The following is a 136,595-nucleotide window of genomic DNA, read 5'->3' on the forward strand; positions in this document are numbered from 1 at the left end:
GGATGGATAGATAGACAGGTGCCAAGCAAAGCCATGGTAGAGGCTCTGTGGAAATTCTCTGTCACCCTTGAGCAGTGGAACCACAGGATGGGGTGTGATTCAAGCCTAGAGAGCTGCAGACACCCCAGTTACAAGCTGTGACACCCGTACTATGGGGCCAGCCAGAACTCTGGGGTCTGCAGCCTGGAGCCCACCCAGGCTGTGGGATTTTGTTACAGCTTCTTAAATAGACAGGACATCCACGCTCCTGTTCTTGTATGAATGGAGTTTTATATGTATTGCCTATCTTCTAATTACTGCCTCTTGGGTATGGATATAATACATCCTTAAACAACTTAATTTCTGTTTATCTGGCCCCAAACTTAAAGGTAATGAAACCACCAGTAAAAACATGACACAATTTGAAGGGATTTCTGGTTTGTTTTTCTCTGATTTTGAAAAAAAAAAATCTACCTATAACATGAATGTTGCTCTATAATATGTGAGCAAAGCAAAGAAGAAAATGGATGTGGGCAGCAAAAAGGCAGGACTGTATGTCTGCTCTGAACCTTCTCCACGGGGGCAGGCACAAACGACGCTTCTGAAAGCTCGGATACTTACAGTAATTCCACAAGATAGGAAGAAGAGACTGAGGAGCCTGAAATATCATTTTGAGAGATCTCTTTTCCCAGTAGTTTATATTTTACATTTTTACCTCAGAGTAAAGAGAAAGCAAGCCAAGAACACATTCTGCTTCCAAAGCTGGTGGCAGTATCTCCAGAATTTGAGTTAAGGAGATTTTTCCTCAGGTCACAACAGGTGCTGTGCTTAGTACTCCTCCCCTTCTAGCCTTTAGTCCTCACTGGTAACTATCCCCCTTCCCCGCCCCCCACACACAGAAGATTTGCAGCCCAGGGAGGGCTTGGGGGTGTTGAGTACAAGCAGTATGATTTGAAGTTCAGGTTCCTGAATGCAGATGTGTGCCATAGTGCCACACAAAGCATCATGGGAAATGGTTCCCTCTAGGATCCTATTGGTTTTGTGCCAAGGCCCCTGGTGTGGAGGCGGAGCTTGGGCTGGTGCTGACGCCCTGGGGCTTTCCCTTTGCCTTGGTACAAGGTCTTCAGGGAGCTTTCAGCAGAGCTACACTAGAAGAAGTAAATATTTCCCTGGCAGAGTTGCCTTCCCTGCTGGAAGTGTGACTCAGAGAGCCAGCTGAGCTCTGAGTTCAAGTCCAGGGTCTGCCAACAACAACAAAAATGTTGCCTCTTAGTAGCTGTCGCACTCCTCTGTGGCATTGAAGAAGACCTCTCTAGGTCTTCCTTTTTTTTTTTTTTTTTTTGCCAGCCCAGGGGCTTGAACTCAGGGCCAGAGCACTGTCCCTGGCTTCTTTTTGCTCATGGCTAACACTCTACCACTTGAGCCACAGCGCCACTTCCGGTTCTTCCTATATATGTGGTGCTGAGGAATCGAACCCAGGGCTAAATGTATACAAGGTGAGCACTTTACCACCAGGCCATCTTCCCAGCCCTCTGGGTCTTCCTTTTGGATAGCAGATGAGGGAGTGGCATGGTGCGAGTCACCTTTCCTCCGTCAGCAGCTGTATGGAGAGGTCCGGTCACACGCAGGTCTCTGGGAGGGAGTAAAGAGGGCCTCCCCACTCTCCAACATATCTCCCATGAACATTCTGTACCTATTATTCCTTTCGCAGCCCAACACCTGTCTGAACAGTTTGCCCTAGAATTGTGTTAGGACTCAATACCCTATTTGCGCACTTTGTAGTTCTCCAGGAACCTTATTCTTGGCTCTTTTCTGAAAACTGAGAAAATATTCTCATTCTTGACTCTTGTCCCCCTGTCCCTCCCCTTAGGAAGTCATGGCCACAATGGCTCCATTGACACAGATGTGACTGCTTTTCATTACAGGTGGGGGGATGAGCACCCCTGCCCGTCTCCAGCCTTTTCTAGTTTAGAACTCATTATTGCTGACGTGAAGAATTATGAATTCAGTTCAGTTTGGTGGCTCGCGCCTGTCATCCTAGCTACCCAGGGGGCTACGATCTAAGGATCAAGATTCAAAGCCAGCCTGGACAAGGAAGTCCATGAGACACTTATCTCCAACGAACTACCAGAAAGCCAGATATGGAGCTGTGGCTAAAAATGGTAGAACACTCGCCTTGAACACAAAAGCTCAGGGACACTTGCCCAAGCCCTGAGTTCAAGCCCCAGCACCAGCAAAAAAAAAAAGAATTTCATTTCCTTCTGATGGCCCTTCCCCTTCAATTCTCATCCCTGGGCCGGTCTGTGGCTTCTAACAGCCATCTTCTTTCACCTCATTTCCCAGGCCGCAGAGCACCTCCTCCCACTTGGGTTGACTTTCCCCTTTGGGGTGGTGACTCAGAGCGGATGGCTGCTCTCTGGCCCACTGGGGACCTTCTGTGTCTTCGCGTTGGCTGAGTGGAGTATGTCATGCAGGATTTGACCTGGATCCGAGAGGGAGCTGAAGGAGAGCAGAGGTGGTAGTGACGTTAACAGGAAAGAGACCTTTTGAGCAGAAGGAAGGAAGTGGGTGAAAGAAGAAAAAGTACAAGATCTGCTCACCATTTCCTGCATGAAATCTGCCTTCAGACAGTGCCTGGGGAAGGCTTTAGAGCAGGGACCACTTCCGGAGGAGGAGGGAGGACTAATCCATGAGCACAGTGGGAGGGCCAGGAAGGACCCGGGCCTGTGCCTGGCCTGCCCATCACATCCAGAATCGCATGGGTGTGCTTGCAGGCAGGCCTAACTCCCATCGACACTCTGGGCTGCACCGAGACACTACACGGCCAGTCAATGACCCAATGGAAGTTCTCTATGGGGCTCACAGAGAACGAATGCACTGACCACTGTTCAAAAATAATAGGCAGTTGGTTTTCCTTCTTAATTTACAAAACTTGTTATTCTGTTAATGGATCTAATTGGTTTCACATAAAATGAGACTAATTCATCAGATCTCACTCAGACATATATATAAATAAAATGAAACCAAATATATATATATATATATCCCCTGTATAGTAACATATAACACACCATCTATCTAGTCCTGAGTTCAAGCCCCAGGACTGGCAAACAAAAAAAGATTACATTAGTGGGCTGGGAATGTGGCTTAGTGGTAGAGGGCTTGCCTAGCATGCATGAGACCCTGGGTTCAATTCCTCAGTACCACATCAGCAAAAAATAAAAATAAAATTATATTTTTAAAAGATTGCATTCATGGCTTTTGGCCTTTTGCTCTATTTTTTTTGAGTAAGTGATGAATATGTGTAAATACCTCTCATGTATTTCTCCTTAGAAATATATATATATGTACACACATCTATGTAAATATATTGTGTTTATATATGTGTGTATATGTACAGCTATCATATATGTCTCTTTATAAATATATATGCACACACATACACATGGGATAGACATATCTGGCTTAAATACTTTAATGAGATACTAAAGTATTTTAGTTTAAATAAAGTGTTTTGTTTTTGTTTTTGTTTTTGCCAGTCCTGGGGCTTGAACTCAGGACCTGGGCACTGTCCCTAGCTTCTTTTTGCTCAAGGCTAGCACTCTGCCACTTGAGCCACAGTGCCACTTCTGGCTTTTTCTGTTTATGTGGTGCTGATGAATCCAACCCAGGGCTTCATGTATACGAGGCAAGCACTTTATCACTAGGCCATATTCCCAGCCCTGAATATGCAATTTAATATCTATTCTGCTAGACTCTAACATTACAAATGCTTTGAAATATTATTATATTCTCTGTAAACATCATTTTTTTAAATCCCACGGTTCTGCACTTTTAGATTGTCTGTATTTTTCATGGCAAGGAGCATCTTTCTGTGGGGTGTTTATTACATGAGATGGTTTCCTTAGGCTAGATTCCAGAAGTGGAATTACTGGGTCATGGGCATGGATATATTTAAGACTCAGTTACATAGATTGCCAAATTGCTTTCTCAAAAGGTGTCCCAATTTACTTGGCTACAGATCAATCCTATTCAAATGTACAGTTCTAAAACTGTAACGTGGCAAAGTTTTATTTGAAAACAATTAGGCTTTTTGATCATCTGTACAACAAAAGCACAAATGCGTTTTTTTTCTTTCTAGTGTGGTGTTCACATATGTTTAAAGTTTCCAGATGAGGCAATCAGAATTCTGTTCCTTTCCAGAGCTTTTATTCCTCAGCTTCCACCACTAGTACATGACACAGACAGTCCAGTTAATTACTTCTTTTTTTTTTTTTAAAGATTTCTTCCAAAAATTCCCAGTTTTCTTTAAGTCATACTACAAAGTTGGTATTTTGGTTTATTGTTTCAGCATAGTTAGAGATTAGTGATATTTGGTGTTTTGATTTAATTTTTAATTATTATTATAAAGGTGATGTATAGAAGGGTTACAGTTACGTAAGTCAGGTAAGGAGTACATTTCTCTCTGGACCATGTTACCCCTTCCCTCGCTCTCTCCCAGTTTCTCCCTCCCATCCCCAACCACGGGTTGTAGAGTTCATTTTCCACATAGTGTCCAGTGAGGACCATGGCTGCATTTCTCCCTCCATTTCTATGCCCCCATTTGCCCTCCCAAAGACAGATAAAGGAACAATCAAGTCAAAAAGAAGAGAAAATAAAAACAGCAACAAAGAAAAATAAAACCTCTTGTTTCCATTTCCTGGAGTTCATTTTGATAAATATTGTTTTGTATGATCAGATACACATGGGTATTGAACCTTTGTGTTCCTCTCCCAAGAGTATGATTATTTTTTTTAGTATCTTAACTTTATTCACTTTTAAATTAATTCTGATGGCTTCTTGTTTGAGCCCTAGAAACACATCATCCAAGAATAAAATATTTCATTATTCCTCCTTTTCAGCTTTCAAGTTTTATTTTCGGTCTCATGGTCTCTGCACCTCTCCCTCCCCAAGTACTTGATTGATTGAACTCAAAATTTAGTCTTACTTGTTCAGTGCTTATTCACGCTGCTTGCTTGCTCCGTAAGAGCTCTACCACTTAAGCCACACTTCCAGCCTGGCTTATTTGCAGCTTATTTAAAGATAGAATTTCACAAACTCTTTTGCCTCAGCTAGCTTCAAACTGCAGTCCTCCCCATCACAGCCTCCTCAATAGCTTGGATTCTAAGTGTGAGCCTCCGGTGCCTGACTCTGTTTCTTGTCTTCTAACATTTGTCTTAAAATATTTATGACAGGGGCTGGGAATGTGGCCTAGTGGCAAGAGCGCTTGCCTTGTATACTTGAAGCCCTGGGTTCGATTCCCCAGCACCACATATATAGAAAATGGCCAGAAGTGGCGCTGTGGCTCAAGTGGCAGAGTGCTAGAGCAAAAGGAAGCCAGGGACAGTGCTCAGGCCCTGAGTTCAAGGCCCAGGACTGGCCACACACACACAAAATATATATATATATGTATATATATATATATATATTTATTTATGATAATGTTAGAGACACAGTCTCACCAGGCATTCCATCCAGGCTAGTCTCTAACTTAAGATCTTCCTGTCTCAGCCTTTGAGTACTGGGATTACAGGTGCAAACATTAAAATAATCAGTAAGCTGTTAAAATGATAAAACAGAGATGATAGCTCATACCTGTCATCTTCCCTGCTCCTGAGGCTGAGATCTAAGGATCACAGTTTGAAGCCAGCCTGGGCAGGAATGTCCATGAGACTTTTGTTTTGTTTGCCAGTCCTGGGGCTTGAACTCAGGGTTTAAGCTCTGTCCCTGAGCTTGTTTTGCTCAAGGCTAGCACTCTACCACACCGAGCCACAGCGCCACTTCTAGCTTTTTCTGTGTATGTGGTACTGAGGAATCGAACCCAGGGCTTTATGCATGCTAGGCAAGCACTCTACCTCTAGGCCACATTCCCAGCCCCTATGAGACTTATTTCCAATGAACCACCAACACCAAAAAGCTGGAAGTAGAGCTGTGGCTCGAGTGGTAGAGTGCTAGCTTTGTGTGAAAAAGGTAAGAGACCGGGCCCAGACGTTAAGATGAAGCCCTGCTACCCCCTCCACACACACACAAAGGTAAAATAGAAATGTAGTGACTCATAGTTTGAAGTTTTTCAGAGAGATATTCTTCAGAACCTTAACAATAGGTTTCCACAGGACCGGGTCCCTGGCTCTGCTGACGTTTACACTTATGTGGAACACACAGTGTTTTCAGATTGCTTGTTGGCCCAAGGAGAAGGCCTAGCCTGGATTAGAAATGATGAGGGGTTTTCAGATCTGAAATTGTTGAGTATTAACTCCACACTGGTTGTTAGGGCTGGAAAACCTCCAGGTGTTTTTTCTCTTTTCCATCTCTTCCCACACTTCCTGCCTCCTCCTGTTTGTACGCCTCTGAGCTCTAGGTCATAGGTCATTATAGTCATAGGTCTTAGGTCAGTGGTTCCTAACTACTACACCTGGGCCACCTGATGTCATTTTTTTTATTAGTCCAAGGAAAAATGATTTTTAAGATGAAATGTGTGGTTTAAAAAATACATATAAAATCTGAATTTATTCTATTTCAAGGTTTGCTGTTCATTGAAGCAGTGGCTTTCCAGGTTTGTCTAAAATACTTTTTCAAATCATTTTAGATGCCAACCTAAGGAAAGGGAGCCCCATGGCCTCGTTTCAAGAGTCTCTAGGCTAGGGTTCCCTTTCCTGTCCCAGACAGTGTTTCGGACCCTTTTCCACATAATGTCAGCAAGGACAACGCTTGCGTGAGCACAAGGCTGATAAAGACCTCTCACTTCTAGCTGAGCCCAGAGAACTGCCACTCCCTTCAAAGCCTTGCTTCATAGGTGGGAAAGATAATCTGTGAACGCTGGTGAGGGCCGGGATTTTTCCCACAAGTAGAGGGAGGAGGGACGAATTCTGATGGACAGGAGAGTTTGGTGACTGGGGCCTGCCAGGTAGGAGAGAACAAGAAACAGAACTCAAGATGGAAAGCAGAATTCTGTCCTCATCCACCTCTCCTTTTCATCATACGAAACACTCCTGCACAAAGCAATGCCCCAGCCTGATGGACGTCTTTCATGTTTACTTGATAGCCCTCAACCGGCCAAAAAAAAAAAAAAGATATATGACAATGATAGACAATATGATTTCTAGCCTACATGAGGCCCTAGATTTAATCACAAAAATAAATACATAAACCAGGCACTGGTGTCTCATGTCTGTAATCCTTGCTCCTCAGGGCACTGAGACCTAAGAATTGTGTTTGAAAGCCTACCCAGGCAGGAAAGTCTGTGAGACACTGATCTCTATTTAACCAGCCAAAAGCCAGAAGTGGAGCTGTGGCTCACATGGTAAAGCAGTTGCCTTGAGAAGGAAAAAATATCTCAGGGATAGCCCTTACCCAGTCCCTGAGTTCAAGCCCTGCGATTGGCACAAAAATAAATAAGTAAGTAAATAAATAAATGTTCAAAGGGTGAGGGAAAAAAGCCAGTGGAAAATCAAGTCCTTGTAGCTTGGCTCCTGGGAGAGTGTGGGCAGTGAGCCCCAAGGCAACTGAGGGGAAAAGTGGGGGCTCCCTACATGTGTTGTCAGCCACAGGACAGTGGGCAAACAGAGCCCCGAGATCTCCCTTCGATGTTTCTTCCCTGCTGAAAACAGCACTTGAACACTTTATTGTATCTTACCACTCTACAAATGTATGTGAGAAGAGGGAGCTGGAGGAGGCACTAGACTGAATTCCTGCGCAAGTCAAGTTGAGATTCCCGCATTTCCTGCCCTCCTCCGGGGCCAGCCCCTTCCCCCACCAGGACCAAGGCTTCCTGCTAGTCCAGGCCAAATGGGAATATTATCCAAGCAAAGGTGGGAGCCGATGCATATACAAGGGAAGTCATTTTTCATGTCGGCATGTTTACATGCAGGACTGGAAATTATACAGAACGATGGAACTCTTGCAACCGTAGGAGCACCTTTCAAAGAATGTTTCTGGAGACTTCCTTCTTGCCTCCCTGTAGATTTCTATTGTAAGAACAGATTGTTATCATAGATGGAATTGTGGCTTGGTTTTTCTAAAATAAGATTCTATCAGAACGATCTCACTTAGAAAAGAGAAGGGTCTGTGACCTTATCTGCTTCTTCTAGATTTCCCCACTGGCGCTAGGGGAAAGTGCAGTGCTATCCTGGGAGAGTAAGAAAGGTCCGATGACTCAAAATCTCTACTTCACATTGAGGATAAACAGGCAGATTCCAATTAAAAAAAAAAAAAAGAAGAAGAAACCAGGCACTCGTGGCTCGTGCCTGTAATCCTAGCCACTCAAGCGGCTGAGATCTTAGGATCGCAGTCCAAAGCCAGCCTGGGAAAGAAAGTCTGTGACTCTTATCTCCACTAAACTACCAAAAAAAGCTCCAAGTGGAGCTGTGGCTCAAGTGATAAAGCACTAACCTTGAACAAAAGCAACTCAAGGACAGCGCCTAGTCCCTGAGTCCAAGCCCCAGGTCTGACACACACAGGCACACACGTGTGTGTGCTTGTGTGCATGTGTGCTTGCTGGTAGACACTTCCCTGTAGGAACTGGAAGCGTGAGCGAACCCATCTTGTGTCAAGGAGAGCATTGCTGCTCTCTGGAACTTTCTGTACTGTTCAGAGTGGTTGTCACCAGCCGGATGGGAGCATGGTTCACGTGAAATTTTTTGCTGTTGTTGTTTTGCTTTTTGTTTTTCCTTCTGTGTATCTGATGAGTTTTGACTTAAGTCCCAATCACATTGGGTCATTGTAGATGGGGTCCCTCGCCTCCAGTTCTTAGGAAGAAGAACCAAACCCGTGTTCTACGTTAGCAGAGTGCTGTCATTTCTTGAACATGGCACCTCGAGAGAAGTTAGTTCTCAAAGCTCTATTTGTCGGGCTAATTTGCCTTAGGAATTCATCTAGCAAGTGGAAAAGAGAATTCCTGTGAGTTGAAGATAATTAGGGCTGTTCAATTGCCTTTTCCAATGGCAGCAAAGTACTGCAGTAGAAGAAACTCCCCAGTGGATACAAATAAGGCAAAATCACTTTTAAAAGCTCCTCAGGTATTGGCTGAGAATAGACCAGAGGTCTGCCTTCTTCCCAGTGTGCAGATGCTGCTAGGGCCCCACCCTCGCGAGCGAAGAATGGATGGTGTTTTTGGAAGTCCCTAGTAAGTTGCCAGACTTGGCTTGAGCTTTTTTGTTTGTTTGGTTTTGTTTTTTTTTGCCAGTCCTGGGGCCTGAACTCGGGGCTTCCGGCTTTTCCTATATACTTGGTGCTGAGGAATCGAACCCAGGGCTTCATGTATACGAGACGAGCACTTTACCACTAGGCCATATTCCTAGCCCCTGGCTTGAGCTTTTTATATGAGAAACTCCAAGGCGACTGACTGATGGGTATGGGTGTGTGTGAACCAGACCTGCATTTAAAATAAGAAATCTTCTCACTTTTTTGAATGCAAGGCTATGTGCTTACATGGCTTGCTTGCTCATGGCTGGTGCTCTGCCATTTGAGCCGCACCGTCAACCTGATTTTTACTTTTGCTCCAAATGGAGCTGGAGTCTAGAGGATTTTTCTGCCTAGGTTGGCTTTGAACCTTGATCCTCTGGATCTCAGCCTTCTGAGTAGCTAGAATTCCAGGCATGAGCTTTTTAAAAAAATCCTCTTTAATGTATCACGTCCTTCTATCTAAATCTGCCTTATTTTAAAATAGGGCCAGCCACAGTGAAGTTTTTTTTTCCAAATTTTTATTATCAAACTGATGTACAGAGAGGTTACAGTTTCATACGTTACCACAGTGAAGTTTGAGACAAACCTGCCTTCCAATGAGAATGAAAATCTAGCACCCTTTCAAAACCATTTTACTTGGTATGATTCAGTGTGATTATTCTATATTTATCCTACTGGCCTGGCTTTGAGAGGTTCATGTCAAACTCAATTAGACAGGGTTTTTTGGTTTTTTTTTTTATGTGATGTGTGTGTGTGTGTGTGTGTGCGTGTGCGTGTCCAAATAAATTTGTCTCCAAAACTCACAATCAAGAAGCTTGGAAACATTAAAAAATCTAAATGTGTGAGGTGCCAGTGGCTCATGCCTTTAATCCCAGCTACTGAGGAGGTTGAGATCTGAGGATCACGGTTTGAAGCCAGCCCAGACAGGAAAGTCCAGCCCAGGCAGGAAAGTCTATGTGACTCTTATCTCTAATAAACTACTCAAAAAAGCTGGAAGTGGTTCTGTGGCTTAAGTGGTAGAGTGCTAGCCTTGAGCATGAAGAGTCACAGGACAGTGCCCAGGCCTGAGTTCAGGCCCCAGGCAGGACCAGAAAAAGAAAATCCTAAATGTGCTTTAAAATAAAGGTCTAGTTCATTTTCACCTGACTTGGAGATTTCACCAGCCTGATTCTGATGACCAGCCTTACTCATTGTCATTCTCTTTTATCCACCAGGGAACACAGCTAAACAACTTGCTGAGGTTTCTTCTCTTTCACAATAGGGTGGATTCTTCTTTCAACCCCAGGCCATTGTCTCTGAGTGCAGTGTGATGGAGGGGGGGCTGGTCTCCCCTGCTCCCTCCTCCCGCACTGCGGTGGGGACCAAAATGCAGCCAGCCAGCCTAGGATCACCTGCGACAGCCCACAGGAGGAGGGGGCTGGCCTCAGAAGCCCTCTCCCGGTCACCCAGCAGGCCCTATCTCCCCCTCCCCAAAGCCCCCTTCTTCTCAGAGAAGACGGCGCTTTGGTGCCACAGTCCCCAGGTTGCCCTAGAATTGACCCATGCTCTTATTCATGTAACCCCACGGCCCCTTCTGCTGCTTAGTGTGCCAGTGACTGCCAGAAAAGAACAGAGAACAAACAACATCTTGGCCCAAAAGCCAAATTGCAACCAAGAAATTCCCTCTGGGCAGTACACTGGTGGGGAGAGAAGGAGGAGATGAAAGAAAAACTACTGTTCTTTCTCTGTTCTGTCTCTCCCTCTTCTCCTTTTTTGTGTGCCAGCATTAGGGCTTGAACTCAGAGCCTGGGCTCTGTCCCTTAGCTTTGTTTCCTCAAAGCTAGCACTCGATCCGCCTCTCAAGCCACAGTGCCATTTCCAGCTTTTTGCTGGTTAATTGGAAATTCCCGCAGACTTTGCTCCTGCGCTGGCTTCGGATCTCAGCCCTCAGATCTCAGCATCCTGAGTAGCTAGGATGACAGGTGTGAGCCACCAGCTCATGGCCAAAATTAAGGTTTTAAAACCTGAAATGACACTGTTTCTCACAAGTGTTTATATGTTTGGCAAAATACAAGCAGCGAATTGCACTTTATAATTAGAAATCGTTTCCCAAATAGACACTTTTAAAAAAATGCTTTGAAGGCTCAGAGGGCTCCAGGCTCTTCCAGAACACAGTGCACGGGGTCCCCGCCCGCGGCAGGCCGGGCAGCGCGCTGTGGCCACAGACAGGCAGACAACGTGGCAGTTTGGTTCCACTAGCTGGAACCCCACTTCTCTTCTGAGGCACATCTCAAATGTAGCTTGGAATCTCAAAAATGACTTTCTCTGTTGAAACGACCATGTGCCTGTGTACTTGTTCTATCCCCTTGGGAAGAAAGGACCTGACCTTTGTCCCATGTGAAGCTAGAGAATGTGGAACCCTGCCCGCCTGTAATCCTAGGTACTCAGGAGGTTGAGATCTGAGGATCGCAGGTTCTAAGCCAGCCCGGGCAGGAAAGTCCACGAGATGATGCACACACATAAAATGAAGCACACACATTAAAAAAAAAAATACTGGAAATGGAGCTGTGGCTCAAGTGGTAGAGCAGAAAAGCTCAGGAAATGCACCCAGGTCCCGAGTTCAAGCCCACAGTGAAAGTCCTCTTAGAAACTCAGAGTGGGCAAGCTGTCTGGATCTCACTTATGTGCTGTGGCTTTTCCTAGGAGAGACATCAAGTTCTGAGGTGCCCTGCGGGGCTGGATAAAGACTAGGGCCATGTGCAAGGGCCCCGTGCACAACTTGCACACACTACCTACTCCTAATTCTTGCACACTCCTCTGCTGCCTCTCTTACCTTGAACCTGAATGGCCACTGAGAGCCACAGAGCTATTTTTCCTTCTAAATAAGCTACTTCAAGGCAGTTCCCCAAATCGCAAATCTTCAAGAGGTTAAAAGCTCTAAGGCCTCTGGGCTTGTGAGGGGCCAGAGGTAGGGGAGGTGAGCGGCCTACTGGGAGGTACCGGCCTCTGCAGTACCTAAAATATGTTCTTGTTATAGTATCTTCTACTGTTTTGTTTGTGTTTCTTGATCTTCTGTTCAAGCTGTGCTTTCATCTTTGTTTTATTATTTTTAAGTTTTGAATTTGAGCTCCAGGCTCTTCGTGATCATCTGATTGAAATACAGTAAGACTTAAATTGAAAGTAAAGAATCAAAGAGGTTGCCACCTAATCTAGGAACACACAATTAGATCCACATGTCTGCTTGCGGTAGAAACACCGCCCTACCCCCCCCCCCCCCAGAAGTATTGTAGAATTTGTAAGAGAAACAACAAATGCAGCTACCTGTCTTTCAGACTGGAAATCAAGTATCACTAAAGGCTCCAGCCGAGACACCTACTGTCCCGTCATGGTTTTCCCTGGCTCTCCCTCAGCCAGCGGGCTCACCCTGGCCCTGACCCTAGCCCAATCCCTGGCTTGCCCTCCTGTGGCTGCACCCTTTACACTCTGCCCTGTCTACTTTCAAAATATCCTTGAAAAGGTACAGTACTTCTAAGGCCTTCCATCCCAACAACCATGGCATACTCGAGCGTAATAACAGCTCCCAGATCGCTTTTTCACATCTTTCCCCCTTTCTATCCTTCATGTCTTATAGCAAGAAATTGGTGTAGCTAGCCAGTGGCTCAGATTTTGTGGGTTATTATTATCTTTCTTGGGTCTCTGAAGGTGCGTGTCTTATTCAAGAATCTCATGGGCTTCTCAGCCAGATGCTTGGGTTGAACTTGGAGGCCGACTCAACTGGTAAATCCAAGATGGCCTCCTCATGGGTATGCCAAAGCTTCCTTTGGAATTTCTGGTCCAGCTGTTTGCTGCTCCCATGTGACCAGCTCATGCCTGCTTGCAGAAAACCTCTGCTGGCAGCTGATTTTCCCAAGAGGCATTGGGTGGACCAGCATGGCATCATGATCAAGGGTCAGAGGTCCAACAGCTTTGCTTTGGGCACCTCAAGGAAAGGGTGCTGGTACTACGGCTTGAACTTAGGACTTGAAGCTCTGGCTTAGCTTACAACTTGACCTCCTCCCCACCACAGCTGGTACTCTACCACGTGAGCCATGCCTCCAGCTTGGGTATTGTTGGGTTTTTTGCTGGTTGATTGGAAATAAGAAACTTTTCCATGTCTGCCTGAGCTAGCTTGGAACCACGATGCTCAGATCTCAGCCTCCCGAGGAGCTAGGATGAACAAGAGTGAGTCACCAGCTGCCAGCCTTCTCACCGAGTGTGAGAATGTGTGTCTTTGTTCTCATTTCCTGTTTCCTGTTTGGGATTGCATGGTAGGTATCCCAGAAGCTGGGTAAGTGAGCCGGAGTGCTGACAGGCGCTTCTGTTAGCAGCTCTAGCTAGAGTGTCTTGTGTCTTCTTTGCAAGACTGTGTCTCCTTCCTTTTGTCCAGAACTGAGAACACTCAGTATCCAGAACTTGCTTCTAGGCATGCGCCCAGCCAGCCCTGAGGGGGTGGCTGCGGGAGGGGGAGCTGCCCACCCGTTCCCTGGTGACCTTGGCCATGCCATTGCACATACACAGGCTCGGCTTCCTCTCTTTGTCTGAATCTATGAGTCAATCGGCTTGCCAGCTTTATTCATTTCCCATGTCCTCTTTGCATTTGCCTTTCATTTCAAATTGCTCCCCGCAGGCCTGCCATTCTGCCGAAGCCTCCCCGTTAGCCAGGCTACCAGCCCTGCTAGGGACAGTGTTCCTGACAGGAATTGATAAGGGCTGGTTATATAAAATCCAGAGGGCAGGCTTTCCCTTTTAGGTCAGCATGCAGCCCCAAGCGAAAAAGGCTAATCAACAGAAGCATTTTCTGTGTTCATTCCAGAACCTTTCCCAGGGGTACAATAAATCTAGCCGGCCTGTTTACAGGAACATTGTTATTTAACAAGTCATTCTCCTCAAGCTTAAGAGGCTTGAGTTTCATCTAATCTAACCCAACCTGCTACATGGGTGAGATTCGTTTCCGTCTCTCGGTACAACAAGGCAATTTTACATACTTCAAAATAGTTTTCACATAGATCCAACCTTACATGTGTTAGAAAACTACTCAGGCCTATAATCCTAGCTACTCAGGAGGCTAAGATCTGAGGATCACAGTTCCAAGCCAGCCTGGGTCAGAAGGTCTGTGAGACTCTTATTTCTAATTAACCACACACCTCTACTGCCCCCCCCCCCAAAAAAAAGGAAGAAGAGGTATGGCTCAACTGGTAGAGCACTTGAGTGGATAAAAACTAAGGGACAACAGCTAGGCCCTGAGTTCAAGATCTAGGACTAGCACAAAAGTAAATAAAATAAAAAAACTACTCAAAAGTTGTCTCTCTTTCTGAAGGTACTGGAGTGGAAACTCAGGCCCTCATATTTGCTAGATAAATGCTCTAACACTTGAATCATATACCTAGCTCCAAATTTTTATATCTTTCTCTTCATTTATTTCTTTGTCATTTGTGGGGCTTGAATTCAGGGCCTGGGCACTGTCCTTGAGCTCTTTTTGCTCAAGGCTAGTACTCTACTACTTGGAGCCACAGCACCACTTTTGGTTTTTGTGTCATTTAGTGGCGATAAGAGTCTCAAGGGGACTTTTCTGCCTGGGCTGGCTTCAAACCATGATCTTCAGATATCAGCCACCTGAGTATCTAGGCATGAGCCACTGGTGCCTGGTGCTTTTTTTTTTTTTTTTAAACCTTTTATCTCTGTAAAAAATGCTAGTCTTGGTTCTCATTCCCCCACCCCCCCATTAATTAGTTTATCTCATGTGTTCATTGATCCCACAAAGGTTATTTTGAGGGCTTGCTCTGGGAGATAAGATTACTGGAAAGAATGTCATTCAGGTTCTGGCGCAGGAAATAGAGAGGAGAGCTGCACAGAAGCTCTGACTGGTACCCGATGTCTGGAAGGCACCCACCTGATTGGCTCTGGGGCAAATGGGAGGATCACAGTTCTTCTGCAACCTTGACCTTCAAGCGAACCTCAGGCTGTGGGAGTGTGTGAGGCACATTCTTTATGGCCCAAGAATTGCTGAGATATACATTTCCTAGAGTTGGATGAGCATTGCCAAATCCACCAGAAATGTTACATCTGGGCACTCCCCTTCAACTGGCTGCCACTCCCTGAGTTTTCCTAGGTCCTTCTCAGAGCATTGTCTGGAGTGATGGGTAAAATGGACAGCATCTCTCTAAATGAAGAGAGATGGATGTTGGCACTTTATATCTTTGTGGCAGGTTGGGGAAGGCAAGGAGATGAGGGGTCAATCCAATTAAAGTATTGTATGTGCATGGGTGAAATCCCCCCATGAGACCGCCCTTTGAGCAGTTCAGAGCCAGTTACCTGTGGCTCACACCTGTCATCCTAGCTACTCAGGAGGCTGAGCTCTGAGGATTGCAGTTTCAAGCCAGCCTAGGCAGGAAAAATCTGTGAGACTCTTATGTCCAATTATCCAGTAAGAAGCAAAAAGTGGAGATATAGTTCAAGTGGTAGAGCACCAAACCTTAAGCAAAAAAGTTTCCAGTGCCTAGGTACTGGCAAAAAGTATTAGCAAAAGAAAAAAATTATTTTTTCTGTTTGTTGTGGTCCTGTGTAGAAACTCATCCATCTTTGAGATTATTTACCCTGAGCACTGCTCACTCCTGCCTTTCTCTTATGGCTTTCCCTTTACATTTGAAATTTTTCATCCATCTGAAATTAATTTGGGCTTACGGAAGAAGATAGGAATAAATCTTTACTTATTTTTCCCAGATGATTACCCAGTTGCCTTAAACACATTTATGGAACAAAATAATTGAAAAGCTTTATACTCAGATACCTGTACTACATAGCTTTGTTGTGAATTCAATTCCCTTCCATATTTTCAATTCTTTATTATGATCCCTCTGTGAGTCTTGTTAATTTCCTCCCCTATTTTAATGTGGGAATTTCTTACTTGATTAACAAAATATTTCTTTTATGTTCCCAGAACCAGTCTTTAAAGGAACATTGAAAAAAGTTAAAATTGAGCAATTTAGCTTTGAGGCTTTATTTTCTCAACAAATAATGGGTACCGGGGCAAGCATGACCTGGGGTTTTCTTCTCTTGATTTCTCTTTTCCTTCTCTTTCTTCCCTTCCATTAATGTTGTGTGCTACTTACTCTTTATTGGCAATGCTTAAGCTTGGCCTACCCTTCTTCTAAAATACACATGGACAAAATTAAAGCTCACCTGTCCATTTGCTCTCAAGTCACAGTACCAAAGACAGGAGGACATCTCCTAGCTTTGACTCCTGTTTTTGTGTTTTCTTTAAACCTTTAGCTATCCTCTGAGCAGAATTTGTCACTCCTCACTGACCAGTTTTGGGGGTTCAGTTTTAATGCCTGGAAAAAAATGACTAAAGGAAATAATTAGGCGCTGCCGCTCTAGTCCTCCCTTGATTCTTTTTAAAACAAATTTTTTACATACTGAAATGGTTTTCAAGGGAGTACACACACCCTAGGGGCCCATGGAAAGATAACATCGAGCTGAGAAAACACCCCACAGAGTAGCAAGGGAACAACATACTTACCCCAGACAGGAACCCACGTGTTCCATGTGAACTAAGTCAAGGGATGTTCACTTTCTTTTTTAGGGGGCAGGGGGCGGGGAGGTGGCAGTCTTGGGGCTTGAACTCAGGACGTAGGCCACTGTCTCTGAGTCTGAGCTCTTCCACTCGAGACTAGTGCTCTATCACTTTGAGCCACAGTGCCACTTACATTTTTCTGGTGGTTGGATGGAGTCTCACAGAGTTTACTGCCTGGGGCTGGCTTTGAACCTTGATCCTCAGATTTCAGCCTCCTGCGTAGCTAGGATAACAGGTGTAAGCTACTAGTGCCTGGATCTTGTGATGTCTTGAAATCAGATCAAGTGTACTCTCCCTCTTCTGAGAATTTACACCATTGATGGGGGCTCTCTGAGGTCCTTGTGTACCTGAGAAATCTCCTTTTTTGTTCTCATGCTCCTGCTGGTCTCTGACCGTGGTAAACCCTAAGCACAATTCCACAATTCCTGACCACTTAGTCTCCAACCGAACAGTATTATTATTATTTTTTAATTAATTATACTTTACCCTTTGTGGTTGTGAAAGGCAAATGTTATTTTCCAAGAGATGAACAACTTTGGAATGCTTTTCAGACCTTCCAGAACATTCCTTTCTGAAGTGACATTTGACTTCCATAAAAAATGGTCTGTCCCCTCCCCTTCTGCACAAATGGACACGAAGGAGAGCTTTTGTAAAATAGTAAATAAGATCCCCCACACATTCCACATGACATACTGTGTGGGGAGCTCCCATAATAAAATGAAGAATGCGGCCCGCTTGGCAATCAATGTAGACTGTTCATTGTACCCTGCCGCAGTCCACACCATGCTCAAACACAGAGATGATGTACTTCAACAAACTCTTCCAAAATGGACCCTTTTTTCTTCATCCACAAAACACACCCATTACTGCAGCCATCCTTTATATTTCAGAAGAGATGAAGACAAGCCCTAAATATAGTCAATGACTTCAGCCTGATGCTAAATTTGTGAGGAGGGGGAAATGTGTTGGAATGGAGGTGTGTATTGCCAGAAGGAACTAGAATGCGGGGATAGGGGGGCGCAGGACCAGGTGACATGAGGCTAGTCATGTCAGACGTAGAGTTCACAGGGAATTAATACGCTGCTATTTTTGTAAAGGAGAAGGTGTCAGATCACTGAACGAAGGAGGAGGAAAAATGCTTAAAGCTGTATTTACATCAAAGTTTATGTTTGCTGTCCTTCAAGTCTGTGATGAGAGCGTGCCTTTGAGCCAAGTGCCAGTGGCTCACACCCGTAATCCTACTCAGGAGGCTGAGATCTGAGGATTAGGGTTCGAAGCCAGCCTGGGCCGAAAAGTCCCCATGAAACTCTTATCTCCAATGAACCACTCAAAAGCCGGAAGTGACACTGTGGCTCAAGTGTTAGGACACTAGCCTTGAGCAAAAGAGCTCAGCGACAGCACCCAGGCCCTGAGTTCAAGCCCCACAACCAACAACAACAAAAAAAATGCCCTTCTTCTGAATATGATCATATTAATAATGGCCCCCAAGTCTGTTCCATGTGAAAGTGTCTCTGAAGTGAAGCAGCCTTTTATTTTAAGAAGGTAATATTTTGAGGTTACAATAGATGTGGCAAGGTAGCATTTTCAACAAGACAGAATGTGGCGGGGGGGGGGGGGCATTTTGAATCACAAAGTCCTTATTCTGGGGGGATGGGATGGAGGTCAGAGACATGGAAGTCCAGAGATGAGCTGTACCCTCCATCAGCCCCTTTTCCCCTTGTCCTCAGAGGACCCATTTTCTTTTCTTTCTTTCCCCTCCCTCCTTCCCTCCCTCCCTCCCTCCCTCCCCCCTTCCCTCTCTCTTCTCTCTCTCTCTCTCTCTCTCTCTCTCTCTCTCTCAGCTCCTTGTTAGCAAAGTCACGGGTCACAAATGGAAATGCTTACCAAGGCCAGGCCTGGAACATGAGTGGGCCCTGGCGAGCCTAACCTAGGAATGTTATTCGGGCCGTGGCACTCCAGGGAGAGCTGAGAACTGGTCTCAGCCTCCTCCCAGAGCTGGTATTCAAGTGCAAGGTGCTGTACAATACAGTCTTCTACTCAGAATCCATGCATCCCACTGCCTCTGGAACCTGCTCATGGGCTGAAGACTGCTTTGTGGACGCTTGTCAGGGCGGAAGTGGTAGAGTGTCAGCCTTGAGTGAAAAAGCTAAGGGAAAGCATCAAGGTCCTGAGTTCAAGCCCTAGTACCAGCACACACACACACACACACACACACACACACACACACACACAAAGGATTTGAATGAACATTTTTCTGAAGAAAACGTAACACGGTACATGAAAAGATGTTCAGTGTCGTCATTTGTCATAGGGCAAATGCAAGTACAGCTAGCAAAATACCACTGCGCAGCCATTAGGGTGAGTTCGTCAAGAGACAGTAATGCCTGTGGGGAAGAGAACGGCGGAATTGGAACCTCATGCCTGCTGAGGGAACATAAAATACTGAAGCTGCTTTGGAAGGTAATTTGCAGTTCTTCATAAAACATGAAGAATCCAATGACCCACGACTTCCCTTCCCGAGGTGTGTGGAGTGAGGAGGGGTGCTGAGATCATTGAAAACATCGGGACCTGGCGACCTAGGCTGAGAGCGGAGGATTGTGGGTTTGGAGCCAGCCAGGGCAGAAAAAGTGCAAGAAACTATCTCCAAGGAACCAGCAAAATACTGGGCCGAAGGTAGGGCTCAAGTGGTAGAGCACTAGTTGTGATCGAAAAAGCCTCGCAATGTGGCTGAGAATGTGGCTTAGCGGTAGAGTGTTTGAGTAGTGTGCTTGAAGCCCTGGGTTTGATTTCTCAGCACCAGAGAACAGAAAAGGCTAGAAGTAGCACAGTGGCTCAAGAGGTAGAGTGCTAGCCTTGAGCTAAAAGAAGCCAGGGACAGTGCTCAGGCCCTGAGATCAAGCATAGGACAGGCACACACACACACAACAGAGAAAAAACAAAAATGGACCAACAAAATATGGTATAGTCACTAGCCATACAAAAGTACAACATTCAGCATTAAAAAAAAATGCTGGGTACTGGGCACTGGTGGCTCATGGTTATAATACTCAGGAGGCTGAGATCGGAGGATCACGGTTCAAAGCAGCCCGAGCTGGAAAGACCATGAGACTCTTAACTCCGTTTAAGCTCCAGAAAACGGGAAGTGGTGCTGTGGCTCAAAGCGGTAGAGCACTAGCCTTGAGCTTTAAAGCGCTCAGGAATAGTGCCCAGGCCCTGAGTTCAAGCCTCACAACTGACAAAGAAAAAAATAAAAGACGTTGAGTACTGCTGCCTACCACAATATGGGTGAACCTTGAAAACAATATTGCAGGTGAAAGAACCAGTCACAAAAGGCCCCCCTTGTATCCATCTTAGTGAAATACTGTGGATGGGGAAATCCTTACAGACGATTGAGATTCCTGATTACAAGGGGCTAGGGAACTTCCTGGGGACAGGGGCGGGTTTATGGTGACTGCTAGCAGCCATGTGGTTTTCTTTGTGAGGTCTGAAAAATGAGGAACTACACTGAGCACTGTGGCTCAGCCTGCAATCCTAGCTACACCGGAGACTGAGATCTAAGAATCATGGTTCAAAGCCGGCCAGGGCAGGAAAGTCTGTGAGACTCTTACTTTCTATTGAAAAGCAAAAAGCTGGAAGGGGAGTTATGGCTCAAGCGGTAGAGTGCTATCCTTGAGCACAAAACTGAGGGATAGCATCCAGGCTCTGAGTTCAAGCCCAAGGACTAGTGTGCATGTGGGTGTACACACACACACAAAAGCCAACCATACAATCCATTTGACCTTCCATTATTGAGAGAAATAAGCATTTGCTTTCTTAGTCAACACAGACCCATAAACAATTGGTTTTTGCTTTTCTTTATTTATAACATAAGATACTTAGAGTCTATAATTTCTAAATGTTTTCCAAGCCTCAGAAATCTCTGGGAGACAAAGTATATTAATAAAATAATCACCGAGGGGCTGGGAATATGGCCTACTGGTAAGAGTGCTTGACTCGTATACATGAAGCCCTGGGTTCGATTCCCCAGCACCACATATATAGAAAATGGCCAGAAGTGGCGCTGTGGCTCAAGTGGCAGAGTGCTAGCCTTGAGCAAAAAGAAGCCTGGGACAGTGCTCAGGCCCTGAGTCCAAGCCCCAGGACTGGCCAAAAAAAAAAAAAAAAAAGAGGAGTTGGCATCAATAAAGTAAAAAAGCTTTTAAAATAAATAATCACCAAAACATGGTATCATATATAGATTATTTAGACATAAAAATCTTGGCCAAGTCTTTAAGGAATGATGGATTATCAACAGTTAAGTAGTTTTAAAAATTATTGAACTTAACATTTTATTTTATTTTATCTGTCAGTCTATCATCTATCCATCCATTTATTATACTGCTACTGGGGCTCGAACTCAGGACCTGGCCTTCTCATTTATCTTTTTCATTTAGGGCTGGCACTCTACCTCTTGAGCCATAGCTCTACTTCTGGCTTATTGGTTAATTGGAGATGAGTCCCATGAACTTTTCTGCTCTGGCTAGCTTTGAACCGTGATCCTCAGATCTCAGTCTCCTAAGTAGCTAGGATAACAGGCCAAACTTAAAATCTTAATTCATCAATTCACCTTTTTGATTCAGTGTATCCCAAGCGTTCTTTTGTTTGTTTATTTATTTTGTTTTTGTTGCCAGTCCTGGGGCGTGGACTCAGGGCCTGAGCACTGTCCCTGGCTTCTTTTTGCTCAAGGCTAGCACTCTACCTCTTGAGCCACAGTGCCACTTCTGGCTTTTTCTATATATGTGGTGCTGAGGAATCGAACCCAGGGCTTCATGTATACGAGGCGAGCACTTTACCAGTAGGCCATACTCCCAGCTTCCCAAACGTTTCTTCAGGGCTGAAGGCATATTTGTGGTCCTCCCCCCATGTTGAAATCCAGCCCTGGAGTGAGGAAGGCTGTGCCTCTAGGATGTGATTAGGTCATAAGGAAAGAACTCTCTGGAATGGATGCTTGCTTTCTCTGCTCTCGGTCATGTGAAGGTCATGTGAAGCAAGAAAGGGGACCATTTCCAGACCAGGTGACAAGCCCCAGAGCTGGACCATGCTATGTCTCCATCTTGGACTTCCAGCCTGGGGAACTATGAACCATGAGTTCCCGTTTATGACGTTGTTTTTGTTATCACAACCCAGGCTCACCTAGACAGCATCTTGACCCGTTTCAGTAGCATGCTTGTTGTACAACGTGACTTCTGATGGGAAAATGGTGCATGAACTTCCTGGGAGCCTTCTGGTGGTGTCTGGAGGTGCAAAGGGTGATGAGAGAGATGCACGTCCACAGCCCACAGACGCAAACTCATCCCTTCTCCCTTCTCTAAACATGCGATGGAAGCCTCCTAACAAAGCACCACTCGACACAAACTCGGAATGGAAAATTAAGAGCAGCTGTGTCCTGAGATTTACGTGTGTGTGTGTGTGTGTGTGTGTGTGTGTGTGTGTGTGTGCCCTTTAAAAAATTGCTCTTGTTACTAGCATTCTATGACTGGAAGGCACCCTTCAGAACATTCGAGACTCCGGGATCACCTCTGTGGTTTTCAGTTTAATAATGAGGAGTTGTAATGAAATACCCTGTTATCTACTCAGAGCGAAGAGCAGGAGAGGGAGTGGTAAAGGGGAAAGCAAACCCAGCACCAGTGTGGCTCACGCCTGGAATCCCAGCCACTCAAGAGGCTGAGATCTGAGGATTCTGGTTCAAAGCCAGCCTTGGTTAGGAAAGACTGTGAGACCCCTGCCTCCAATGAACCACCAGAACACTGGAAGTGGCGCTGTGGCTCAAAATGGTAGAGCATTAGCCTTGAGCAAAGAGCGAAGACTGTGAGACCCCCTACCTCCAATGAACCACCAGAACACTGGAAGTGGCGCTGTGGCTCAAAATGGTAGAGCATTAGCCTTGAGCAAAGAGCGCGGGGACAGACAGTGTCTAGGCCCTGAGCCCGTGATTGAACAACAACAGAAGAGTTGGAATCCTGGTCTCAGAGAAAAGAAAATACTGAATGTTTTCGGTATCCTGAGACTCTCTCACCTTTGCCTTTTTATGACCACATCCACTTCTTTCCCTCAGCAGGTTCCTGACCTGCTGGCAAAGACTGATGTATCCTTCTTCCTAAAATAGCCATGATTCATAATGCTGTATAAATGGAGCCAAGCATCTGAAACACGATGCATCTTTATGAAATTGATGTATTTCACTCCAAATAGTTTTCAGGCACTTCCATCCAACTTTTATTGTGTATTTTTCAATACAATCCTCCTTCCTTCCTTCCTTCCTTCCTTTGTTTCTTTCTTTCTTTTGGTGCAACTAACAGACCATAATCTGTTCAACCATTTACTTGTGGAAGAACATCTGGGCTGATCTTCCAGTTGGGAGCTATTACAAGTAAAGCTGTTAGGACCATTTGGGCAACAGGTGTTTGTGTGAACAGGCATTTTCATTTTCACTGGGATAAACACCCGACAGTGAAATTGCTGGCTATGGTAATTGCATATGTTGAGTTTAATGAGCAACTCCGAAGTGGGGTCATTTCTGACCTCCCATAACAGTCCAGCCATTCTAGGGCCTTTACATCCTCGTCAGCCTTTAGCAGTGTTACCAAATAGGTATATCACTGGCAGGTAGGCAATGATATTCCCCTGTGGGTTTGATTTGCATCTCTGAAGGTGTGACATTGCCCCCCCCACTTTTCTGATCTATTACCCTTTGCCTATCCCTTTGAACTCCTTCTCTTCTTTCTCTTGGACTGTTGCTTTTCTCTTTCCCGTTGAGTTGTAAGAGTTTGTTATATATTCTAGTCCTGTCAGGTATGGAATTTGTGATGGTTTTTCCCCATAGTCTATCATTTATCTTTTCTCTTTACAATAACAAATTGTTCAGGAGAGCAGAACATTGAACATTTTTCATGATGTCTAATCTATCAATGTTTCCTTTTTGTGGACTGTTCCATTAGAGTCCAGTCTAAGAAATTTGTAACCCAGCCTTATCTGAAAGTATTTTTATGTTTTTTTTTTCCTGTGTGTTGTTCTCCTAATTTAGGTTTTACACTTAAATATCTAATCTATTTTATATAAGTGTAGGATTTGGGTCCTGGTACTTTTTTCTTTTTTTGCTTAGGAATGTATTAAATTAACTGCCTAGAATCATTTGTTCAAAAAGCTTTCCTTCTATTGAACTATTTTGGTACCTGGGTCAAAAAAAAATCAATTGGAGCAGGGCACAAGTGGCTGATACCTATGTAATCCTAACTACTTAGGAGGTTGAGATCTGAAGATTAAGGTTCAAAGTCAACCTGAGCACAAATGACAGTGAGGCCCTTACCTCCAGTTAACCACCAAAAAAGCTAGCTTATTTGGAAGCATTTTTTCCCATAACAGTAAATAGAATACATCATGAACCTAATGAGTTATACCATCAGTAGCAAACTTCTAGATGTAGTGCTTTTTCATAAGGTGAGCCTATAAATAAGGAAAAAAATACTAGAACAAAAAATGAAAGCTTTACATTTAATCACATGAGCATCTTAGACTAAGTAGTTTAAGTAGATTTGATGGAATGAATAGTTAAGTTTCTCCCTGGGCTAAATTATAGTTTTCTTCATGAGATCTACTTTCAGCATTTTTACCTTTATTATATTGGCCACGTTGTGATGTGTGTTATACTTAACGTGTGTGGTTTGAACAAAATCTTTAGTCACCAAGACATGGTGCCTTAATTCTCCTCCCTTCAATATAGTCTGGCCCCAGTGACTCACTCCTAACAAAGAGAAGGAAGACAGAAGTCACAGTTGGTCTTGTGGACTGAATCATACGTGGCACTGAGGCGTCCTCCTTTTTCTCTTTTGGATCACTCCCTCTGAGGGAAGCCAGAAGAACATTCAAAGGATCTGTACAGTGTGAGAACGAAGGCCACCTGCCAGGAACCACATGCGGGGGCCATCTTGAAAGCAAATCCTCCAGCCCAGTTGAGCCTTCAGATGACATGGCTCTCGTTCATGCCTTGACCACAGCTTTAAGGAGAGAGGCCCTGAGCCAGAATCCCGTCAGGATTCCACCATCGTCTTAGCTAATGTTCTGCTGCTCTTGCAGCACAGGGCAGCACAGATGAGGTGATGGACAAGAAAATAAGCGATGTGCTGGCTCTGGTGAGGGCCATCATCACGTGGAAGAGGGCATCACCTGGCGAGACAGCCATGGTGCCAGCTCAGATTTCTCCTCCTCCTCTCATAAAGCCATTAGTGCTATGGGCAGGGACCCACCCTCATGGTCTCATTGAACCCCAATTAGCTCAGGAAGGCCCCAGTTCCAAATAGCAGCAACATATGAATTAGGAGATGGTTTCCAAAGCATGAACTTTGAGAAACACAAGCCGTAGCTCTGCTCTGTTGCAACTATGTGAAGTAATACATTTTTGTTGGTTTAAGGCACCAGGTTTTACTGTGTAGCATTGGACAAACTTTTATGGCATCTCCTCATGTTATTTTACAGTACATCCTCCTTAAATATTTACTCATTTCTTTGTCCCACTCATGGCTTCAAACAGCATCATCTGTTGATGATTAGTGTATATGTTGATTATGAAACCTGGACTTCTTCCTAAAAACCTCGATTAATCTAGCTAAGAGCTCTGGGCACCAGAGGTTCACACCTGTAACCCTAGCTACTCAGAAGGCTGAAATCTGAGGATCGCAGTTCAAAGCCAGCTTGGGCAGGATAAACTACTTAGAAAAAGCCAGAAGAGGTGCTGTGGCTCAAGTGGTAGAGTGCTAGCCTGGAGCACAAAGAGGCTCTGGGACAGCACCCAGGCCCTGAGTTCAAGCCCCAGGACCAGAAAAGGAATGTTAGAATTGGAAGTGTGGCTCAGCAAAAAACAAAAACAAGACAAAACAAAAGCCCTTGAATTAGCCCTGGTACTGACACAGAAAAGAAAAAGGACTATAGTCTTGAATTTTCTAAAATCTTGAGAATTCATTGATCCAGCTCCTTCTAGTTTTCAAGTTGAGACAGAGTCAAGACTTCCCAGCGATGTCTGACAAAACATCACTAAGTCAGACTCATTGAAGACAGAGAAAGCTGGACTTAGTAAAAAAATAAAATAAATAAAATTACAGCATCTGAAGAAATGCAGTCTTTATATATTCTGCTTAGACTGTAAGTCCAATTACATGGTTACTAAGTCTTGCAAAATATAGACCCTGAGGGTGGACCTCTTTTTAATGAGTAGTTCAGAATCATTTTTAACTAGCAGGTTGTTTGTAAATATGAACAAGTATAAATCATTTTCCCTAGGTTCAATATTTATGGGGAAATATTTTCCCCTCCATGTCTGCTTTGTAAGCTTTTTGTCAGGGACCAGCCAAATGAGAACATATAAAATAAGTGTAACCTGGTACAGATTATGTAAGCTCAAGAGGGTTTCTCTTGAACCCTCGCTTTGCGTGTTCATTCAGGCGCTGCCTATCGGAGGCGGGGTCAGAGTCACCTTTGCCCTCTTTGGGAGCCCTCCTTGCTGGTGCACCATGCTGGCATCCTGTTCTCAGAAGAGCAGCCAGCCCTTGAACTGGCATCTTTGAAGTGGACTTCAAGGCCTTTGATGTTCAGGACTTTGTCTTTTGGGGGTCACCTGTGTGATTTCTCTACCATCACCTTGTCATTTCCTAGGGACTCCTTTGCCTGGCCCTCAGCCAAAGTTAAGCTCTTTTTCCTGTCTAGGCTGTCCTTGTCTTCAAACTTTTCTCTCTCTCTTTTTTTTCCCCTGTGCCAGTCCCAGGGCTTGAACTCAGGGCCTGAGCACTGTTCCCCAGCTTTTTAGGCTCAAGCCTAGCACTCTGCCACTTGAGTCATATCTCCCCCTCCTACATTGTTTTTTTTTTGGTGGTTCCTTGGAGAGAAGAGTCTCTTGGATATTCCTGCCTGGGCTGGCTTTGAACCGTGATCCTCAGATCTTAGCCTCCTGAGTTGCTAGGATGACAGGCGTGAACTGCCAGTACCCAGCTTTATACACACATTTCTGAATTAAGCATGGGTGAGGAAAATGGCAGAGAAGGCATTAGGACGATTGGTTCTTTCACATTTCTTTCCCTGGTCTTCTAGAATTCACCCAGCCAGGAAAGTGACAACCAGAGACGGAGCAAGGGGCTGTCTATTCTATGGGCTTTCAGAATGACTCTTGTGTCTACTAACTTGGGGGGATCGCTGTCCTCATTTGCCCCAGGCTGTCCTGATTTTAACACTGAAAATTCTGTCTCCCAGGCAACCATTACTGGGATACAGAAAGTACAGGCTCTTGGCAGTGGGCACTTCAGGCTGAGGACAGGGGAGAAGACACACCCAGGGCAAGTGGGGGGTGGGGGGGACACGGTGGGGTGAGCGCGGCAGGGTTGAGAGTCCCACGGAGACAGCCCAGGCTGCCTGGCCCCAGTCCTGGCTGCCACTTCAGAGTGGTGCTAAGAGGTAGAGCTTTTAAATCCCACTGATGAGGCGGGCCGGGGGGATTTGTGGTTCCTAGTGATAGGCCATCCACGGCTGAGTTGCTCAGAGCTACATGACTTAAGTGTGTAATTAAAGGCTTTGTAATTATGGGTGTTAAGAATTTGGCTTTGACTGTTTATTAACTGCTAGGCTTTGTGTCACGATAAGGTTAGTAAGGTTGGGGTGGTGGGACCTGGGTTCATTTCCTAGCACACACATACCACACACACACACACACACACACACACACACACACACACATCTAATTCCAAGACAATACTCACTAAACTGGTAATATGGTACATATTCTGATTGTGCTTTCAAGAATTCCTGCTGGAGACCTGACCCCACACTGTCATGCTAGCCCAGCAAAGGTGAGGCCCTGTGTTCAACCCACCATCACCACAAATGTAAAAGAATAATAATAATAATAAAAAGACACTTTAGGTGAGAATGATTACAACATCCAGGCCAGGCACCTTAGCAGTAGCCTCCAGTTTCAAGTTCCATGATGTCAAAATGTTGGGCCATCATCCAATCATATTTTGAAATGCTGGGAGGAAAGGAATCTTCTCTTACTTTGGAGAGTCACTGAGGATGGGAATGGAGAAAGGAAGTATAGTAAAACAAGTGCAAACCCTGTCTCGGGCAGTGGTCCATGGCCTCTGCTGCAGCCCCATAGAAGAGGACCAAATGAACTTCACCAGAATTGCTGGATGGCACGCGCAGGTGGCACCAAAGATTCATAGACACAAAATGATTCCGTTTTTGAAATAAGACTGTTCAAATAATAATAGTTATTATTAATAATAGTTATTATTATTTGAACTCAGGTCCTGGGTACAATCCCTGAACTCTTTTTGCTCAAGGCTAGTGCCCTACCATTTTAAGCCATAGGACCACTTCCAGTTCTTGAGTTGTTAATTGGACCTGAGTCTCACAAGGACTTTTCTGCTTGGGCTGGCTTCAAACCATGATCCTCAGATCTCAGCCTCCTGAGTAGCTCGGATTATAGGTATGAGCCACCAGCACCTGGCTCAGAAAGTTGTTTTAAAGGTACCAGAACAGGCAAACTGAGTTAAGTTGCACATTTTCAACTAAACTACCATTTTTAGTTTTAGAAGTTCGAATTAGGTTGTGCTTATAACTAGTTTCCCTGCAAAAGGGAAATTTTAACTTACCATCCATTCAGAATGTTTAAAGGGTTTGAATAAACTTTATTGTAAAATGTCAAACTATAATACTTCTGGGAAAGTACATAACAGAAAAATCTTCAGGACTTAGTATTGGTTTGAGAGCCTCTTAGACTTGACACCAAAATCAAAACTCATAGGAAGAAAAATGGAACTGTAGGAGCTCATCAAAAGTAACTTTTTCTATGGGAAACAGCCTGCTAACAGGCGGGAAGAATAATTTTTAGACAGGATAAGACATCTGCATATCCGGATATTGCATATCTGGGAAAGTTTTAAAATCTAGAATATACAAACAAGCTTCAAAGTCGATAATAGAAAAGAAATAAACAACTGCATTAGAAGATGAACAAGAGACATTCATATCTCACTGAGGGGGGTGCTGAAATGGCAAACTGTTCCATATTGTCAGCCAGGAAACAAAATGCAGCTTTAAATCAATGATACATCACCACACGTGTATTGGGATGGCAAAATAATAATAATCACCATATGCTGGCAAAGGTACAGTGAAACCAACTCACTTCTACATTTCTGGAAGGGAATGTTAAACTTGAACGTTACTTAAGAAAATGTTTGATTTTAATTTTTTGGTGGGTCATGGGGCTTGAACTCAGGGCCTGGGCACTGCCCCTGAGGTCTGTTTGCTCTCCCATTTTGAACTACAGGGCCCCTTGCAGTTTTCTGGTGGTTCATTGGAGTCTCACAGACATTCCTGCCCAGGCTGCCCATTGAACCATGATCCTCAGATCTCAGCCCCATGCGTATCTAGGATGACAGGTGTAAGCCACCAATGCTCTGCTTCCAGAAAAGTTTAATCACTCCTTCCAATCTAAACTGTAGATTGACTCTAGAACTCGGCATTTGAATTCTTGGGATTTTTGTAAAAAGTTCTTTCTCTAAAAGAGTGGGGGTAAGCATACAGTTTTATTCATCATAGCCAAACACTTGGAAACCATCCACATGTCCCAGACTTCAAGTCCAAGCTATGGTCCATGGCTCTGATAAAATAAAAGAAGCCACGGATGCGTGTGATAACTTGTTTACACCTCGAGGAGATGGTGCCACGTGGAAATAAGAAGTCAAATTCAGACAGTGACTTTCTGTATGATTTCATTTAGGACATATTCCTGAAGTACTGTAATTATAGAGATGGAGAAAAGATGAGTAACTGCCAGAGGGTAGGGCCTTGGGACGATGTGTGAACCTGGCTCTCAGGGTGCGCTGAAGAGCCTTTAGTTGAGTACTTTGATAGTGGTTTTAGTTGTGCACGATTCCACTGTCGTGAAATTGCCCCCATCACATACACATGAGCATATGTAGGCTGATGATATCTGAATTCAGTGCATCAATGTATTGGTTTCTGGGGTGTTCCAGAATTGTGGGTGACATCCACGTGGGTAAGGTTGGGAAGAAGGCACCTGAGACTTCCTTATGTTTTTCTTTGCAACTCCTCATGAATTAATAATGATCTCAAGATGAAAAAGTATTCTTGCCAGGTGCTGGCGGCCCACACCTGTCATCCTAGCTACTCAGGAGAGAGCTGAGGATCATGGTTCAAGGCCAGCCCAGGCAGGAAAGTCCATGAGACTCTTATCTGCAGTGAACCACCAAAAAAGCTGCAAGTGGAGCTGTGGCTCATGTGGTAGAATGGCTATCCTTGAGCAGAAAAGCTCAGGGACAGTGCCTTGAATTCAAGCCCTAGGACTGCCCTTCCCCCAAAGTGATAAATCACACATGAGGAGCCATATTTCATAGATGTGAACAACATGATTAGCAAACAAGCTTGGAGATTCAAAAAGGAGACATTTTTGGAGAATTGATAAATTTCCACAAGTCTAATCTTGTGCTTGTACTAGTAAGTAAAATTCTCTACTTATATGCTGTGTGTGTATATGTGTGTGCGCACAGGTGTGCACACATGTGCACTGGTCCTGGAGCTTCAACTCCAGGGCCTCTCAGCCTCATGGCTTACAGGTGGTGCTCTACCACTTGAGTCAGACTACCCGTTCCAGCTTTTTGCTGGTTATTTGGAGATAAGAGTCTTAGGGACTTTCCTGATTGGGCTGGCTTCAAGCTGCGATCCTCAGATCTCAGCCTCCTTAGTAGCTAAAATTACAGGTGTGAGCCACCAGTGTCTGGCTTAAATTCTTATTTATTTTTTGCCAGTCCTGGGGTTTAAACTCAGGGCATGAGCACTGTCCCTGAGCTTCATTTGCTCAAGGCTAGTGTTCTGCCACTTGAGCCACAATGCCACATTTGGCTTTCCTACTTGGACTGGCTTCAAACCACAACCCTCAGATGTCAGCCTCTTGAGTAGCTAGGATTACAGGCATGAACCACTGGCACTTGGCTTTGAATGTTTTTTGTTGTTGTTTTTGAGAAGATATTTATTTATTTATTTTATTATTATTATTATTATTTTTTTTTTGGCCAGTCCTGGGGCTTGGACTCAGGGGCTGAGCACTGTCCCTGGCTTCTTTTTGCTCAAGGCTAGCACTCTGCCACTTGAGCCACAGCGCCACTTCTGGCTTTTTCTGTTTATGTGGTGCTGAGGAATTGAACCCAGGGCCTCATGTATACGAGGCAAGCACTCTTGCCACTAGGCCATATCCCCAGCCCTTGAGAAGATATTTAGCTAAAGGTCATCACCCTGGGTGGACACCCCAGATCAGTGTCCTGTGGGCAGGCAAATAGCAGAGTTGCAAGTCAAAGTGAATTTTACATCTGACTACACTCAGTTGGCCACTGCATAAAGAGACAAGCTTGTTTCTGTGACCACAGGCAGCTCAAAGAAAGAGTATCTGAAGAGGAAACAGAAAGAACAGCACAGTGTTCTGTAACAGGGAGGAGAAAGAAAGATGACTTTTTTTTTCTTGATGCTGTTACTTAATATAGATATTGTTTAATTAACCATATTCTCTATGTTCTCCATTTTAAAGGAAAAAAAGCATTAACATTTGTATATCTTAAGAATATACTATTTTTTAAAATTTATTTTTGGCCAGTCCTGGGGCTTGGACTCAGGGCCTGAGCACTGTCCCTGAGCTCTTTTTTGCTCAAGGCTAGTGCTCTATCATTTTGAGCAACAGCACCACTTCTAGTTTTCTGGAGGTTCACTGGAGATAAGAGTCTCATGGACTTTACTGCTTTTGCTGGCTTTGAACAGTAATCCTTAGATCTCAGCCTCCAGAGTAGCTAGGATTATAGGCGTGAGCCAGTAGTGCCTGGCAAGTACACCAATTTTCAGAGTTAAAATAAGTAGTTGATAACAAATAACAGAAACATTTTAAAATGTTAGTAGACTTTTCTCACCTATTATATTAATCCTGCTAGTTACTATGAATTGTCACTGTCCACCAGTTCTATTGTTTTGTTTAAGTAATTACACTTATGTGATAGAAAGGTAAATTAATTCAGAGCAAGAATTAATTTCACATGTGTTCTGTTTATGCCAAAGCAATAATGCATGTGTGTATTTACTTATTAGAGCTTGTCTTAGCTGGTGTGTGCTGCTATTTTTTTAATGCTCCAAATAGAATGATTTATAAACAACCAGAGTTTTATTTCTCATTCTTTTGGAGGCTGGGAACCCCAAGATTAAAGTGGGACAGGTTAGGATCTGGTGAGGGTTTATATCTTGTTTTCATGATGGTGGTACCTTGTTGTGTGTTCTAGAGAAGAGGATTGCTCTGTCCTGAACCAGCACAAAAGACAGAAAGACATAAAGGGGAAATTTTTTAATTTGCCCTGGGTCCCTTTTGTCAAGCCCATACTAAATTCTGAAGGCTCCATCCTTAGGACTTAATCCCAACTAAAAGTACCTCTCTTAGTAACTGTCACTTTGATGATGACATTGCAACATCCAAACTTTGTTTTGTTTTGTTTTTTTTTTTGCCAGTCCTGGGCCTTGGACTCAGGGCCTGAGCACTGTCCCTGGCTTCTTTTTGCTCAAGGCTAGCATTCTGCCACCTGAGCCACAGCGCCCCTTCTGGCCGTTTTCCACATATGTGGTGCTGGGGAATCAAACCCAGGGCTTCATGTATACGAGGCAAGCACTCTTGCCACTAGGCCATATTCCCAGCCCAACATCCAAACGTTGAAGGTCATTGGAACATAGCAAGGTTATATTACTATGTCTGCCTATTATTGTTGTTATTTTGGTGCTGGTCTTGGTGTTTGCACTGAGGGCTTGTGCACTGTCTCTGATTTTTTTTTTTTTTTTTTTTTTTTTGCTCAAAGCTAGCACTCTACCACTTGAGTCATAGCTCAATTTGTAAAAGCAGTTTTGTTTCTGACATAGAATAAAATATGCACAAATACTTGTTGAATAGGTGAAAATGATGAATGAATTAGTAAGAGTGAATTAAAAAGTATGCAAAGTATCGCTCAGGCTTCCAGACTGGATAATTGTGGAGAGTCCCTTAATTTATTTATTTATTATTATAAATTCTTTTTTTTTTTTTTTTTTTTTTTTTTTTTTGGCCAGTCCTGGGCCTTGGACTCGGCCTGAGCACTGTCCCTGGCTTCTTCCGGCTCAAGGCTAGCACTCTGCCACTTGAGCCACAGCGCCGCTTCTGGCCGTTTTCTGTATATGTGGTGCTGGGGAATCGAACCTAGGGCCTCGTGTATCCGAGGCAGGCACTCTTGCCACTAGGCTATATCCCCAGCCCCTATTATTATAAATTCTTTTGCCAGTCCTGGGGCTTGAACTCAGGGCCTGAGCACTGTCCCTGAGTTTCTTTTGCTCAAGGCTAGCACTCTACCACTTGAGCCACAGCGCCACTTCTGGCTTTTTCTGTTTATGTGGTGCTGAGGAATTGAACCCAGGGCTTCATGCAAGCTAGGCAAGCACTTTACCACTAAGCCACATTCCCAGCCTTGCAGACTCCCTTAAAAAAAAAAAAAAAAAGTATGAGGGGCCAGGGGAGGGGAAGAGGGAGAAAAATGAGGAAGGGAGATAACAGGTATGACAGGAAATGTATATGTATGTATTCACTATCTTAAGCATGTAATTGTAACCCCTCTGTACATCATGACAATTAAAAAAAAAAATGAAGTATGCCAGGTGCTGGTGGCTCACACCTGTAATCAATCCTAGCTACTCGGGAGGCTGAGATCTGAGGATCATGGTTCAAAGCCAGCCCAGGCAGGAAAGTCTGTGAGACTCTTATCTCCAGTGAACCACCAGAAAACAGGGTGGCAGCACTGTGGCTCAAGTGGAAGAGCACTAGTGGTAGAAAGTTGGGCACTGGTGACTCGGGCCTGTAATCCCAGCTACTCAGGAGGCTGAGATTTGAGGATCACACTTCAAAGCCAGCCTGGGCAAAAAAACACAAAAACCTCACAACAACTCTTATCTCCAATTGACTAGCAAAATGCCGGAAGTGGAGCTGTGGCTCAAGTGGTAGAGATCCTACCTTGAGAAGAAACAAAAAACCTAAGGGACAGCATTCAAGCCTCAGTACTGGCATGTGCATGCATGCGCATGCACACACACACACACACACACACACACACACATACATACCCCAATTGAAGCAAGGAGCACAGTTTTGAACTCGTTTGGGTGTTTCTGGCTTCTGTGGCTGACTCTAGGCTCAGGACTAGCAGCTTATGCTATTTTGAGAGCCAGTTCCTCGCTGCCTTCAGAATATCAGAGAAATGAATTTGGTTTTGTCCCGCTAGGTCCAAACAATGGAGAGACAGGAAGCCACACCCTTCCAAAACACCGCCCTCGTCACCCTTGTACTTAAACTCAGCTAGGTTTTTTAAAAAACGTTTTTCAATTTGCCCAGTTTTTCTACCATGTTTCATCTTCACAGAGTATGCTCTTCCCTTAGGGAAATAAATATTCCTCACAGTTTCACAGGAGGGTTTTCTCTTGGCAACAAAGTATATCCAGCTCGATAATATGTTTCTAAAACTTGAAAGGCCTTCAAATGACCTCATCCCACAGGACCTGGTCTAACACTGTCAGGGATGTATCAGGTCTTCAGCTAGTAAGGATTTGGGTGAGTCCATATTGCAACTGTAAGGGTCTTTGGGTGCCTGCCTGTTCCCCTTCTTCCTTCACCCCCTACCCCATCCCCACCCGGCCAGGTCCTCTTGTCTTCCTCCTCCTTGTGCAGATGGGGAAAATTTGATTCCCAGAAGACTTTTGGCTGATTACTTCCATTGTATTCTATCTGATGCCTTCCCCATGTGTGTCCATATGCTGTCAGCCAGGAAACATTTGAGGATTCGCTGGGATGATAATGAATCTGATGAGATTTCTTCCACAATCAGAGATCCCTTTGCAGGAAAAGAAGGCCAGGTGCTGGTGACTCAGGCCTGTCATCCTAGCTACTCAGGAGACTGAGATCTAAGGATTGGGGTTCAAAGCCAACCAGCCAGTCAGGAAAAATTGTGAGACTCTTATCTCCACTAATTTAGAAAAAAAATCCAGGGGCTGGGGATATGGCTTAGTGGCAAGAGTACTTGCCTCGTATACATGAAGCCCTGGGTTCGATTCCCCAGCACCACATATACAGAAAACGGCCAGAAGTGGCGCTGTGGCTCAAGTGGCAGAGTGCTGGCCTTGAGCAAAAAGAAGCCAGGGACAGTGCCCAGGCCCAGAGTTCAAGCCCCAACACAGGCAAAAAAAAAGGGGGGGGGGGAGGAAGGAGGAGGCTGGGAATGTGACTTAGTGGTAAAGTGCTTGAAGCCCTGAGTTCAATTCCTCAGCACCGCATAAACAGAAAAAGCCAGAAGTGGTGCTGTGGCTCAAGTGGTAGAGTGCTAGCCTTGAGAAAAAGAAGCTCAGGGACAGTGCCCAGGCCGTGAGTTTAAGCCCTAGGACTAGCAAAATAATAAATAAGTGTGTGTGGGGGGGGGGGGAACCCATAAGACTGACAGGAGCAGGAAGGTGCCCTGGTGTCTACTGCACCAAACTCCAAATTTTCACTGGTCTTTTTGGACGTTGAGTTTTATAAATCATTTAGTCTCCACAGGCTATGTATTTTTTTCACAGGCTATATTTTTAAAATATAATTTTATTGTTATTATTAAGGTATGGTGCAGAGGGGTTGCCATTTCATAAGTCAGGCAATGCATACAATTCTTTTTGGACAATGTTACCCCTTTCTTCACTTTTCCCCCATCCGCTTTTTAATCCTCTAATTGTGTCATTAGTGATCTGTTGAATAAGATTAATTCCAAACCCACAGCCCCAAAAGACATATGTGATATTTCTTCAACAATGGTTTGTGAATTCAAAATAACATAAAATATTGTCATTACTCAGAATACTCTGGGGGATTTTAAAAAAAAGAACTTATAAAAATTATAGGGCACCTTTAAAAACATAAATGAAGAGGTTGGATAAATCAGCATGTAAATGTGGGCGGCATTTGAGCAAACAGTAATTCTAAAGTTCCTAAAATAGCCATATTCATCAAATTAAAATATCAAATTAACTTAAAATATTTTCCAAATAAGTAGTTACTATTATAGAGAAATATTTAGCTCTCCTCATGTTTTATCTTTTACAAACAGTATTTTGCTAATGATACTGAGATGAACTACATAAGCCTTAAAAGATATATGCTATGTATATTATGCTGTCCTGGAGCTTGAATTCAGGGCCTGGGTGCTGTCCCTGAGCTTTCTTGCTCAAGGCTAATGCTCCACTACTTGAACCACAGCTCTATTTACAGCTCTTTGTGAAGCTAACTCAAGATAAGAGTGTCATAGACTTCCCTGCCCAGGCTGACTTCTAACCATGATTCTCTGATCTCAGCCTCCTGAGAAGCTAGCACTCAATTGTTGGTTATAATTTGTTTGAGCTTTTTTTCTTTCTTTCTTTCTTTTTGTCAGTTGCGGGGCTTGAACTCTGGGCCTGGGTGCTGTCCCAGAGCTCTTCAGCTCAAGGCTAGTGCTCTACCACTTGCGCCACAGCACCACTTCCAGCTTTCTGGTGGACTTTCCTGCCTGCGCTGGCTTTGAACCTCAATCCTCAGATCTCAGCCTCCTGAGTAGCTAGCATTACAGGCATGACCCACCAGTGCCCAGCTTGAGCTTTTTCTAGTAGAAATCCTTTACATACTTCATCAGCTTGCTTGCTATCACTTGAGCCACTCCGCCAGCCCAGCTTTGGGCCAGTTAATTTGGAGATGAGTCTCTAGTATTTTTCTGCCAGGACTACCTTTGAACTATAATACTCTGGGTTGCAGAGCCTCCTGAGTAGCTAGGATTATAAACCCATGACATTTGATTTGTGTGTGTGTGGTATTAAGGTTTGAACTCAGGTCCTCACATTTGCTAGGCAAGCACTCCACCCCTTGAAACATCTGGTCAAACCCAAAATTATTTTAGGTTTTTCATTGTCTACCTATTGTGCCTGCATCTATCAATGAATGTGATAAATACAGCATTATGTATTCAGGAATATGGCTTGATATTGCTTCCAAGATACAAAAATTCTTAACCCATCTAAACCTTCCATTACTCTAGGGCAAGTTTCAACACATGTGATTTTTCAGTGTGATGAAATTTCCATGCAAACACCTCCACTAAGTACAAGCCATGTACCCCCAAGTACTAACAAGTTCGTCTCTTGACTATGCATAAATGCATGTGTATATAAGTGCCTCTCTGGGTTTAGCCATATGTATCAGTTAGTCATCGCTGTATAACAAAACATCCCAAATGCTTGGCATCTTAAAAACCTGCCATGGTTCTGTGAGCTGGCAAACCGGGTTCAGATAAGTCAGGTGGTTCTTTGGATAGACTTTCCTGGACTCACGCAGGTGCAGCCAGTTTATAGCCTGTGTGGGACTGTGATCTAGAATTCCCTCCCTTGTACATTGAGAGTTTGGCACACCATCAGCTAGGGCGTCTTATTTCTTTTCCATGAGTCTTCTCCAACAGGCTAGTCCCGGCCTCTTTCAAGGCAGCCCAGGGTTCTCAGCAACACGGACCGGGGAGCCCCAATGTCCACGTGCTGTTCTGCTCCCTGCCGAAGGCAGGCCACACCACTTCCCAGTTTCCAGGGATGGGAAATATGGACTCTACATCCAGGAGGAGCTGCATGGGGGGGGGGGGGGGAAGCACATCAGAACAGGAAAGAAGGTGTGGCCACAATTACTAGCAAGCGGAAATATTGCTGCTTTTATATCTCTGTATTTTCATGATTTAAAAAAAAGCCACACGGGCTGGGAAGGTGGCCTAGTGGTAGAGCGCTTGCCTAGCATGCACGAAGCCCTGGGTTCGATTCCTCAGCACCACATAAACAGAAAAGGCTGGAAGTGGTAGAGGGCTAGCCTTGAGCAAAAAGGAAGCCAGGGACAGTGATAAGGCCCTGAGTTCAAGCCCCAGGACTGGCAAAAAAAAAAAAAAAAAAAAAAGAAGAATCTCTCAGACTTTCCTTCCCCGGGCTAGAGTCAAACCTTGATCCACAGATCTCAGCTTCCAGAATAGCTAGGATAACAAATGTGAGCCACTAGTGCTTGGCTTTGCCTATTCCAGTTTTCAATTTTCCTCTTTGGGGAAATATTTGAAAACAAGTTCCAAATGTGGCTTGTCAAGTCTCTGTGTTTACATAGGTATCTACCAAAGAAGTCCCTTCAATATCCACATCTACTTACCTGAAGTCCCTACAATCTAGTTAATATTCATTTATTCCTTTGTTTATTGATTTGAAACAAGGCTTCCCTTTGTAGCCAAGCTAGCTAGCCACAAACCCTTTCTCACCCGGCCCAGCCCCTCAAGTGTAGGAATTACAAGCATGCAAAAAATGCCTGCTTACTGTTGGTAGATTTGAAAGGAAATCCAGCAGCAGGCCTAGCTTGCTTTTCTTTTCCTTTATTCTATGGCTTTATTTGGAAAAATGGGTCCTCCCCCTTTTGTTTGCTTCCTGTTGAGGCATCTCCACTCCCCACCCCCACCCCCAGGGTTTTGTTGGTTTTTTTCTGTGAACACAAGTTAGCCCTATAGGCAGAATTCTACTAAGGTTCTATGTACAGGATAGATAGATGATAGGTAGGTAGGTAGGTAGGTAGGTAGGTAGATAGATAGGCAGATAGATAGATAGATAGATAGATAGATAGATAGATAGGCAGACAGATAGATAGATAGGCAGACAGATAAATAATTTAGGGGTTGAGTTGAGAATTCTTCTTAGGTAGTGCTATGTGTTTCCAGTTGTCTCACAAAGGCATAAAAGTTTGCGGCTCTTAGCCAGGTGCCAGCAGCTCACGCCTGTAATCCTAGCTACTCAGGATACTGAGATCTGAGGCTCATGGTTCAAAGTCTGCCTGGGCCAGAACGTCTGAGAGACTCATTTCCATTAAACTACCAAAAATAGCTGGAGGTAGAGCTGTGGCTCAAGTGGCTGAGTGCTAGCCTTGAGCCTAAAGAAGCTCAGGGGACAGTGCCTAGGTCCTGAGTTCAAGCCCCAGGTCACACACACACACACACACACACACACACACACACGATTGCTGTCCTTAATTTCCCAAGATGCTCGGCTTGATCATTTGACCTTTGGATGAATGTATTGTGTGTCTAAGGATGATTTTGTTTTTTTACTCCTGGATACTAAGTGCAGTTCTTCTACAGGAACTTCCTTTCTCCTCAGTTACAGTAACTTGATTATCTGAAACAAAGTACATACAAAATATATCTTTCCTTTTACTCTGCAGTTTAGAAAAGAGGCCATGTCCGAGTTATTGGCAGGTTGTCTGATTAGTAATTGCTTGTTTGCAGATTCTCTCTCTTGTGCTTCCTTGTCATTAGGAACTCTTGAGTTTTAGATGTCTGGTGTGTTTTAATTCATTTCAGTCTTTTCTTTCTTTCCTTCCCTTTCTTCCTTTTCCATCCCTCCTTGCCTGGCCTTGCTTTGCCTTGTCTTAGTCTCCCTTTCCTTCCTCCCTGTCCTTCCATTCTCTCTCCTCTCTCTCTTCTCTCCTTTCTCCCTCTCCCCTTCCTTTTCATCTCTCTCCCTCCCCCTCTTCTCTCTTCTCTTTTTCTCCTCTCCCCTCTTACTCCCCCTTCCCCCTCTTCCTCCCCCTTCCCCCTCTCCTTCTCTCCCTTTTCCCCCTCTTCCCTCCACCTCCTCCCCTTCTCTCTCTCAAATAAGAAATTTTATTTCGCAACAATATTACTATGCAGGGCTGGGAATATGGCCTAGTGGCAAGAGTGCTTGTGTCATATACATGAAGCCCTGGGCTCGATTCCCCAGCACCACATATATAGAAAATGGCCAGGAGTGGCGCTGTGGCTCAAGTGGCAGAGTGCTAGCCTTGAGCAAAAAGAAACCAGGGACAGTGCTCAGACCCTGAGTCCAAACCCAGGACTGGCAAAAACAAAACAACAACAACAAAAAAAAAACATTACTATGCACTAATAGATTCTTACCTCCAATTAGCCATCAAAAAAAGCTGAAAGTGGGGCTGTAGCTCAAGTGGTAGAACACTAGCTTTGAGCACAAAAGCACCCAGGCCCTGAGTTTATTACCCAGGACCAGCACCAAAAACAAAACAACCCCCCACCCCAAAAGCTATTATATAACATCGAACATTATAAATTGTTGTACGGTAGTGATTCTAACATATATTCAGTATGCTTATATATATGCTAGTTATTAATTACATATTAGATAATACAATAATGAGAGTGTAACAGTTTTATAATAATTGATCTACACAATTATATAATGGTTTCAAAGTAATGGTGCCATATTATTACTAACGTACTACTAATGAAATTTAAATTTACTGTTTTCTTTAAAAAATGGTAGAGCTAGCAGAACTCTCTGTATATAACTGGTTTTATTTTATGTTTGTTCAGGGTTTTTTTTTTCCTTTGCTTAAATTTGTCTTCAGCTTTTACAACTGAATTTTTCTGGATTTCATTTTACTTTTTAAGGATACAAAATAGTTTCCTGTTTCAGAGTCAAAATGAATTATAGAGTCTATATAGAAAACTGTGCTATCATTCCTTGCTTTCTGTTGATGTTACAAAATGCCGGAGACAAACAACTTAAAGGAAGCAAAAGTTTACTTAGTCATTTGATTTCAGAGTTCTCAGTCCATAGTTGCTTTGGGCCTTTGGCACAGAACATAGGGGCAGGGATTTGTGGGTGAGGAGGTCAGAATGTGCGGTCCCAGTACCCCTTCAAAGGCATACCTCTAATGTACTAGCTTCCTCCCGCCAGGCCCCTCCTTCTAAGGTTCCACTACCTCTCAAAAGCGGGATAGTCTGGCAACGAAACCACACACGTGAATGGGGGGGGAGAAGACAGGTAGATCCTAACCATAACCATCTTCCCTCTCTGCTCTCCCCCACATTCAATGCATGTGCTACTCCTTGACATATTAGAAGACAAATCCTGAATGAAAGGAATGTGGACAGATCTCATCATCCCTGGTGCCTGAGGCTCAGAAGATATTGCATAGAAGTTCTTCTCCAGAGATGAGCCTAAGGAAAAAGGTGTCATGAATGCAAGAAGACATACGTCACTCCATATGTATTCTGTTTTTTTTTTGGCCAGTCCTGGGGCTTGAACTCAGGGCCTGGCTGCTGTCCTTGTGCCTCTTTATGCTTAAGGCTGGTGCTCTACCACTTGAGCCATAGCACCACTTGTATCTTTTTTTTTTTTTTGAGTAGTTTATTGGTGATCAGAGTCTCACAGACTTTCCTGCCTGGGCTGTCTTCTCACCGTGACCCACAGATCTCTGCCTCCTAAGTAGCTAGCATTACAGAGTGAGCCACCAGCAGCCATCTTCCATGTGTGCTCTTTGCATTATCCTCTGTCTTTGATTCATAGTTTGCCTCCCTAGGTCACGAGCACAAACTCAGCTTCTGAAAAGTCTATAGGTGACTCCAAACTAACGTGTTCAAAAATAAAGAAACAATCCTCAGCTTGGGGCCAGGTGGCTCACACCTGGAATCCTAGCTGCTCAGGAGGCTGGGGTCTGAGGATCACTGTTCAAAGCCATCTTGAGCAGGAAAACCCTGTGTGACTCTAGGCCATGAGTTCAAGCCCCAGTACTGGCAAAAAAGAAAAAAAAAAATCTGTATAACATTTTGAAAGTAGAACGCATTGGCAAAATTAGAATACAAGAGACACAGAAGAGTGAACTCTGGCAGAACTTGCTAATATTGTATCAATGTGAGTCTTTTAGTTGAGAACAAATGTTTCATAGACAAGCTAGAGGTTAGCCATGGAGGAGTCAGGGTCAGAAGTACGTCCAGGAACTCAAGGTTCTGCTTTTGCAACTTTTCTGTGAAATCAAAATTATTCTGAATCACATTTTATTTAGCACACACACATGCACAACAGATTGGAGATAAGACTCATAATGAATTCAATACAAAAGGATGTATAGAGATTGTTAACAAAAGAAATAATAAAACGGAATTGATATCGAATAATTGGTACACTATTTTTGTCTACTGGAAGGGCAGAAAATATAAAGATTAATATTATTTACTCTTCTCAGGGTGGGTAGGGAAACAGGATAAGTTGATTCAGTTTTCTTGGAGGGCAAATTGGCACTATCAGCAAGGTGTTTTATTTTTTGGCCAGTCCTGGGGCTTGGACTCAGGGCCTGAGCACTGTCCCTGGCTTCTTTTTGCTCAAGGCTGGCACTCTGCCACTTGATCCACAGCGCCACTTCTGGCCATTTTCTGTATATGTGGTGCTGGGGAATGGAACCCAGGGCCTCATGTATAGGAGGCAAGCGCTCTTGCCACTAGACCATATCCCCAGCCCACTATCGCTCAGTTTTAAAAAATGTTTCTTCCCTCCCTAGCTCCCGCCCTTCCCTCTTTTCCTCTTCTCTCCCCTCTCTTCCCCTCTGAAAGGATATGTCCCGGCCATCCCAGGGGACCATGCGGAGATAAGCACAGACAGGAGAAGAAGGTTCATAAGGAGGTTTATTAGTGGGGCCACAGTTCCCACGGGAGAGGGAGCTACATGGCGTCTGCAGCGTATCCAGATGGCAGCTTCTGTCTCTGGGGGTAAAGGGGAAGTAGGTAGGTAGTGAGTAGGAGTGGCTCATTATGGATGGGTCTGGGGGCTAGTGGGAGGAGCTGAGGACCTGAGGCTAGGGAAATGCTAACACCCTCTGCTCAAGGAAGGACTCTCACTTACTCAACTCACAGCTGGTACTCCATCTCTTGAACCATGCCTCCAGCGTGGCCTTTTGTTGATTAATTGGAAATTGAGCTTCTCATAATTTTTTTTGAGGGGGGGGTTGGGGCTGGTATCAAATTTCTATCCTCCAGGTCTTTGCCTCCAAAGTAGCTAGAATTATAGGCCTGAACCACTGGACTAGTGGCCAGCTTCTTTCTATTGACACACACACACACTTGTGTACACACACTCAAATGATAACACAGAAAGCGATCTGAAATAATTTTCTTGTTAGATTTGACTAGTAGTGTTCTTGAGAAATAGGAATGGGAATGCAGTGGACAGGGTTCCAGTGGATCTTTCTTTTCTTTTAAAGTATCTGCTGCGTAGGAATGGGTGTCAGTATTCCTAGTGAAATTAGGTCTGGGCAGCAAACACTCCCTGCATTGAGAACAGGAGCTTCTGAGAAGCCTATCACAGATTGACAGAGGAGTCTACAGGAAGAGGTGGGCCTAAATATAATGGGGGGGGGGGTGTAGGAAAATAACTGTAGCCTTTTGTTCAAGAGGTGAGCAGTCTAGGTGTGGAGAGGTGAGGTGGATCAGCAGAAGTGCCATTAAGGGAACATAATATTTAAAGCTTTTTTGTTGTTGGTGGTGGTTTTTTTGTGTTGGTTGTAGAGCTTGAATGCAGGTCCCTGAGCTCTTTTGCCCAAGGCTAGCGCTCTACCACTTTGAACCACAGCTCCCCTTCCAGTTTTCTGTTGGTTAATTGGAAATGAGAGTCTCATAGACATTCCAGCCCAGCCTGGCTTTGAACTCTGATCCTCAGATCGCAGCCTCCTGAGTAGTTAGGATTACAGATGTGAATTGCCAGCATCTGGCTAAGCTTTTTCTTCCTTTCTTTTTTTTTTTTCCCCCTTGTGACTTGTCATGATTTATATTTGCTATTAAATGCCCTTCTAAGTGAAGAACAATGAACACACAAAATGTGAGCACCGATTTTATGGTTCCTATTGAGCAACCCCAGTTTTAAATGTAAATTCCCAGAAAATTTAATTCATGAGAAGTTACTGATGGAATGCCATTGACACAAGGCATTTTGTGGCTTGCCCCTGGAGGGTGCTTCACGCTGACCAGAAGTGACAAACACAGCCAACATCAGGAAGGCTGGAGGGAAAGGAGAAAGGATCCGGTCCCCAGGCACAGAACCAGCCCAGCGGGCACTTTTGGGCTTGGCTGGCACAAGTTGCATAATCACAGCAAGCAGGGACCGTCACAAGAGCCACAGATGCCTGTGTTGGGCCCAGTGACTTGCTGGGATCCCCTTCTCAAAAGCCTTAAAATGTCCCCCTCTCTCTCCCCTAGACTCAGAATCTGGGGAAGTTAGGGCTCAGACCAAGCTGTTCCAACCCACCACAATCACCAACAGAAGGTTAACGCTCCATAGCTGGTTGGCTTGGTTCCTGAATCTAGGCTGGGCAACACAGCTCACACTCAAGCTCACCAAGAAGTGGCCTCTGGCCAGCGGCCCACCAGACAGGAAGTAGTGTTGCCTGCCAAAGATTGGGGGTGTTACACATATTGGGCCACACCCCTGCCTCACTTCCTGGTCAGGGGCAGAAGCCGGGGAGCAGGGTGCAAGAGCCCAACAGGGGCCTTGAGAGGCAGAAGCAGGCAGCCAGGGCACCTTTCAAGAAGTGACTGGAACCCAGGACAGAGCCAGCCGAGGCCCTGTCCAATGTGTGGAACACTAAAGCCCCATCTAGAATGGTTCGGATTCAAGCCATCCCCAGTGTAGGGCCCTGCATGGGTCCCAGTGTTGGAAGTTCGCAAGGAAGTGCCAAGTGGGTATTTTGTTTTGGGTTTAAGATGGGAGACACTAAGAAGTAGAATTGTTGGACTCATGAGGCGATAGAGGAGCAGGACTATGAAGATCAGACACCGCGCCCCACACCCCAACACACACACACACACTGGATTCCCAGTCCAGCAAGATAGATGGAGAAGAAAAGCAGAACTCAGGGTAGGTTTCTTGTTATAGCTGAAAGATAGGTGACTTGCCATTCCTTAATCTCTATTTTCCCTGTGGATTAGAGGAAGCGCTATTTTGCTGCATCCGGGGAGAGCTCCTGGAGCAATCATTAGGAGCATGTGGGATGTTTTGTTTTGAAAAATGAGGACAGACACACCCAGATAAGCCTGAGGCTGACCCACCATGCCAGCCTGGCTGGTTGGATACCGATGGATTTCTGGACCTTCCAGTCTGCTTGTTGTTGTTGTTTTTTTTTTTTTTTTTTTTTTTTGTGATGTTCAGAACCCTAAGGAGAGAAAGCTCTACCTTGCCTCCAGTGAGAGGAAGGGTGACCCCAAAGGAGGTGCTATTTTAGGAACGACTCTTCTTTACTCTGAAATGAATAAAAAATGACTTGATCTTTATGCTTACCCTTTTAAAAACCACACTTAATGACAGAGGCCAGAGGGTAAGAAGATAGCTGGGACTGTAGGAATGATCAAACTACAGCATTTGTATATGCACACATATCACTGAAACCCATTCATATATACAATTAAAATACATTGATAATAAAACTGAAATGACATTGACAAATGTCTAACACTCTTCAGGATTTCCATCATGTTGAAATGTACCGAATACATGGACTTTTCCATTTTAACTACCTTTAAATATGCCATTTGTACTGTTTACTTTAAAATGACGTAGAAATGAGATTGCAAATAGGTGACACTCTATAGTGCACTCTTAACATTTTTCCCCATCTGGGAGCTGGTGGCTCACGCCTGTAATCCTAGCTACTCAGCAGGCTGAGATCTGAGGATCAAGGTTCCAAGCCAGCCCAGGCAGGAAAGTCAATGAGACTCTGATTTCTAATCAATCAGCAAAAGGCTAGAATTGGAGCTGTGGCTAAAGTAGTAGAGCACCAGCCTTGAGTGGAGAAGCTTTAGAGGACAGTGCCCAATCCCTGAGTTCAAGAGGCAGTACTAGGGCTGGGGATATCGCCTAGTGGCAAGAGTGCTCGCCTCGTACGCATGAAGCCCTGGGTTCAATTCCCCAGCACCACATGTACAGAAAACGGCCAGAAGTGGTGCTGTGGCTCAAGTGGCAGAGTGCTAGCCTTGAGCAAAAAGAAGCCAGGGACAGTGCTCAGGCCCTGAGTTCAAGACCCAGGACTGGCAAAAAAAAAAGAAAAGAAAAGAAAAAGATGCAGTACTGGCCCCCACACACAAAAGTTTTGCTGATTTGAGAAATCTAGAAACCTTATGAATCTTAAAAAGAGTCTCCAGCACATCATGTAAACATGTGGGGATGTAATAATGAAAACCTCCCCTTCCCAGGTAACTAACATAAACTTTAAAAAAGTTTCTTTCCTGTTTAGCACAGTTATATAATTTCTTTTGGCACAGGAAAATTCTAAAACTAGTTATAACATAGGGGTGAAATTAGGATGTTTTATTTACTTTTTTATTGTAATGCTTTGGTAGAGTTCTCTTCTAGTATTTTATATAAATTCTTTTCTGTGACTTTATTCTGTGACTGCACTGCCCAAGTACTTCCTCTTTGTATTTCATGTATAAATCCAGTTCACCAAAAAATGCTGTCAATAGACTTTCTCTAAAGATTTTTTTTTGCAATGGAAAAACAACCAAACCTACATGTACATTTTACACATATATAGTGAATATATATAAGTATATAAACATAGGTCTAGGTTATTTTAATAAGCGGTTCTAAAAGTTATCAAGATTTTACACAGTGCTTCTTTCAGTCTTAGCCGCAGACACCAAAACTCCCACAGGAAGTTGTCTTTGTAAGTGTTGTGGTTTTTTAGTTTCCTGTTCTTTTGCATTAGGTAAAAGAAATCTGTACACTGAGAAAGAGAGAAGTTCTTTTTTTCCCCTAAATGAGTGTTGTTTTAAAGGTAGACAGATCGATATACAGCAGGATTCCCTTTACACAGATCAGATAATAAGTATATTTTCTGTTGCATAGTATCATCTATTCCCTCAGTTCTCACCCATTCCCTTCTTCCCCTCCCCACGCCCAGATTGCATAGTTCACTTTCCTCGGTGGCCTGTACAGCCAGCTCGCTCCACTGCTGCACTTTTTCACCGTTTTTTTCCCCTGATTCTCTGCCCTCCCCCCACCCTTCCCCAGATGTACATGGGAATACATCTTATGTAAGGTAAAGAATACAGAGTCATCAGCAAACAACAACAACAAAAAAAATTAAAGAAAAAGAGAAAAAGAAATTCTTGGGTGATTACCATGCTATCTCTAAATAAGAATCTCCAATTTACCTGGATGTCTTCTCTTTTCATTGTCTGGAAGGAATTATGGCCACAGCCCATCCACCAACACTCATATCGTGGTACAATTTTAAAACATTCTATGTTCAGTGGATTGAGTCTTAATTGTTAAAGTTAAGGCTGGTTCTTGGAGATTATGCTGTGTGGTTTTACATCCTATCAAAGCATCTCCTTAAAATAAACTGTAGGAATGAAAATACTCTTTCCCCCCCAGTACTAGGGTTTGAACTAACGACCTATGCCTGCCCCACTGGTCTAGCCAGGCCTCCAGATGGTGTTTTTAATTCTTGACAACTTTCCTTTGATTATTTGGAAAAAAGAAGATATACAAAAATGTACTTTGAATATCCAAAATATCTATGCCATTTAACACATAGGGCAATTTAGGTACAGTTTAATTTATTTAAAAAGTACCATTGTAGCCAGGTGCTGGTGGCTCATGCCTGTAACCCTAGCTATTTGGGAGGGTGAGATCAGGAGGATTGTGGTCCCAGATTAGCCCAGGCAAAGAAAGTCCAGACTTCAACTATTTTTATGCAGGAAAAGAAAAAAAAAAAAAAGAAGAAAGGCTTGATTTGTAGAATGCACTTTTCTCCTTCAGCTAGCTAAAGGTTGCAAAATATATGCACTTGGAAACCTGAATTGGTATTTATGTGTTATATACAGGTATTTCGTGTTTAGGATTAAGTTTGATGTCATAGTTGAATTTTAAAGAGAAAACCATTGCTTCAAACCAGATGGTTATGCTAATGTGTCTCTTGTAGCACTAGGTTCATGAATGATGGTATTTCATGTTACTAAGAATGCCTCGTATTTATGAAGAGCTTTACATTTCAGAAAGTGCGTTCAGCAAAGTTGTCAGCCTTGGCGAGAAGTTGATGTAGTGGCTGGTTAAGCTGGATGGTGGACGCTGGGTTTTCTCATCCCCTGGGGCTGGACAGCCTAATTCCTTAAGTAGTCAAGAATTTCAGCAATCTTGATAGCCAAAACCATACCATGGAGAGACCTATCAGAGGGGAAGGAGAAAGGGCCTTGGGTACATCTCCATGCCTGATAGCAGGCTGGGCCAGGTGTCTCAGGCCTCTTGAGCTGAGTTTTCAGTCTGTCCCTAGTTCCCACAAATCTGTGACCAGACTTAGTTATGGCAATCGGCACAAGGGAGACAGAGCTGAAAGCCCAAGTGCTTTAGGCAAAAAAAACCAACAACTACATCTACCTTTGAGTCTGGTACCACCACCCAGGCAGGCACCTGGGATGGAGACAGCTGTGACCAGGGATGCACGTCTAAGGAAAGGCCATTTATTTGTCAGCCCTTCCACCACACTCCTGTCTGGAGGTTCACCCAGACTGGCTGGTCGAGGATTTGGCAAGGAATCGGCAGGGGTCTGGAGTCCCTGGGAAGCGAATTCTAAAGACCTTTCGTTAAAAGCAAACAGGAAGGCTGGCTGGGCAGCGGAAACTTGCCCCGCAAAGTTGTGTTAACAGCTTTTCCTTCCGCGCCCGGGGTTGGACCCTGGCCGTGGCCCCGCCCCCCGCCCGCGCGCCCCGCCCCCGGCCCCGCCCCCCGCCCCAGCCGGGCATGCTCAGTGAGCCGGGCTGGCAGGTTTGCGTGGCCCGCCTGGGGTTGTCGGCGACCGCTCCGACCGCCGACGCCAGGTTCCTCCTGGGCGCGTGTTCCGGGGAAGTTAGGTGCGGGATCCAGCTCCCGTGGAGACGCCAGGAGGACCGCGGGGACGGCGGGGAGGCCTCGGTGCGGCCTCGGGGGGGGGGTCACCGAGCGAGCGGGCGGGCGGGCGGGCCCGACGTGGCCGCAGTCGGAGGGAGGCGCCGGTCGGGCGCGCCCCGTGTGGAGAAGCCCCGGGCGGGGCGGGCGCTTCGCGGACTTTTGTCCGAGTTGAGTCCCCTCCCCCTGGGCCGGGCCTTTCCGGCCGCCCCCGCCCCGCTCGCCCCGCTCGCCCCGCTCGCTCCCGGGAGATGTTTATTTGGGCCGTGGCGTGAGGAGCGGCCGGGCGGGCGGGCGGCGCGCGGAGTTTCGGGTCCGAGGAGCCTCGCGCGGCGCTGGAGAGAGACAAGATGTCCGCCAGGGCCGCGGCCGCCAAGGTGAGCGTCTGCGCGGCGGCCCGAGCCGGAGCCGGAGCCGGGGCCGGGGTCGGGGTCGGAGCCGGGCCAGCGCGGCCGCCCGCCGGCGTCGGGCCGCGCCCCGCCCTCCGCCCTCGTCCTCGCCAGTCGGCGACCGCCGGAGCGAGCGCGCCGGGGTCGGGCCGGGCCGGGCCGGGGGTGGTGGGGACCGGCCGGGCGTTCCGGGCAGGTGCAAGCGCCGCTCTCGCTGCGGGCGGGGACGAGCAACAGGTTCCGCGCCCTGAAACTCGGGCGGCGACGGCGGCGGGCGAGGGGCGCCGGGGTTTCCGGGGAGCTGGAGATCGGGGCTCGGGGTCTCCCCCACCCCTCCCTCCGGCAGGCTGTCCTCGCTGGAGCGTCGGGTGCCCGGCGAAACCGTGTGGTTTCGATCTGATGTCACCCACGGTGGTATGCGCCGGGCCCGCGATAAGGCGTTCCGACAGACAGCCAAACACTCGAGCTGTGCGGCTTTGTTTAATTAATTTATTTTCTGAAATTGGAGTATTGATTTCAAATGACTTTGGCTGAAAGAAAAATAAGTACATTCTTAACATATTTAAATTTATTCGGAGTTAACCTTACAAAAGGAACTCCGTAATATGGAGTAAAAAAAAAAGGTCTCGTCAGGCTCAGCAAACCTAACTTTCCCCCATCCATTTTGCTATGGGCTTATGTGTGCTTTAGAAAGCTAAAATCCTTTTTTTTTTTTTTTAAATAAAAACCAGTTAAAAGAGTCCTCTGTCGGACAGAGTGATTTTTAAAAATCTTTTAAAGTACTTGGAATTCAAAAACGGTATGAGTGAGAATTTCCCCCTTTTAAAAATCAGTAACTTCAAACAGTATCAAGCAGGTGGTTTTTATGTACTTATTTTCCTGCTTGAAGTGTTTCTTCTTGACATCCAGGAGCAAATGTAATTTGCTGCTGAACTCTTTTAACAAGTGCTTTCGAACAGAAGCGTAGCTAGTGAATGAGATTCTTTTAAAGGAATATAGCTTTTCTTCTTTAAGAAGAATTTAATTTGTACCCATTTCACCTTCCTTTGATGGAGGTCGGTCTAAATCTAGACTCAAAAGTCTAGAATAAAAGGAAACATTTTGCTGTTATTAAAAAAGAAATGCACAGTAGTTACCCTTCCTTTTCTGGGAGGAAAAGCTTTGTTTCCCTATGACACAGAATGTCACTTGTTTCAGAAGTGTGATAGCTGGTACTTGATAGTTGCAGACAAACACACTTGAAGGGTTATTTCATCAGTGGAGAGGATGTTTTCAAAGAATACCATGGTAAGAAGATTTTGGAGGAGGAATACTTTTATCCTGAAATTATGGTACTGAGATTTTTAGGAGATTGAGAAGCTTCACTAGTTAAATACTACATTATAAAGATGTGTGCTTGCTTAAACATTTATGAATGAAAAGGGAGCCAAAAGCACTTTTTCTTTAATGCTGTGTTATGGGGCCACCTCAAAGTCATAGAGCAAGGCCATAAGTAGGTAAATGAAATGAGAATCAGCTGTTTCCTTAAATGACATTTAGTTTTTAAAATATTTATTTATTTAGCCAGTCCTGGGGCTGAGCATTGTCCCAGGTTTCTTTTTGCCCAAGGCTAGCATTCTACCACTTGAGCCACAGGGCCACTTTTGGCTTTTTCTCTTTATTTGGTGCTGAGGAAATGGAACCCAAGGCTTCATGCATGCTAGGCAAGCACTCTTACTGCTAAGCCACATTCCCAGCCCCTTATTTAGTTTTTTAAGGTGACCAAAACGTTGATGAAGAGCTAAGCTCTAAACTCAATGCATGCTTTACATAAGATACTTTTGTGCCTCTCACCCCCTAAGATGAAAAAAGTCAACTAATTTTTCAGCCTTTTTTGTTTTTTTGGTTTTAGTAAAACAAATTGTCAAACTCTTGTCTAAGATAGTACTTTTGAGTCTATAGTTCTTTGTAACAATGGGATTGTTTAAATTCCTTAAATTAAAAAAATATTACTAGGTCAGCGGTTATGTGTGTTTGAAATTCTGATATACCACTAAATCTTGTGCCAGAAAAAAACTATCTAAACATAAATTATATACATTATGTGTATATAATGTGCATTGCCTGAGTCTTAATGAAGAACATAGATTTGAATTAGATAAAATAATGCACTTTCTGGATGAAGAGAGGCAGTGTTACTTGAGTGGTTGTATAAATGTAATACAATTTTGAATAAAATTCCAATGTGGTTTGGAAAACTCCATATGTGATTTAAAAAGTTTACCTGATAAAATAGTTACAAATTTTTTGGGAAAAAAGCCTTTCAGAAACCTAGTTGTTCATAAATTTAAAGTACAGAATCTGGCATTTAATGTGTGCCAGGTATTGTTTTCTGTGTTTAATTCATTTATCCTCACAGTAACCCTAAAAAGGAGCCTTATCTCCACTTTTGGATAAGGAAGTTGAAACATAATTGAAGTAACTTGCCTAGGGTCACTTAACCCAGCAAGAGGAAAAGTTACAAATGTAAGCTAATTGTAGATTATTGGGGGAAGGATGTGTTAATCAAAATACTTGTAGGACTATTGGCTATCCTCTAAAATGTTTCTTTTCTACCTCATATCCTCCCCCATCCAAATGAAATCTGAATGTCTGGAAAAAAAGTGCAAATAAAATATATCACAAAAGTTTTAAGAGAAGCCTTTTTAAAAATTGATATATTTGGGTGAAGGGCTTCTTTGTGCAAATTAAGTAAAGAGAAAAAAGTTTCTATGTGTTTGTCCAACTAGAATTGTGTTTACTGGTGTACCAGACACAAAATTACCTGAATCATTTTCAAGTTGCTTAAGTTTGACAGAAGCAGGAAAATGTAAGATTGTGCTGTGGAGTCTGCTTATTTTGTGGTGCTTAAATGTTTGTTATGTCTGGAGGAGGGCAGTTTGGCCTACCCCCCGTGGAGCCATCTGAGATTATAATGCATATTAGTATGAGAAGGATTTACATCTTCTTGCCATTTTGATTTACAGAATTTTGGGGAATCCATTTATTGAATCTCATAGTTTAGTTGAACAGTTGCTTTTAATTTTGCTCATAAGTTGGTCATTTTTTTTTTTTTTTTTGGCCAGTCCTGGGGCTTGGACTCAGGGCCTGAGCACTGTCCCTGGCTTCTTTTTTGCTCAAGGCTAGCACTCTGCCACTTGAGCCACAGCGCCACTTCTGGCCATTTTCTGTATATGTGGTGCTGGGGAATCGAACCTAGGGCCTCTTGTATACGAGGCAGGCACTCTTGCCACTAGGCCATATCCCCAGCCCCATAAGTTGGTCATTCTAAGAGCTCATGGTTAAAGATTTAATTTGTGTCATTGGTTGATAGTCTTTGTTTATTTGTTTTTGTTTTTGTTACCAGTCTTGGGTCCTGAACTCAGGGCCTAAGCACTGTCCCTGGCTTCTTTTTGCTCAAGGCTAGCACTCTACCTCTTGAGCCACAGTGCCACTTCCTGTTTTTTTCCACATATGTGGTGCTGAGGAATCTAACCCAGGGCTTCATGTATAGGAGGCGGGCATTTTACCACTAGGCCACATTCCCAGCCCTGGTTGATAGTCTTTACTATGTTAGAATAGCTTTTCAAATCCTAACCCCCTTCTTCTCCCAGCTGATGTTCTCACATTAGGAACTGGTAAACTGGAGTAGAACTTCATTGATTGCTTCAGTAATACAGAGGTCAGCACTCCTCACCAACACGAGGTGGAAGCCACCCTGTGCCTTTGAACACTACATTGCAGTGTATAGGAAGCCTCTTGTCTTGTTTGGTTTGAAGGGGGAAGAATTACAGTAGTTTTTCTAGTCCTAGAAACAATGTTCTGAGACTTACTAGCTCTTTAATCTTTTCTCTATTTAGAGACCAAATGTTAACATGGGTGCAGTTCTAAGAATAAACTAATATAAATAAGGTAGATTACAATGCTGCTAAGGAAACTCTTCTAATGATTTAAATTTTTGGAAATGTAATCCAAGCCCTGTTATGGTAACAGCTGTCAGTTCACAGTGAAGTTAGATGCCTCCCATCCCGGAAGGCTCAGTCACAGAATGTCCCAGCCCCACCAAGCGTGCATTCACACACGCTGAGCCCTGGTGAGCAGTGCCTAGCTGAAAACATGCTAATGGAATGAGCATTGTTGTTGTTTTCACTAGCAAAGTTTGTGACCAGATGTCAGATAGAATTAAAAGTAGCTTCCTTCCAGACCATACCTCCTGAGCTATGTGGTTGACTGAAACTTGGTTTTCATCCCTGAATTTCGGAAGATAGCTTTTAAAAACCTTATTAGTTTGACAGCGCTTAATCTTATATAGAAAGAGATAAACATTTGGATAATTTACTAAGTTTCAAAGTTAATCTATATTGATGTGTTCAGAGCAGTACGTGTAGGCCAGCAATAAAAAATAGGACTTTTGCTATCTCTGTCCTAGAGTGCTTAATTTATTTATTGCAAAGAGTGGCTTCAGGTTGCTCCTTTATGGGTTAGCCAGGTACTTTATTTCCATTCCTTCTTAAACAGATAAATTCTTAATAATGCTAAGTATGTTGGAACTTCAATTTGACATCATAAAAGTGGATAAAAACAATTAGATTCTGAGCAATGCTTTAGAGCCCAAGAAAATGAAAGGCTCACAGTTTTGTACCATAAAACACAACATTTGAAAGCAGTAAGGCCCTGACCATTGAGTCTTAGGTAGTTCTTACATCCGGATACATGGAAACCTGTGGGGAAGCAGGCTGATGAATGAACTCAGTCATCCTGCCTTACTAGACATAGGAAATTGGAAGCAGGAGTTCCAGTTGTTAATTAGAAACATAAGATTCAAGTTTTAAAAAAAAAAGACTTTTTAAGTAAAAAAAAAAAAATAGTGTAAATCCCCAGAGATCAAAAAGCTCACTTTTTGGTTGGGTGTTTTTTTTAACTGCATTTTTTTGTCTTTTCTTTTTTGTTACTGCGGATCGAACTCAGGACGTTGCCCTTGCTAGGCAAGCACTTTGCCACTGAGCTACATCCCAGCCCCCAAAAGTCCACTTTTTGTCATAGTAGTTTTAGGAATTTTAACTCTTGGAATTATCAATAGTATACTTGGGTTTCTAACCAAGTTTCTATTGAATGAATTTTTCATACTAAACTTAATAGATTAGCTCTTTAATTCAGTATGTAATTCTAAGAAGGATAACAATAATGGCTATTTTTGTTAGCTCAATAAGCATTGGGAACATTTTGTTTTAGATGCCTGTCCTCTAGACATTTGTAATTTTCAGTTGTTATGTACTGTATGATCAGTCATGAAATGTGTAATTTTTTTAAGGGCCAAAGGATTTTTTTTTTTTTTTTTTGTAGTACTAGAGTTTGAACTCAGGGCCTTGTGCTTGCTAGGAAGGTGCTCTGCCACTTGAGTCACACCTCTTGAATTGTTTGCTCCTAAAAATAAATCTTAGCAAATTCACAGTCATCCTAAATTAATGCAACGTTTCTAGTAACATTCTAGTGTGCTTCCTGAGTAGGGGAAGTGTCCTATAGAGTCATGGCTAATAGTTCTTGTATTTTTCCTTGTTGGTTTTTTTTCAGTACTTAAACAAACATCCAGGACTGGACCTGGATACATCAAGGAAATAGTTTCTGTGTGTCTAGAACAAGTAATCTCAACTGGGAAGGTTGAAATTTTAAAATGGTTGGAATTTACTTGCTTTTGTCCAGTCCTTGAATTACTGACATGGAAAACAGATACTATGCTAAGCAAGTTTCTGTTCACACAAGTTGTAACCGCTGATAATAATACGGATTCTTAAGACTGTAGTTTACATCCAGCAGGTATTTATTACATAGCCAGTTGAACCTGGAGCTGTTGTAGGGTGCTTTGTAGAGAGCAGTGCTCCTATCCTGTACTGCTGGGGCAGATAGCAGCAGATAAAACACAGAGCATAGTGGTAAGTGCTAGAATTCCCAACGCGACATTTCTGGGTCACAGTCTCCTGTCCTTACTACCAAAAAAAAAAAATCCTTTGGCCCTTAAAAAATTACACATTTCATGACTGATCATACAGAACATAACAACTGAAAATTACAAACTTCTAGAGGACAGGTATCTGAAACAAAATGCTCCCAATGCTTACTGAGCTAACAAAAACAGCCATTATTGTGACCCTTCCAATTTTAGAATTACATACTGAATTAAAGAGCTAATCTATAAGTTTAGCAGGGTGGTACTCATTTGTCTAGCTTTTTTTTTAAAATATGTTACTACCTAATTATGTATTTGGCCAGCACTGTATTCTTGCCTACCTCTAAACTTTACACAACAGAATCTCTCAGCGTGGATTCTGCTTTTGTTCAGCTGCATTTGTAAAAGCCATGGTGTGGGGAACTATAGCTCATTAGTTCTCCTTGTAATTTATAAATGTCATAGCATCTTATTGTATTAAGCCTTACTGCCATCCTGGCTTTGCGGGAAATGCATTTTGAAGAGGAATATTGTACACATTTGTTTGAGGAATAAGAATCAGGAAAACGTATTACCCAGCAGTGGAGTACTAACAATAGTGTCTTGTAATGTTTACATGAAAAGTCAAGTTCTTTGTTTCTTGATTCAAGACTGAGACTGGAACTGGGTATTTGGGGCTGCTTCACTCACTTGCTAGTGCTCTATCAACTGAACCACACTTCAAACCCTCAAGTTGGTTTTAATGTGTAGTTTTATAATCAAATCTACCATCTTATTTGTTTTCTGGCACTGAGGATTAAACCCAGGGCTTCATACATGCTAGGCAAGCTGTGTGGCTTTAGCTATACTCCCCCCCCCCCCCCAGCTGCACTCTATCATCTTAAACAATGTTTTAGTAAACATTCACTTACTTGCTCCTATAGAACAACAGAAATCCATGATTAGGAGAATTACATGTCTTGGACAAAACTTAAAGTAAGTCTACCTTTCAGAATACAATTGTAGGAACTCTTACTTGGTAGAGAGACTTCAGAAAACTGACTTCTGATTTTTTTTTTTTTTTTTTTTTGCCAGTCCTGGGCCTTGGACTCAGGGCCTGAGCACTGTCCCTGGCTTCTTTTTGCTCAAGGCTAGCACTCTGCCACTTGAGCCACAGCGCCGATTCTGGCCGTTTTCTGTATATGTGGTTCTGGGGAATTGAACCTAGGGCCTCGTGTATCCGAGGCAGGCACTCTTGCCACTAGGCTATATCCCCAGTCCCCTGATTTTTTTTTTAAGTGATAAATGTTGGAATATTTAAAGTACACAAACCTATGTATTGATGCTGTATTGCCCCCTAAAACCAGAAGGTAGTGGTTGTGGCAAGTAAATTTACATTGAAGTTGTTAATGTGAGAAACAGTGTTGGGTGCTGACATGCTGAGCCCAGTATTTTGTGTGCCTGGTGCCATCTGGTCCTCATAATTGTTAGGTACTGCTATTACAGTATCCCTACAGGTGAAGGACCAGAGGTTGTCCACATCTACTCATGTACTCTAGAGCTCATACATGCACTCACTTTTATTTTGGTGTGTTTGTTTATTGCCAGTCCTGGGGCTTGAACCCAGGGCTTCATGCATGCTAAACAAACACTCTTCCACTAAGGCCACATTTCCAGTCCCTATGTTGATGTGTTCTAAGTGAGCATCAGATGTGTGTGGAATGGTGTTAGGTGTGTCTTAAAAATCAGACCAGTTGTGAATCATGGAAGCTGGAAGAGATAACAGCAGTCAGAGAACACTGGTTAGACTGAGGAAGCAGGTCTTGCTTAGCTGCAGGACTATTGTGGTGGGGGAAGGCAGGCCAGCTCTTCCAGTTTTTCAAAACAGGTTGTAAGTCTGGATTCTGACATAAATCACCCAGACTTAAGTTATGACAGCTCATTTATTTTTTTTCTGCCTTCTTGTTTTGAAATAGAATGCCATATGTATAAAGTACATAAAGCCGTAGACATTAGTGAGCTGTTAGAAAAGGAATACCACTTGAATACCGACTGCCTACCTGTTAAGCTGCAGAAAGGTTGACTAAAGTAAGAACTACCACTTTATAGCTGCTCTCTCCTATTTTATTTATTTATTTGTTTATGTTTTTGTTCCCAGTCCTGGGGCTTGAACTCAGAGCCTGAGCACTGTCCCTGGCTTCTTTTTGCTCAAGGCTAGCACTTGGCGACTTGAGCCATACCACCACTTCTGGCTTTTTTTCTATATATGTGGTGCTGAGGAATCAAACCCAGGGCTTCATGTATATGAGACAAGCACTTTACCACTAGGCCATATTCCCAGCCCCTCTCCTATTTTATTTTACTTATTAATTTTTAAGCTTATCGGGGTGACAGCTACATGGGAGGCCAGGTAAGCCTAAGGCTGGCCCTAGGCAAAAACACATTACCTGAAAAGCAACCAAAGCAAACAATCCAAACAAATAGCAAAATGCCAAGACTGCTCTGGGAACATGTGGTAGAGAACCTACCTAGCAAGTGTGAGGCTCTGAGTTCAAATTCCAGTACTGCAAAGTAAAGCAGGTGTAAAAATGCAAGAAGTACCCATCTCAAGGTAGTTGCATGGTCAGCAGAGTCCAGCACATAGTAGGCTATGTGAGCTATGTTCTTTTAAAACATTGTAAGTGAAGTCTGTTTTAATATCTATTAAAAAAAGACCTGTAACAACTATGGAATTGTATGTATACTGTTCCTTTCCTTGCAGTCTTTCCTTCCATCTACCCCTCCCTCCCTCTCTTCTCCCTTCCTTCCTTGAGAAAGGTTAGCCTGTAGGTGCATTCCTTCAGCTTTAACCTGCTGAGCATCTCTTCATCTTTTCACTTGTTTCATCTGTCCTTTCTAACATGTACATCTCTCCTCCCCCCACATGCTCCGACATACTAATTCTCTCTGGATTGCTGTAATAACTTTCCTAAAGAATATCACAGCCCCTCTTCCTTTTACCTAATCAGTTTTCCTAGAATAATCTTTTCTAAATCAAAGTATTACTAAGTTTCTCCTCCCCCTTCCTACATTCCTATACTTGGTGTGGCTTTTAGACATAAAAGATTGAAATCTATTGTCTGATCCTTGAACTCTGTGTGTTATTTGGTCCTTGCGTACTTCTGTGGCCTAACTTGCATCTTTCTGCTCCTAGATTTGAAAACTGCATTTTCTACCAAGTTCCTCTTGGATAATTTTTTTCCTTTATTTACTATTTACTTCATCTAATTGTAGGTTTAGTTGTATGTTTTGGTCATCTATTTCTTGTGCCATAAACTCTAGAGAACCAGGATTATGATAGCCATATTTTTATGTTAATATACTTAAGTATGAATCTCTTAAAAAATAAGAACTTAAAAATAACTGCATCACCCACAATTATCCTGTTTCTAAAACAAATTATTTTTATTTTTTTAAATTTAATTTATTTATTATATTAATCGAACACAAATTTTTTTGACAAGGTGTTGTGCATAAAGGGTACAGTTACATAGTAGGGCAGTGTGTACATTTCTTGTGATATCTTACACCCTGTTTTTCTTTCCCTTCTCTAGGTCAGGTAGACATATATACAATATACAATTTATCAAGAACATATACAGTAGCCATGTGGCCAAGCCCAAGAAAATGTGCCTAGGGCTTTAAATGTAATGTCGATATTAGACAATATGTCGACAGTAGACTTATATGAACGTACATACATAGCTTTTGAGCTATTGTATTCCACTGAGAGGTCGATTTTTGACCTTTATATGTTGAGTAGTTGTTTGGTTTTAGTTACATACTGTTGGGTCGCTGCCCCAATCCTGTGGGAAATACCATTTGACAAGCAGTTTTTGGTTTCGCAGACCTGGTCTCTACTGTCTCTCCGTCTCCCTTTCTTAACAGTCATATATCAGGGAGATCATGCCCCTTTGTTTTCTGTGTTCTAGGCTTGTCTCGCTCAACATTATTTGTTCGCGTTCTGACCATTTCCCTGCGAATAACAATATTTCACCATTCCTATTCGCTATGTAGTATTCCATTGTGTATAGGTACCATATTTTTTGGATCCATTCATCTGTGGAGGGGCATCTGGGTTTAAAACGAATTATTAATGGTGTATTTTTTTTGGTAATTTTATAGCTTTATTTGATACTCACTGGCTAGTTCTCGTCCACATTGACCGTGTGTAGATTTTTGAGTGTGGTGACTGGGACATAGGTCACCAGAGTATAGAGCTTGTTTGGTGAGTCTTCATCTTCATTGCGTTTCCTGAACACACACAGATCCCATAGGGGACATTCCTTATTCCTTTGGCCCAGACAGCTTTATTGAGCCTGGTATCGATGCACACATCTGGAGCCCCCATCTCCTTCATGGCGAACTTCCAAATCTCTTTGAGTGCACGAGGGGCCCGTTTCTTAAAGGCTACTCCGTGGATGCACTTGTGAATGTTGATGGTGTATTCTCAGGTCACCACCTCGTTGATGGCAGAACAGCCCTTCTTCTCACCACCCTTCTGTGCGGGAGCCATTCTGCCGAGCCCAAGTTGGAAAGGATGGTATATTTATTTTTTTATTTTATTTTATTTTATTTTATTTTGGCCAGTCCTGGGCCTTGGACTCAGGGCCTGAGCACTGTCCCTGGCTTCTTCCCGCTCAAGGCTAGCACTCTGCCACTTGAGCCACAGCGCCGCTTCTGGCCGTTTTCTGTATATGTGGTGCTGGGGAATCGAACCTAGGGCCTCGTGTATCCGAGGCAGGTGCTCTTGCCACTAGGCTATATCCCCAGCCCCATATTTTTAAAAGTCTTAGATATCAACTTTCCCTTTTTTAAAAAAAATCAGGATCAAATAAAATCGCACTGATAGGTCTTTTACATCTCTTAAGAAATATAAGGTCTTCCGTTTGTGTCTTTGTCTTTTGCTCCCTGTGCAGTTTTATGAGTAAGGAACAGAATCGCCTTGTAGAATTTTTCAGTCTGGATTTTGGCTCTTGCTTCTTTGTGGTGGTTAAAGTGATGCTTGACTGTTTTCTGTAGACTTTTAATCTTTTTTTTTTTTTTTTTTTGGCCAGTCCTGGGGCTTGGACTCAGGGCCTGAGCACTGTCCCTGGCTTCTTTTTTGCTCAAGGCTAGCACTCTGCCACTTGAGCCACAGCGCCACTTCTGGCCGTTTTCTGTATATGTGGTGCTGGGGAATTGAACCCAGGGCCTCATGTACACGAGGCAAGCACTCTTGCCACTAGGCCATATCCCCAGCCCCTTCTGTAGACTTTTAACTAGCTAGAATAGTTCTCTCTCATAGAAATAGTAGGTAAAATGCCATCTATGTAATTTAACATTTTCTAGCAACCACATCAGAAATTTTCTTCAGAGGGAAAAATTATTTCTCTAAAGTTACTACCATTTAAGTAGTAATAATGTGATGTAAGATTTTAAAAAAAGGTACTTTGTTTTTCTCTACAAAATCATTGAATTTTATTCCATGTATATTAGATATATCTATCTCTGTCTATCTATTTATCTGTTTAGAATAACCAGGTTTTAAGCACTTGGTAGCTAGGTATTGCTGGTGGTTACCATATTGGAGAGCACAGACCTAGAGCCTTGAGTGTTTGATTCCTTTTTTTAATGTAAGGCTGTTTTGTAAATAGTGGTATTAGTATTTCAGGGTTTGTTGTTGCATGGTCAATGTCTGAGCTTTTTACCTCACTGGGTGCTGCAAAATGATGATGTTAATTGTGTTATCCCTCCTTCCTTTGTCCAAACACCATCATCTACTCTTCACTTATCAGTGGTACTGTTTGTATAGGAAAGGCAAGATAAATAAACCCTTAATTCCTTCCTTGTCTGTTCTAAAATACTGTAATGTCTTCTGCCAGTATTTGTTATTGTTTAAACTTTAGTGAATAAATAGATGATTTGGAAATACACCTGATTTATTTAGAACCTTGTCTTACAACCCTTGTCATAACACTTTATTTTGAAGCTTTTATAACAGAATTCGTTAAAATAAACAAATCATAGGTAGACTGTAAATTGATGGGTTCCATACTGAATACCTCTGCACCCAGCACTTGGATTAAGAAGGAACATTACCAGTGCCCTAAGGGCTCCCCGTCTTTGTGCCCTTCCAATGGCAGCATTTCAAAGGCGATATCCTGACTTATAATAGTATTACTTCTGCCTGTTGTTTTTGTAAGCCTTGAAAAATGACTTGAACCACTTTTCATGAATTACAATTCTTAGCATTCACTGACAAACATACTGGAAGTTTAAAATACACAACTTCATAACCATCCGTTTCCTCTGTGAACACAGTGGGCCGTTGGTACCTCTGTGGGTCTGTGGTTCCTAGAGAATCATCATGGAAAACCCACAGATACTCAGGATGCAGATTCAGGACTCTTAAGGACTGCAGACTTAACCTATACTGTGTGTGAAGGAGTTGTGAGCATCCCTAACGTGAAACCACTGAGAGTAGGCTGCATTGCTGTCATAGAATTTACCACTATGCACTACTCAACTAACCTAGATCCTATTTCACACTCTGTATCTCAATTAGTGCAGATGTTTGATTCCTTTTCCTATAACTCTGCTCAATTCTCCTAAAAACACACTGCCTCCTTTTCAACAGATGTAAAATTGCCCTCTTGGCTTGAGAAGACTGTCTTTTACCTTGCCTTTTGGACACCCTTTGTTCCTGCCTGCCTGCCTGCCTTCTACCACCCACTCATCCATCCATCCATCCATCTATCCATCCATCTATAATCTCCATTAGCTTATGCTAATTAGAGGTTATAGTAAGAGATTTCATTGTTTCATCTCCGCAGGTTTACACTGTATTCTGACCAATCTCACCTCCTCTATCCCAGTCACTGCCTCCTTCCCCACAAAAAATAGGATCACCAGTAGGGTTCCTTGTTGCAAATAATACACGTTTTGAGTGTTCAGCTTCTTTTGTCCTCCACAACTTCCTCCCATATTTGCTTTTTGGGAAACATTTTCACAAAATTATGAGCAGATGGACACATAGTTTACATATAACTTACTGTAAGTCAAGAATGAGAGGCTCTCAGTGTCAATTGAGCTGCTAGTGCATGCTTGGGAAGTTAAAACATTTGTTTTCATTTAAAAGTACTTATCTTGACCACACTTGGTTAAAACTGCATGTAACAAATTGCAAATAATGTAGGATTATTCTATTTGAATGTGCTTTCTTTTTGAAGGATCTGGGATTTGACCTCAGGGCTCCATTAAACAGGAGCTCAAGTACGTGGGGCATTCTCCCCAGCTCTATTTTGTTTTTAGTTATTTTTCCAATAGGGTCTCCTGTTTTTGCCTGGGCTTAAGACTGAGATCTTCCTACCTGTGGCCTCCCGTGAAGCTAGGGCCATAGCTGAGTACCACTATTCCTACTGTTGTTGTTGTTTTATTCCCCCAGCTTGTGTATGTGCATGTGCGTGCACGTGGTGTGAGTAGCTAGGATTCTGGGGATGAGCCACCAGTGCCCAGCTAATAAGCATAACATTTTTAGCCAACTGCAGCTTTAGTCAACAGACATTTCTAGGTCCACTGTGTCTTTCTTTCAACTCTTAGTATTTCCTAGACACATATATTATAATCATTTGAATACTAAATTGTTAGTAGAGTATTGAATACAATAAAATATTTATCAAGCTGATGTTGAATACAGTGAGTGTTGGGTGCTAATTTTATGTAACTTCTTTTGAGACTTTTACCCCCTTATTGTAGTAATTATTTTAGTTCTTAAGTTTAGTGAATTCTCTTGTGAATTTTGTTAAATTCCTAGAACTCTATAGAAGTGCTTCAGGACTTCATTTGATTTTAGGGTGATCATTTTATTACCTTATGAACATGTCAAATTTGAGAACTTAAATGACAACCTTTAGTTCACTACAAACATTCAACTTCCGGTATCTTTTAACACATACACTGCGTTGTTGTTTTTTTGCTTCACATGAATTGCAGTGGTCAGAATTCCAATTCAGTACATAATTGAAAGTTCATAGAAAGGTAGAGAGGGTGAAAGACAGTGCGAGTACTTTGGCAGTAGAGAAGTTTGAACCTCAGGGCTTTGTACTCCGTCTCTTGAGCCACACTGTCAGTTTTGGTTTTAGTAACTTCTCAAGTAGGGCCTGGTGCTTGTGCTTAGACCAGCCTGGACCAAGGTTCTCCTAATTAGGCTTCCTGGGTGTTTTTGAGTTCACCGGCACACTGGCATGCCTTACTTTTTATTGGTTGAGATGAAGTCTCACAAACTTTTGCCCAGGTTATCCTCAAATTATAATCCTCCAGGTTTTAGCCTCCTGAGTAGCTAGGATTACAGTTCACTCTGCCTGATCAACCTTGTGCCTCTTTAGAAAAGTTCCTGGTTCTGTGTGCTGTCATGCTTTGTGTTTTGAGTGTTGTGTGGGGAGGACAACAACAAAAACAAGGTGTGTGTGTGTGTATGCGCGCGCGCACACACTGATCCTAGGGCTTGAACTCAGGGCCTGGGTACTGTTTCTGAGCTCTTTTGCCCAAGGCTGATGCTCTACCACTTGAGCCACAGCTCCACTTCCAGCTTTTTGATGGTTATAAAGATAAGAGTCCCAGGAATTTTCTGCTTAAGCAGCCTTAGAACTTCAAGCATCCTGAGTAGCTAGGATTACAGATGTGACCCACTGGTCCCTGGCCAAAATATACATTTCTTTAAAGTGTGTTGGAGGAATCCAGTACAATTTAGTGTAAGCAGTTTTGCTCACAGAAGAACCTAGAAGACCAGTATTCCACCTTCTTTTACCCCTAATGGGGATGGAGAGCCATCGGGAAAATGTTCAGGTGGCACTATGGGATAGTACTAACTACTCTGTTTCCAGTATGTATTTGATAATGTGTAAAGATCTGTTGAAATTTCATGGAAATTTTGTTCTTTTTTGATACCAGAGAATTAAGATATGCTTTTTTGGTGTCAGAGAATTAAGATATATTGACCTCAAATTGAAAGACCTTATGGGCACCGGTGGCTCACACCTGTAATCCTAGCTACTCAGGAGGTGAAGATCTGAGACTCATGTTTCATTGTCAGCTTGAGCAGGCAAGTCCATGAGAGTCTTATCTCCAGTTAATCATAAAAAGCTAGAAGTGGTGCTGTGGCTCAAAGTGGTAGAGTGCTAGTCTTGAGCACAAAAAGCTCTGGGACAGGGCCCAGGACCTAAATTCAAGCCCCAGACCTAACCTAAAACCTTTTTTTTTTGGGGGGGAGGCCATCTGTTTTTATAGTTTGTGCTTATTATGTATTTTGTATTCCCTGGACAAAAAAATGGTGCTTTACATTAGATTTATTGTTTTCCATGCATCCTTGCCTCACTGGCAGCTCTTTCTCAAATCCCTTTGGATCTTCCTCTTTTCCACTAAAATATTCTAGTCCATAGGGTCATCTTAGTCCCTTAGTAATAAGATCTTTTCTTTCGGCTTCAATTCAGCTATCCTATTAATTACTCTTAGATCTTTATCCGTTCAGATCTCCATCTTGATCTTCAAACCTGTATATCTAAACCTGTATATGCCTGTTCCCCATATCTCTTCTCAGAAGGCTCTGAACCCTAAATTAAGCATGTTTAAAACAACAATTGTAATTTCTTCTCTTTCATTCAACCTCCCAGTTGAAACACCAAAGGGCCATCTTTAACTCTTTCTCCCCCCCTTTTTTTTCCTGTAACTGGTTCCTCAGCCTCAACCATCTTTATAGTCTTCAGAATGAATCCTGACCCGAGTTTATAAAATCCTTGGCATTGCATCACAAGGCCTATTTGATCTCTCCCTGTTCCGAAAATTGTACAGCCCATTGGTATCAAAGCAAGCAGTCTTGTCAGTTCTCTTGCTTTCCTGTCTTAACCCATTTGATTTGTAGTCAGCCCTATAGGAATGGCGAAACTGACCAGAATCAGGATCTGGGGTTTTGGCAGAAAGCCTTTCTGAGTTGGTGATCTGAGTGATGTCTTTGCCAGCTGGAGCTTAGAACAAAGAAACCAAACAAACTCTTGGCAGATTCTGAAATGCAGCTTTTTGCTTCTTCAGAAATTGTGATTCTAGTCAGTTGATGCTGACTTAGAAATGTAAGCAGAATGAATCCAGCAACCAGGAGTTGCAATCACTTTGGATGCCTGCAGTACTACACTAATTGCTGAATTTGTAGTTTGTTCTTTGGAATTATAACCTAGTAGATTTTTGGAGCTGTGAAGACCTTTTTACTTGAGATAATCAAATCCAGTTTCAATTTTATAGATAAGGAAAAATAAGATCATATTTCTACTTTGTTATGTTATGTGTTTGAACTCCTTATTTTATAGGTAAAGAAAGCTGAGGTTATATTTCTACTTTTGTGACCTATTTGACCCCATTATATAGTTACTGAGGAATAAGAACCAGGGTTAGGCTTAGGATATCAACACACTTTCCTTGGTCTCCTACAAATGAACTGCTTTTGGAATGACACTAGTGATTATCAGAAGGTCCCTGGGCAAGTAGTGCATTTATTCATTGTGCATGTTTGTTTTGTTTTATTTTATTTTGCTGATCCTGGGGCTTGAACTCTGGGCCTTGGCTCTGTCCCTGAGCCTTTGTGCTCAAGGCTAGCACTCTGCCACTTGAGCATCAGTACTAATGCTGGCTTTTTCTGAGTAGTTTATTGGAGGTAAGAGTCTCACTGACTTTCCTGCTGGGGCTGGCTTTGAACTATAATCTTTAGATCTCAGCTTCCTGAGTAGCTAGGATTACAGGCATGAGCCCGTAACACCTGCCTCTCATTTTGCATTTTTGTTTTAATTTTTATTGTCAAGGTGATGTACAGAGGAGTTACAGTACATGTAAGGTAGTGAGTACATTTCTTGTCAAACTTGTTACCTCCTTCCTCATTTTTCTCCCACCATCGCTCCTCCCCAGCCCCCCCCATTTTGTATTTTTTAAATAAGACAAATGATAAAAGCAAGCTTATAGAAACAAAACTGAGCTGTGAAATTAATTCATGTAAGTAATTGGTGAACATTATAAAACAATGCTAAAGGGCTCACAGTGAAAAAAGTAAGGTCCTGAATCCTGGCTTCCGTTTCTTTTTCCAGAAGCTCTTATTTCTTAGACATTCTTCTAGAGAAAACCACCCTCCATTTTATAAAGTATCAAGATTCTCAATCATTCCTCCTATGTCTGCTCATGAAAATAGTGCTGAGTACATTTATTGCCACTAAGTATGCTTATAACCAATTTTAGCTTCACTTTCTGAGTGATTTACTAAAGGGAGCTTCTTTTCTCCTTTCCAGAATTTTATATTTGTTTTCAAATAACAAGGTTAAAAGAATTAAAAAATGGATCCTTGACACACACACTCTGACACCCCCCCCCCCAACTCTATATTTGTATTGTCACACGTCCTTCAGTTTGAACATCTTTCAGTCATTCAGAACTCTTCTTAAGGATTGCCTGGTTATCCAGACAGCCATGGATAGGATGTTGTGGCTTTGGCCATGAAGCAAATGAAAGACTGTAGAGAGTAGAATGAAGAATACATTTTTCTGCTTTCTTTTTTAAAAGGTGATGAAGAGTAGTAAGGCATAATAACTCATTGTGGACTAAGTTGGCTTAGTGTGCTGGTCAAGAGCCCATCCGGTAATGTTCGTAATGTTCATGCTCGATTTCCTTCTGGTACATAGGTCTCCTTTCAGATTAGTGCTCTGATTTTAGTAAAGAAATAAGCTATATCATCTCCCTTTGGGGGAGGTATATACTTTGTTGAGGTATATACTTTCCTAAATCCCCCCCCCCCCCGAGAAAAATCCTACTAATTCTGATGAGAAATGTTGATAACAGTTGTATTTGGTATTTAAATTTTTTTCTCTTGTACAAAGACAGTCACTTAACTTTCTCTTATCATGGAAATTATTCATGAAGACTTTAAAATGTATTGTTCTCTTACTGATAGATAAACATTTTCCATAATTAACAGTGTCATAAGGTAATCTTTTAAAACACACTTGATTTTCCTAAAAGCCAAATTAAAAGATATTTTAGTTTCAAGTAGGAATAGATGTAAATGCAATGTTTATTATCAATGGAGAAAGGGGAAGTAAAAAGTAAAACACCTGATGAAAACATGCCCTTGACAGTTCTCTCTTGTCAAAGGTGACCAATGATAAATTTGTGTGTCCTTCCAGCCATTCTATTTCAGCAGTTGAGAATGGCATCATCCAAGCAGTTCATAAACCCTGAAATGAACCGTATGGAGGGATAGTAGTGTTCCATGCTGAAGAGTGTGTTATCAGGAAAAGCTGCTCTCAGCTCACACCCAGTTGGGACAGATAGGGAAGGGATTGTAAAGGCAGTGAAGCAATGCTTCTGGTTGAGTAGATGGGAAAAGCCCAGCTTAGAGCTCTGCAGGCAGTTCTCCTCCCTAGTGTCTGTTGAGGTGGGGTGGCTGGTAGATACCCGTAGTATTTTTTATCATGCGTATTTAGGGGAACTGTTGATATTTAGCAGATTTACTCATCATAGCTTCACATTGACAGAGGACTTCTTGGTCAGTTTTTGCTAAAAAACAAAACAGCCTTGTTTCCTGCTGAGGTCTCTTTAATGAGAGGTTTTGCTGCACTTGATTGGAAGATTGAAACAAAGTGCTGGTAAGGTTGGCAGTTCTTATCTACAGGAGTGAATAGAGATCCTTTCTCCTCTTATTCATCTAGCAGGAAAGTTAATCTAGTTGCTTTGAATTTAGGGAATCAGGCTTTCTTTATAGGGATTCATTTTCTAAAGTGGCATTAATCTTCAATTAAAGTTGCTGTGGGAAAGGAGAAATGGGCCCACAGTACCTTGACAGGCATGCTCTCATGATGCTGCTGACAGCAGGATAACAGACAGGCAGATCCTAGTTGTGAAGTAGCATTTGTAATCACAGGCCAGGAGGGTTTTCCCAGAATGCCATGCTCAGCCCTCTCCCCTCTCACTTCCTTTTGATTACTTTGGAAAAATCTTGTAGAAAAGATTTATGTACGAGCGCGCATGTGTGTATACGTACACATATATAAACAAATACATGGAGCCCCGGTTTCATAAAATGGGACACACAAAAAAAAGTGAATTACTTTAAAACCTCCAAAAACATTTAACCCAGTTTAAAAGATATTTACTTGGAATTTTATCATGTTCATCCTTTGGATGATAATTTATTTTTCTCAGAAGTTGACACTGAACTTCACTTTGATTTGAAAGGATTTGTATTGGAGCTTGTCTTGCTCTATTTCATGGTGATTCTTAAGGGAATTCAAGACTGTGACTCATTTTTTTTCTTTTGTTTCTTGGATGAGAGAGAGAGAGAGAGAGAGAGAGAGTGTGTGTGTGTGTGTGTGTGTGTGTGTAAAAGCCATTTGCCCCCTTTATGGTTATTAAATGAAGGGTGAAAAAATAGTTCTGTAGTAAAACTGTAAGGAGGTGGGGCAATAGTATAATTGCCATATTAAAGCAATTATTGACCAAAGCTCTTAGATGTTTTCATCTCTTTTCCTGCAACATACATATTTATAATTACCGAGTTCAGAGCTATTTGCTTTGTTATACAAAGTTAAATAATTTTGCTTTTAAACATCTAGACCTTTCAAAGTCTTATTTTCTATCTGATGTTAAGTATAAAGTTGGCAGATTGGCTCACACTGATTTCAGCTAGCAGAAAATAAATATAGAGTAGCATCTGTCCAGATTAAGTTAAAAACAAAGGAAGTTCCTGTATGCAGTTTCCTGACTCTTAAAACAAAAGCAAACAAAAAACCTTCTATAACTGTTAGGCTCCTTTTAGAGTGTCTTTACTATTAGTAGTGTGGATTTTGGTATTTTATTGTGTGGAATTATTTGCTGGATGTTTTGGCTTACTTCATTAGAAAACATTTTCTTACAAGGTAAATGGCTTGTTTTTCTTTTTCAGAGCACAGCAATGGAGGAAACAGCTATATGGGAACAACACACAGTGACACTTCACAGGGTGAGTTCTGTTGCAGTAAATAATCTGTGTTATAACTCAGGATACTAGCAGTTCTTGAAAACAATAGAGGAAAGCCAGATGTCAGGAAGCCAAAAGAAAAGGGAAAATTTTTCTATAGTCTTTTGTTTAAAATTAGATTTGCAATAAATTCTTTATTAAGGTCAAAAGGGAGGATGATTACTTTTTCATATATCCTTTTGGTGGTTATGTGTATTTGCTGTTTTTGTCCCTGATTTTAAAAAGTAATTTATCCTTAAAGTTTTGAATGATCAGATAAGTGACTGTACATTAAATTATAAACTGCTTCAACCCTTCTTTGATCACATGTTGAATAGAGAATGTAATCTTAAATGATACTTGTTCATTTGAAACGCATAAAGCCAAGCTCTTGCCTATACATTAGCAGATGGATAGAAGTTGATGAGTAAGAGCTGTGAAGTGAGACCATCCTAGATTTGGACCCTAGTTTTGTTTTTCTATTGCTTTAGAAATGGGCAAGTGCTTCAACCTGCCCTGTAAAAACTATTTTTTCACATATTTAAAGTGAAAATCGCATGCACTAATTTCAAGTCCTAATTCATGCTTTTACCAATTCATAATGTGCCTCCCTAGATTCTCTCCTTTCTTCCTTTTGAGGTCAGCTCATCCTCTCCCTCCTGGAGAATGTATAAAGACTAGAGAATATTTAAATGGAAGTCATATGCTTTACCAGCTGTACCTGTTATTCGGAACTTGGAAAAGAGGAAATATTTTTCCTAGATTCTGACCCTGATTATGAGTTAAACAATCTTCACATAATAGATAAAATGGGTTAATTATTAAAAAATAATAATTTTAGGTCATGTATAGTTGACTTATGGGTTCACCAAATGGTTAACAAGTCATTCAGTAATTTAAAAAGCTGAAATATGATCTCCCATTGTTTAAAATGTGCTGCTAGGCAGCATATTTAAATAAGATGTGTTTAATTAAGTATGAAAAATCCCATATGACTTACAGTGGTGAGAGATGATGATTCAGTACAATTTTATTGTGTTACATTTAGGTTTTGTAATACTTTGGGAGCTTTTTGGTGGTATAATTTACATGTATTTATATACAGTAAATTCATCTAATGTATTCTAAATTACAATTCATATTTACCTGGTTTTGAGCTTGGACAAGCAATCAGCACCAATGCAGCAATTAAAACAGAACAATTCCATCACCTTAAAGCTTTCCCTTTTACCCATTTGTAGTGAACTATCCTCCTAGCCCCCACAACACTTCTCATTGTTATCTGTTCCTATACTTTGGCCTTTTCCAGGATGTCATAGAAATGGATTCAAACAATATGTAGCCAATTGAGACTGACTTCCTGTGTTTATTAGACTGTGTTCAGAGTTTGGGATTTCTCCATGATGGTGATTTTAACGCTTGTTTGAGTAGCTCCTGCTGCTTTCTTAAGTAGTGTCCTGTGTAAAACACTTTATTTGTTCATCTTCCAGTTGTGTGGTACCTTTTAGGTTTGTTTGTACAATCTGTTCACTTATTGTGGCTACTAAGATTGAACTCAGAGCCTCAGGCTTGTTAGGCAAGTGCTCTACCATTTGAGCTGTGCCATATATATATGCATATATATATATATGCATATATATATATATTTTTTTTGTGGCCAGTACTGGGTCTTGAACTCAGAGCCTGAGCACTGTCCCTGGCTTCTTTTTGCTCAAGGCTAGCACTCTGCCACTTGAGCCACAGGGCCACTTCTGGCCATTTTCTGTATATGTGGTACTGAGGAATCGAACCCAGGGCTTCACGTATACAAGGCAAGCACTGTTGCCACTAGGCCATATTCCCAGCCCCTCCATTGGTATTTTTGAGCTAGGATCTTACTTTCTGCCTGGGCCAACTCCCTCTCCTTATTTCTGAGCAGCCACTTTGTTGAAATGATTATCCTTTCTTCATTTAATTACCTCTATCTTTATCATAAATGAATTGTATATATCTGTTTCTAGACTTACTAGAGTTTACCTATTCACCAAGCTTTAAAAAAAATTTGTGGTGCTGAGGATCAAATCAAGATCCTTAAATGTTAGGCAGGCACTCTCCTACTGAGCTGTACCTCATCCCTACTGTAGCATTATATTAAGTGGGGCATTATGATAACGTGAATCCTCCAAATTTTTTATTATCCATCCATCCATCCATCCATCCATCCATCTATCCATGCATGGATACATGCATGTCAGTCCTGGGGATTGATCTCAGGGCCTAAGCACTGTGCTCTACAACTTGAGCCACACCACCACTTCTGTCTGGTCTTTTCTGTTTATGTGGTACTAAGGAATCGAACCCAGGGCTTCATGCATGCTCAGCAAACACTCCCAGCCCTGAAATACAAAATTTTAATAATATCATTACAGCCAACTTCCTTACATTTATTAATTATTCTATGAATTATTACTTATTTTCCTATAGGCAGTCACGTGATCTGTGAACAGAGGCAGTTTTATTTCTTCCTTCCCAATCTGTACTGTTGTTCCCTCTTTCCTCCTTGTACATGGAGGTTTTCAAGACATTGTTGATTAAGAATGATGAGCAGACACATTGGCCTTACTCCTAGTATTGGGTGAAAGCCTATAGCTTTTCTTCTTTGTGGACTTGGTAAATTGTACAGCTTTGCATTTCTAGTACTAATTGTATTTGTTTGTGGTGTATTATCTATTTTATACCTGTTTCTGTATTGATTTGCCAATGTTTCATGAACATGTTTGTTTCAATGTTAATGACATATAAGTGGGCTCGACCTTTTTTTCTTGTACTGTTTTTATCTTCTTTTGGTACCAGGGAAAGCTGTTAAGTTCACAATAAGGAGATGGGAAATAATGCCTTCCTCTGCACCTTTTGGCTTTTGCTAATTTTTCTTTCTTTAAGTGGATCACTTGGAGATAGTTTCACATTGTGCCTAGGCCAGACTAGAGGTTGATTCTTCTATTGGTACTTCCCTTTGTCCCTAGCATGACAGGCAGATGCCACTGTGCCTAGTCACTGCAATGGAGGCTGTAGTCTTCCAAACTGTTCATGACCCAGCTGGTCTCAAACCAGTAGCCTCTCTTCTTTGCTTGAGTAGGATTACAAGTTTGGTCTATAGTGTCCTACATTAGTTTTGAATAAGTATTTGAGATTAAAGGTGTGAACCACTTCTTCCAATTTACTCTTGGTTTTGGTAATTTGGGTCTTCTTTTATTCCTTGGTCAGTCTAGCTAATGACTTTTATAAACATTGATTTTTTTCCCCCACGAAATGCTAGTTTTTGTTGATATTTTGATATTCTTCACTGTTTGATTACAATATCTACTCGTTTTAATATTCCATCTTTTTTGTTGCACTGCATTTAATTGCTCTTCTTTTCTCTAGTTTCTTTAGGTAAAAGCTAGGTCATTCATTGGAAGCAGAGGTGTAATTTCTATTATCACAGTACATTTATTTTTCCTAATACCTTTTTAGTTATTAAATAAACAGTAAAGTAAGACACTCATAATTGCCTAGAAGTATGTTTTCCCTTTGCACTATTTGCTGGGTTCAGTTAGGAATCCAGGTACAGGGAAACAACTGAGTGTGTTTACTACAGATCTGTGTCTCATTAGCTTAAGGGAAGTGGAAAGAGATCCTAAATATAAAGCAAAAAAAAAAAATCTGATTTTTCTGTGCAGTGTTGAAAGTATCAGTCCCTCCCCCACTCCTCCTGGTAGGTGTAGGTACTGCGCTGGCAGATCTGAAAACGGCTCTGGATTCCACTCTGCACCTGATTGCTTCCAGTGCTGTAGGTTTCTTTTACTGTCTGGGGGATGGGATCATGAAATGCTAAGTACGGAGAATAGAAGTGTGGTCATGAAATGCTAAGTACAGAGAAGAGGAATCTGTAACTGGAGTTCTTTGGTTTTCAGTGTGTTAATTTGTGTGTTCTCTCTGTCCACATCAGAGAGAGACTGTGGCCTCTCTTGAATGGAAGTTCTTAGTTACCATCCCTCTGGGGATAGCCTTTGTTTTTCCTTTTTTTGTTGTTGTTGCCCTTGATACTTTTGGAACTTTTTTGTGACATACCTTACCTATAATATTTACATAAAGTAAATTCATCTAGACGTAGCAAATGACCATAAATTCATATTTACCCAGTGTATGTTTTTATTCATTTCATTTTACTTCCTTATTTTATATATGTGTATCACAGGTATTGAGGGTGAACCTAGGGCCTGGGTATTGTCTCTTAGCATTTTCGCTCAAGGCTAGCTCTCTTACCTCTAGAGCCACACCTCCATTTCCAGCTGAATGTGGAAATAAGAGTCTCTTGGACTTTTTTTTGCCAGAGCTGGCTTGGAACATGATCTTCAGATCTCAGCCTCCTGAGTAGCTAGGCTTACAGGTGTGAACCACCAACTTTCAGTGGCTTTCTTTTTTTGGTGGGGGGTGGGGGAGTGTTGGTCATGGGTCTTGAATTCAGGGCCTGGTTTGCTGTCCCTGAGCTCTTTCACTCAAGGCTAGCTAGCACTATCACTTTGAGCCACAATGCCACTTCTGGTTTTCTGGTGGTTAATTGGAGATAAGACTCTCAGACTTTCCTACCTAGGCTGTCTTTTCAGCTCTGTCCCTCATATATCCACCTCCTGAGTAGCTAGGATTACAGGTGTGAGCCACCAGAGCCTGGGTTTTTAATTTTGTACTGGAGTTTAAACTTAGGTCTTTGTACTTCTTACAGGTGCTCTACCATTTGAGCCACTGCTCTTTCTTTGACTTATATTTGAATACAGTCTCACACTTATGACCAGGCCAGCCTGGCTTATGATCCTTTTCTAACACACAGCTAGGATGACAGGTACTCATAGCTATGCCCAGCTTTTGGTTGAGATGGGGTGGGGAGGTCTCATAAACTTAACTGGGCTGACATTGGACTTTGATCATCCTAATCTCAGCTTCCCAAGTAGCTAGGATTACAGGTATGAGCCACCATGCCTGACCAGATAGAGCTTATTTGAAGATTTTTCTTTGGCTGGCGGGGGAGGGGGGGGGACGGTCTTGGGGATTGAACTCTGGGCCTGGGTGCTGTCCCTGAGCTTTTGTTTAAGGCTAGCACTTTTTACCACTTTTTACCACTTGAGCCACAGTGCCACTTCTGGCTTTTCCCCTTGATTAATTGGAGATAAGAGTTTCATGGACTTTGCAGGAAAGCCCAGACTGGTTTTGAAACACGATCCTCAGATCTCAGCCTCCTGTGTAGCTAGGGGTGTGAGCCACTGGGGCCCAGCTTTTTATTTTATTTATTTGGGGGGGGGCAGCCGGTTGTGGGGCTTGAATTCTGGGCCTAAGCACTGTGTCTGAGCTCTTCAGTTCAAGCTAGCGCTCTACCACTTGAGCCACAGCACCACTTCCCTTTTATTTTTCCTGGTGGTTAATTGGAGTCTCCCAGACTTTCCTGCCTGGGCTGGCGTCAAACCACAATCCTCAGATCTCATCCTCCTGAGTAGCTAGTATTACGGGTATGAGCCACTGGGGCTGGCTTTTGAAGTTTTGTTTTTTGTTGTTGTTGTTGTTGTTTGTTTGTTTTTTTTAATAAACTTGTTTAATAGAAACTGAAAGACATTTGCCAGTTTGCCAGACTTTGTTGTCTGAGGGTAAGAGCAAACAGTCTCACAGCTGCACACCTCTGCAGTCAGAAACTGGGTATATGAGTGTGTGTGGCTCTATTCCAATAGAACTGTATTTACAGGAGCGGCTACCTGGCTGGATTTGACCTTTGTGCTATACTTTGCTGACCATTGACCTAGAGCAGTGGCTTTCAAAAGTTACTGTCCAAAAAATGAGAGTTCTCTAAATCCTCTGGAGATGGGGGCTCGGGCCTCAAGTACCATTTTATAACACTAGTTTGAAGTGGAGGCCCGTGGTCTCTGGCAGCGTGCTATTTAGGAACACTGGCAGAGGAATGGGAGCTGTTTGTTCTTGCTCAGTGAGCGGTTGTGAGCTTTGGCAGCCGTGGTAGTGAAAGCTGTTGTTGTGTTGGGAATGATCTGGAATACTCACACAATCTATTGCCACATAATGCTCAGTCTCTAATTGTATGAAAGGAGGAACGAGCAAATACCTGGACTCCAACTCTGATGTCTGCTGCTACTTACTGTCCAGAATAAGGGTTGTGGGCCTCATTCTCTCACATTCTTAGAGTACTAGGAACCATTGAAGTCCAGTTCATTCTTGAGAGCGAAGTGATGATTTGGTGTTTGACTGTTGACCAGCATTGGTGGAGACCCTAGAATTGTATTGGAGAGGAAAACAAGCCAGCCCTTGTTGATTACTAGCCTGTCTCCTGATGTTTCCCCTGGTCTCGGACAGCTGACTTACCTCCCTCAGGCAGTGGTGTGCCTGGTCTCCTGTTGCACTGCTACTTCCTCAGAGTGGAAAGCCAGTCCATTATAAACCCCCTCGTGTATACCAGTACCACCAAAGTCCTTCTAAGGGTATCTGTGGTCCATAGATCATTCCAGAGGTCTGGACAGCACTGTCCAATAGCACTGTCAGCTAACCACACCTGAAAGGGTAAAATTTTTACTCTTCACATTCAAAAAGTATCTTTAAAAAGACAAAACTAATTTTCACAACAGATTTTGTTTAACTGATATATCCAGAGTATTTCAACGGCGATCAGTTTTTATAGTTGGCACACTTCATCTTTGTTACATTGTCATAAAATTGGTGCTCATTTTTACAACTTGAGCGTATTTCAGGTAAGATCAGTTCATGTTAAGTGCTCAGTGCAAGTGTGGTCTGTTCCCCTTGCTCTGCTCACCAAATGCCACCCACACTTGCTCTGCTTTCACGTTATCCCTTAGAAAATGCATACTTTTTTTTATAATCCTTTGAAAAATGAAGCGAAACATCAAGTATGAGTTCATGTTCACCTTTTCATTTTCTAAGGGAGAATTACATATACTAGCATAAATGAGTATAATAAAGTATCACTCGTGTACTAAAGTAAAATGATATGTAAAGTTAGTATTGCTGTACTAAAGTGTCATTATAGTATTAGAGTTATGTAACAATATAAACAAGTGTCCATCTACTAAAGTGTCATTAGAGTACTAAAGTAGAATTCTTAAAGTAGAATTAGTGTACTAAAGAAATACGTAACTAAATATTAGTGTACTGAAGTAGAATTAGATAATAGTGTAAATGAATATTGGTATGCCAAAGTATCATTCATGTACTGAAGTTTGAAAGGGTGAAATTGTAGTGAAAGCAAGGAAGCAAATTGGGAGATAATCTGTGGGTGTGCTGCAAGTGTCTGAACAAGGGAGTGATTGAGTCAGAGCTAAACTTGTGTCAAGGGTGCAATACAAAACAGTGAGGAAAAATAGTCTTCACTGATGGTTCTGGGACAGCCAGTTAAGCACATATGAAAGCATGAACTTGAATCCTCTACATCTCATACAAAAGATAACTTCAAGTGAATCGGCCGTAAAGCTGCACACTGGTGCCTTATGCCTGTAGTCCTAGCTACTTGGGAGGCTGAGATTGGGAGGATTGTGGCTTGAGGCCAGCCCGGGCAGAAAAATTCACGAGGCCCCATTTCATCCCAGAGTTGAGTGTAGTGCCACGAGCCTATCATCTTAGCCATGACTCGAATCCTCAAATAGGCACATTGGTGGACCAAGCATGTACTCAGGCAGGAAGCATGACCTGACCCTCTCTCAAAAATAGCCAGCACAAAGCTAGGCACCCATGATGCCTTTAATCCAAGTTACACAGGAGGCTGAGATTCAAGGGTTGCAATTCAAAGCCAACTCAGGCAGGAAAATCCATGAGCTCTTAATCTCCAGCTAACCAGCAAAGCGCTGGAAATGGAGCTGTGACTCAAGTTGTATAGGGCCAGCTTTGAGTGGAAAAACTAAGGGAGAGCACTCTGACCCCTGAGTTTGAGCCCCAGTACAAGTATGGGGGTTGAACTCAGGGTTTGGGTGCTGTCCCTGAGCTCTTACGCTCAAGGTTAAGCACTCTACCACTTTGAGCCACAACACCACTGGTGGCTAATTGGAGTTAAGAGTCTCACAAGGACTTTCCTGCCTGGACTGTATTGCATGTTTACACCACCTTTCACTCTTCTGTTCATCAACTGATAGGCACTTGGATTATTTCGACTTTTTGGCTATTGGGAATGGTACTGCTGTGAATATTTATGCCTAAGTCTTTGTGTAGACATGTTTTAATTTCCCTTTCATTTTTCAAAGGTGTTTATTCTTTACCTTTGCCACTTAACTAAGTTTTAGGTTAGGAGGGAAAGTCAGGACCTCTCTGACCTGTTTCTGTTTTTTCTCTTTTGGGGACTGAACAGCTTAGGAAGGGATGAGTCATTTTTATGCTTATCTGGTTTGGATTTTCATCGTGGGAATGTAGTACATCTCTATACACAAATATATGCCTCTTGTTCAATGACTCAAAGTTATTTTAGTTCTTAAAGGCCATTTTGTAATTTGGATGTTTTAATGTTACATCTGATACAGCTCTTCGCTGGGATTGGGGTCTGAACTCAGGGAGGGCCTAGTTCTCTTGGTCGGCTTTATTGCTCACAATTAGTCCTCTACCACTTTATGCCTCTAGCCCAGACATAAAGATGCTGGAGATGGAGTCTCAGGGATGTTCAGGATGGCTTTGCCCTGTGATGCCCCAGATCTCAGACTCAGTAGCAAGGATTATGGGTGTGAGTCCAGCTAGGGCATGCATTCTTGTAGAAAGATGGGTAATACATGCCTGCATAAGTGAAGATAGATCATATAGATAAAATAAGATTTTAATCTTTATAGTTTAACTTTTCTAGATTATAGAGGTATGCTAAAGTAAGCAATTATTTTGTCCTTCATGTCAGTCTTTTTTTTTCAAATTACTCTAGGCTCCTGGATTTGGATTTGGAATTGCAATATCTGGTGGAAGAGATAACCCTCATTTTCAGAGTGGGGAAACCTCCATTGTAATTTCAGATGTGCTCAAAGGAGGACCAGCGGAAGGACAGCTGCAGTAAGTGTGTTTCTCTCAGGTGCCTGTGTGGCAGGCTCTGTTGGTGTCCCCAGTCACTGGCGTGCTATGTTAGTGATTTTGCTGTATGCACACCCCATCAGTGCCATGGCTTCTTTAATAATTTTTCTTTTGTCACTATACATTTATACCTACTTAAGATTGAAGGTTTGTTGGTGCTGTTAGTGGAAAGTTATTATCACTTAAACTTAAATACAAGGCACCTATAAAATGTTTAAGTACAGGGAGGGAGGGAGGGAACCAACTTACAACTCAGTTAAAATAGAAGTAACTAGCCTTTGGGAGTCTCTCCCCATCTTGCCCTTTTATTGTGATAAGAAAATTTGTAAAATAAAGAGAGGCAAAAGGGGGGCAAAGAATTGGGGATGGGGGAAGGTGGGAGAAAATGTGGGAGGAGGTAACAAATTTGATAAGAAATACACTCACTGCCTTACGCATGAAATTGTAACCCCTCTGGACATCACTTTGACAATAAATAAATTAATAAAAAAGAGAAGCAAAAGGTATGCTAGGAAAGAAATGAGACATAATCAGGAGGATTAAAAAGCCTTTTTTAAAGAGGGTAATATAATAACTGTGTAGTTCAACGACATATCCTCAAGCTTTGTGTAATTTCACTTACCAACCATCATTTTGTGTATTCTGGTACCCATTCAGTCCTTTGGGAAAACATTTTACTGATGAACCTTGTGAAAGTCTGACAGAAAATGGTTTAATATTGCTCTGGAGTCAAACAGAGTGATTAGACCATACTTCAAATATATTTCTGAAGGGTGCTTCACTAACTTTTAATAGGTATGGTTTTTTCCTCTAACATGTTACTTTGGTGACTTTTCCCCTCTAGGGAAAATGACCGAGTTGCAATGGTTAATGGAGTTTCGATGGATAATGTTGAACATGCTTTTGCTGTTCAGCAACTAAGGAAAAGTGGGAAAAATGCAAAAATTGTAAGTATCATTTAGTAGAAATTCTTCTAAGAAAATGAAATCTGAAACACTGATTCTCAAAGTGGTGGCTTGCTTAGTGTGTTTTATACACATATAAACTGGTTTGTCTTATTTTCTCAGTCAGATACTGGGGCTCTTCGCATCCCCCCAATTAAAGGGGAGATGGAGAGATTGGACAGTTCTTTTTGCCTGGCATGTATGTTTCCTTCTCTTTCCAATACCTAAGTTAGCCTACCCCTAGTAGGTAGTCAGTTTGGAGTTTGTAGCACTGGAATCAAATTTATTTGCTGGGAAAGTTTTACATTGTTCTCTAAATCCACATCACCTCTTGCTTTGATTATTCATTTTTTTTTTAATGTGGTACTGAGGAATTGAACTGCAGGGCCTCATGCATGCTAGGCAAGCACTCTACCACTAAGCCACATTCCCAGCCCCAACCTCCTCCTTTGAGAAGAAAGAAAATCTAAGATTTTCTTTGATGATTTGTTCAAGTGCATTTGGTTACTGTTGGAATGGCTAGAATCTTCATTCTGTTTTGCATTTCTCTGAAAAATCTACTCTTATATGTAAGGGAAAAGTAACTCCATGAACTCTGCATAAGAAGCCTCAGGTCACAGTTAAAATCTGGCAACGTGGTACAGAGCACATGGAATGTAGAAGTCTCACTTAAACAACTAGAGCACTAAAGCACACGGACCCCTTCCTCACTCACTTTCACTTGTGTTGCCCCACTTTCTGAAGGAATAGTGTGCTCTCTGCTGAAGCCTTAGCTCAGTGCATGGAGCAGGAAGAAAAGGCAGAGGTGTGGGGGGGGCAAATTATCTGCCCTGTTTGGTCCACTAAGATACTCCCCCTTTCCGTACACTCAGAACACTTCCAAATAACCAGCTCCCATTCCTCGATTGGCTGTCTGTTCCCCTCTGTGCTCTTGTGTTATTTCATGGTGATGGCTTACTTACATGGTTATCTTTCTGTAAATGAACAGCCCTTTGGGGATTACACTCAATTACTGACTTTTATGTTTAACTAAAATATTAGCATTATGATAACATAATACCACAAATATTTCATTCACTACATATGAAAGGAAGGTAGAAATAATTTATAACACAATGAGCAAGAAACTAGAACCACAAAGGGAAAGCACTTTGCTTAGGGTGAACGTTGTTAGGGTCCTACTTCCTTGTCCACCTACTTTTAGGAGTATGTAAGAGTGGCTCCTCAGAGTCAGGGGCATGGGTGACTGAGTATGCATTGTCCCTCAGAAAGCCCATGGGATAGTTGGAGTTTGTTTTCATTACCATGTTTTCAGTCTTGGTCATGCTAATAAACTATCAACATTTCAAGTGAAATACCTTAGGTAACAAGTGATTTTGAATCTCTCACAGAATATTGCCATTCATTCATTCATGCATGCATGCATGCATGCATGCAGTTCTTGTCCCTTGCATTGTACTGTGGTGTAGAAGTATTTCATGTATTAAGATCCCGAGTCTTCTGTCACATGTTACATGTGTTGTTTTCCCATTTTGCATTTGCAATTTGTTTTCAGTGGTTTTTGTTTGTTTTTATATAATTTTGTATCCAAAATGGAAGCATTTGATTCCTTCCCCCTCCACCCCCACTCAGATGTGGGGCTTGAACTCAGGGCCTGGGTGCTGTTCCTGAGCTAAATTTTTAGCTCAAGGCATTTGTTCTACCATTTTGAGTTACAGCAGCACTTCCATTTCTCTGGTTGGAGATAAGAGTCTTAGGGGCCTTCTTACCCTGCCTGAGCTGACTTTGAACCATGGTCCTCAGATCTCAGCCTCCTGAGTAGCTGAGATTACAAGCATGAGCCACAGGCATCCAGCAAAACATTTGATTTTTATGCTGCTCTGTCTGTCCAGCTTTAACTTCATTAGATTGTTTGGTAATTGGTTGCTTAACCACATCTATTTTTCAGGAAGCAGAAAATGCAACCAAAATGGAAATATATTCCTTAGTAACTGGCTGTAATTACTTGTATACTGTCTTTCAGATTCATAATTAAATTAATGTATGAGAAGAAATGTGTTGTTCCTTTCTTAGGAACAGAGAGTTCATTAGTGGAAATCAGCTTATAATCTTCATTGTGATTATAATTTGTAGACTATTCGAAGAAAGAAGAAAGTTCAGATACCTGTAAGTCGTCCTGAACCAGAGCCAGTATCTGATAATGAAGAAGATAGTTACGAGGAGGAGGAAGCACACGACCCTCGAGGTGGTCGCGGTGCCCTGGGTAACAGGAGGAGTGAGAAGAGTTGGGCAAGAGATAGGAGTGCAAGCAGAGAGAGGAGCTTGTCTCCACGGTCAGATAGGCGCTCCGTGGCCTCCAGTCAACCTGCCAAACCCACCAAAGTCACATTGGTGAAATCCCGAAAAAATGAAGGTATTTGCTACTAACTCTCTTCTTACTGTTTTCACATGAAGATTATAGGGCTAATTTTGGTTTTGCCCTCTTCCCATGTCCTTTGTTCTCTTGCCTTAAATCTTTTTTTTTTTTTTTCTTTCTGCCAATCCTGGGCCTTAAATTCAGGGCCTGAGCACTGCCCCTGGCTTCTTTTTGCTCGAGACTAGCACTCTGCCACTTGAGCCACCGCGCCACTTCTGGCCGTTTTCTTTATATGTGGTGCTGGGGAATCGAACCCAGGGCTTCATGTATACGAGTCAAGCACTCTTGCCACTAGGCCACACTCCCAGCCCTTGTCTTAAATCTTATTACGGCAAGCTTCAACGATTGTCCATTTTCTCTTCTTCAACCAAATTGTACTTCAAATTAGTTGTCTAGTGGTTGGATTTGGATTTATTTGTTGTGAAGAATTATATACAAAGTATGCTAATGAGATGTCACACCTCCCCAAAGTGCAGTTCAGCATGTGCATAGCTGTGTGGGCAATGGAGTGGGGCAGGCTCTTCTCTAAATGGAGGGATCGAAGAGAAGAAACCCATTGTGCACTTTTCTCCAAAATGTAATATTTCAACTTTTTTTTGGCCAGTCCTGCGGCTTGGGCTCAGAGCTTGAGCACTGTCCCTGGCTTCTCATGCATGCTAGACAAGCACTCTACTGCTAAGGCACATTCTCAGCCCCTGACTGATCAGTTTTGATTGAAAAGATTAATCAGAATACTGTGAAGGCTCACTTACACATCTGTAGTTTCTGTTCCCTCCTACAAACTTTCAGTGAACTGTGTGTGGGAGCTGTTGTTACTTTACTCACTGTTTACTCTTCAACTCCTGCTGGCCTGGTGTCTGTTCTCCTGGCTTTACACTAAGTTTAGTAGAGACATTCACTTTTCATCTTACTTTTTCAGTAAATTTCACATATTTAACTACTCCCAACCTCTAAAATACTGTCTTTTGTGTCTGTATTACTATATCCTTCTGGAGCCCTCACTTTCCTTTCCAAGTATGCTTTGCAAGTTCATTCTCATGTTATTACTCTTTTGTTCTGCAGTTTGCTTTCCCTCCCTCCCTCCCTCCCTCCCTCCCTCCCTCCCTCCCTCCCTCCCTCCCTCCCTCCCTCCTTCCCGCCTTCCCTCCTTTCCTCTGTTTCTTGATAGTCGTGGGGCTTGAACTCAGGCCTGGGTATACTGTTCCTGAACTTTTTGCTCAGGCTAGCACTTTACCACTTTGAGTCACAGGGCCACTTCCTCTCTGTCCCAGAATTGCTCCTAATACTGAACATGATTTCTTTAGGCAGTTTGGTCCTCTTACCTTAGGTCACTGCTGATAGTGGCAGTACTTGTCTGGCCCAGATCTGTGCTGCCTTGCATATTCATTTAAATGTCCCTTCAAGACCCGTCAAACTCAACACATTTCACATAAAATGCCCTTTCTTCACCTTTATAATGAAGTATTCAAAGAAATATATTTCATTCTATTTACCTTTTCCAACCAGGCACAGCACAGATGACATAGTAGTTGGTCTTGACATCTGTTCTTTTCTTGTGCACAGTAATGTGTTCTAACTTTTTAATGCCACCCCTTCTTTCTCCTCTGCCATTACCTTTTCCCATGCTGCCAACATGTTTTCAGTGAAGTTGGATCTCATGACTGATCTCTGGGTTTCTTCCAGTGGGTTCTGTAAAACTCTTCACTGACGTTTCTCCTTTTTTGAGGGGTCCCTTTCTCTTTCTTTTCATTACCAGCCACACTAGACTTAGGACCTCATACCTCATACCTGCTTTCTTTGATACTTTCTGGTGCATTTGTTTTGAACTATCTGTCAACATCTTGAGCTTCCTGCGCACAAACACACTTTACAGGTTTAACGTTAATATTTATTAAGCTTTAGTGTTTTGTTTTTCTTCTCAAGGAACCATATAGGTGTACACCACCTATAGGTGTACACCATATAGGTGTAGATCCTTGTATTTATTTCCATTATTTCAACTTCTTGTTGCATTTAGAAATTGCCACAACATTTTTCCTCTACTAGGTTGCCAGGGTACAGGGGTTGTCTCATCTGTAGCTTTATTCATAATGCCTGGTGTGTAGTTATTATATACCCAAGGAAATGCTTGGAATGAATGAATAAATGCATGAGGAATATTTGGGGCCATCTGTGCACTGGTCATTTGTAAGCTTTTAATCTTAAGTAAGAACAGTCCTTTAATCCTACGTTCTTCTGGTGTAGTGAGCATTTCCAAAGGACATAGGATTCCCTGCCCAGATTTACTAAAAGTCTGCCCTGCTTGTGAGTGCTACATATTTACTTTTAAGTTAAACTATAACTATGATAAAACTTTGAGATGCTTGAGAGGCAAGTATGTTAACCTATCTCAAATTAAAAAGAATCTCTTCTGGTTTTTTACTTTTTTGGGGGGGGGGGATTTGTTGTTTTGTTGTTTTTTAAAATGCAGTGTGACTTAAGAGTTCTTTCTGTCCTTAAAGAATGAAAAACATGCTTTTTTTTTCTATTGATAACCATACTGGTAGTTGTTGTTATTAGCTTTGTTTTGTTCTCTTCTGTTTTGTTTGAGACAAAGTCTTGCTATATATCCCAGGTTGACCTCTAACTTGGAATTCTCCTGCCTCAGTCTCCTGAGTGCTGAGGTTATGTATATTCTTTATCACAACCAACTTGTTGATTTTTTTAAGGATGTGTTTTCCATAGCCTTGCAAGAACTTGAGGAGTTCTCTGGACTCTCTTGGTATAACTTCCCCCCAGCACAGGTACAATTCATAATGCCTCCCTCTTGGATTCTTGGTTGGTTGTATGAAGGAAACAGGATCAGCATTTTATTTTACCCTTTGCTCATCCCTGCCTGGCTGGTGGTGAGCATTGCAGTAGTACGCCACAATGTGTACCAGTGCTCAGAGTGTGTCTCCCCGTGTCAGATATGAAGGATCAAAAATACTTTTGGTCTGGGAGCCAGAAGTCCATGTTTGACAACATTTATCTGTAAAATTACAAAACTTTCCAAAGTCTTTCAAATAGCAAGTAGTTTGTCATTTTAGCATTGTATACTTGAAACATTCAGAGAAGCTAATGTGTCAGTACATAGCCAGAAAGAAATGGTTTTCAGGGCTTTCTCTTTCAATAGAACTGGAAACTAGGGTGTTGATCATTTGTTTGAGCCATACATTAACATTCACTCTGCTTTCATATTGGCATTTTATCCTTTTTGATGATTAAATGGAATGCTTTATTTTTAAAGTGGCCAAAATAGTTTCATACCTTTGTGCTTTAAACAACCTTTCTTTATATAATAATTATTAGTCTTACACTTGAAAATCTACTTAAGTATCTTGGAATGTTTCACTGAAGACATTTAAATATGTTATTTCAGAATATGGTCTTCGATTGGCCAGCCATATATTTGTAAAGGAAATTTCACAAGACAGTTTGGCAGCGAGAGATGGCAATATCCAAGAAGGCGATGTTGTATTGAAGGTATAGTCATATGCTTACATTATAATGAATTCTAGATTTAATGTAAACTCTAGGATTAACATAAAATCTCTGCTTATGTTTGAAGCAGTTTGGCCAAAGAATTAAAACTCACTGTGTGAGGCTTAGTTGCCAAATGACCTTTATCCGTTACTACATGTCAACAGTGATACTTTAGGTATGGAGTTATTCTGAGGAAGTGGATGCTGCGAATATAAATCATTCATCAGTAGCAGTCCCTTTATAGGTAGATAGGCCCGTCCTTACATGTTACATATTACATATCTTTGACAATTTTTTGGGATAATTTTACAATGTTTCATTAGCTTGTTTACAAGCAGTAGAATGGGACAGGCTTTAAGGGGGGAGTTGCTAATTTGATTTTATCAGACAGACAGACAGTTTAGTAAAGATTTCACTGTTTCAGGAAAGTAAAATATTTTAATGATTTAGAAAGAAGTATAAGAGGAATCTGCTAGTTCTTGTGAACCAGGAAATAGTTGGGCTATTCCTGTACTATCATCTATACTTTGTTATTTACCTTTCAACTTATAGTTTCTTTTCTTTTGTAGATAAATGGTACTGTGACAGAAAATATGTCACTGACAGATGCAAAGACATTGATAGAAAGGTCTAAAGGCAAGTTAAAAATGGTAGTTCAGAGAGATGACCGGGCTACCCTATTGAACGTCCCTGACCTTTCTGACAGTATTCATTCTGCTAATGCCTCTGAGAGAGATGGTGAGTTTGATTCTGTTTGGAGTTTCTCACAATTTATTTCTTAAAGTATTAGAAAGATTTGACATGTCAAAGTGAAAGACAGACATTTTCAAAGTAGAAAAATTTGTAGACAGCCAGGCATATCGGGCTCATATCTGTAACCCTAACTACCTCAGAAGTAGAAATAAGAGGACTGCGATTTGAGATGTGTTTGGGCAGAAAAGTTAGACCCTATCCAAGTGTGGTAGTGCATGCCTGTAATTCCAGCTGCCTAGGAATTATAGGTATGAGGATGTATTCCGGGGCTACTTGGGTAAAAAGTGTGAGACTCTATCCAAAAAACAACTAAAGCTTGAAGGGCTGGAGGTATGGCTTAAATAAATGGTGGGTAGCACTCTTGCCTAACAAGCTCAAGGCAGCTCACAACTATTGACTTGATTACTGGCTAATGAAAATAATGCTTAAATCAGTCATTTTACATGAAATTATGCTTAGTAGCTATGTCTAATGTCATTGGTGTCCTTTACTGTAATAATTTCATGAGAAAATAACATCTTTTTATTTAACAGACATTTCAGAAATTCAGTCACTAGCATCAGATCATTCTGGTCGCTCACATGACAGACCTCCACGCCGCAGCCGGTCTCGCTCTCCTGATCAGCGATCAGAGCCCTCTGATCATTCCAGACACTCTCCCCAGCAGCCCAGCAGTGGCAGGTAACCATATCCTGTCATTTAGAATAAAGTGCTTCTATTTGCTTGGTACTTGGTAGAGTCATCATTATATAATGTATGTTCATATCAAAACCCCACATTGTACACCTTACATATCATTTTGTTTTTTATTTCTTTTGCTGGTACCAGGGTTTGAATTCAGAGTTTTGTACTCAGAGTTTTGGGTCTCTACCACTTGAGCCATACCTCCAACTAGCCTTTTACTGGTTATTTTGGTGGCTTTTTTTTTTTTTTTTTTTTGCCAGTCCTGGGGCTTAGACTCAGGGCCTGAGCTCTGTCCCTGGCTTCTCTTTGCACAAGGCTAGCACTCTACCTCTTGAGCCACAGTGCCACTTCCGGCCTTTTCTGTTTATGTGGTGCAGGGAATCGAACCCAGGGCTTCATGCATGCAAGGCAAGCACTCTACCGCTAAGCCATATTCCCAGCCCCCTTTTGATGGCTTTAAACCTTGATCTTCCTGATCTCAGCCTCCTAGGTAGCTGCATTTCCGGGTATAAGCCACTGGCACCTGGCACACTTTAGGTTTCTGAATTGTTTTGTATACTTTAGAATCTGCTGTTACCTGTTGAGAATAATAAATAACCTATTGAGAATGATAAATAATGTAAATTGTTAGAGGAAATAAAATGCACATTTCTATGGTCTTTGAAGCCATACTCCCTAGTTTCTAGTCCCGGAGTTGCCACCAGAAGTTAAATAAGCAGAACAACACACAATAGTTACGCTGTAGTAGTAGTAAGGGTAGTAGTAAGTTAGTTTCCAAATGGGCATCTAAATCTGCAATGCAGTGTGTCATTGTTAGCAGGAAGATTTAAATGTTTGAGTGAGATGTTTCCAGCCAAAATACAGGTATTGCGCCATGTTAAGATTGGGATCAAAGACTCCTTACTATGTAGAATTCACTTGATTATGGCAGAATTTTTCAGGAGTAAGTCTTAATAACGTATGCACAGAAGTTATATTTTATGTCCTCTTGGCTTGGGAGGACAGCCTTAACTTTTACAAACTTGGAGTTTAGGTGACATTTTCATAAAATTGTAAGTAGGGGACACATTGGGCAAATGACACAACCATTTCAGCACAAGTTGATCACAATGTAGTACTGATGGAGAGCCTTTACTGTGTGAGCTGCTATGCTAGTGCGCACACAAGAGGGTTTTTTCATGGTTTTTTGGGACGGGGTGACAGGGGGGACTGGGCTCAAAATTGTTTCATTGCATACAACCATTTGTACTGTTTCGGAAAAGTTATTTTGTTCTATAGGTCTGATTTGCTTAACACCATAGCCACTAGCCATGTCTGGCAGTTGAACACTTAAGAGTCCAAATTGAATCTGTTTTGGGGATGGTTAAGGGGGGCACACAGAAATGGTGGTACAAAGGGTGAACAGTGGTACTCAGTAGACACTGTTGAAAATGAACTGTACAGCTAGTGGGTGGGCACAGGAGAGAAAAACGGAAAAGGCAAAGGAAGGTGTGATGTCATTTTGAAAAAAAAAAAAAAAAGAAATGTAATTACCCTAAATGGTAACTCCTCTATATAACACTCCAATAACAATAAAATCTTACTTTTAAAAGTCCAAATTGAGGTGGATTCTAATTGAGATGCCATTGGATTTTGAAGACAACACAAGGAATATAGTACACTTCACTAGTTACTTTATTGACTACAGTATGAAATATTTTAAAATGTATTGATTCCTTCTCATTTTGACATGGGTACAAGAAAATTTTAATTAATGTAGCTGCTCACTCTACTTGGATTGAGTAAGGCTGCTCCGCATTCTCTGTATCATTGAATGCTACCTCCATCTTTTGGTAGGTAGTGAGAATGCACAGAAAGGAACAATAATTTTTCCAGTGCCAAGTCTATAATAAACTTTGCTACCGTGACTGTATTTTTCCATTTTCATTTTTGTTGCATAGATACTTACCTATTTACGTGGTTTCAATCTTAAACTATTCTTTTAACTGCTAGGCAATTAAAATAGTTCACCATATTTTGTTAAAACAGATTCCTTCCCACTGTTATTGAAGTTGTCTTCCCTTTTCCTGCACTGTTCTTGGACAAGTGACTTTCAGAATTATTTTAAGCTTTTTTGTTTTCTATTTTAATCATATGTAGCCTCCGGAGCAGAGAGGAAGAGAGAATTTCTAAACCTGGCGCTCTCTCAACTCCAGTAAAGCATGTAAATGATCACACACCCAAAGCTGTGGAAGAAGTTACAGTTGAAAGAAATGAGAAGCAAACACCTACTCTCCCAGGTCAGCGTAACAAAATAGCAAGTGCAAAAGTGTTTGTAATCAAGCTCTGGTAATTGTCAGAATACAAGGAGGATTTCAAAGATGCAACTTTTACTACCTATATGTAAATGTTTCTGTATATTTAACTTTGAATGTTTTCCTTATAGATGCGAGGTTGCTTATTAGTAGCCTTCCTTGAATGCTTTTATTTTTTCTAACAAAATATTTGGTGAACAGCTACTTGGAGTGAGTAAAGCTCTTCTCCTGAACTGTTTACTCTTAAAAGACAAAAGGTTATTAGGAGACTAGGATCAGTAGAACATTTGCCTAGCAGGCACAGGCCCTGGGTTCAATACCTAGTACTCCAAAAAGAAAAGGAGAAACATTAGATCAGCTTCAACAATTTAAAAACAAAAACAATTTTACTAATTAGTACTGTTCTTACAAGAACTTTATGAAGTATACCTTGTCAACTATTTGGAGGATCCAGACTGAGAATTTGCCAAGGTTTGAAATCAGTTGCCCCAAAGGCCTAGAGACTGTTGCTAAGAATGTGTTTCATTTCCTTCTCTCTTACCTGTCTTTCTCTGCTTGGTTAATGGAAGAAATGCGGATACTTAAAAAACAAATTCACTATGATGAAGAATAGTGGCTATGTTGTCAGTTTTTGTTTTTGTTGGTACAGGATTTGAACTCAAGGTTTCACATTTATTAGGTGCTCTACCACTTAAGCCACTCCTCTAGCCCTTGTTTTTCTTACAGGGTCTCACTCTTGGCTGGGGCTGACCTCACCACATTCCCTCTGTTTACACTTCCCACGTAACTAGGATAACAGCACAGTTGCACCCAACTTTTGTATTGGTTGAGTTGACGCCTTGTGAACAAAATTTTTGCCCAGACTGGCCTCAAACCACAGTCTTCCTGATCCCAGCCTTCCAAGTCGCTTGGATTATAGGTGTGAGCCAGTGCACATCACTTAAGTGGACAGTCTTAACAAAGAAAAGTTAGAGATTGTCTTATTCTGTTTTTCTTTTGTGGAGAACATTGAATATTCAGATCTAAACAGCTTGGAGCTGTGAGAAGCACAGGTGACCCTATGACATGCATACTGTTAGAAAGACTGCAGAATTTATAACTGTGACAAGTACTCTGTGTCCTCATATATATATATATATATATGTATACATATATTCATCATATCTTATTTTTGCTGATGAATCATACATGTTTCTGTATTATTGTATTTGGTTTTCACTAGTTGCTTGTAGTATTGTTTTTATTAAATGATTCCTGCATGGTTTAAATTTCCTTTCTCTTAGAACCAAAGCCTGTGTATGCCCAAGTTGGACAACCAGATGTGGATTTGCCTGTCAGTCCTGCTGATGGTGTCCTGCCTAATTCAACCCATGAAGATGGTATTCTTCGGTAAGGCAACTTTCAAATTATACTGTCTTCTTTGTCTATTAGTAAACATTTTTCAGAGGAAGAATTTAATTAGAAAACTGTTATTGCATATACATTTTTAAAATCCTGTGATTTAAAAGATATTCTAAGGGTTTTCTCTTATTTAGCAGTCTTTTATATGATAGTACATTTTAGAAAAGATTATAGAAAGGGAGATTTTTTTTGGAGTGATTCTTGTTATCTCCTATCTAAATTTTAGGTCAGTATAAAATGCTTTTATTCAAACATCACAATTTTCAGAAACATTTTATGTGCCCTAACATTAAATAAACAGACAACTATATACATAAATATTTGTCAATCCTCGGGATTTTTTTTTTTTTTTAAGAAAAGCTGTTTGGTCTAATAATTTGAGTAGCTGTGATTTAAGAGAGAAAGGACTTAGATTTTTCTCTCCCAGCTGCTGGCACTTACTACATATTCAATAAACAGTTGTTGAATGAATAAGAAAAAAAAAGAGAAGGAATTCTAAAACATACCTGATATTTGGGATGATGTGTATTGGTAAGGGACGCGAGAAAGGAAATGTAAAGGGTAATTTGTAATTTAAATATTTCTGCGCAGCTGATGTCTTATAAGACATCAGTGTTTGTTTTAGGCTGTCAATGAGTTTTAGCACTACTCTAGAGGGACCTGCATGTGTCTGTTTTTTCAGTTCTCTTTCTAACAAGGATGAAGCAGAGATTAGATACTGTTGAGTGACTGTAAGCTATCTGTTTTAAAATTCATAGTGTTCCAGTGTAAGTGAAATACCCCGTGACCCGCCACTATCAGCTGCACAGGTCAATGGGAAGGGGAGACTTTAGTGCATAGGGGCCTGGTTTTGACTCTCTAGTAGTAGAATGAGTTGCTGCAGTGTCTACTTCTGTGAGACTTTTTATGTACTATGTGGAGATAGAATGATGTGAATTGGTATGGAAGAAAAAGAGAGAAAGCTTTATTCTAATCATTGGTAACGCTTCATATGTATATATCCAGGAATCTTGAGAGTTGTGAAAATACTGTTTATAGGAAAATGTTATAAATTGAGTTAATGTGACATAGTGCTTCCATGTCACATTTTAATAATTCTAACACTTGGTTTATCAGAAGTTGAAAGTGCTGTTAAATCTGATTTTGAATTGTAATACTAAGTTTTATTTGATAATTAGTATTCTGTAGAAGGTTTTAGAAATCAAGTCCTTTGTTTCATCTGAATATAGTTTTTACTGTAGCAGCTTGCTGTAACTTTTCAAGTTTCTACTAATTGTTTCAAATGAAATATCTGTTTTTACAGGCCCAGCATGAAATTGGTAAAATTCAGAAAAGGAGATAGTGTGGGTTTGCGGCTAGCTGGAGGCAATGATGTTGGGATATTTGTAGCTGGTGTTCTAGAAGATAGCCCTGCAGCGAAAGAAGGCTTAGAAGAAGGCGATCAAATCCTCAGGGTATGTCAGTGTATCAATTTACATGGATCGCTGGAAGAAGATGCCAGACCACATTAAACTTAGTGTTTTAATTAGATTGTCATCTGTGTATAGGCTCTTGTGGTAGTTAAGCTTCCAAACATAGCGTATCAGGTCTGACTTGTGTTGGACTGGTCTTACATTTGCTCTCATTCACTGCCATGTTGTGTTGTGTGTGCGGTATGATGCTAGAACCCACAGTGTCAGATTCCTGTAGTACTGAGCAGGTAATCTTAAAGTTCAGTTAAACATGCAGATTGGCAAGATGCCACAAACCTCAGCTTGCCAGACGGCAGCATCAGGCGTTCTTCCTCCATGGGAGTGATCTTTGTAGTATTGCCACACACCCTCTAGAACCTTCTTTACCCCAGATAATGACTCATATCCAAAGAGGAGGCATTTGCCACATATGAAGTCACCCTGGCTCTGTAGCTTCACACTCCACGAGAAGCCGGATCACTCACAGAGCCTGGCAAGCCTGGGTTCAATGTAGTCTCTCAATGGTGTCTTTCCTTTTCCCTTTCTGAGGGAACTCTGTTCCTCCCTACTCATTTTACTATGAACAGTGTTATCTAGTAACGATACTATCTTTATCAGCCTCTCATTTCTCATTTTAGAATATCCAAATCTCCATTTGATTTCTGTACATCAGCTGTATCCCATTTTAATTAAAAGATCAAATCTGCCATGAGAGTTCCCTCATTTTCTCTATCCTTCTCCCTCAAAGTGGCGTTGCTGCCTCTCTTCTGCTCTCTTTGCTTTCATAGGGCCTTCTGCCTGTGTGCTGAATTCAGACTCTTGTCTATTCTAGGATCTTGCACCTTTGTCCCTTCTCTCCCTTCCTCCTCTCTTGCTCTTCATCTGTTTTCTTCTGTCTTGTTTGTCCGTTTCACTACTTGAGCTTATTTAAGGAATGGTTGAATCCCCTCCTACTTTCCTTCCAGTCGTGGTGGTCAAGGTTTTCATCGTAACCACTGCCATCATCATACAAACAACATCATTTCTTAGCAGAGTTAGATTGTTGTGATCCTTCCTGAAGTCTGTTTTATATTCGCTACCCCAGTTGTAAGGGCTGAAGACATTGCTCAAGTCAGGAGTGCCTGCCTAGCAGTCACTAAGCCCTGAATTCAAAACCCACTAAAGTTCAATACCACTAAAAATAAAAATCAATTAGTGTTATTATAAAAGTGAGTAGTATATGTTGGTTGGTTGGCTTTTGTTTTGTTTCTTCGTTTTTAATGTGGGAAATTTCCAAAAGGCAGAAAGAAGGGCCCTTCTCCACCTCATGGTGACATTTTGAGAGCTTTCATTTTAGTACCTTGGAACTTGTGATACAAGTTAATTGCAAGTAAATGACTTGCCTACTTACAGAGTTATGGTTACAGGATTGCCACAATGCATAATTATTTTTTAAATTTTTTTTATTTTTTGCCAGTCCTGGGCCTTGGACTCAGGGTCTGAGCACTGTCCCTGGCTTCTTTTTGCTCAAGGCTAGCACTCTGCCACTTGAGCCACAGCGCCACTTCTGGCCATTTTCTATATATGTGGTGCTGGGGAATTGAACCCTGGACTTCATATATATGAGGCAAGCATTCTTGCCACTAGGCCAGATTCCCAGCCCCACAATGCATAATTTTTAAATCCTGTTTTCTTTTGATTTCTTTTATAGCAACTAGTAGAAAGTAGGACTCTACATAGAATTAATAATACAAGATTTAAAGTAAAAAGATTTCACAATAATAAAAGTCTCTTATCTAAATTGGTTAAATTTTACAGTAGATGATCTTTAATGCCACTTAATTCACATCTTTACTCACTTTATTTACTTGGTTTCTGCTTATTTTAAATTAAAGCGTATTTTCTCCAAAACAAAATAAAGTTTCTTTCCTTTTAAGAATGCAATATTTTCAAATTAGGTAGACTCTGAAATGCACTTACATACTTAAAAGCAGCAAAGGCTCATGTGTGCACTCTTACTTTAATAGGTAAATAATGTAGATTTCACCAATATCATACGAGAAGAAGCTGTTCTTTTCCTCCTTGACCTCCCTAAAGGTGAAGAAGTGACCATACTGGCTCAGAAGAAGAAAGATGGTAAGATTGGCCCAGAGAATGGAGAAAGAAAAGCAGTAGGAATTTTGAGGACTTTCATAGAGATTCAGTTTTTTTTTTTTAATGAATTGGGGCTGACCATGGTAGTACAGGCCTGTAATACCAGCACTCAGGAGCCTAAGACATCCTGGGGAACCCAGCAAAAACAAACAAAAATACCAGTGACAATTCTATTTGTTGCTTTCAGAGATACGTTTATTTAAGTTATTTAGAGGCACACTGTGCTCATCAGCAGTGCACAATGATAGGATCAGTATTTATGGCATCCTCATTTAATTAAGATGCCAGTGAACCCTTTACAGAAGTCATAAAAATTTTTTTATTACCCATCGGAACTATAGAAAATATTCACGTATAGCTTCCAAGTTTTATTGTGATGTTTTCTAAGCAGTGCATTGAGGTACTTGGCTGTGCTGAATATATTTATTACGGAGGAGATTTTCCAGCCTTCGCAATATTAACGGTTTCGATTGGGAATTCCTGCTTCTTTGTACACTGGGTGTTTTAGAACATTCTGAGCCTTTCTCGCTATGGGAGATGTTGTTAGCATACTTCTCCTGCCCCTTCAGCTCACAGTTGGAACGTTCAGAGTACCTCCACATGCTGGCAAGAAGGAGTGCCTGAGAAGGGAAGAGAAGGGGGAGCACAGACACCCTTGTGAGAATCACTGACTTCAAATGTGGAATAAATAGAAATGATTCTGGGTATTGAACTCAGGGCCTTGGACTTGCTGGGAAGCACTGGATCCCTTGAGCCAGGCCTCTAGCCCAGGTGTAATATGACTTTGTGCAGATTACTTTGATCTGTTTCTGGATCCTTTTTCTTAAGTGCAAAATGAGATGCTAAGTCAGCATTTCATGAGGCAGTGGTAGGTGTGTACATGGGAAGAAGTGCTCACACAACACTTGATAGAACAAAAGCTGAACATTTGCTGGATCTCAGGGTGTTTGCGTAATGTCTCGCTACAGGTTGATTACTTACCTACCACGTATTCATAATGTGTTTTGATTCCTCTTAGTTTATCGTCGAATTGTGGAATCAGATGTAGGAGATTCTTTCTATATTAGAACCCATTTTGAATATGAAAAGGAATCTCCCTACGGGCTTAGTTTTAACAAAGGAGAGGTGTTCCGTGTCGTGGATACTTTGTACAATGGAAAACTGGGCTCGTGGCTTGCCATTCGAATTGGCAAAAATCATAAGGAAGTGGAACGAGGAATCATCCCCAATAAGAACAGGTATGGATTAAATAACCAATAGGAAACTGCAGTCTTCCTGGGAAATTCTAGTAGTGGGAAGAGAATTACTTTTCATTGTATTCACTGAAACCTAACTGACTTAGTTGTACAAACCCCTTATTATATTGTAATGTTGAGATTCAAACTGCGTGTGAACTTCCATCCAGTACTTTGACATTTTGCTTTATTGTGATTCTTTGTCCATGTTGGGTTTTAAATAATTTTTTTAAAAAAATCTGTCCTTTCTTGCATAGAGCTGAGCAGTTAGCCAGTGTACAGTACACACTTCCAAAAACAGCAGGAGGAGACCGTGCAGACTTTTGGAGATTCCGAGGTCTTCGCAGCTCCAAGAGAAATCTTCGGAAAAGCAGAGAGGACTTGTCAGCTCAGCCAGTTCAAACCAAGTTTCCTGCTTATGAAAGGGTTGTTCTCCGAGAAGGTAATTTGTTCCCGTAGATTAACCTAATATCTTTAATGTTTGTATGTTAGAAAGAAAAGGGTAAAGTATGTTGTTTTTTCATCTTAATTTCTCCCCAGCTGGATTCTTGAGGCCTGTAACCATCTTTGGACCAATAGCGGATGTTGCCAGAGAAAAATTGGCAAGAGAAGAACCAGATATTTATCAGATTGCAAGTAAGTAGCTTCAAGATTGAATTAAGGTGAGCTTTGAAGCTCTTTACCAATTAGCTCCCTGAAAAGGATGGATCTTACCCATTCATTTGATGAAAGGAAGGCTTTTTGTAAGTGAGAAATTTGCAGTTTTGCTTGGCCCATCTTATAATCTGAGGGAATCCTGAGTGTTTGTGTTCCCCTTCTATCCATTCCCTTCGATGAGAAGAAACACTGCTAATGAGATTGGCCATGCGGGTATGAAGACTGCTTAGCGCACAATCTCCTTTATCCTCACGATGCAGGTAGGAGTTCAGGTATCCACATTGAAGCCCAGTGGCCTAAGCTGGTTGGTTGTATTCAGGCCCAAGCAACTCTGTATTCTAAACTTTCCTATTGAGCAGCAAGAGGCGGCATTGATCTCAACCCTCTTTGGCTCTAGTTCAGTGCTTTTAATCATTAAACAGAAAGACTGAAATATATAAATACATACAGAGGATAATAAAGCATGATTGATGCTATTAGTAGTTACCACAGACATTTATAGTAATGTGAAAAGTAGCAACTGTAGCATCAGTACTTTGCCTGCCAAATATGTTTTGTTCACAGAGCCAGAGCCTTTGTTTGACTAGTTTGGGTATTCTGTAGTTTATACAGACATAACCATGACCAATCTGGCTTGCTTTAAAAATTCCATGCAGAAATGTAAACTGCATTATTTTAGTTATAAAAATACTACTCTGAAGCTGGCACTGTTGGCTCATACCTAAATCCTACCTACTCATGTATGTAAACTGAGATTTGAGGACTGGTTTGAAGCTAGTCCAGGCAAGAAAGTACCAGGAGTTTCTTTATACTTCTTGTAACATTTGCTAACTACATAGTGTTACAGGATCACACCAATACCTTTTTTGGATTGCTTTTTATTTGGTTGATCATAAAGTCGTGAGTGAATAATGTTTTCTAAAAGTCACATTTGCAGACATAGGATAATAAAATTGGAGCAAATTAGAAATTGTTATTCTGATTGCTCCTTCTGCTTGTTAGGATTTTTTGTTGCTGTTTTAGAAGTCTTTGAACCATTGTTTGTAGATGGTACTTGTAGAAGTTTGTTAGTGACTCCATTTATAATCAAATTTAAGAGGAGAACTAGGTGAAGCAGTTACAAAGATTTCCAGAGCTCAGTTTTGGGGGAGGGCTAATACTTGAGTCAGGTTACTCCACACCCAAGCTGTCATAATCAGGGATTGGTTAGCTTAGTGTCACTCCTCAGTGGACGTGCCTGCCCTTCCATCCTTTTCTGATCTGAAACCCACATTCCCTTGTGATGGTCGTAAGTATTTCTCAGTGAAGAGCCCTAGAACTTGAAGCTTTTTAGCATTGTTGCTGATGGTTTATGAACCTGCTAATGCCTTGGCTCCTCAGCTCAAACACTGGCTGGGCAGGGCCCAGTATAGGAGAGGCCTCTTTCCTCACAATGTGCCCTGTAATGGTATTTTCTCTGTGTGTCACAATGTGGGAACAGGAAGCCCCTGCCAAGCCATATTTGGAGCCTCAGGCAAAAGAAAAATGTTCATATCTTTGTTTGCATTTATGAATTTCTAGTGGCTAACTTTCCCTCAGAATATTCAAGTAATTGGATAAGCACTGGGAAAACAATAAACATGGGGAAACTCATACATACTATTTTAAGTTTAGGTATTTTATTTACATCAAACGCAAAATTTTACTTTTCTGGAAGACTCATTGATACAGCTTATAGGAAAATGTTAATGTCTTTGAGAGAATTGCCACATTTCATTGTTTCTCTTGGCCAACTGATGATCTTTAACTAATTTTTACTCAAGTTGCACTTACTAATTGATTCTAAGAATTTCGATAGGTTGTCCATTACGATTTTTTTATTTATCATTTTTTCAAAATTACCATGTCATATTATTATTTGTCTTGATTACTAAGAATCCTTATTCCCTTTTTTGCATCCCAGGCAAGTGCCTCATTTGCTTCCTTCCAGTCCTGATGCCATTGGGAAGCATTGTCTAACCCAGTCTGGTTCTTAAGTGGGTTGGGGTAGGGGAGTGGCTTTCACAGTGCATGAAGAGAGGTGCTTAGGGGCTGAGGTATCTGCTTATCTGCTCCAGACCTCTACTGAACAGACCATAATGCACAAGACAGTCCCCTCAGCTAGCCATAGGATTCAGAATTTCTGTTGTGCCTAGTAGTTGGGAACTTCTGATATAACCAATGAAAATATTCTCTCTCTCTCTCTCTTCTCTCTCTCTCTCTCTCTCTCCTCTCTCTTGTCTCTCTCTCGTCCTGACCTGACTTTGTGAATAGAGAGTGAACCACGAGATGCTGGAACTGACCAACGTAGCTCTGGTATTATTCGCCTTCATACAATCAAGCAAATAATAGATCAAGTAAGTTATTAAAGATGGACCTAAGGGCTGGGAATATGGCCCAGTGGCAAGAATGCTTGCCTCATATACATGAAGCCCTGGGTTCGATTCCTCAGCACCACATATATAGAAAAGGCCAGAAATGGCACTCTGGCTCAAGTGGCAGAGTGCTAGCCTTGAGCAAAAAGAAGCCAGGGACAGTGCTCAGGCCCTGAGTCCAAGCTCCAGGACTGGCTAAAAAATAAAGATGGACCAAAGATGGACCTAAGCTGGGGCACTGGTGGCTCACACTTGTAATCCTAGCTGCTCTGGAGGCTGAGATCTAAGGATCACTGTTCATAGCCAATCGGTGCAGGAAACTCTTATCTCCAATCAGTCACTAGAAAACCAGAAGTGGCAATGTGGCTGAAAGTGGTAGAGTGCTAGCCTTGAGCAAAAGAGCTCAGAGATAGTGACCAGCCCGAGTTCAAACCCCAGGATCCACAACAACAATAAAAGATTGACCTATTTGCTTTAAAAGTTACAATGTGGGGCTGGAAATATGGCTTAGTGGTAGAGTGCTTGCCTCGTATACATGAAGCCCTGGGTTCGATTCCCCAGCACCACATATATAGAAAATGGCCAGAAGTGGCACTGTGGCTCAAGTGGCAGAGTGCTAGCCTTGAGCCAAAAGAAGCCAGGGACAGTGCTCAGGCCCTGAGTCCAAGGCCCTGGACTGGCAAAAAAAAAAAAAAGTTACAATGTTTGTGTTTCTGAGTAAGAAAAGATACTTGATTAATTTGAAAGCAGAAGGCAGTTTTCCTCAGATTGTAATTGATACACCATAAGCAAATTAAGCCCTTAACAAAAGTAATTAATAATAATCACTTTCAAGGGAGTATGTATTATAAGCAGCAAAAGGTGATCCTTTAGAGGCCTGGGGATATGGCCTAGTGGCAAGGGTGCCTGCCTCATATACATGAGGCCCTGGGTTCGATTCCCCAGCACCACATACACAGAAAATGGCCAGAAGTGGCACTGTGGCTCAAGTGGCAGAGTGCTAGCCTTGAGCCAAAGGAAGCCAGGGACAGTGCTCAGGCCCTGCGTCCAAGCCCCAGGACTGGCCAAAAAACAAAAAATAATAAAATAAAATAAATAAATAAAATAAAAAGGTGATCCTTTATTACTGCAACCATATATGATGTTCAGATAAAATAACAATATTCAGTAGTGTAACTCAAGGTGCACTTATGCTAGAGAGAATACGAGGAAAATTAAATTGATGAGCTTATTTTCATGGAGCAAAGATAATAGTATCAACTTGTTTGTATTGTAGGTATGTCTTTAAAAATACACTGATTTTTTTTTTAAAGTATGCTACAAATTAACTTCTGGTTACATCTTTTTTTTTTAACATGTTCTTCTAAGATATCCTAGAAAAGTTGTATTAAAATTGATATATAGTTATAAGCTGTGGTCCTTTTGAAGATAAGTCTTAGTTAATGGTGTCTTACATATATAATATTTTTCTTTCTCCAGGACAAACATGCTTTGTTAGATGTAACACCAAATGCAGTTGATCGTCTAAATTATGCCCAGTGGTATCCAATTGTTGTATTCCTTAACCCGGATTCTAAGCAAGGTGTGAAAACAATGAGAATGAGGTTATGTCCAGAATCTCGGAAAAGTGCTAGGAAACTATACGAACGATCTCATAAACTTCGCAAAAATAATCACCACCTTTTTACAAGTGAGTAATATCAATTTTTCTTTTAGCTTAAAATGTCCAGGCAACAGTACATAGACAAAAATATTACATTGTTCAAATACTAAAACTTATATGATCTTTGCTTGGAAAGCTTCAAGTCATGTGAAAGAGCCGAAAGGAAATGTTTGGTGAATAAAAGGGAAGTGTGCAATGCCCCAAGTAGAAATTTCAAATGTTTTTAATCCTCCAGTACCATCTTTTTCAGTAATAATGGTGAAAAAAAAACAAATCCGGGCTGGAAATATGGCAGAGTGGCAAGAGTTCTTGACATATACATGAAGCCCTGGGTTCGATTCCCCAGCACCACACATATAGAAAACGGCCAGAAGAGAGGCACTGTGGCTCAAGTGGTAGAGTGCTAGCCTTGAGCAAAGAGAAGCCACGGACAGTGCTCAGGCCCTGAGTCCAAGGCCCAGAACTTGCACACAAAAAAACAACAACAACAAAACCAAACCCGGCTGAGTGAATTATGACTGTGTTGGCAGTTTTGTAACTATAAAACTATTCATTTCTTTTCAGCTACAATTAATTTAAATTCAATGAATGATGGTTGGTATGGTGCATTGAAAGAAGCAGTTCAACAACAACAGAACCAGCTGGTGTGGGTTTCAGAGGGAAAGGTAAGACTTTTCTTACTAGTTGACCCATTCATTAAATTTTGTAACTATCCAAGGAAGCCTTTGAGTTACCATTATTTTCTTACTGGATGGAGGCAGAGTATCTTTGGAAAATTAGCTTTTGTGTTTTTATCATTTGTATGTAGGGGTGATAAAAGCTATTTTCATTATTATTTTTTTTTTTTTTGGCCAGTCCTGGGCCTTGGACTCAGGGCCTGAGCACTGTCCCTGGCTTCTTCCCGCTCAAGGCTAGCACTCTGCCACTTGAGCCACAGCGCCGCTTCTGGCCGTTTTCTGTATATGTGGTGCTGGGGAATCGAACCTAGGGCCTCATGTATCCGAGGCAGGCACTCTTGCCACTAGGCTATATCCCCAGCCCCGATAAAAGCTATTTTCAATGCTAAGAGATTCTGAAATTTCCTTCCCTATTGAATTGCCACTCCCGTGGGATTTTTTGTGAAGAATTCTCAGATTCTAATGAAAACCAATTCCCTTTGAACCTGAGTTCAATTTTCTGTGAAAATGGAGGACTTAGGCCTGGCCTGAGCATCACAGAGTGCTGTCTGTGGCATACTTTAGTCAGGACTTGGTCCTGACGTGGGGCGCGCACTAGGTGGGAAATCACGGCCACCCCTCCCTCGGGGACTGCCATAGTAGCCACCAGCATGTTAAAGACCATGAGAGGCCTCATAAATATTTCAAGTTTTTACCTTGGGAACATTTTCCCTCGTTAGCACCTGCTATAACCTCCTCAAGCTGGGAAGTATTCAGTACAGCAGATATTTTCTGGTTTTGAGTTTTGATTTTGTATACACCCAAATGGCCAGCATAAAATAATTGCTTTGTATAATCAGCCTATATTTGTAGCAGTCCTTGATGGAAAGGATCTTTGTATCTTACTTGGAGAGTGTATCACTTCTCAAAGTACATTGTTAAAGGAGGCTTGGTTTTTAATGCCTTTTATCTTCTTTACATCAGTGTAATATTAGTAAGTTGGGTTGTTAGGGAAGATTTTTTTTTTGTTCCTTTTTTTTTTTTTTTTTAATTTCCTCGTTGGTTTGGTTTTTGTTGTGTTTTGCCACCTGCATGGCTCTATGGTCGTCCTCTGCCTGGCTGGTAGTGCATGATGCATGAGTAGGACCATGTGCCCCTTCCCAGACACACACAGCCTCTGCAAGCAGGGGCTCCTAGTGTTTACAGCTAGCGGTGCTGTCGCGGTGCTCAGCTATGAGGAAGCAGCAGAACCACACTGTTTTTCATCATACGCTATTTGGGGGTGGGCTATGCTGGTGAGAGGCTGAGATCTCTCTGTGTAACTTAAATGGCAGCAGAGACACCGGAACAGAAAATTCAAGGTGAGGGGGAAAAAGCACTACACTGTAGTAACAAACACAGTTACCACGTTTTACTTTTGTGACATTTGTAAAAGAAAATAATTGCAGTCTTTGCTCTACTAAACTTCTGTAAACTATATGCAGTTCTGTTAGTCCCTTGTCAGGTAGAATATTAATGGCTTTCACAGTAAACTTTAGAAACAAGTCTAAATCTTTTCTCCTGAGAGATGGGTTTTTTTAAGTCACAATCTTAATTTTCTAAAATATCTCTTTGGAATATTTTATACACTTCCTTTCTTTGCTTGCCTTTACAATACAGATCTGACTCCAGTCTTTTATTTGGGGAAACAGGTCATTTACTATTGAATAGATGGATGCATTTTGAAAATAAGAAAAGTTGTTAATTTAAATCAGCCTTGATTTCTGTTCCTGCCCCTTTCCATCTAAGTGTATTTTATCAGACTATAAAGAAAAAAAACTTCCTTTCAGGTTGGCTTTCCTAAACTATTTTGATCTAATTGCTGGAAAGAGTTTCCTTTTATGCAGAATCGGAAACACTCTTAATTACATGTTTCCTTCTGAATCAAGAGAAGTCTTCTTGGAACATCTTTATCATGTAGATGTAACTAACATTTCCTGGTTTCAAACAACTCATGGTTCTTGCTTATTTGTGCGTTTCAAACCAGGTATAGAAACTAGGTAGACTGGTGAATTCTCAATTCCTCTTCCCCAGGCTTTAAATATTTCCCTGGCAAGTTAAAAACTAGAACTAGATAGCAGGGATGCATTCTTCTGCAGCAGCCATTAACAGCATTTAGAAGCCAGTGAGGCTTTAGGCCCTGGATTCTCTCTCCCCCCAGCCTGATGGAAACCAGAGCCGTGGGGAGGCCTGACAAATCCTCCTCTTTCTTACCAGGAGGGCAAGTGTTCACATGCTTACAGAACCAAGCTGGGATTTGATGAAAAGCTGTGTTCAGGCAGCCTGACTCCCTAGATTGTGCTTTGGGCATAGCAGTCTCATCAGTCTGCTACTGTTCATGAAGACCAAGAGTCTTACAGTTGTCATTCATTCAGTCTGTGTGGCAATTCATCATATACTTTCTGATTTCGGGATTCCAAATCCTTCAGCGCTCATACTTAACTAGACACTATGTCTAGACAACATCTTCAAGGGCTATTCTGTTAATCTAGGTACTAGTTTCAAATCAGTTTCTAATGACAGTCTGTTGATTTATAATTGTAGAATTCCTTTTCCCTCAAATACTCCTCACTTTCTGATCAGCTCAGAAACTGATCGATGTAGACCACAAGAAGTTATCAACTCTTACTTGCAAAAGAGAAGCATAACCGAATCTCTTCCTTTCTCTATTGGGTACTACTTTTGTGAAAAATAATTTAAAATGTCTTCTTAATTGAATGGGGCAACCATTAACACCACCACATAGGTGATGATTTTTGGTTGTGTTCCTTGAAAGCTTTAAATAACAACTTTTAAAAAGATGTTTTCTCTTACTCAACTTGAACCATGGGGTTTGTTGTAGTTATTCTCATGTGTGCTGCTCTGTCAGTGTGTCCTTGTATTTATGAGCTTGGTTTGGTAGCATTCTCCCTCTTCACCTTGCTTTGAACTAGAAAGCTAGTGTCTACGTTTATAAACCCGTATTGTGCCAGGATGTCTTTACTGTTCTCTAAGACCGAGCCCTGGAGTCTAGCCTTGTCCTAGCTAGCCAACCACCGTTTCATCCATCCAGGCCCTTCAGATCTCCGGGGGTGCTATGTGTGTCTGCATGTGTGCGTGTACTCTCTTCTTGCCCTTTCTTCACCAGAAATTTCAAGAAACAGATACAATTTCTCCAACAAAAATATCCTTTTCCAATCTCCCTTGTAAAATAAAGGCCATCTCTTAACTGCTGAATAAAATTTTTAATTTACTTTTATTTGACCCAGGCGGATGGTGCTACAAGTGATGACCTTGATTTGCATGATGATCGTCTGTCCTACCTGTCAGCCCCAGGTAGTGAGTACTCAATGTATAGCACGGACAGTAGACACACTTCTGACTATGAAGACACAGATACAGAAGGCGGGGCCTACACTGATCAAGAACTAGATGAAACTCTTAATGATGAGGTGGGGACTCCACCGGAGTCTGCCATTACACGGTCCTCTGAGCCTGTAAGAGAGGACTCCTCTGGAATGCATCATGAAAACCAAACATATCCTCCTTACCCACCACAAGCGCAGCCACAACCTATTCATAGAATAGACTCCCCTGGATTTAAGACAGCCTCTCAACAGGTAAGCAGTGAGTCTTCGACGTTTCATAGCTAGTGGTGCATTATTAAATTTGACAATATGGTGATTGAATGAAAGACTATACTTGTCCTTTGTCCAGATTAAGACTTAACCTTTAGTGTCAGATTTTTAAAAAGTGTGTTCAACGTACACCGCAATATATTGAACTAAAAAAAATTAGTACATTAGGTGATAACTTTTAACATTGCTACTCAGGGCCTTTAAATGTATGTCTGCCAATCACGATAAATTGACGCGAGAAGTTAGCAGGAAACAAAAACACTATATTTAAAATATTTTAAAAACTTCACAGAAAGCAGAAGCCTCATCTCCAGTCCCTTACCTTTCGCCTGAAACAAACCCAGCATCATCAACCTCTGCAGTTAATCCCACTGTAAATTTAACTAATGTCAGACGGGAGGAGCCCACCCCAGCTCCTTCTACCTGTCACTCACCACAAGCTGATTCTTTAAGAACACCAAGTGCTGAGGCAGCTCACATAATGCTAAGGGATCAAGAAGCATCACTGCCGTCGCATGTAGACCCAGCAAAGGTACCTGAGCCGCAGTGCCGCACTGATCTGTTGCTCTCCATCAATCTACACATGATTGTTGTTGCTTTACCCTTTCAGTTTTCCTTTGCTTTTTACTGTGGGCTTACGCACTCTAGTGCTTCAACTCGGTACAGATCCTTTCTGTTTCGTAGTGTGCATGGCTTCCCGTGGTCTACTGATTATTTGAGAACAGGCCTTTTGACTGAGATTTGTGCTTTTAAGATTTTTATTATCTTTATTTTGGGTGTTCAGTAGCTTTCAGAATTCCTTAAAATGTAATTGAGAACTCATCATAAATATTTCTGTTGATACAAATTCTGGCATCCATACATTTTCTTTCTGATTTTCATTTTTGCTGTCAAAGTCAAATGGAATCAGTAGCTCAATGCATTAATTTTCTACTAAATTTATTAATTTATCTTTAACTTTTTGTTTAGAACTTGCTAAAACATGAAAGCCCCTACCTGCAAATTTTGCGCTTTACTTAAACTAGCTTTCTCCACTAATCTAATCTTGTCTATGCTGGTAATAAAATGGTGGAGCATATTATTTTCATATGTTCAAATCATAGTCTAGTATTTATTTACAGTCTTAATAAGTAGAGTGGAATTGAAAATGAGCCCTTTTCCTTAAGTGTGAATTTTTTATACAGGTGTATAGGAAGGATCCGTATCCTGAGGAAATGATGAGACCGAACCATGTTTTGAAGCAACCAGCTGTTGGCCACCCAGGCCAGAGGCCAGACAAAGAGGCAAATCTGACCTATGAACCCCAACTTCCATACTTGGAGAAGCAAACCAGCAGAGACCTTGAGCAGCCCACATACAGATATGACTCCTCAAACTATACGGACCAGTTCTCTCGAAACTATGACCATCGCCTGCGATATGAAGAGCAGGTCCCTCCTTATGAAGAACAGTGGTCTTACTATGACGACAGACAGTCCGCTCCGCCTCGGCCCCCTTTCGATAGTCAGCCGCCTCGAGACCTGGACTCCAGACAGCTTCCGGCAGAGCCCTCAGAACGAGGCTATTTCCCACGTTTTGAAGAGCCAGCCCCTCTGTCTTATGACAGTAGACCACGCTATGAACCACCTCCACCTAGAACCTCCACCCTACGACGTGAAGAGCAGCCAGCCCCCGGATATGATGTGCACAGCAGATATAGACCCGAAGCCCAGTCCTACTCATCTGCTCCTAAGTCTTCAGAACCCAAGCCGTATTTTGACCAGTACTCACGAAATTATGAGCAAGTACCATCCCAAGGATTTCCTTCCAAAGCAGGCCTTTATGAGCCTCTCCATGGTGCTGCGGTTGTCCCTCCTCTGCTCCCTTCCTCCCAACATAAGCCGGAACCCCTTCCTGCAACTACCAAACCATTGCCCCCACCCCCCGCCCTAACCGAAGAGGAAGAGGATCCAGCGATGAAACCACAGTCCGTGCTTACCAGAGTTAAAATGTTTGAGAACAAAAGATCCGCATCCTTGGACAACAAGAGGGATGGGACTGATGTTGGCAGCTTTAAGGTGAGAACACCAGTGTACCTAGATGCACAGGTAGGGAAGTGAAGAGCAGACACTGCTCCGCTCCCTCCCCTCTAACTGAAGACTGCTTTGTGGCAGTAACTGTCTGTTCCTTGAACTTCTCTGTCTTGTCTCTGCAGCCTCCAGAAGTAGCATCGAAACCCCCAGGTGCTTCCATCACTGCCCCTAAATCCACATCTCAGAATCAGTTCAGTGAACATGACAAAACTCTCTACAGGTGGGTATGGTGTGGCGGGGTGACCGAGCTGACGGGGAGTTTCCCTTCTTAGGGGAGACAGAGAAAGCCTTGTGCTGTTCCTAGAGGAGAGGGTAAAAAGGAAGAGAGAAGGTCTCATTCTTTCTCAAAAGCCAATAGCTCTCTTAATTAAAACACTGATTCTACAAAAGCAAATAGTAATTTAAAAAAAAAAAGCTTTAGTATACCTCAGTATACAAATCTTAACCAGATTTTTGTTTAATGGTACTAGGGTTTGGAACTCAGTACCTCATACTTACTCAGCAAATGCTGAACCCCTTCTTTTTTTTTTTTTGGCCAGTCCTGGGCCTTGGACTCAGGGCCTGAGCACTGTCCCTGGCTTCTTCCCGCTCAAGGCTAGCACTCTGCCACTTGAGCCACAGCGCCGCTTCTGGCCGTTTTCTGTATATGTGGTGCTGGGGAATCGAACCTAGGGCCTCGTGTATCCGAGGCAGGCACTCTTGCCACTAGGCTATATCCCCAGCCCGCTGAACCCCTTCTTGACGAGCAACTTTGGTCGAGGTCCTTTCAGGCTACCTTTATGCATAGTTGTACTGTATTTCAAAGTTAATCCCTTCCATCTTAGTATCTTAAAGGTTTTTTGCAGAGTACCTGTGAAGTCCTAAAGCCTATCATTTGTTACAGTTGATGTTCACTGTGCAGTTCGGCTCCCTACTTGCTTCCTGACGTACTGTTCTAATCCAGCTGAGACCCCTTAACCAGATAACATGGCTTGCTGCACCGTGGAAGGACTCAGGAGACAGGAGCAGCCCACCTTCCAGAGTCTTCTAGGAGGACCTGAAATTGGAGTAGCATTCCACTGCTTGTTCAGTTAGATCTTTAGTAATCACAGCAGTCCATTCAAAGACAAAATGAGATGATTTCATTTTCTTTCTAAAATTAACATCTAAAAAGAACTCCCATCTGTCCTTCATTATCTGTCAGGATCCCAGAACCTCAAAAACCTCAGGCAAAGCCTCCTGAAGATATTGTTCGGTCAAATCATTATGATCCTGAGGAAGATGAAGAATATTACCGAAAGCAGCTCTCATACTTTGACCGAAGAAGTTTTGAGAACAAGCCGCCTGCACACATTCCTGCCAGTCACCTCCCAGAGCCTGCCAAACCCGGTCATTCTCAGAATCAACCAAACTTTTCTAGTTATTCTTCAAAGTAAGTTATTTCACCTAAGACTTACTTTTTAGAAATAAAATGAAATATTATATGCATAAGATGAAAGTCATTCTATTTTTAAAGGAAAGTGTGATGTGCAATAAATGCATGGTTTCTTTAGGCTCTAGTACTCCACCTTGTATGAGTTCTGAAAGGTGTGGCTTTGGTCTTGCACTAAATGGTAGGAAACTTCGTGTCAGAAACGATGCTAAAGTCAAAGGATTTTAAATAAAGAAGTAAACTGAAGATCAGAAGATTCTGTATATGCATTCAATAATTCTTTTTATTTTCTGATTTTGTTTTTTAAACATAAAAATAGGGTTAAGTATTAGACATGTTTTGTTTTTCCAATGCAAGCTAAAGCTTAAGGATGAGTGTGTGTCCCCTGTCCTTCGTTGTTGGACTTTTGGGGGGACTTTAGAAATTGAGGGGGGGCCCCATTTTATAGTCAAGAAAACCAACCTGAAGTAAAGTAAAATGGCAGGGTTAGCTCTCAATCTTGTTTTTATCTGTCTCTGCTGCTCCCTTGTCATGGGTTTTGTGTTGGTGTTTTTCTTTTTGTGCCTGGCAAGTCTGTCTGGTTCTGAGCCCTGACGGTAAACAACACATCACAGCGAGAGTTAGATAGGAACATGGAGGCCCTAGTGTTCAGACCTTGACAAAACAGACCCAAACAGGTAGAGATCTATCATAAGGAGTTCGTTTATACAGTAATGGTGGCTGCCTAAGCAAGTCCTGAGTCAGAGGCAGACTGCCAGAGTCTTCAAACTCGGGCAAGGCCTGTGTGTTTCACCCTCAACAGGCCAGGCCCACGCTCACCTTCTCTTTTCTGATGAGAGGCTGATGAGGCTCACAGTAGCACTGAGATGAGTATTTGCTTGAGTAAGTGGAACTAAAGTTCAGCCTAACCAGCTTGTCACCACAAAAGGCATTCCGTACCACTTTTGTGTTTTAAGATGAAAAGCGCCTACATTTTTACCCATGTTTTTACTTAGATGCTTCGGATTTTCTGAATCTGAAATTTCCTTAAAATATATTTTAAACCTTTAACTTTGAAAAGCACATTGCAGTTACCTCTTTTTTTTTTTTTTTTTTTTTTTTTTTTTGGTAAAACACCATTTAAAGCCAAGACTTAAAGTATTAAAATCTTAGCTGGGAGCCAGTGGCTCACTCCTATAATCCTAGCTACTCAGCAGGTTAATGAATAATCTTAGCTACTCAAGAAGTTGAGACCTGAGGATCTTCACTCAAAGCTAAATGGGGCAGGAAAGTTCATGAGACTTACCTCCAGCTAACCACCAAAAGCCAGAGTAGAGGTGTGCCCCAGGTGGTAGAGTGATAACCTTGAGGGAAAAAGCTTAAGGGAGAGTACCCAGGCCCTGGCTTGAAGTTCCAGTACCAGCACTAAATAAATAATGCATACATAGTGATTTCTATAGAACATTGATAAAAATATAAATGTTGAGTGCTGTAATGGTTACGTTAAGTGCAAATAGTATGAGACAGGAGCATTTAGTGGAGTGTCACAAGACAGGAACTCACCTTGGTAAAGAGAAGTGTTCATCCTGTGGTAATTGCTTCTTTTATTCCATTAAGCACAAGTGTCCCTGTTGGAAGAGGGCTGTGAGTTGCGGCTCTGCCCTTTCAAATAAAACTTCTTAGAGTACAACCTTAAAGGAATACCTTTTGGATTTTTCTGTTTGTGCCAGTCCTGGGGTTTGAACTCAGGGCCTGAGCACATTTCCCTGGCTTCTTTTTGCTCAAGAGTAACACTCTACCACCTGAGCCACAGCGCCACTTCTGGCTTTTTCTATATGTGTGGTGCTGAGGAATCAAGCCCAGGGCTTCATGTATACAAGGCAAGCACTCTACCACTAGGCCATACTCCCACCCCTTAAAAGATAAGTAAAAAGGTTTTCTAGGGAATCAGATGAGGGAAGTATTTTAAATTTCCTGTTAATTTCAGACACACACACACCCCCATGTACATTTTTTGGCAGTAGTAGGGTTTGAACTAGAGCCTTGCCCCTGCTAGGCAGTGCTCTACCACTTGGCTATACCTCCAGTCCTTTTTACTTTAGATTATTTTTCAGTTAAGATCTTGCAGTTATACTTGGGCCAGCTTCAGACCTACCTTTACCTCTTCTTGAGTAGCTGGTATTACACGGATGCCTGAGCTGGCTTCAAATTGAGATCTTCCAGATCTCTGTCTCCCTAATAGCTTCTATTGCAAGCATGAGCCATTTCATTTTAGAAAGCTTAATAGTTTGTAATATGCAACTTTCAGAGAGGGTCTGGAACACTTCCCTGTATAAAATAGCTCATTAATTACTGTACAGCTTAACATAAGGCACAGTGTGCTAGGTTCATTGGCTGTGTTCTTCTTCATTACACAGCTCTGAGGAACCAGGAACTACACGAATCATAGTTTTGACAAGGAAATATTACCTTTGAAACTGTATTGTTTGCTTCCTAATAAGAACAGTTTTAGAGATTGCTGGTGGGCAATGTTTTTGTATGTGCCTGTGACATTATTAGACCTGAGAGGCCCCTTTGCAAATGAGGTTCTACCCACCATGGGGCTTAGCTTAAAATTGGGCTAGAGGTGGGTGAGGCCTTTCTGGAAAAGAATGTGTTAATCATGGTTGTGTGTCTGTCACAGGTACAGGTATGTGGGGTTCTGCTTGCCAGTTCATCTGAGCCCTTGTATCAAGGGATTAGTATCACTTTTTTTCCTGGGTCTCTATGTACAGAATTTCTTGTGCACAGTCTTGTCATTTGTTGTGATATTTTCTCTCTTTTATTCACAACCTGCTGATTATCCCAAGTCACCTGCTATTTGCTGTTTGTTTGGCAGAGCTGGGGGCTTGACCGCTGAGCTTACCCCAGCCTGGCTGATTTCCTTGCTAACTACTCGCAGCTTCAGTGGAAGCAGGGAGAGGTTGAAGCTCAGAACTCGCACATTCTTCAGGGGAATGCTAGTTAGCTCTGTGGGTGGGTGGGCAGGTGGCTAGACATCATGATGTCACTATTTTAATATATTGCTAGGTTCTACAGCTGAGTGAGCCACAGGCTGTTATGAAACAAATGATGCCAAATGGTGGATGTTGGTTTATATTCTAAAATGACACAAGTTCCATTTGCTGCAAGTTTACCTGGTTAGATTGACCATTTTCTTCCGTTTTTCTATTGCGCTTGCTTTGCCATCACCTAGATTTCTTGGCTCTTACACTAGCTATGACTACTTGAAAAGGACCGTCAAGTGGTAAGCCTGGCATTGGTGTGAGGCTGCTCCCTGAGGTGTCCCTCCCTATGGCCCTGGGTTATGTGCACTTTCATCCTCCAAAGCTGGGTCTAGAAGCCTGAAAGCAAGATATAAAATGGTAAAGCTAATCCTCTTCAACCAACCAAAGTCTCCTATGAAAATGCACATGCGTGTCCCGAATGACATGTGATGGATTGTTAGTGCACATAGAGCCAGTGCGCTTTGGCATTCTGCAGTAAGGTTCAGATGGCAGTGTTGTAATTATGGGTCTATTTGCACTCCTTTGTTTGACTTTTGTATGTTACCTAGTAGTGATTGGCAGTGTAAAAAAAGTAAAGACACATGGCACAATTTGATTTAAATGACTCTTGTACCTCACTCTGGCAGTCATTAAACAGTAAAGAATGCGCAGTAAGTCATGGGCAGAGGGGAAAGCTGGAGCTATCCAGTTTGGTCAGTGTTACTAGAGCCCTGCTCTGCCCCCTTGACTTCGCTGCTTATGGCTGCTTCGGACCTAAGTCAGCCATGTTGAAAGCTGACAGAGGCTGTAAGACCCAAAAAGCTAAACCATGTTTCCTTACCCAGCCCTTCACTGAAAAAGTTTGCCCAGCTCTGGTCGGTAGCATCATTGTTTATGGTGCTGTATTTATGCCAGTTGCCAAGGCTCTGCCCCTTGGACTCAGTGGCAAAGCTGGGTCAAGGAAGATTGGTGCCATGATACCTTTTCAAAATATCTTCTAGTCTTCGTTAGACTTATCAGCTATTGCTGCTTTTTGTTACTATCAAATTACATATTTAAAAGTATACCCAAAATTTCATCCGCCTGTTTGGTTGCTGTTTTCTGGGTGCTTACTGACATCCTTTTGAGTATCTGTGCTGTCTTGACATATCATGTGCTGATGGATGGTGGAATTGTTTGCATACTATGGTAGAGTAGCTACCCATATTTAAAGAATAAATCATGACAACTCTAGATTGTTTTCAAAATCATAAGGATCCTTGAAGGAATGAGAACTTGTTTTGTAAATAAGTATGTTTTTAAGTGTTGGCATTTCCTTCATTTTTCACCCAGGGGAAAAGCTGAAACTGATGCTGTAGATAGAACGTTTGTGGAGAAACGCTATGAGCCCATGCAGGCCTCACCACCCCCTCCCCCGCTGCCCTCCCAGTACTCGCAGCCAGCCCCGCCCGCCACCGCCTCAGCCCTCCACGTGCATCCCAAGGGCACTCACGGTGAAGGTAGGAAAGCCACACGTGGCTATCACCACTATAACATAGTAGTAAGCTAATGAAATTCAGGTCCTGTGTTTTTAAGCTAAATGGTTTTCAGGTTTTAAATACATACTTTAGGGCTAAACTTAAGCATTTGGATAGTGCTTTGTAAAAACGGTTATATCCCATCTTCACTCATGGACCTAGCGAAGCCATAAAGTTCTAGATGGAAGACTCCCATAGCACCCTGCCTTTTTGCATTTACACTCCTTGGAAAATCTCATCAAGGTAGATAACATATCTAGTTTATTCACTGGAACAACTTAATATTTTACCATAAGGATGTAGCGGGGTATGTTTATCTGTGCTCCTGTTGCAACCATTGCGCTAGGTCATATTCCAAGCCCTGTAGTATGACAGTTCTCTTCTCAAGTACGATACTTGTTGCACATGGATCAAATTTTAGGATACTTGAACCAGACAAGTTGTCCTCCTGAATTGATGTTTTTAATATCACACAACTGTCCCTGCAGTTGAAGAGTTTCCATTCTTCATTTTTTTCATTTTTTTTTCTTCATTTTTTTTTGGCCAGTCCTGGGCCTTGAACTCAGGGCCTGAGCACTGTCCCTGGCTTCCTTTTGTTCAAGGCTAGCACTCTGCCACTTGAGCCACAGCACCACTTCTGGCCGTTTTCTGTATATGTGGTGCTGGGGAATTGAACCCAGGGCCTCATGTATATGAGGCAAGCTCTCTTGCCACTAGGCCATATCCCCAGCCCGAAGAGTTTCCATTCTTAACCGTCCTGTGAAAGTATACCTCCTGTGCAAATTCCCCACTGTTAGGTTGTTGGCTATCACGGTTTTGTAGAAGTCCTTTATCATGTTTAGGAAGCTCTCTATTCCTAGTTGGCTGACAGTATTTTGTCCATTTTTTTCTCATGTAACATGGTCACATGATTTTTCTCCTTTACTCTGTTAATGTGGTAAGTTGTACTACTGTGTTAGTATAGTGAGGTTTAGATTAACAATTTCCTTGAAATGTCTGTCTGGTTTGGTCTCATGATTGTGTTCTTTTCATAAAGGAGAGCTAGGACATGTTTCCAATTCTGTGTTTTCATAATGCTTTGTAAGCATTGGTATTAATTTCCCCTTAGTCTTTTTTTTTTTTTTTTTTTTGCCAGTCCTGGAGCTTGGACCCAGGGCCTGAGCACTGTCCCTGGCTTCTTTTTGCTCAAGGCTAGCACTTTGCCACTTGAGCCACAGTGCCACTTCTGTCTTTTTCTATGTATGTGGTGCTGAGGGAATCGAACCCAGGGCTTCATGTATACAAGGCAAGCACTCTACCACTAGGCCACATTCCCAGCCCCTTTCCCTTAGTCTTGTCGGATTCCATTAGCGCTGCCCCTCACCACCTGCAGCAGTGTGCTGGGGTGTGTGTGTGTGTGTGTGTGTGTGTGTGTGTGTGTGTGTGTGTGTGTGTGTGTGTGCTGTAGAGGTATTTCTGTTGTGGCACGTTTTCACCAACACATAGGATTTTCACACTTCAACATTTTGCCATCTTGATGGCTATGGAACAATTGATGCTTCATATTTATATTTGGTTTTGTTTTACATTTTCCTAGCTCATAATGAGGTTGAGTATCTTACTGTACAGTTGTTGGGCATTCTGATAATTACTTCTGGGGTTTTTTGGTTTTTGTTTTTCTACATTAGGCTTAGTTTTTCTTAGAAATTCATAAATGTTTTCTAGACATGTTTTATGCTAATTCCTTATTAGTTGTACATTTTGTAAACATGTATCCCTAGTATGTGTCTTGTTTTGTTTTTTGCTTTGTGGTGAGTTTTTAGGTACTAAAATATTTGCTCAAAGTTGTCATTTCTTGGAGAGAGCCGTGAGGTTGAAGAGTTCTACTGAGACTCGAACCTCTAGAGGCGCCGGGCAGGGCCTTCCAGCCTGACTTGGGCACATGAGGCGGCAGGACACTGACACATTGCGTACATCTGAGCATCACACACGGTGCCCAGGGCCGAAGAGCCACCTCTAGCTGTGCCATGCGACCTGACTCCATCACCAGGACCAGTTAAGAGACATCAGAGGTGCTATGAAAACTTCCCAAGATGTTTTATTTTTAAAAAAATGCTTATGTGTTTGCTTTTCAGGTAATTCGCTGGACTTTCAGAATTCCTTAGTGTCGAAACCAGACCCACCTCCATCTCAGAGTAAGCCAGCAACATTCAGACCACCTCACCGAGAAGACACTGCTCAGACTACCTTCTATCCCCCCAAAAGTTTCCCAGAGAAAGCTCCTGTAAATGGAGTTGAACATACTCAGAAAACGGTCACCCCCGCATATAATCGGTTCACACCTAAACCATACACAAGCTCTGCCCGGCCATTTGAGCGCAAGTTTGAAAGTCCAAAATTCAACCACAATCTTCTGCCCAGTGAAACTGCATATAAGCCCGACTTGTCTTCAAAAACGCCCGCTTCTCCAAAAACTCTCATCAAAGCCCACAACTCATCACAGCCTCCTGAGTTTGACAGTGGAGTTGAAACGTTCTCCATCCATGCAGATAAACCAAAATATCAAATAAATAACATCAGCACGGCGTCTAAAGCTGTTCCTGTGAGGTGAGCTACTATTTGCCTTTGTTTAAGGCATTTGCCCTGTGATTTGTTTACGGTAGTTTGTGGTTATGTGATGTAGGATTTGAAGTGATCATTCGAACTCTTACTGTAAACTGAGCACTGTTGGCACAATGAACATTGTTATATAGAACGCACAGCACAAGGCACAAGATGCTGATAAAATATATATAGTCAGTAGGTATCGTCATGATATTAACCAAGAACTGAGGTTTGAGTCGAGAGAAAGCAGTGTTTGTCAGCATCACACAGCCAGGCTGAGGTGAGCCTGTGTCCACCCCTGGTTATCTGACCTCACTGCCCATCTCAAAGCTCACCATGGCTTCCTGGTTACCACCTAACCTGCTGCTGGTGAGGTACATCGAAGATGGTCTCAGAAGCTGAAGTGTGTATGTTCCTCTGCTACTATTTTGTTCAACAAGAAATAGAGTTGGAAGGCCATGAGCTTAGCATAAAGCGCAGCAGTGGGTAGTAAAATGGACTTGTCAGCCTATCTGGACCCTCGGTTAGATGCCCTTTTCTGTCTCTGCACTAAATACAGACTGACCAGACCATCTGGCTACATACTAGCTCAGCTTAACCTTCTAAAGTAACCACCCACAAGGCAGAAGCATGTTGCATTCTTGGGAAGAACCAAGGACCAAGAAAGCCACCTATACCCTTACTCCCAAGAGAAACAGGGGTCATGTCCGCCTGGGTTCTTGTTTCTCTGTGCCTCCCAGTAGTCTGGAGTGTAGCCGACTAGAAGCTCCTGCGGCTCCACCTCAGCAGCGGGCTCTTCCCCCTGAGGATTGCCGCAGGCTCCATCTCTGGTGCTCCAGTTGGCTGGAATGCAGCTCAGCTATGCTTCGTGTACTGGTTTCGCTCTCAGTCTACCCTTTAGAAAGCCCTAGCTCAAAACTGCTTCAGGACATCTTGACGGCACCCACTGATGGCACATTTTATTACCTTTAGCATAATACTCTGCTACTACACTAGCGTACCTTCACGTCCATGGATGTTTGAGAGATACCTGGTCCACAGTCTCTAGCTTTTGCAAGTTTGCAGGCCCTGCTATTGGCAGACATTTGATACTCACAGAGTGCTAAGGAACCATAATACATGCACACTAAAAATTCTAGGAGGATGTTATCAAGTCTAGGATTTTAAGAGGCACTGTTGGGGGGGGGGGGCGTGCTAGGGATCCGAGTCCAGGGCATGCTAGGGAAGTACTCAATCACCACATTACATCCTCGAACCCACATACTTGTTTTAAAATTACTAACAAGGGAAAAAAAAAAAAGGACTCCCACCTACTAAACTGTGACAGTTTTAAAGCACCAGTTTCATGGATGCTACAACATGCTGCTTAAAGCCCCTGGTAGTTGTGTGAGCGAGGTATCAGGCTTTGTACATTCAGATTACAAAATCAGTCGTGACAGTAGCTTGACCAGTTGCTTTCACAAAAGGAGAGCTGTGCACATCTAGGAAGCTCACTCATCGGCTGTTTCTGAACCCCCAGTCCTTCAGCTGTAGAAGAAGATGATGAGGATGGGCACACGGTAGTGGCCACAGCCAGAGGCATTTTTAACAGCAACGGAGGGGTGCTGAGCTCCATAGAAACTGGCGTTAGCATCATCATCCCACAAGGGGCCATTCCTGAAGGAATTGAACAGGAAATCTACTTCAAGGTCTGCCGAGACAACAGCATCCTCCCACCTCTAGATAAAGAGAAAGGTAAATGTGTCTATTTTCCTGCTTCACTTGAATCACGTCAGTCGCTCTGTGTGTGTGTTTGTGTGCGCGCGCGCATGTGCACTCGCACTTAAACGTTGGCCTTGCCTAGCCAAGGGGATAAGCTGTCAGCCTTTGCTCTGCCTCCAGTCTGGGCCAAACATAGCGTGATCTTTCACCACGGAGGGCCTTTCCTATGAGCACTTGGCAAGAGCCATAGTGTCCCAGGCATATGGTAGTGGTCCATAATGGAGCCACAGTGACATTCCACATGGCAAGCTTTATCAAAGTGAATTCAAAGCCATGGCAAGTGACAGGCCATTGGGTGTCCCTCCACAAGACTGCTAGGTAGTCTGAGCTGACCTAACCACACTTGTCTTTAGTCAGCCCTTCCACCTTTAGAAATGCATTAGAATAGTCTGGGAATGTGGCTTAGCGGTAGAGTGCTTGTCTGGCATGCACGAAGCCCTGGGTTCAATTCCTCAGCACCACATACACAGAAAAGGCCAGGAGTGGCACTGTGGCTCAAGTGGTAAAGTGCTAGCCTTGAGCAAAAGGAAGCCAGAGACAGTGCTCAGGGCCTGAGTTCAAACCTCAGGACTGGCAGAAAGAAAAAGATTAGATAGAACTCACTCCAACAGGCTTTGTCCTGCCTGTCCTCTGACTGCAGAAGGTAAGCAAGCCTTTGGGGTGGGTGCTCAGCCATCCCCAGAAGTTAGCACTAATAAACACTGAGCAGAGTGAATGGAATATCCTTACAGGGCATTGCAGGGTATTCTAGAACTTCCTGAAGAGCCAGAAATGCTGTCAGTTTCCGTCTTTCTAGATCTATCAAGGTGATGCAAAGACTGCCCTGTTGGAGAATTTCTTTTAGCATCTTGCCGTTGTGCTTAGCACACCAACTTTAGTTTTTGCCAGAAGATTTGGCTCTTAATTTGTGATAAATACCTCATCTTACAAACCAGAGCTGGCTGTGCTAGCCCTGCATGAATCCCTTGGCCCCAACCCCATGACAAGCATATTAAAATGGAAGGTTTTGTTAACCTTGTAGAAAGTACACTTGAGTGTTTTATACTGTAGACCTAGATGAGTGCAGTAGCCACTAGCTACGTTTGGTTGTTTAATAATTGCACTGAAAGTTGAAAGCTGCTAGAAATGAAAAAAATGAATTCCAAAGAGCTTATTGATTTCATGTTGAAATAGTGTTTTGATTACACTGAGTTAGATAAAACAAAAATTAACACTTGTTTATGTTTACTTTCTAATGTGGCTACTGGAAAAATGAGCTTCCATTGGCTGTGTGCAGAATTCTATTTGGCTCTAAAGCATATCCCGAGAAAGGGGTGTGAGAAGTTTGTGTCTGTCTAGAAAGAAGACCCCATTTCACGTCTCTCCCCTCTCCTTCCCTGGCTGCAGGCGAGACGCTGCTGAGCCCCCTAGTGATGTGCGGGCCCCATGGCCTCAAGTTCCTGAAACCCGTGGAGCTGCGCTTACCACACTGTGCGTCCATGACTCCTGACGGTTGGTCTTTTGCTCTAAAATCATCCGACTCCTCGTCGGGTATGCTATCTTCACTCTGTCCTCTGGGGCTCTGGGCACTGTCGTTGATTAATGCCTGCACCATCAGTCTCTACTCTGTTCCTGTGTCGGGTATCACCAAGGGCTCAAACTCACTTGTAACCTACTATGAATGATTCTTGGTGTATTACATGATGTTACCTAATTGTCAGGATAGAGTAAGAATTTTTACAGCCCTACACATGGGCATTTTTATCTCCTTACTAAAGTGATTTCATTGCTTTATGTAAGTTTTAATTTTTGGTGGCTATTCTTCATCCACCAAACATTTGCACTAGAGAAACGTAGGACAAGAGACCTTCCGCTATGATCGTCACTCCTCTGGGTAAAGCTCTGAGTGGCTTCCGCTCTGCACTTGTTTTAAATGAATCTTCTCTTAGGGTTGAAATCCAAAGCTTCCATCTTCCTTTCATGTTTCACTTCCTTGAGTTAGTTACTGGTTGGAGCTATCTTTATCTCTGGTGCAGCCACTTGTGTATGAGAGACGAGAGACAAGAAATCAGATAAGTCAATTTAGAAGTCAAGTGGAAACTACCATAGTGAAGTGGTTTCTTCTGGGGGAGAGGGAGCTTGTGAGCATGAGGAAACACACACATGTGTTCTCCAGGGCGACACTCCTATGACCATCACCTTTTTATCATGGACATGTGTTTCAAAAGCACTCTGGTTGTATAGGCCTTGAGCACCAGAAGTGTGTGTGTGCGTGTGTGTGTGCGCGCACGCACGCCTGAGAGTATGTGTGAGAGACTGAAGATTGAACTCAGGGCCTCAAGCTTGACAAAGTGCTTGTAGGCAAGCTCTCTCGCCACTAGGCCATATCCCCAGCTTGACAAAGTGCTTTTGGAAGTGCACAGACAGAATTGGCGTTGGCCAGCTCTGGTGTAGCTTGGTTTGGCAAGACAGCTACAATTTTCTGCACAACTTTTAGAATCTCCTTTGTTGGTCAGTACTTAAAAGTAAGAAATTTGTTCTCACAACTGAGCTCAAGTATGTCACATCTAATTATTGTCCAAAGGAAAAGAAAGATGGTATTAATAATTGTGTAGTCAAGTAAACAAGGACTGTCTCAGGAATATGGTTGCTCTTTCATTCCTTTATTGAAGAGGTCCATGAACTTGATACTCTGATAAAAAGGGACAAGAGACGTCTGAAACAGCTTTCAAGTTGTTTGCTGCTAAAGAGTTTTCACATAGTACAGTATTGCTAAAGAAATAGAGGTTTGTACCTGCTGATGTTATTGGAAGATAATTTTTAAGCATCCTCTCCCCCCAACAGAAAAAAATAGAAGGTTGCACCAAAATATAGTTACCTATATTTGCCCCCAATTGGGGAAGCATTACAGGTAACAGTTAAGCAAATTGTAACTCACTTAATCTTCTTTTTTCTCATAGGTGATCCTAAAACGTGGCAAAACAAATGTCTTCCTGGAGATCCAAATTATCTTGTGGGCGCAAACTGTGTATCTGTCCTGATTGACCACTTTTAATTCTTAAAATATAGGAACTTGATTAAATAATGTGAAGCTGGGTTGAACTTACTAAATCTAAATGGAACCACTCTATTAAGTATTATACTTTCCTTAGGATTGATACTACATTTTGTTAGTATTAAGAAGCATTTGTTGAAACTGATGAAGATTAGTAAGTGTGCCCCAAACCATGGTCAGAAAACGTGCTACAAAATGGCACATTGGCGATGGAGGAGCTGTTGGTATTGGCTAGAGGTTCAAAGATATTTTACTTTATAATGGCTTTTGTACTTTTTTATGGTCACTGCTTAACTTTACATACTGATTTCCGTTAAAATGCCAGCCAGTAAATAGGGGTGCATCCGGGTTCTATTCTTTCCCAAGTACATGGTTTCCAGCTGTATTATGACCCTGACCTCGCATACACATCTTACTATGGTATGCATGAGATAGTATGCACACATTTTTAAAGCGCACCTGGAATATACAACCACTGTAGAGGATTTAGCCGACATGTACAGCAGGGGAATTTATAACTTTGGGGGGAATCAAATGAAGACAATTACTTAATGTGTATGAAGACACATTTCTCTTAGGGAAGGACACCAAAGCATGTGAGATTGGTTCCATAAGCTAACCACATCACCGCAGACGCTACGCAGCAGGAATGCCTTACCCTCCTGTTCTTAATTCCTAGATCATTCTCGCTATGTGTTACCAAGTTTTGATGGCTTTGTGCATATCTAGATACTGTATCATGAAAACAATTGAGTGAATCGTGGACTAAGTGGCTGTGGGAAATGTGTGATCACCCAGAAGAAAATAATGGTGTGATTTGGGTTGGGGGGGGGGTCTCTTTTCTTTCTTTCCTCCCATCCTCCTTTTCTTCCTTTTTTTTTTTTTTTTGATATGGGGCAGTGGTTTTCTTTTCGGCCATGCATTTGAATATTTCAATGTTTTAAGGATGCTTGTACATAATGCGTGCATACCACTTTTGTTCTTGGTTTGTAAATTAACTTTTATAAACTTTACCTTTTTTATACATAAAACCAACTTTCTAAAGGCTACCTTTGTATTTTCTCCTGTACCTCTTGAGCCTTGAACTTTGACCTCTGCAGCAATAAAGCAGCATTTCTATGACGCACGTCATTTTTTTAAGAAAAAGAATGCACAGAGTTGTTACATTTTTAAGTGCTGCATTTAAAAGAGACAGTTACTCAGAATTCTCTAGTTTGATTAAATTCTTGCAAAGTATCCCTACTGTAATTTGTGATACAATGCTGTGCCCTAAAGTGTATTTTTTTACTAATAGACAATTTATTATGGCACATCAGCACGATTTCTGTTTAGATAATACACCACTACATTCTGTTAATCATTAGGTGTGACTGAATTTTCTTTTGCGGTTATTAAAAATCTCAAATTTCTAAATCTGCAGAATAAAACTTTTTAAAATAATGTGCTGGTTTGGTGTGTTTGCCCATTGTTTCTGGTTTTATGCAACTCTAATCCTGCATCAAAACCCTGCATGCAGCTGGGACTGTGGCTTCCTGGTAGAGCGCTTGCCTAGCGTGCATGAAGCCCTGGGTTCATTCCTCAGCACCGCATACACAGAAAAAGCTGGAAGTGGTGCTCTGGCTCAAGTAATAAAGTGCTAAGGAAGCTCAAGGACAGTACCAAAGCCCTGAGTTCAAGCCCCAGGACTGGCAAATAAAAAAAAAACCAAACAAGCCTGCATGTTATTCTTCACTTGCAGAGTGCTCCCTATGGACCAGGCTTCTGCTGAGGGAGGGCAGGCAGAGCCGGTCAGATCAAGTCCCAGAGTAGGCAGCCAGTGGGCTTGTCTTTGATCTGAAGTGCAAAGCATGAATGTTCATTTGGACCAGTTAGTTGATGCACTTCCATTCCCCCAACATGGGCATTTTAGTGTGGTCACTGCACTTGGAGAAGTGGGTGTTAGGGCTACAAATACTCGGTTGGGGGCTATTAACCCCCACTCCTGTTGACACACACTTGCTGGTGTAGTGTAGTGGTGTAGTAGACATCTCTGGATTTGATTTCTTTTTGAATGGTAAGGCACAGTCTTTTGTTCTCCAAATGTTGCTTTGCACTGTCGTAAACATCACCGTCAATATGTAGAGCCGTTTGGTCACAACCCCCCGCCCCCAGGTCCTTGTACACATTTAGACTCAGTCCATCCACCAGCCCTGGGGGCCTGCGATCTCTTTTTTGCCCCAGTATTTTGGTATTTCTGAGGGTGCCATGTACAAGGCAGTATGTAGCCTTAGAGCCTGGCATCTTGGCACGGTGGAATGAAGTTGTGTGTCGTTACAGATGTCAGTAACAAATAATGTTCTGATGGGTGGCTAATCCAGACTTGTGTATCCATTCCCTGGGAAGGGCATTGTGGAATTGTTGGTGTAAACAGCGTTTGTCTACAGGTTGGTGCCTGAACCTAACTTGCCATTTCGCTTGGTGAGGAGTGGGGTTACCGGCTCTCCCTGCCCTTGGCATTGGCTCCATGCCCCAGCGGGGCAGTTGCCATCGTCCTGGTTCTGCTGGTCTTCCTGACCAGCTCACTGCGCTTGACGCATGACTCCAGCAACCCATGATGTGGCTCAGTTTCCCATAGGTGCACCGTACCTTCGCCTCCTTCCTGTTTTTAAACATTGACTTTGTTTGGCAGGCTCAGAACCTCTTGATTCTAGCTACTCAAGGAGACAGATCTGAGGATCCTGGCTCGAAGCCATTGGAGAGGCTCTTCCCTCAAATTAACGGGCAAAAATCCAGAACTGGAGGCATGGATCGAGTGGTAAAGCATAAGCCATGAGTGAAAAGTCAATTGAGAAGGTTTCCAGCTTCTGAAGTCTGAAACCCTAGCTACTCAGGCTGAGGTCTGAGGATCCAGGTTTGAAGTCGGCTCGAGCAGAAAGGTTTGTGAAATTCCTAACCACCAAAAACCTGGAAATGGAGGTATGGCTCAAGTGGTAGAATGCCAGCTTTAATCGAAAAAGCCAAGTGAGAGCACAAGGCCTTGAGTTCAAACCCAGTACTGTCAGGTACGTGTACACACACACACACACACACACACACACACACACACACACGGCCGTTAATGTGTTCTGGAGAATTCTTCGTATGTTCTGGGTGCAGATGAATTGTCTTAACAGTGAGTTCTGGGGTTTTTTGGTTTGGTTTTGCAGTGCTGGGGTTTACCCATGCCCTCAGTGCTTTCAGTTATTTTCCAGGGCTGGCTGCAGGTGTAACCTTCCTGTGCATCATTGTTGCACAGCTGGGGTTATGGATGTGCACCGCCATGCCCGGCTGGTTTTGTCAAGAGGAAGTCTTGCCAGCGTTTCGCACAGGCTGGCCTTGGCCTGGAACCCTGACCCCTTCTGATCTCTGCCTCCTGCCTGCTTGGGACTACAGGCCTGAGCCACCCCGCCCGGCCTCTGCCTGGTGACTTTCAGAGAGTGGGAGTTACAAAGTCAACGTTTCCAGAGTTGACTGTTTTATTCTTTCCAAGGAAATGTTTTATCTAGAAGAAAACTTTGCCTCACGCAGGGTTGGTTCCGAGTTTACTCTTTTTTTTTTCTTTCCGCTTTCACATGTATGTTGCCTATTTTAAGTCATCGTACGTAAAGGATGAGCTGCGTGTTGAATTGCCCAGGTGCCATCTGCAGAGTCAGGACTGCGCCAGGCAGTTCACGTGGTCACCGGCATTCATCAGAGCCCTTCCAGCCAGCCACGTCCAGCTTCCAAGTCGGCCTGCCTCTTGGGAAAAGCTGTGATTTTTCTCGAAAGTTTGAGGCCATGAGGACCCTACTGGGTCAGGATTCCCGTAGAGCAAAGCCAGAAATACACCAATGCCTTGGGATGTATGGCTGCCCTGCCCCCCCCCCCCCCCCCCCCCCGCCGGCAATCGACGGCCCCAGTTTTTCCTGACTCACCTCAATTAGAAACTGGAGGAGGCCACGCAGCACCCCATTGTGCGCAGAAGACATTGGGGGCCCAGGTTGGGCTCTGTCTCTGCTGTTGGGTTTTGTCTGGTTTTGGACTCTGCCTCATGCCTTTTTGTTTTGTGCTAGTGCTGAGGCTTGAACTCACATCCTTGGTGTTCTCCCTGAGCTTTTTCCCTCAAGGCTGGTGCTCAACCAGTTGAGCCACACAGCTCTACTTCTGGCTTTTTGTTAGTTAATTTAAGAGTCTCACAGGGCAGTGCCGGTGACGCACACCTGTAATCCTGGCTACTCCGGAGGCTATGGTCTGAGGATCACAGTTCAAAATCAGCCCCAGCGGGAAAGCTCATGAGACTCTTAATCGCCAATACACTACGCAGAAAAGGCTGGAATTGGAGCTGCGGTTCAAGTGGTAGAGTGCTAGCCTTGAGCACAAAGAAGTCAGGGACAGCGCTCAGGCCCTGAGTTCAAGCCCCAGAACCCCCCCCCCCAAAAAAAAAAAAGTCAATAGACTTTCTTACCTGGGTTGGCTTTGAGCCACAATCTTCAGCGTGGCTAGGATTACAGGCATGAGCCACAGTGCCTGGCTCTCCAGTTGCTTCTGACATTGTCGTGTATCCAGAGTTGGGCACTGGTAGAGCCCCTCCTCTTCTCAGGCTCTCCCCTTCATGTGCCACAGGCCCTGCCCAGAAGAGCTTCCACCCTCCCCACAGGGGTCCCTGCCTGCCCAGCCAAGTGAGAGAAAGGCCCCTCCCAGCAAAGCACAGGTGCAGCGCCCGCTCCCTGCTGACCCTGCCGAAGAGCAGCTCACCTGGGGAAGCGGGCAGCCCCACCCCCTGTGAGCCTCACCGCCGTTCCCCAAGGAAGCTGGAGGCCATACTCACGGCGGGGGGGGGGGGGGGGGAGGGAGGATTGGGTGCCAGCCAGCCTTTGTGTAAATGACTGACACGGATGCGCCCCAAAGGGAAGCGAGTTCCTGTGGCAGTCAAGTTCCCCACACACTGACCAAGCCCTGCACTGGCTCCTTAGTGTCCTCTTCCAGCCCCGGCCAAGCGCGCAGGGAGAGCCGGAACTGGCAGGTGGGGTTGAAGCGGGAGGAGCCTCTCCTGCACCCTGCCTTAGCCTTTCTCCCGCTCCCCCTCCCGTTCTTCTCTGCCCCCCTTCGCCATCACTAGTCACCTTCCTGCAGTCTGAATTTCACTCTGCATTCTGTGCTGAAGCCTCCCGGGTGGCATGATGAATGCTTTGCAGATGGTGGAGGCCCCAGCTCCTGAGCCCGCGGCTGACAAGAAGAAAAGCCAGGCCCATCCCCTCGCAGCCATTCCAGAGCCACTGGCAGGGATGCGGTGGGAGCTCTGGAAAGGGACCCCGATGGACGGATGGGAGAGGCTCAAATGCAGCAACTCTCTGCCCTGGTCTCTCGCCTCTGGCTCTGGATGGAAATTAGAATTCCTCTTTGTTAAGGCCGAGAACCCCCGTCCACAGGGCCACCAGAAAGCCTAAAAATAGTGCCCGCACCCCCATGGCGGAACCCACTCACCTTCCTAGCTGGGTTATGGCTCTCAGGACTTCCCTTCTAGGGGGGGGGGCCTGTTCTGAGGGGCCAAAGCACCCTGCTTTCTTCCCCCATGCCAGTCCTGGGGCTCGAACTCAGGGCCTGGGTGGGAGCGCTCTACCACTCAAGCCACAGCTCAACCTCAGCTTTCTTGGTGCTTAATTGGAGCTTAGAGTCTCGGGGACTCTCTTGCTTGGGCTGGCTTCCATCTGAGCTCGTCAGACCTCAGCCTCGTGAGTAGCTAGGATTCCAGGTGTGAGCCACTGCAACCAGCTTCCACTTGCACAGTCTTAATTACAAGTAGCGGTTCTACGCGTGTTCTGTGTGCCCTGCCATCCCACTGGCAACAATAACCAACTCAAAAGGAACTGGGAGAGTGGCTCAAATAGTAGAGCACCTGCTTAAACTACAGAGGCCCTGAGTTCAAACCCCAGTCCCACCCCATCCCTCCTCCCCCACCCCCCCAAAAAAAATCAGGGCACACTGACAAATACCTACTCGGGAGGAAGGAATTGTGAAGATTCTAATTCAATACCAGATTGGGCCAAAAAATGAGACACCACCAACTCAATAAATAAACCTAGCCTGGTGATACACATCTGAGATCTCAGCTCCATAGGCAGTGAAGTTGGAATCATCTCCATCTGGGGCCTGCCAGGGGGCAAAAGGGTGAGACTCTATCTGAAAAATAGCTAGAACAAAGAGTGGAGATGTGGCTTACGTGGTAGAGTGCCTGCCTGGCATCTACAAGGCCCTGACTTCAAGCCCCAGCACCCTCAAACGAGGGAACAAGTAGACCTGCTGGCCTGTTTGTGGGAGCCATCTGGCAAAATCTGTCAAACTGACAGTCTGGACCCCCATCGGCCCAGTAGGGCTGGCGGGGCTCTGTCTGGGACGGCCCAGCGTAAGTGCAGTGGGACAGGGAGCAGGTGCAACCGCCATGAGCCCGCGGGCCCGGCTGGAAAGCCAGAGTGGGGGGGGGGGTGTGGAAGGGAGCAGGGCCTCTTGCCTTGGTAACTGGGGGCAGAAGTGGAGGTGGAGGGGAGCCCCAAGCCAGTGCTACCTTGTAGGGGGCCTTGGGAGGCCCAGCTGGTCCCCTGAGGACACGCTGGCAGAGGGACAAGCTGGGACAATGGGGCTCTGGGGTTGGACTAAAGGAGGGGGACAGGCAGAGATGAGATTTGGGCCTTCTCCCTGGCCAAGGGGCCCTGGGAATTCTGGGAGGGGGAGGGTGGGTGGGGCAGCCAAGTCTCAGGATGGAGACAGGCCACCGATAGGGAAGGGTCATCTGGGCTGAGGGTCAGCAAAGAAGGAGTAGAAGGGGAGCCCCCCCCAAGTCTCCTTTTCCATTGTTTAGTTGAAGGGTTTACGCAGATTTCACATGTTGGGAGGAGAAGCTACCCTTCCTTTTAGCCTCCCAGGGGTTCAGAAGACAGACAACTCTGCTCAGCCCGGGCTCAGCCTAGCCCATGGCCCAGCACCCCAGAGCCGCCTTCTCCCCAAACCCTGTACAGACACCAGGTGTCCAGTCAGCCAACAGCACCATCAGCACCTGCACATGGGGGGGGGGGGCGGGCAGGGGCACTCCCAGGCTCCCCTTCCCCCAACCTCAGCCTGCCGAGAGAGCATGCGCTCAGTCACAGCCAGCATCCCTGCGCCCCCCTCCCCCGTCACCAGAATATTCCTCGGTCCCATCATGGGGGATCTTGAGATCTGAGCCCCGTCTTGTTTGGGGGTTCTTCGTAGCCTCTTCAAGAGGCTCTTGGGGGCGACACAGAGGTGACAGGGAGCCAGCTCTTCTCTCTGGGTAAAGGCTCACCTCAGGACTCCTACCCGACGCTTAGGGACCAGACATGGTTCCTCTGCTCCTGTCTCCTCTCAGCCTTCTACCCTGCCTGGCTCCCACCTCTGACAGGAGTTCAGCAGGCTACGTTTAACCTAGATTACAATTGCTGCCAACCAAGGGCTTCAAAGTCTGCGCGTCAATCAAGTTCACACAAATACAGGATGCGATCACCTGCTTTGCCTTGACAACCTGGCTGACATCCAGCCTCTCCCCCTTCTGGCTGAACGCTGAATGCTCAGGTGATGACGGGGACGGAAGTGTCCTGTGTGTGTCAGTGCCATGCCCACAGGTGGGGAACTCCGGGGAATTGGTCCCTTGCCTCTCCTGAAAGCCACATCCTCATTATTTGTGGTCATTCAGGGCAGGGATAATAATTGGAATCAACACATCATTTAATTTAAAAAGCTACTAGTCAGCACTGGTGGCTCCCACCTGTAATCCTAGCTTACTCAGGGCGGGAAAGCCTGTCAGACTCTCATCTTCAATAGACTACGCAGAAAAGGCCAGAAGTGGCGCTGTGGCTCGAGTGGTTAAGAGTGCTAGCCTTGAGCATAAGAAGCTTAGTGACAGCACCAAGGCCCTGAGTTCAAGCCCCAGGACCAGGAGAATGGGGGGAGGGGACAGGCTGATAGACTCTTCTGCCTGGGCTGGCTTCAAAGTTCAATCCTTAGATGTCAGCTTCCCAAGTAGCTAGACTGACAGGTGGGAGCCACCCACACCTGGCAAGTGTACAAGAATTTTACACCATTGGGCAATACTGTTTACACTGACTTGGTAATGACTCTTAGAATAATGATTAATTAGTGAAATGGAGCCTGTAACCCATCAATGGTTTTATGATGGCTGTAAATCACAGCCTTAGATGCCTGTGAATTTCTGTACATAGGAAAAACTTTGTATATTCTACTGAATTATAAGAGTCAGCTCAATAGTACATGCCCCTTGGTTGCTGACACTCATTTAAAGGACAGTGTCAGAGATAAATTAGCCAGCCAAATTAAAATACAGTGGGGTGCCTGAATTTTATGTCCTAAAGTTTTATTTTTTGCAGGAACACAATTTTTGGCCTTCTTCCAAATGGACTTTTAATTTCCTTCTTTGGTTTAAACACTTAAGGGCATCCTTGGCCTTCTTTGTGAATTTTTATTAAAGAATGCTTTATTTTAAAAAAAATCAGCCAAAAAAAGTGATTCCAACCACACTCTTAATTCATGTGCATATCATGAATACCTTAGAATAATTATAATTACTTGATCTTAATTGCAAAGAATAAAAATAAAACAGTACATTAAAATTCCTTTACACACAAGAGTGTAGTACACTACTATTTGTCAACAAGAAACCCAAGGAATTACTACTTGAATTTGCTCAATCCTTTACAATTTTAATTTGATCCAGTTTTGAAGACTCTTCCTTTCTCTTTACAATGTCATTTTGAAGAGGTTCTCTCTCCTTTGTTTCATGGACTGGGATTTGAACTCAAGGCCTTCCAATGCTAGGCTGGTACTCTATCCTGTCAGCCATCCCTACAACCCTTTGCATCTATCTTTCTATCCATTTAAATTGCCTCACTCAGGAGGCTGAGGCAGGAGGATCAAGAATTCCAGGTCAGGGCTGGGGATATAGCCTAGTGGCAAGAGTGCCTGTCTCGGATACACGAGGCCCTAGGTTCGATTCCCCAGCACCACATATACAGAAAACGGCCAGAAGCAGCGCTGTGGCTCAAGTGGCAGAGTGCTAGCCTTGAGCGGGAAGAAGCCAGGGACAGTGCTCAGGCCCTGAGTCCAAGGCCCAGGAGTGGCCAAAAAAAAAAAAAAAAAAGAATTCCAGGCCAGTCTGGGCTACTTAATGATTTCAAGGCTAGCCTGAGTCACACGTTGAGACCCTGTCCCCAAAAACGTAAAAGCTGGGGCTGTAGCTTAGTGGAAGAGCCCTCATCTCATGTACACAAGGCCTTGGGTTTGATCCTGGGCACTGTGTGCATTGAACACAGACAGATGTTTTTCTAGTCGTCATTGTCTAATAATACAGAATAATAACTGTTTATGTAGCATTTACATTATAGAAGGTATTATAAATTATCTAGAAATTACGTGGGAGGCTGCGCTGAGTTCTGTGCAGATCTCTGCCATTCCACGGAAGGAAACTGAGCATCAAGAGGATGTGTAATCGATCCATGGGAGTGGGGTGTATCCTGGACCAGATCACCCACATATGCAGAGGGGTGGGTGTCTCCTGAGAATGTAGCCCACCTGTGAAATAATCCACTACACAGAAGGAGGGAGTAGAGCTGTATTTGAAGGTGGCGGGGTGGGGGGGGAATCGTGCTGGGGCTACAGTTGTCCTTGGAGCCCTTGGAGGTGGCTGAAAACATCCACCCGTTTCTTCTCCTAAGCTCTTCTGTGAAGGAATGCTGGGGCGCAGCTAATGTCAAGGTGCAACACACATTCACCCTGAACACGCCCCTGCGCAGCCAGCGGGGCTGGGCTGGGCTCCAGGCTGCAGGGTGGGGAGACTCCGGAGTTGACCAGCAGCACCTCCGGCATTATCTTTCTCATGATGCATGCCAGGGCCGCGAGCTGAGCCAAGGCACAGGTGCCAGCACAAACCAGGGCCTTCTCCACACCCCACCCCATACCCCACACCCCACCGGCCAAACCCGCCCCAACCGGGGAAGGGTAGCACCCACCCATTACCACCCAACCACCCCATGGCTTTCACGCCGTTCTTCCAAGCTGGACTTAGGGTCCGAATTTCAGACCGGCTCCTCTTTGAGTCTGCGCAGCGTGGACTGCCTCATCACGCCAAGTAGATGCGAGGTGTCAATTAGATTTATGTTCTGGAGCAGGTTTTCTTTTTTTTTTTTAACCTTCCCCAACAGGCTTACCTCATCAGAATTCAGCAGGCACCTGGCCTGAGAGGTCTGGCGGTCGACACCGGCAGCCAATATTTTAGGCAAATTTCCATGCATCAGCAGAGACAGCTTCCTTCGGATTTTACACACAAGGAGCAGGTCTGCAATTAGAGCTCATAAATCACCTCCAGGCTGTGGCCCACACCTCTGTTCTGGCTCCCAGCTAGGTTCATCATCATGGTGGGCTTCTCTCATCCTCCAAAAGGCTTTGCTAAGGTCTGGGGGTCAGAATCAGCCGACCAGAGTCAACAGCAGAGGCGCAGCCAGACTGGGACCCAGCCTGACAGCCCCCAGGTGTGGCTTGTCTCTGGCTCCTCCCACAGGTGAGGTGTGCTTTGGCCCCGCCCCCTGGGGGGTAACTTTCCTCTGGGCCTGGCTGTGAGCTTTCCATCCATCAGATTAAACAACTTAAGAGGAGGAAAGATGGATTTGGGTTTGTGGTTTCGGAGGTCTCAGTCCATCATCAGTACAATCCTTAGTCCTGGCCCTGGGTGGCTTTGGGTCTGGTTGGAGGCAGAATAGTATGATGAGAATCATGTGACAGAAGGGCTGGCACTGCTTGGTCCCATTATTCCCTTCAAGGGCATTCCTCAGTGACTTAATTTCTTCCAGCCAGGTTTCTTTCACTCTCTCTCTTTCTCTCCCTCCCCTCTGTTTGTGTGTTTTGGTGCTTAAATGAAGAGCCTCATACTCTTGCTCTGTTTTTTTGCTCAAGGCTGGTGTTCTACCACTTGAGCCATACCTCCAGCCTGGATTTTTGCTGACTTATGGGAAATGGACTCCCATGGCCTTTTCTACCTAGCCTGGCTTTGAACCTCCATCCTCAGATCTCAGCTTCCTGAGTAGCTGGGATTACAGGCCTGAACCAGCAGTGGTTAGAGGCAGTTCCCACGTCTTTAAAGATCTACCACCACTCTTAATCAGAACCCCGGGCTGGGGACCAAGTATTTACCACAGGAGCCAGGACCCAGTTCCACCCATCCAACTCATGGCTGCAAGAGGGAGCATTGTGGAAGATGCCCTGGGTCTAGACTACATCTAGATTTTCTTCCCTATCCTGGAATGGACGTTGCAAAGAGCCATGAGCCTTTCAATGACTGAGGCGGGAGCTGGGGCGTAGCTCCAGTGGTACAGCACTGGCTTCGCAGGTGCCAGGCCCTGGGTGCCATCCTTAGTCCTGCAAAAACAGAAAGTTAAAGGCAAGAGTTGGCACATTGCACCCGTGGCAGCATTAGCTTACAGACCAGGAGCCAAAGACGCTGTCAAGCTGAATGTATTGATGGCTGGAAGACGTCCCCATATTTGTACTTGATTTGATCATGGATCAATGGGGTCTAGACTTCTAGGACTCCCACCCCCACCCCCACCCAGTGCGTTCTTCAGCTTCCCCGGGTCTCGCTGTGGGAAGGCTTGGCTCTCCATGTTGTCCCTCTCCGAAGGGGGTGATGGTGGGAGGTGGATTTGTGACCTGCTGGCGATCTGCTTAGAGTCATTTGTCAGAGCTAAGGGCTGGCCGGGGGGGAAGCAGGGTTCGGCTGCGGTGACGGAGGCCCCAGAGAAGCTGTGTTTGCGAGAACATCTCAGTTCAATATTGCAAGAGGAAGGCTGGGCACGTAGCAAAGAAAACTTCCTTTCAAAGACTCACAGATGCACAGGGATTTCTCTGGCTAAGAAGTTGCAAGGGGGTGGGGGGGCATTGTCAAAAAACAAAACAAATCAAAAAAGAGCCGGTGCTCACACCTGCAATCCTAGCTACTCTGGAGGCTGAGATCTGAGGATCACAGTTCAAAATCAGCCCCGGCAGTGAGACTCTTATTTCCAATACACTACTCAGAAAAGCTAGAAGTGATAGAGTATATACATATATACATATATTATATATACATTTCTGTATATATGTGTACATATATGTATATATATATATATGAAATTGCAATGTGTGGTTGGAGGTGTGGCTCGGTTGGTAGAGCGCTAGCCAATGAAGCAAAAGCCTCAGGTACCGAGTTGGAGTTCTGACCAGGGAGCAAAAAGAAAAAAAATTGCAGTGTACTATTCAACTAAATTAAAATTCTCCAAGCCAAGTCTTCATCACATTTTAATGCCTCGGTGGTGAAGCGCTGATGGAATTATAAACAAAAGAAATGGATCCAATCCAATATCGTGGAAGGACATATCTCAGAATTTCTAGCTCTGAAGCAAAAGTAGACACACAATCTAGTAATCACCTAATTTAGGGCCATTACTAGAGCTGGGCACCCATGGCATCCTAGCTACTCGGGAGGCTGAGGGCTTAGGATCCCAGTTCGAAGCCAGCCCAGGCAGGAAAGTCTGTGAGGCTCTTATCTCCAATGAATCACCAGGAAACCAGAAGTGGCGCTGTGGCTCAAAGTGGTAGAGTGCTAACCTTGAATGAAATAGCTCAGAGACAGCACCCTAGGCCCTGAGTTCAAGCCCCATGATGAACAACAACAACGGCGAAGAAGAAGCATGTCCTCCCAGAATTGGGGGTACTGAGCACAGAGTATGGAACCCAAGGAAGGCAACGGGAGTCAGCCATGAGCCAGCCCAACTCACTCTCCTTCTTACCGGAGGGCTCGCTCTGTGCTCTATGTCTAGCCCATGTCTGCCACACTGCTGTCCAAGTGTGCCCTTGGGGTCAGACTCCTTTCACTAGGAGCTCCCTGTGTGGGCACCAAAGGAAATCTCCGCCTCTCAAAGGTTTGATTCCCAACGGAGGATCACACATCACCTATAGCCTCGGCCTGCTCTTGCAGTCTGCACACATGCTGTAAATTCCTATTATTAAAGATGCATCAGCTAGGAAGGCCATGTGTGTCATTCTCTGAGGCACGACCCCTCCCATCCGGGACGACCCGGGCCGTGACAGCCCAGCGCCTCGAGAGGTGGGCGGGACCCACTCCCGGAGCACCTGTTCTTCAGACGTCCAGGTTGTTGACAAAGGTGACCTTGAATTCAGCTTCTGCGGCAGCATGCCCTCTGGGATAAATAAGAAAGACAATCTCTGTGCCCTGGAGCTCTGACAAAACTGCCAGCGCAGAGGTAAATGTGCGTTATCTCCTCCAGCTGAGTCTTCTAGAAAGGCACCAGGGCTTCTCCCGGGTGGCTGGTTGCAAGGAAACTGCAGGGAATTTCGGGAAAGCTGAGAAATACACAAAATATTCTTGGAGCTTTGAGAAATATACATATATATGTGCATATGTATATGCACATATATATGCACATATACCTATGCCTATATATACAGATGTGTATATGCAGATGTATATCACATAATATAGAATATATGTATTATTTTATGCATGCTTTAAATATATAAGTATTATTTTATTTTTCTCACTGTTGTTGGCTTGTTTTTTTTCTCACTGTTGTGAGAACTAAATGGCAAGAAAAAAAAGTCTAGGACCAGGCCTAGTGGCATGGTTTAAGTAATACAGCATTCAGGCAGTAAGCGTAAGGCCCTGGGTTCCATCCCCGATACCACCAGAACTAAAGTAAACCCAACCAACCAACCAAACAAAAGTCAAGGATCATGGTCGAGCACAAAATGAAAGGCAGGTCAGCTAATTCTCAAGAAGGAATGAAATAAATCATGGACTCACAGAAGATCTGGTGTCTGATGAAAAACAGCCCTCAGAGAGGCAGAATAGGGAGCTGGCCAGTTGTGAACACATACTGCAGAATTGGATTGACCATCTGGTGAAGGTTATCCATGCAGAGCTTGTAGGAGGCAGATGCAGCCGTGGGGACTGGGGTCATCATTCTTGGAGCATGCAGACTTACCAATCAAGGCAGGCAGCCCTGTAATATGGAGGTCAGATCTGGCCAGCGCCATCCTTGGCTGTCGAGGGGTGTCAGATTGACTCCACCTCAGATTAGTTAAAGAGAGCAGAAGCTGACTCCATCTTCACTAAGGTCTCCCCCGTCCTATCCAGGGAAGTTCCCCTTCGCTGTGATAAGATTGTGTAAACTGCTTGACCACATGAACGTTCAGGGTTAAACCTGTGCCCTCCCATGAGTAGGCAAATCCGCCTGCATCATGTGAGCCCCGCCAAATCCATGCGCCAATTCTAACTAGAATGATAGGTTGGTTCAAACAGTTGCTGTGAGGCAGATTGTAACCCCATTGGCCACCTGCATGTGACCTGGCATGCTCTGTAAGTGTTGTAACCTCATTGGCCACCTGCGAGTGGCAGGCTTGACCATGTGGGCTTTGCCTTTATAACCTGACCCCGAGCACAACCTGAGGTCATGAGGCCGGCCTGCTTTTTACGGTCGGGGTCTCAGCTCCTGAGTCTGGGCCACGTCCCTGGCCAGTCAGTTCGCTTTTTACTTCCCCAATAAACCTGTCTTTTTACTTGAGACTGTCTCTGAGTGGTGGACTCTTGGAGGGATGGGGGACCCCCACCCCCCTCCCCCGACCCCATTACAGCCCATGTGAGAACACAGGAGAAGCCCGTGTCCATCTGCTCGTGTGCCAAATGATTGTGTGAGCCTCGTAGGACTTATGGTCTGGATGCTCTCCATTTCTGCCAAGATGGCATTGACAGGGTGGATTTTGTGGGTTCTTTTTGGTAGTACTGCGGGTTGAAGCTCAGGCTCTCACACTTGCTAGGGAGGAGCTCTACCACTTGAGCCACTCCACCAATTTTCTTTTTAAAAATCTTTATGGAGCTGGGCATTGGTGGCTTATGCCTGCAATCCTAGTGATTCCGGAAGCTGAGCTCTGAGAATCATGATTCAAAGCCATGATCGGACAAAAAGCCGCGATCAGAAAAGTCTTAGCTCCTATCAACCAGCAAAAAGCTGAAAGTGGAGCAGTGGCTTAGATGAAAAGCCTAAAGGACAGCACCCAGGCCCTGAGTTCATGCTCCCTCTCTCCTTCACACACACACACACACACACACACACACACACACACACACACACACATCCTGGGGAGCGAACTCAGGTCCTAGGCACTGTCACTGAGGTCCCTCACTCAAGGCTAGCTCTCCATCACTTGAACCACAGCTCCATTTCCAGCTGTTTGATGGTTAATGAAAGATAAGAGTCTCACACAGACTTTCCTGGCCTGGGCTGGCTTCAAACCACAGTCCTCAGATCTCAGCCTCCTGTGTAGCTAGGATTACAGGCGTGAGCCACCAGTCCCCAGCAATAAACTGATTTTAATAAATGACTCAGATCCAGATTATATATATATATATATATATATATATATATATATATATATATTCTCCAAAATAAAGTCGAGTGAACTGAAGTGTGTATAGAAGAGAAGGAATGAAGGTGGTAGACAAACTGGAAATTGGGGCCACCTATGATTCCACACAGGGAGATGAACTGTGGGGGAGTGGGGGTTCAGAGCACATGGGCCTCTGAGTTCTTTCCGAGCCAGTGCAGCATTCAATGATTGGTTTGTTCTTCCCTCTCTGCTGCGTTCTGGAACCACCCCCAGGCCTGGATACTTTCTGAACTTGGGGACATCAGCCAGGAGAAAGCAGACATATATGTGCCCAGCTCCCGGGTGGCAAAGTTCCTGAAGACAAAAGTAGATCCCAGCACTGTGCTCACAGAACCTTCCAGAACAAACATGAGCTGGTTTCGTTCCATCTGAGCAGTGCTGAGCAGTGCAGACTCAGGCCAGGAAGAAGGTATAAAAGTGTCCACTGAGCCATGTCGCCTCTGGCACAGTGGACTTCAATCCGGCTACTGCACTGTCTGAACTTGGAGCTATTTCAATGGGAAGAGTACAAGTTACCAAAACTTCCATTGCTGGGAGTCGGTGGTCAAATCCTAATATGGAAACACAAGTAGTATGAAACGTGTCTCCTCCTAGCGCCCACAATTCCACCATAAAGGAATCGAAAGAAAAAGGGTGAAGTTTCATGAACACACAAGGCCTCTGGGTTCCAACAAAAGACCAAACTTGATCATTATGGGTAGGGCTGGGAATGTGGCCTAGTGGTAGAGTGCTTGCCTCATATACATGAAGCCCTGGGTTCGATTCCTCAGCACCACATATATAGAAAAAGGCAGAAGTGGCGCTGTGACTTAAGACCTAGAGTGCTAGCCTTGAGCACAAAGAAGGCAGGAACAGTGCTCAGCCCCTGAGTCCCAAGATCCAGGACTGGCAAAAAAAAAAAAAAAAGAATTACGGGTATAGAGTAACAGGTCCAAACTGAAGGCCTAGATCACTTATTTAATAGAACAATAACAGAACAACTTAAAATCTCGAGGAAGAGGGCTGGGGATATAGCCTAGTGGCAAGAGTGCCTGCCTCGGATACATGAGGCCCTAGGATCGATTCCCCAGCACCACATATACAGAAAACGGCCAGAAGCGGCGCTGTGGCTCAAGTGGCGGAGTGCTAGCCTTGAGCGGGAAGAAGCCAGGGACAGTGCTCAGGCCCGGAGTCCAAGGCCCAGGGCTGGCCAAAAAAAAAAAAAAAATCTCGAGGAAGAGAGGGTTATCAAGTCACCACAGGCTTTCAGAACACCAAACAGGAAACTTCAGGGGAAAAAAGACATTTTATAGTTAAAACACTAACTATATAAACCGGACACCAGTGGATCATACCTGTAATCCTAGCCACTTAGGAGGCTGAGATCTGAGGATTGTGGTTCGAAGTCAGCCCAGGCAGAAAAGTCCCAAGGAGACTTTTTTTTTTAACTGTATTTTTTGGTCTTTTCTGTTTTGGTACTGGGGATCGAACCCAGGAAGTTGCACTTGCTAGGCAAGTGCTTTGCCACTGAGCTACATCCCCAGCCCCCAGGGAGACGCTTATCTCTAATAAAATACTCAAAAAAGCCAGAAGTGGAGCTGTGGCTCAAGTGGTAGGGCACTAGCCTTAAGCACAAAGAGGCTCAGGGACAGTGCCCTGGCCCAGAGTTCAAGGCCCAGGATCAGCAACGAAAACAACATTAACTCTATAGAGCATTATAGGACTTACAAGATTAGTTAAAACACGAACACACAAAGACACAGAATATTGAAAGCTGCAAGCAAAAATTAA

General features: G+C 43.1%; 1 protein-coding gene, 1 long non-coding RNA gene and 1 pseudogene across 6 annotated transcripts; 1 reads left to right on the forward strand and 2 right to left on the reverse strand.

Annotated features, from left to right (window-relative positions):
• Positions 1–48,749: 48,749 nt before the first annotated feature.
• Tjp1 (tight junction protein 1) lies at positions 48,750–120,746 on the forward strand. 5 transcript variants are annotated; one of them, XM_048368778.1, is made up of 28 exons: positions 48,751–49,023; positions 68,967–69,023; positions 77,941–78,065; positions 78,928–79,030; positions 81,161–81,440; positions 84,844–84,947; positions 85,517–85,685; positions 86,234–86,381; positions 88,524–88,663; positions 89,962–90,067; positions 91,383–91,533; positions 93,537–93,645; positions 94,682–94,901; positions 95,156–95,340; positions 95,439–95,534; positions 97,848–97,930; positions 99,428–99,638; positions 100,176–100,276; positions 103,555–103,905; positions 104,216–104,455; positions 105,108–105,980; positions 106,118–106,215; positions 107,179–107,406; positions 111,744–111,910; positions 114,043–114,514; positions 116,031–116,245; positions 117,659–117,802; positions 119,212–120,746. In XM_048368778.1, exons 1-28 carry the CDS (start codon positions 48,997–48,999, stop codon positions 119,304–119,306), a joined length of 5,298 nt encoding a protein of 1,765 aa, XP_048224735.1. In that variant the 5' UTR covers positions 48,751–48,996; the 3' UTR covers positions 119,307–120,746. The 5 variants fall into 5 exon arrangements, with proteins under 5 accessions (XP_048224738.1, XP_048224739.1, XP_048224735.1 ...); XM_048368780.1 differs by having other exon boundaries at positions 117,659–117,742; XM_048368779.1 differs by having other exon boundaries at positions 48,752–49,023; positions 117,659–117,763.
• Positions 59,161–59,549, reverse strand: LOC125368006 (annotated as a pseudogene).
• On the reverse strand, positions 97,824–98,230 carry LOC125368007. Its single transcript, XR_007214204.1, has 2 exons — positions 98,174–98,230; positions 97,824–97,950 (listed from the first exon to the last, which is right to left on the reverse strand). It is a non-coding gene; the product is annotated as an uncharacterized LOC125368007 (long non-coding RNA).
• Positions 120,747–136,595: the final 15,849 nt, after the last annotated feature.

Source organism: Perognathus longimembris, chromosome 20 (genome assembly GCF_023159225.1).
Source record: "Perognathus longimembris pacificus isolate PPM17 chromosome 20, ASM2315922v1, whole genome shotgun sequence".
Classification (NCBI taxonomy): domain Eukaryota; kingdom Metazoa; phylum Chordata; class Mammalia; order Rodentia; family Heteromyidae; genus Perognathus; species Perognathus longimembris.

What these genes read in the sequence shown, in the direction of transcription:
- Tjp1 (XM_048368778.1), top strand. Translation starts at nt 48,997, where the DNA reads ATGTCCGCCAGGGCCGCGGCCGCCAAG. An exon ending in GTGGGAAAAATGCAAAAATT is followed by an intron (nt 79,031 to 81,160) that starts GTAAGTATCATT and finishes TATAATTTGTAG; the next exon opens with ACTATTCGAAGAAAGAAGAA. An exon ending in ATCATCCCCAATAAGAACAG is followed by an intron (nt 94,902 to 95,155) that starts GTATGGATTAAA and finishes TTTCTTGCATAG; the next exon opens with AGCTGAGCAGTTAGCCAGTG.